The following is a 121,479-nucleotide window of genomic DNA, read 5'->3' on the forward strand; positions in this document are numbered from 1 at the left end:
CCCGCGCCCCGATGGTCGCCGCCGGCGACCACCGGCACGGCGGAGCAGCGGCCGAGAGAGGGGAGGGAAGGGGGAAAGGAGGCGGCGGTCCACGGCTCACCCCGGGTCGACGGCGACGACGGAAACGGCAACCGGAGCGGAGGAAGGCGGCGGCGCGGCTCGGGTGGACAGGGTCGACGGCGCTCCAGCGGTCGGCGAGCGAAACGGAGGGGTGGACGGGGTCAGCGAGGATGCGGCGAAGCCGAAGGAGGTGGCGCCGAGGTGGGAGGTGGTCCGGGGCGACGACGGCGGCGGACCGGAGCTCGGCGGCGACGGCGGAGAGAGAGGGCGACGGCGCGAGCTCGATTCCGGCGAGGAGAGAGGGCGGTGAGTGGCGGAAACGGTGGTGGGGAGCTCGGGGAGGGTTTATATAGGGTTGGGAGTGAGAGAGGGCGGCCGGATGGGAAGGAAACCGGCGCGGGAGGTCCGGCCGCCATCAATGGCGCCGGCGAGATTTGCGGGGGCAAATCCGCCCGTTTGAACGCGAGAGAGAGAGGGAAAAATGGGGGGAAAGGGAGAGGGGATCACGGGGAGTGATTCCCCCCACTTTATTGCTTGCGGGGACGGCGGGAGGCGGCGGGATTCGCGGCGGCGGCGGCGCTAGGGCGCGGGGAGGCGGCGGGAGCGGCGGGAGGAAGGGGATGACGGGTGGGCCCCACCCGTCAGCGAGGGTGGCGGGCGGGCCCGCCCGTCAGCGGCGCGCGCGCGGGGAGGCGGCGAGTGGGCCGCGGGGAGGAGGAGAGAGGGGGAGGGAGATGGGCCGAATTCGGCCCATTAGAGGGGAGAGGGTGATTTTTAGGGTTTTCTTTTCATAACACCTTTTTAACTTTGTTTATTTCTTAATAATTATTATTTGTGCTCTGAAAATTCCACTAAAATTTATTTACACATTTTAGGCTTTTAGGAAATATACAAAAATCCTCCAAGCCCTATTTGACTTTTAACTTTGCACATTTTAATTTTTGAAGGCTTTCACAAGCATTTTAATTATTCTAGGCATAATTTAGAGGATGTATTTTAGGGTCGATTTGGGACGCGACAACATAGGAGTGGGGTTTTGGTGAAGGATATACCATAGTCCAACAAGGTTTGTTTCATCCAAAGCAATTGGGCACAACAACTACCCACCAAAACATATTCCACCTCGGCGGTAGAGAGGGCTACGGAGTTTTGTTTCTTGGATGACCATGACACAAGGGATCTACCAAGCATTTGGCAACTACCGGATGTGCTCTTTCTATCCACTTTGCAACCGGCATAATCCGAATCGGAATAGCCAACAAGCTTAAATTTAGCACCTTTTGGGTACCACAAGCCAATAGTAGAGGAATGCTTTAAATATCTTAGAATCCTTTTCACGGCCACTAAGTGACACTCCTTAGGAGCGGCTTGAAACCGTGCACACATGCAAACACTAAACATGATATCCGGCCTAGATGCGGTAAGGTAAAGCAAGCTACCAATCATGGAACGATAAAGCTTTAAATCTACCAGTTTACCTCCCTCATCAAGGTCGAGATGCCCGTTGGTTGCCATAGGTGTCTTGATGGGCTTCGCATCCTCCAAGCCAAACCTCTTGAGTAGATCCTTAATGTACTTGGTTTGGCTCACGAACGTCCCATCCTTGAGTTGCTTGATTTGAAGTCCAAGGAAGAAGCTCAACTCTCCAATCATGGACATCTCAAATTCCCTAGACATCATATCACCAAATTCCTTGCAAAATACCTCATTAGTAGAACCGAATATGATGTCATCAACATAAATTTGACACACAAAGAAATCATCACCAATGATTTTTGTGAAAATGAGTGGTGTCAACTTTTCCAATTTTGAAATCCTTTGACAAAAGAAAATCTCTCAATCTTTCATACCAAGCCCTAGGAGCTTGTTTTAAACCATAAAGAGCTTTTGAGAGTTTGTAAACATGGTTAGGATTTTTAGGATCTTCAAAACCGAGAGGTTGTTCAACAAAGACAAGTTCGGCAATTTCACCATTTAGAAAAGCACTTTTCACATCCATTTGAAATAGTTTTATATCAAAGCATGATGCAAATGCAAGAACAATGCGAATAGCCTCAAGTCTTGCCACGGGGGCAAAAGTTTCACCAAAGTCCAAACCTTCAACTTGTGTGAAACCTTGCGCCACCAACCTTGCCTTGTTTCTCACCACCAATCCGTTCTCATCTTGTTTGTTCCTAAAGATCCACTTTGTCCCTATGACATTGTGGTCTCTAGGTCTTTCAACCAAAGTCCACACCTTGTTTCTTGCAAAGTTGTTGAGCTCTTCATGCATAGCATTCATCCAATCCGGATCACAAAGAGCTTCATCTACATGTTTTGGCTCAAGACAAGAAACAAACGAGTAATGTTCACAAATCGAAGCGACACAAGATCGAGTTTGAACACCCTTACTAATGTCACCCAACACTTGGTCGATTGGGTGATCCTTGGAAAGAGCGGTGTGTATTCTTGGAGGCATAGGTGGATCTTGTGCCTTCTCCTCCTCCACTTCAACTTGAGCTTGACTTGGCGAGGCGGAAGTAGATGGCTCATCTTGAGTGGAGGTGGATGGCTTGTCTTTCACTTCAATAGGCTTGACATCTTCAATAGACATGTTCTTCATAGCTCTCATCAAGCCTTCATCACCTACATCATCCAAATTCTCGTGTCCCTCTTGGGAGCCATTAGTCTCATCAAATTGAACATCGGCGGTTTCTTCCACAATACCTTTGTTCTTGTTGTAGACCCGGTATGCCTTGCTATTTGAGGCATAACCTAGAAAAAACCCTTCATCACACCGACTTTCAAATTTGGTTAGTCTAACACCCTTTCGGTAAATATAACACTTGCAACCAAAAACTCGAAAATAGGCGACATTTGGCTTCCTCCCAACAATTAGCTCATAGGAAGTCTTTTTCAAGAAACGATGCAAATAAAGCTTATTGGTTGCATGGCAAGCGGTGTTTATGGCTTCCGCCCAAAAGGAATCGGAAACACCATATTCATCTAGCATAGTCCTTGCCATCTCAATCAATGTACGATTTTTCCTTTCCACTACACCATTTTGTTGAGGTGAGTAGGTAGCGGAAAGTTCATGTTTGATACTAAGATCATCACAATAGTCCTCGATATTGGTATTCTTAAATTCGGAACCATTGTCACTTCTAATTTTCACAAGAGTGCAACTAAATTCATTTTGGGCCCTTTTTGTAAACTTTTTGAAAAGCTCGGCAACAATAGACTTATCATGCAAAAAGAACACCTAAGTATAGCGAGAATAATCATCAACAATCACAAGACAATGACTATTACCACCAATGCTCTTATAGGTTGTTGGGCCAAACAAATCCATATGCAAGAGCTCCAATGGTCTAGGTGTGGACATGATACTCTTAGTAGGATGAGAACATGCAACTTGCTTGCCGGCTTGACAAGCACTACAAAGCTTATCTTTCTCAAACTTCACATCTTTCAAGCCCACAACTAGATCACGTTTTGAAAGTTTGCTCAATTGATTCATGCCAACATGAGCTAGCCTCCTATGCCAAAGCCAACCCAATGAAGTTTTTGCAACTAAACAAGTTTTCAAATTTGCTTCACTAGAATTGAAATCAACCAAATAAAGATTTCCATATCTAAAACCTTTGAACACACAAGACTTGTCAAGAAGGCTAGAAACAATAACTTCTTGTGGGAAGAAGGCACATGACAAGCCAAGATCACAAATTTGAGCAACAGAAAGCAAATTGAAATTTAGAGATTTAACAAGAGAGACATTTTCAATTGACAAATCATTGGAGATAGCAATTTTACCTAACCCAATTACCTTTCCTTTGCTATTGTCTCCAAATGTCACTTTCTCTTGTTCATTCCCTCCTACTTCAAATGTGGTGAACATAGCCCTATCACCGGTCATGTGTTGAGTGCATCCACTATCAAGCACCAAATGGCTCCCACCGGTGCGGTAGTTCACCTTAGAGGAACCCTTTGCCATGAGACAAAGTGGAGCGAAGAGTGATGGAGCCTCCTTGATGGCAACAACGGCCATCTTCTTCTTCTTGGAGCTTGCATCATCACCACCTTCTTCCTCGGACCCGGATGAGGCGGAGCTCTCCTCATTTGAGTCCCATTCCCCGATGAAAGCCTCAATCTTCTTCCCTTCCTTCTTAAGCTTCTTCATGAGCTTGTAGCCTCCACTCTTCTTCTTGGATGACTTGTCTCCATCATCATCCTTGGAAGGGCACTTGGAAGCAAAGTATCCCTTCTCACCACACTCAAAACACCTCAAGTTGGAGAGAGTCTTATTGGGTCTTCTATTTCTTCTCCTATTGGAGTTGGAGCCCCTTCCTCTCTCCTTTCTCCTTCCCAAGAGATCATTGAACCTTCTAGCAAGAAGGACCATCTCTTCCTCCAAGTCCTCATTGACTTCATTCACCTTGCTCTTGCTCTTGTCTTCAACTTCGGCTTGGAGAGCAATGCACTTCTTGGAGGGTGAGGCTTCCTCCATCTCCTTCTTCTTTAACTTGTACATGTCATTGGTGTTGATCTTCCCCAAGAGGCTTGCGGGTGTCATTCTTGACATGTCAGAGTTGATGAGCATGGTAACAAGGGTCTCATACTTCTCCGGTAGGGCTCTAAGCATCTTTTGGGCAACCTCAAGGTCGGTGTAGTTTGCCCCAAGCCCCTTGAGATCATTCACAATGACATTGAGCCTCACATACATGTCATTCACACTCTCATGAGGCAACATGGAGAATGTCTCATATTGGATCTTGAGGAAATGAAGCTTGGCATCCTTGTACTCACTTGTACCCTCATGGATCTCCGCCAACTTGTTCCAAATCTCATATGCGGTCTCAAGGTTGCTCACTCTATCGAACTCCTCTTGGCTCAAAGAGTTGAACAAGGCATTCATGGCTTGGGCATTGAGTTTGAGGTTGCGGTGATCAATCTCCGTCAAGGGTGTGCCGGTGATGGCAAAGCCTACATCCACAATACTCCAAATATGGAAGCTCATAGCTTTGAGGTGAGTAGACATTTTATTTTTCCAAGTGGAGTAGTTTGTGCCATTAAACATGGGAGCCTTCCCTACATGGTTCACCTCGTTCGACATCTTCTCTCTAGGCGGTGAAGCCCAATCAAGAGAGACCAAGCTCTGATACCACTTGTAGGATCGAGATGTCGACTAGAGGGGGGTTGAATAGGCGATTTAAAACTAAATAACACCTAATCAAATCTAACCTAAGTTGCTAGGCTTGGTGAGGGTGAACTCTAACTAAGCAACTAAGTTATGTTTTGCAAACCTAGGGTGATAGTGGCTCAAATATATCTCTAGGAAAGTAAATCACGCTCCTATGTAGATGTTTTGCAATCCTAGGGTGATATGATCTCAAGTGTGTCTCTAGAAATATAAATTGCACAAATGTAAATGCGACAATCAAATGAGACAATGAGACAAGAGATTTTTCACCGAGGTTCGGAAACTCGCCGGTTTCCTACTCCCCGTTGAGGCGAGCCCAACTCCACCGCTCAACCACGAAGCCACCGCACGCCCCCTTCGTCAAGGGGTGGGCAAGGCGGGAGCCGGCCCACGGAAAGGACTACCCAAGCCTCGATCACTCGGGGTAGTTCTTCCTTCACTCCGAAGGTGGTGAACTCCAAACCACTCACAAACCGGCGCCGGGCCTCCTCCACAATCTTCTCGGAGAGGTCACCGGGCAACTCCTCCACAAGCCGTCTAGGAGGCGGCAACCTCCAAGAGTAACAAGCAATGACCCGGTGTGGAGATGATCAAGTGCCACACTAGCTCTACAATGGAAGCAAATGCACTTGACTCTTGGCTAAACAACCCTCTAACACACTAGATGAATGAACACAAAGCTTAAGTGAGTGTGAGAGAGGTGCAAGGAGTGTATGCAATTGAATTGGGTGCCAAGAGAGCCCCCTTGCTGCTGGTGGGGGAGTATTTATACTCCCGCCCACCAAAACTAGCCGTTGGGGGCGAAATCCCCCAACTCTGTGCTCTGCCGGTCTGACCGGAGGTATGCGGCCGGTCAGACCGTGCTACTCTGCAACGGCTAGAAAACTAGCCGTTGTAGCCCTGTTAGAGGGCCCCATCGGCCTGGCCGGTCAGACCGACATGGGGTGGCCGGTCAGACCGGCCTCGGCTCGGTCAGACCGCCATCGGCTCGGTCTGACCGACTACGGCTCCGTCGGCTCTGTATCGGCCATCCCGAGCAGCATCATCTCGGCCTCCAGGAGGCCGGTCTGACCGGGAAAGTGCCGCCGGTCAGACCGCCACTATGTAGCCGGTCTGGCCAGGGCACGCCGGTCAGACCGCCACTATGTGGCCGGTCTGACCGCCCCTGGTCAGGCCGAACCCAGTGAATTTGTGTAATGAAAAAGAGAGCACAAATGAAAATGCAATGACCTAATGTGGCAATTAAAATTATCTCTTTACTAGGTCATTACCCCTCTTAATAGTACGGCGAAACTAAAATTAAACTAGCAAATTTGATTGCCCTACACCTCGATCAATTCTAAATTAAAGCGCTAGTTTTACCGTCTTCTTTCCCTTTGCTTCGCGCCGTCAATTTTAATCCATCGATAATCATCCATGCGCGCATATGACGTGGACCTAACTTAAAATGTATAGCTCAAAGAGAACGGTTAGTCCACAATTAGTGCTTGTCATTAATTACCAAAATTAACACCGGGGGCCTAGATGCTTCAACCGCACCGCCCCTCTCGACCTATCGTGCCACCTCGCCTTAGGAAAACAACTCCTGCGCCTCTTCTCCACCCCCTTCTCACCGCGCCTCCACCGGATCCCGAATCCCTCTCCACTACGCCGCCGTCACATCGTCAATGATCCCTTCATTGCCGCACCACTAGATTGTCAGCGCCGCCGCCCCATCACTCTTTCCCCACTGTTCATCGGTGATGATCACACCTTCAGCGCAACTGGATCCCTCTCCACCGCGTGTCGATGGCTTTTTTCTTTTCTCCCTTTCTGCAAGGCGGAGAAGGTGAAAGGGTGCAACAGCTACAGTCTGTAGCTGCAAGAAATCCAAGCACCTCAAGCTGTAAGTTTCCAATTCACATTGTCTCTCTCATCAATGGTAAAATTCTCTCATAAGGGTTTCACCTTTATATATACTTCCTGTAAGCCGTACGTCACCTTTATATATACTTCCTGTAAGCCGTCGTTTGGCATTGTAACCTCACCCCGATATAGTAAAGATATTTGCTGGCTAGCACTCGTGGTTTTTTTCTCTCCTGCCTTACGACGGTTTTCCATGTTAAATCTCGTGTCTTCTGTGATTGATCTATTATTTTTTATCATTTATTTGCCAATCGTTTCCTAACATTATGGTGCAGGTATTTTCCTAACATTATGGTGCAGGTATTTTCGACTGGAAATGAAGCAGCTTTTATGTATAGGAATTGCTCCTTTTGCGCTGATAACTTTGTATCAAGCAACACCCAACAGGTTTACAGGTCGAGACTTTTGTGAACAAGATGACTAGTTAATTTTGTATCAAGCATCTAGGCCCCCGTTGTTAATTTTGGTAATTAATGACAAGCACTAATTGTGGACTAACCGTTGTCTTTGAGCTACATATTTTAAGTTAGGTCCACGTCATATGTGCGCATGGATGATTGTCGATGGATTAAAATTGACGGCGCACTGGTGGAGAAAGGGGCTTTACTCCTGGTTCGTAACCCCCCTGTAGTCCCGGCTTTCAAACCGGGACTACCAATCCGGGACTAAAGATCACTATCTTTAGTCCCTGGTGAAAAAACCGGGAGTAAAAATACATCTTTAGTCCCGGTTGGTAACACCAACCGGGACTAAAGATAGAGCCTTTTTAATACCGGTTGGTAATACCAACCGGGACTAAAGATAGTGATCTATTATTATTTTCTTTTCTTCATTGTGTTTTTAATATATTGGTTTTACTCTATCCCCATCCCAAAATCCCAAATAAATTATCCCCAATCCTCAAATCCCCAAATCGGCCATATTCAAATAGATCACAAAATCTTAAAACAAAATTACATCACAACTTCTACAAAATTCATCACAAATACATCACATATTCACGGACATCACACACAAATCAAATACACAGATCCGAATCACAAATTCTTAAAAAACAAAAGAAAAAAAACACAGGTTGTCGGCCGCTGCCGCGCCGGCCGCCGGCGCGCTGCCCGCCGCGAGGCCCCGCTGTCCGCCGCAGCGCCGCCCACCGCCGTGAGGCCGCCCGGGCCTCCGCCCGCCGCCGTGAGGCCGCGAGGCCGCCGCCTGGGCCTCCACCCGCCGGCGCGCCGCCGTGAGGCCGCCGGCCGCCGGCTGCCCGATTGGATGATGGGGAGGGAAGGAGAGGAGTTAGAGGAGAAGTTAGAGAGGAGGAAGAGGAAGGGATGATGGGGGAGGGAAGGAGAGGAGTTAGAGGAGAGGATGAGGAGGAAGAGGAAGAGATGGGATGAAGAGATAAGGTCAGTGGAGGAAGAGGTGAAGAGATAAGGCTACCCGTCTCCTCCTCCTCGATCTCGCAGATGGGAGATGCCTCGTACTCTCCGCTACGATCTTTTGTTCCGGTTGGCATTACCATCAGGACTAAAAATAGATCTTTAGTCCCGGTTGGTAACAACAACCGGAACTAAAGATTAAAAAGCAGCTCTAAACTTTTGAACGGGACTAAAGATAATCTTTAATCCCGGTTTCTATTGCAACCGGGACTATTGTGGATTTTGGCTAACCAAGCAAAGATGGTTTCTCCACCAGTGGCGCAAAGCAAAGGGAAAGAAGACGGTAAAACTAGTGCTTTAATTTTTGAATTGATCTAGGTGTAGGGCGATCAAATTTTCTAGTTTATTTTTAGTTTCACCGTACTATTAAGAGGGGTAATGACCTAGCAAAGAGATGATTTTAATTGCCACATTAGGTCATTATGCATTTAGACTTGTGCTCACTTTTCATCACACACACAATCACTTTGCCCTTTCACTAGGTTCGGCCTGACCAGGGGCGGTCAGACCGGCCACATAGTAGCGGTCTGACCGGCGTGCCCTGGCCGGTCAGACCGGCCCCAAGCGGGCGGTCTGACCAGAGCATAAGGTCGGTCTGACCGGCGGCACTTGCACGGTCAGACCGGCCCCCTGGAGGCCGGGATGGTGCTGCTCGGGGTGGCCGATACAGAGCCGACGGTGCCGTATTCGGTCAGACCAAGCTGATGGCGGTCTGACCGAGCCGAGGCCGGTCTGACCGGCCACTCAACGTCGGTCTGACCGGACAAGCCAATGGGGCCCTCTGAAAGGATTACAACGGCTAGTTTTCTAGCCGTTGCAGAGTAGCACGGTCTGACCGGCCACATACCTCCGGTTAGACCGGCAATACACAGAGTTGGGGGATTTCGCCCCCAACAGCTAGTTTTGGTTGGTGGGAGTATAAATAATCCCCCTCCAGCAACAAGGGGCCTCTCTTGGCACCCAATTCAATTGCATACACCCCTTGCACCTCTCTCACACCCACTTGAGCTTTGTGTTCATCTGTCTAGTGTGTTAGAGGGTTAATTAGCCAAGAGTCAAGTGCATTGCTTCCATTTGTAAAGCTAGTGTGGCACTTGATTGATCATCTCCATGCTAGGTCATTGCTTGTTACTCTTGGAGATTGCCGCCTCCTAGACGGCTTGTGGAGAAGTTGCCCGGTGACCTCTCTAAGAAGATTGTGGAGGAGGCCCGGCGCCGGTTGTGAGTGGTTTGGAGTTCACCACCTTCGGAGTGAAGGAAGAATTACCCTAGTGATCAAGGCTTTGGGTAGTCCTCTCCGTGAGCCGGCTCCCGCCTTGCCCACCCCTTGACGAAGGGGGCGTGCGGTGGCTTCGTAGTTGAGCGGTGGAGTTGGGCTCGTCTCAACGGGGAGTAGAAAACCGGTGAGTTTCCGAACCTCGGTGAAAAATCTCTTGTCTCCTTGTCTCATTTACTTGTTGCATTTACATTTGTGCAATTTACATTTCTAGAGACATACTAGAGATCATTTCACCCTATGATTGCTAAATTAGACTTAGGAAGTGTGATTTACTTTCCTAATGATATATTTGAGCCACTTTCACCCTAGGATTGCAAAACATAACTTAGTTGCTTAGTTAGTCTTGTCCCTCACCGAGCCTAGCAACCTAGGTTAGTTTTGATTAGGTGTCATTTAATTTTAAATCACCTATTCACCCCCCCCCCCCCTCTAGTCGACATCTCGATTCTACAGGGAGGCGGCACTGATTTGAAATCAAATGGGTGTCGGTTCCTTAGAACCGGCACCTTTTAGGTGCATCAAGCCGATGCATCGAACCGAGCAGTCCATCAACTACTCAACTCATCAAGAACAAGAATGAACAAGACATCACAGCAAGCACATCCGCATCACATTCATCAAGAACAAGAATGAACAAGACATCACAGCAAGCACATCCGCATCCACATCCAACATTCATCCACAACACAAAATTTGGATCAAATTTATGCAATAGAAAAGAGAAGGGATTCACACCTCTTCGAGCCGTCACGCCAGCTCCCGTCGGCGAGCCCACCGCCTCCCTCCGGCCAGCCCTCCGCGAGCTCGCCACCGACCGACGCCTCCCGGCGGCTAGCCCATCGCCGCCTCAGAGAGAGAGAGAAAGAGCGGTGGAGAGGAGAAGAGAGCAAGAGAGAAGGGAGGAGACGAGAGAGAGACATACGCGAGGCGAGAGCGAGACCTTATCTGCTCCTCGTGGTGGGGCCCGCCGTCTCGACTCCAGCTCAGCTCAATTTCGGCACCTATAATATGTTATAGGTGTCGGTTTTTAATTAACCGACACTTATAATTTGTTATAGGTGCCGTTTTTTAAAAAAAAGACACAAAATATTATAGGTGCCAATTTTTATTTAGAACCGACACCTATAAGTACTTAAAGGTGCCGGTTTTTTGCGATTTCAACCCGCAGAGGTGGGAAAAGGTCTATAGGTGCCAGTTTTAGCACAACCGGCACCTATAGTGGCGACACATATTTGATGTTTTGTAGTAGTGCATAAGTTTCTGTGTCCAATGTTTAACCGCTCGTCTTATTTGAAAAATTTATGAAAAAAATTTAAAAATTAAGTTGCGCATAAAGTACTATTCATGTTTTATCATCTAGGGCAACTCCAATGTATTTGGCTAACTAGTCCATAGATGTGGGACCCGCAGCTAGGAGTCCATAGTTATAGAAACTACCACAATGTGAGTAATTAAAGTGGGTCCCACTAAAGGTAAAAAAAATTCAGCCACCCCCTACAGCGTTACTACTCCCGTTGCCCCCCATACCTGTGTAACGGTTTGTTTAACATTTGTGAAAGTTCTACTGTTCAACTATGATATTTTATTATCTTATTGCCTACCTGTTGATGCGAAAAATTTCACCGTTAACACTACCCTTAGTGCTATGGACAATTTTTTGCTATATCCTTGCTATAGACTACTTGCACAATGTGGTTAGATAGCTGAAAAGAATATAATATTGTCTATAGACTACTTTTAGACAACATTGTAGATGCTTAACAATAAAAATACTCATCATAAATAAATTCAAATAAGACAGACGGTCAAACATTGGGCACTAAAACCCACGACTGCGTTTAATATGGGATAGAGGGAGTATTGTTTTTCAATTCAGTACGAGAAAGTTATAGCTTTTCTAATTTGAAAGTTACTTTCATTGATCTCCCCACCCTCTACTATCCCTACTTAGCTGAAAAAATAGCCGTATGTGTTTCTCTTTTTTTTTCGAGCCCAAAATTGCAAGGCACATCGATAGGTGTTGGGCCGCGATACTTGTTGGGGCGCGTCGCAAAAGGGAAACGAGAAGGGAATAAGTCCACTTTGACTCCCTTAAAGTGACCCGAACCTAATCCATGACATTGAACCGCAAAACCAGATATCTTTGACCCCTAAACTGTTAAAACCGGTGCAAATTGACTCTCTCGGCGGTTTTGCTGACGTGGCGTCTGTGACAGTGTTGACCTAGTCTGTTGTTGACATGGCACTTAGGTGGCATTAGAATTAAAAACATACGTGTGGGACCCATTTATCATTCACACAAAAGAAGAATTTGTGGTGCCCACATGTTCGTCTATCCCTTCCTGATCCTCCCCCTCTCTCCCTCCCCATTCGGCAAGCGGGGGCCGGCGGCAGCAGCGGGCAGGGGCCGGAGTGGTGGCAACGGGTGGGAGAGCGGCGGCTCTGACTCTGTATTCTCCGAGCTCAGCCAAGGGAATGGGCTCCATGCATGAGCGGAGGCACGAAGGAGGAGAAGGGCGGCGTGCTGGCGTGGTGCCACTGTGGTCGCCGGCCGTCGCTCAGATAAGAGTGTGCTCGACAAGGAGAGGAGCTCGAGAAGGAGGAGCAAGGCAGCCGGCCGTTGCTCGAGAAGGAGGTGATGTCGCCAAGCTTCACTCTCGAGCCTCAATCAAATCTAGATGGTAGCAGAGGAGCTCCATCTCTCCTAGGTGGTCGACGCTGCCCCGCGATTGCGGGAGCTCCATTTGGACGACGACAACGATGATTAGGGTAGGCGCCGCCACATGGACGACATCGAAATCAGCAGCCAATCGGTGGCCGCCGTCCCCAGAGCCGTGAGGTGGCCACCGCAGAGGTGGAGGCCGAAGACGCGATCCACCAACCGTTGTTCGCCAGCGAGGAAGGAGACAGCAATGCGCAACGGCTGACGGGAGAGCAAGCGGCGCACAGCAGTCGGGGATGGCCGGCTAGCCGACCGGCGGGAGAGAAGGTGAGGCAGCGGCGCGCGCCGGCCTGTGGGAGAGGAGAGAGCAGCCCGCGACAACCGGCGGGAGAGGAGGCGAGGCACGGCGCGCGCCGGCCGGTGCGAGAGGAGCGGCTCGCCAGCCTCTCCGCCTCCCCATCTCCTCCTTTTCTTCTTCACAGGGACAGCGAGGAAGCGCACGACGATGACCGGTGGTGGACGGTGATGGCAGCGGGATAGAGCTCGGCGAGGGAGCTCCAGTGGATGCCACTAGGGCAGCCACCGTCGGCGTCGATAGCCCCGCCACGTCGAGCTCTTCAGGGACGTCCAGTGGGAACAAAATGAGAGACACAGAGATGGGTGAAGGGATAAACTGACATGTGGACCCAACCTGTCAGTGGGTCCGACATTTTTTTTAATTCTAATGTCACGTAAGCGCCACGTCAACACCACGTAGGACCAAGACCAGATCAACATCTCCACATAATGTACCACGTCAGTGAAACCATTCTCCAAAACCATCGAGGTTGTTAAATTTGCACCGATTTTATTAGTTTAGGTGTCAGGTTTTGCGTTTTAGGGTATTAGGGTCACTTTTCAAAGTGGATTTATTCCAACGAGAAGCGTGCGGTTTTCTTTTTTTGTCGTTTTCTGGATGCGGAGAGGCCACCGGATAAAACGCGTTACGCTCAACGGCGCAAGTGGGTCTCTTCGACTCTTCCTGATCGCGCAATAGCCGGACCCTCGTTTCCGACTCGTCTTTGGAATATTACCAAGTTGCAAGGCGATCTGCGCCTTCAAATTGAAATGCAACGCGAGATTCTATCAGCTATGTACATTTGATAGTATGATGGATGTACGAGACCAACAAAAATTTTATGTACAATCCACTGTAAATTGCAAGCCATATGCATACAGTCACCAACCTTACTTTCCAACTACAATGTCCAAACGGCTACTTTATCCTGAACATGTTCCCTTCTGCCCTTGCATTGCTCAGCACCTTATTTTGACTGTAAAGTACCAGCTGGCATCCATCGTCGGCCACTGCTACTACACCTGATTTAGCATCAACAGCAACGCACGAGACTCGTCCACCTGAATTGCATAGATCGGAGAGGTTAGTGTAGTATATTTTCCACTTATAATCGGCTCGAAATATGAGCATATGCTATTTATGGAACAGATAAAATCGCTCCATTATGTAGCAAAAACAGGTAGTGATCAGAACAGTTCCTACTTAGCATCCTATTAAGTAGGGCCCAGAGAAATAACCATGAGTATTTAATACCTGACTATTTAGCAATACTATCGAAGTTTTTTCTTTAGATGATGTATTACAAGTTCTGTATGTATGTGAAACCCGAAAAGTTTAGAACTAGAATATGTACAGAGCCAAAAAAAAAAATGATAACTCGATAGAAAGATGCAAACAAACCGTCACTGTCTTCTTTGTTTATGCATACCAACTTGTTATTTGGTATGTGTTAGCTATTTTATTTAAGAAGGCGTGAACTCTTCATCACTTACTGTTAAAACATTGTGTACCAGCAAGTTTTCTCCCAGAAGACAATTCCCATGCGTACAAGAGACCTCCATGTGTTCCAGCGAATCCATGGTTACCACAAACATCTACTGCAGTAGCCCTGAGAAGAATGCAAATCGCTGAGGTTGAAGATAATTCATGTCATAGTACTACAAATATCTTCTCGAAGGAGAGTTGTAATGAAGTGAATCATCAGATCTAAGATTTAATACGGTAATGATTCAAAAGCATTTTGCATTCTTTACATGTCAATCCTTCACTTTCTGATGACCTTAAAGCAGGTAAACAAGCCAGCAATTTCTTCTCCCTCAGCATGGAACTTTATATTATGCATTTGGAAAAAAAAAAAAACTCTGCTGCCAATACTTTGACCGATAACAACAGATCCATGTTCAGCTCAACAGTGCAATGTAATGTATACTAACTACAGAGCAGCAAATAGTTGACCACATTGTTCACTCAGATGCAGTGAGATATATGCTTATCTTCACGGAAAACCAGCGTTATAACATAATTCCAATAGTACTTATCACAATACATCATTATGTGAACGCTACCCCTCAGATATCGATCTACGTGGAGATAGTTAGATATGGATCACAACACTTACTCTATGGTTTTTCCACTCTAAGAGTCTACACGTGGAGATTATTATCATTACATGCTGATGCATCTGGACAAGCAGAAATGACCTTCGTGTTCAACTAAATTTAGCCTTTCTTCTTGAATTGGAAAATTTAACCTTTCTTCTGGAAATGGAAAATGAAATTCAAACATGAATTTGCCATGGTTCTCCATAGGACAAAACCTACTTTGTACCTATAGGGCATAACCAAGTTTGTACCTTTTAAAATTTTGTATTTAAAATATAACCAGTCAGACCAACTTGGCACCACTGTTTCCATTTAGGCATTTACCTCTATAAAAGAACACTTGATCCTATCTGTAAGGTTGCAATCAGGTATCTTCACCAATTTCTTTAAGTGACCATGATATTAAGATAATCAGACTACTGATGTGATACTAACACTAAGTGGTAACCGAAATTAATAGTGCATAACAAGTGATAGTTTAAGAGTAACAAGTGATGGTTAGACGAAACAACTGAAACCAGATCTACAAGCAGCGTTTGGGAAGGGAGAACAGGGGCTAAAACAAAACCATGACAGAATTCGATCTTAGTACTAGGAACTATCCGAATTCAAAAATATGACTAGACTATAACAAGTAAAAAATACATAATTACACATGTTTGCAAAGGGGCGTCTGTAGTTTGGCAAGCAGTCCAGGTATCCAAAAAAACAGAACAAAGCAGATTACGGTTTACAGCTGAAAACAGGCTATATTGGATGAATTAGTCATTTCTCCCACCAGTGATAGCTAACATAACTTGTGGCAGCTCTCTAACCCTTGATCCCCCCAACACGTCCCCAGTTTCCATCCAAATGACTGACTTGTATAACACACATCATGTTATGGACATCAGTGTAAAGAGCACAAATGTAGTTTTCCTCTTCAAAAAGTTTTGGGGAAGCCACTTTTTAAAATACTAACATTTTTTATTCATAATCTAGCCACAGAATGTAAAATTTGTCCATGCAAGTGCATAACAAAAATAAATGGAGCATGCTATAACTGTACATGGAGAGCTGAAGGTACCTTGGATCCAAAATAGTTCCCATAATAACAGTCTTATTTGCCAGCAGAGCTAGCCTCCATCGTGCATTATGTTCCTTTGCTCGAAGATCACTTTGATACTCCGCTACTGAAGCAGACGAAATCAGAATCCAAATTGCTGTATCTTTTCCAGGTGACAAAATGGACTCCTTGTCAGCTTTTCTGGACACACCAGTAACTGTAATCTCTCTTAACCTTCTCTCTATGTCACTAACCGAAGCAAGAATGATATCCTCCTGCAAACTACACGATACTACTGGCTGAATCTGGAAAACAATGATTCCTGGAGCTGTAAAAGTTGCCAGAAGTGTTCGCTTGGAGATATCCCTAGAAAATTGTTTACATCAAATCAGAATGGACCAACAAAAATAGAATGGTTTAAATAAATTAAATTAAGAGAACATGCATTAATAGTAACTTGTTGTGCATACAGGGATTGCATTATCAATATTATAATGTAAAACAGGATCTTTACACCGTTTTTGTAAAGTTAAGCACATGTCTAAATGTTACAGAAGTCAACACAAAATAACAGACAACTGTTTGTTATATACTTCCTCCGTTTCACAATGTAAATCATTCTAGCATTTCGCACATTCATATTTATGTTAATGAATCTAGATAGATATATATGTCTAGATTCATTAACATCAATATGAATGTGGGAAATACTAGAATGACTTACATTGTGAAACGGAAGGAGTAATAAGCTTGATTTTTTTTTCGTGAGTTTTATCATATTAATTTTAGAATGGTCTTTTTAGAATATTAATTTCACTTAACTCATGCATTTGCAGTGAATATTTCAAACTGCAAAGCATATGTTGGTTTTGATTCACTTAGCAGGAAAAAGCATTTTATAAGTGTGACCTAGTCCGCCACGTTCTTCCTCTTTCCTGCTTGGAGTGTTGTCTTAATCTATTTGTGTAGTATCACTAGTTCCTACCATTCCTGAAGCACATATTTGTCGTTCACCGATACAACATCCATCTTTGGTATTTCAGAATCTGGAAGAGCATTACTGTCAAACACAGGATACCTTCTAATAAGATACTATGTATTTAGAACCATGCAAACCTTGAATTTGGAATTTGGATATTGACCTAGGACTTGTATCTTAGCTGACACTTCATGTAAAAGTATCAGGATAGTAGTATAGTAGTAAGATTAAGAATAAAGGCAGCATCCGTGTGACAATTAAGACAAATGTATCACCAATGGAGGACCCCGACTTACCACAAACAAAAGCTTCCTGTGCCATCATGACCAACGATGAGAGTGCTGCTTTTCGGCATTCTTCTGAGCTCTATTATTGAATTACCCACATTACCAGAACTAGGAATCACATACTCCTCAGATATTATTCTGTGACATGAAAAAATGAAAATAAATAGCATATCCAGTAAAAATTATATGGGGGTATCTATGAACCTATTACAAAACATTATATATAAAAAAAAATAACACTAGCATAAGATACAATTTGAGGGGGTATCATATTGTGTATCCCTAATATGGATGTCTAGCAAGATGGAATATGGTCACACAAGCTATTAGCCTATTAGTGCTGCCTATAAATATCCTTATGATCTCACTGTTCTATGAGCCACATACAAGAAAGGACCAGCAGATGAACCAAAGAAGATCAAGCCGAAAATATGCACAATGAAGGTAAGGTGAGCCAGAAAGAGAGCTTGGCTCCAGCTAGAAAACATGGAAATGAGTCAAAGAAGTTGCTATGGGCCAGAAACAACACCGGGTAATCTTCTGCTCTTATCTATTGACGTTGTATGAACCAATATGGAGTTACATTAAAGAAGTTCTTAAAAAGGAAAATTTGGGAAAGCAGATCTCATGACGCGGGCAGGTCGAAAAGTTCAGGTCCAATTTGTTCTCACTGCCATGCTTATTTATCTGGCAATGGCAGTTGATTTTCCTCTTTGGGCTATTAAAGCAGTGGACAAACTTCGGAGAAGTTTTCTTTGGAGGGGTCGCAGGGATGCGCTTGGGGGGCATTGCCTTGTGGCTTGGGGAAAGGTCACCCGCCCTCTTGAGCTAGGGGGACTTGGTATTTATGATCTCAAATATCTTGGCTGGGCTTTAAAGATGAGGTGGGCTTGGCTGAAAAAAACTGAAACTCATCGCCCTTGGGCAGCCCTTCCTATTCAGATCCCGGACCAAGTTAAGCCTTCTTCTCGGTGGCCTTTGTTTCGGAAGTAGGCAATGGGAAGCACACTCTATTCTGGACTGATCGTTGGATCTTTGGACAGCGGGTTGTTGATCTTGCACCATGTCTTTTTGAAGCCATTCCTATAAGAAGGGTGAAACAACGTACTGTCCATGAAGCTCTTACTGAACGCAGCTGGGTTTTTGATGTCAAGGGTGCCCTCACGGTTGGTGTTATTGTGGATTTTCTCCATCTCTGGGAAGTGTTGTACAATTTTGAGTTAGAGCCTGATGTCGAAGATGTCCACATTTGGCGTCTTTCAAATAGTGGGCAGTACTCCGCCAAGTCGACCTATGAAGGTTTCTTCCTGGGTTCTATGCTTTTCAGACCTTATGAGAGGATTTGGAAAACCTGGGCACCACCCAAATGCCGCTTCTTTCTCTGGTTGGTGGCCCATAATCGGTGCTGGACCACGGATCGCCTCGCGCGACGTGGGCTGCCCCACCCTGACCAATGCCCTCTCTGTGACCAGGAAGATGAGTCTATCAACCACCTTCTAGTTTCCTGTGTCTTTTCTAGGCATTTCTGGTACCTCCTTTTAAGGCAGGTCGGCCTCCATTCCTTATCTCCACAGCCTTCAGACATTTATTTTGACAGCTGGTGGGAAAAGGCTTCTAGTGCAACAAGTGGTTTAATTCTAAAAGGGCTCAATTCTCTCATCGTGCTTGGGGCATGGTCTATTTGGAACCATCGGAATCGCTGTGTTTTTTATGGAACTGCCCCCAGCCTTGGTGGTGCTCTTACCTTGCTGGAGAGGAGCGTCGGTTGTGGTGTCTAGCAGGAGCCAAGGGTCTGTCCTCTTTGACAGCCCCCCTCCTTGGTGGTTAGCTTAGTGGCAGTGGTCGCCCCTTTGGTGTTTAGCTCAGGCGCTTTTGTGTTTCCTTAGTTGAGAGTTGTGTGGAGTGGTGTGTGTTGTAGGGCTCTAGCCCCTTTTCTCTCTTCTTAATTTAATGAGGTGCAGTTCTCCTGCGTTTTTTCGAACAAAAAAAAGAAAAAAAAGGAAAAGTTGCAGATAAGAAAGGAAAGAGTAATCCACATCATTTCTGGATTACAAACCAGGAGTGGAAATTCACAGGAAGAAAGCTAGACAGAAACTGTAGGAATAAGTCTTGGCTGGTTGGTCTTGGTCTTGTGGTGCCTTTTTCCTGTTTTTTAGCTTTCTAGGACAGCATCTCTACTTTCAGTTTGGATGCTCTAGGACAGCAGTTAGGACAGCAGTTTGTTGAGATGCTCTAGGACAGTTTGTTGGGATGCTCTAGGACAGTCTGTTGGGATGCTCTAGGACAGCACCCTCTTAGACTAGCATGGCTGCTACAAGCAGCTATAAATATGTATCCAATCCTCTTTGGGAGGATATGGCTGGACATGGCTTTTTATGTTTTGTGAATGAAGAAAACCAGAAAATTGTCCCATCTCGAGTGCCATCCTCTTCTCAATGAGAGTAACCATTGAAATTCTAACAGAAACAACACAGGGAAGAAGGAAGCAGCATGGACGAAACAGGGCCATAGCTATTAAATGCCACATTGCAAAATCCTAATATTTTCATCAAATATATATCTTCATAAGATAAGCTGATAGATTGCCGATTAAACATTTAGAGCCCAGTTTGTGCTTTGTGATAGAATAAGGTAACCATAAAAGTGGTAGTGATTGGTGGTTGAAGTCCCAGATCCTTTGGCTTGGATGCAGGGCAAGAGAAAGTGCGTACTGTACTCTCAAGTATTCTTGATTAATTTCCTCAATTAAAGAAAATTCCCCCAAGGTATTTCAATTAAGAAGCACCCGAAACCGGGATCGACAAAGGCCGCCCCCTATGGCCCAGGCCTTCCATACAGAGGGCCCACCCTCCATTCTTAAACCATGTTTTTCGGGGAACCAGCGAGTGACCCTTTTTGGTGCCAGAGAAGGATTGGAACCCTGGTCAGTAGCTTCCACTGGAAGGCATTTACCACCATGCTACAAGCATGTTCGCACTGATTTTCTCAATAACGTAGCTGGCTTCTAACAGGGGCCCATATAGGGAGCAATCAGTTACCACATTTTGAAGCTAAGATAAATAACTTGCCAGTTACCACATCCTGTAAGATTTTTTTCCGTTTGGATTTGAAATGATGTCTACAGATAGTTGTTGGTTTGAAACCTAGAAAAAAAAGTGTTTTTGAAAATCTACTGCGATGCCGAAGGAGGCCTCATAACAACAATAAACCAATAAAGTAAAAAACGGGATGGACAGGAAGCATTAAACACCAGTAAGGTAGAAACAAGTACCTCCACCCAGCAGCCATCATCCAGATATGCAAGTTTCTTCCATCTTCAACGGTTACAATGTAATTTGGTTCACAGATTAAAATGCATGACAGTGACCCATAAGCCATCAGTTTGGTCAAGAGTGAAACATAACCCAAATCCACAGATACAATTTTCAAATAATTATCCTCACACTGATCCAACTTGCACAAGGAGCAAGAACAATCAATGATTTGCTTCCTGTTAATAAGTATATGTGGTTAGCACCAATATAATCAGAACATCCAACGCATTTCTTGGCTGGCTCTAAGGAATGAAATTACAACCTGCAATAAGGCATTCTGATACTGCCAAGGAGGACCAGAAATTGGCCATCAGGTGTGAACTGCAACCCAGACCTTTCAAATGGGAGCTGAAGAAAACAAAAGATATCAAAGTAGTGAGTACACTTTACATGTTGACCAAAAAAGAAAAATTGTAACCACAGTATGTTCTTACATTTCCTGTACATGACCGCTCCAAGGAGGACAATAGAAGAGGAGTGTAGCCAACAAAATAAGGTGCTGTCTCTTGCTGATCCTTAGGGACGATAGTATACACATAAAGGAATCTTTCACAGCTCTCTAGAAGGCCACAGAGTACATAGATCAGTAAGCTGCTGTTATTTTTGGTGTTTAGGACGATAGACAAGACAGGCATTGGATGCAGATAGCATCCCATAAGATCTAGATGAAGATTTGACACCCTTGACGATGTTTCTTTGTGTCTACATAATGGACCATTTAAATGGTTGACGTCAGGAGGAGCATGCTCATGGCAAGCATTGTCTTCATCCTTAGGAGGTACACGACCACAAACATAACTCCCACAACCGATGGAAACCATTGGGTTCTCATTGCCATTTCTGCATCCAGTTTGACATTCTTTTTGCTCCTCAAGAGGGTGATTTCTTTTACCTGTTTTTGTTCTAACATCAACAGGCCACACTGTAACAGTGTTTACTCTTTTCATCCCATATTTGTCAAAAGCAACAAATTTGTCAACAAACTCAGTATCATCAAATTTACCACCCATTTTCTCACTATTGTTATGTGCGTTAGAATGAACTGGACTCTGCAACAAATTTGTTAAAGACTCTCCATGCCTTGAATTTCCTGTCCAGCTCTTAGCAGAAGCTTGTGCATAACCATCAATTAATCCACTCCTCAAGTTGCTCTTATCTGACACGCCAACCGAAATTGATGAGTCGTCGTTAATCCCACTTCTAGGGTCCTCAAAGTGCTGCTCACCTTGTCTCCGCCCAACATCGATTTGATTGTAGTTTGCAGGGCAGGAATTATCCTTCTCACCGAATTCTTCCTCCAGACAGGCAAGGAGCGCTTCAGATAAAACATATTGACCTCTTTCATGATCATATACCACATCAGGTGTGTTTGTGCCATCATCTATCCCCATCTGACACTCAGAGTGGCCATCATGATCTTCCCTGTTACCATACGGCAAACTTTCCTTAGAGCACGCATCATCATCATGACAGCGAGCACCCATGGATTTAGATTTATTGTCACACCAACCCTGCTCATCATCCTCAAAACTATCTGCAACAACTTTCATGTCATCTGATTTAAGGCCTGGCTCATCAATCATGCCATCATCATCACCACAGCAGTCTTTAACCATTTCACAAAAAGATTGCCCATGGGAATATGTTTGAGAAGTTTTTATATTTATTCCTTCACAGGTACTTGTAGACACAGCTACACCTGCTTGATACAAGAAATCATGACCAAAAACTCTATTAAACACAATGTCATGGACCCCTTAAGTCCTAACTCTTGTCTGAGTAGGCTACTTGGGTAAAAGGTTTCCTTTTCTAAGAGAATGTGACAATATTTCTTACTTATAGTGACTCAAATTTTCAACAAAGATATGTTTTATACAAGTATGAAGCTTACATACCTCGGCAACCATCAGCAGATGGATTTTCAGCTAAAGCAGTTGTAGTTGAAATAGTTTCTTCTCTCTTTTTATGCTTAACCTTCTTCTTCTTTCTGTGAGTTTTGTTTAGAAAGGGAATAGCTTGGGGAAGCAAAATAGACATCATAGACTTAGCTACTTCTCTCTCAGCTGATTCTAGGTCAGACTTTTGAGAGCTTAAATAAGAACTAGAAGATAAAGCAACTTGTTCAGGTGAATCTGCAACAAATTCACTTAAATTGTCGTCAACCAAAGTATGTGTTGAGTTGCAAGGCATGTCTTCCAGCGAAGAAGACGTGCATCTTGAACCAGTGGCATCCTGCAACTTGAACAATGCACAACACTAATATCAGATACTGAGCTTTCAACTTATCAACTACTACAAGTAGTATGAACCTTGGTGCCTCAAAATATATATATATTAGCATGACAATTCACAGGTTGCTTAAAAAGCACAAGTAACAATCCCTTGGCCAGCAGCAAAAATATGACCATATTTTGTCAAATCTTAATTTTCACATGGATTAATGTGTAAAAACTAAAAAAACATGTAATAGTAAACAGAAATGTGTAAACAACTACAAGGCATATTTTCTCACTCAGGGGTATAGTATTACAATAAAAAGCATTCACGTATTCATTAGCGGAAGAAATATGAAAGCAATTCACTGGACAGAGCTCCGCAGCCCATTTGGAAACCAAGAAAAGTAACACTGGCAGAATTAGTGCCCAGCGAGAACCATATGGATCCCTAAAGCATAATCATGATCCCAGAAGGTACAGATAAGTAACATTTGAAAAAAAAAAGGGGGGGATACAAATAAGTATCAAAAGGTTGAATCGTAGTAATTATTCAGCACCGTGCTTGTGAAATAAGGCTTGTCACTTTACCGAATGTTTATAAAATTATATGGCATTTGCTTTCATGAATAGAGAAGGTAGTAAATATACACATCGGCTAGTGTTAATCTTACAAAACAACCACCAGTGCTTGAGCACAACAGAGAAATCACAACCAGAATATTATTGTATACCAAAATCTGGTGATGTTAGGCGACCAATCAATATCTTTACTGTAAAATAAAATGTACTTTCCATAATGCCATCCATATGAAGTTGTGACAAATTTTATTTCTATAGCTATACTGCCATAATATATGCAATACAGAAGTTATCAGACACCAAGTATGCTTCAGGGGCAAATACTACGAAAAAAAGAGCTCTTCTTACTTCGTTTGAACCTTCATCAGCAACTATATCCAACTCATTATGGCACTTATCAGTTGAAGTGGAAATATTCTGGTAGTGAACCCTTTTAGCAGTCCCTTCCTCCTGGCTTGGCCTCATACTTCGTTTAGCAGGTCCACCCGTCTTGTCCATGCAAACTTCATTTCCATCAGAAATTTCAGCTTCAACCTTACGGCTTAAAGGTGAATCAGCATCAGAAGTAACTGGATGAGGCAAGTTTAGCTGCACTGCTCCAGTCGAACGAACTATAAGTTCACGAAGCAGCCTCTGAACAGATGCATTTTTAAACCCGAAAAGCTGCATAAGACCATAGCAGAACTAAAGTTAAGTTGGAATCTGGCTAATCAATGTTGAAGGCACATACTTTATATCTACTGAAAAATCTTGCAAAGTAATGATTGAGCACTACTTCTACTTCTTGTTGGAATAGCTCATTCTATCTTTTCTTGTTGGAACAAGTATTTTGGTTCCAATCGAAAGACTGATGTATACATGCCAAGGTACTGGAGTTGTAACTCCATTTGCTAGCACCAAACTGCTTGTTCATGCATGTATGTCTCTCCCTCTCTTTTTTTCCTCTGGTAATTTATTGACCATAATGTAATTACTGTTCAATGACAAGGTTTCCAAACAGCACAATTTATTGCAGAATCGTATCTCCAACTCCAAGCCAGCAGTACGGTAAACCACTTTGGTACAAACCTAATAGAAATCAGTACATGTACAAAGATATAATAATAGATTAAAAGTGAAGTGAATGACAGCACTTGGATCATGTTTACGATTGTGGTGGTGTAAGGATAGACAGTTTACGATTATCCTTGGCAAGAAAGGAGTGTGGTACAGTGTATGTACAAAAAAAAGAAACACAGTTTAAAGATGATTAATTGATTTCGTGTGAGGTAAAAATAGGAAGAAGCACCATCCATGAAGATAATTAAGATATGATTGAGAATGAGATTATTTATATCCAAGGTAAATAAGGGGCATTTGCCTCAACGCCATCAATCTTCTGAGGGAAGCTCCTTTTCCTCTGCCAGTCTCTGACTTTAGGAGCGGTCTTTTTGTGGAAGTTCTTCCAGGCAATATCCGGGGTGGGCCCAGTGGATGAATCTCCTTGGGTGGATGTGACCTGCAGATTGAGAAAGTTGTTTTCATTTTCATGGACATGAAGGAAGATTTGACTCCGTAGGAAATAGGCATACTATACCTGGAAAAGAGGGCCTCTGGGTCCTTGGTGAATTTGCATGGTGTAGGATATCCCGGAGAAGTGGCGGACGGCGTGATAACCCACCGGGTAGGGGTACCGATCCTTGCCCTTGTACCGTAGCGAGTAAACAAATTAGACGCAGCGAGCAACGCAATCAACCAAAACCCTAGAGAAGAAAGGGGAGGAAGAGATGGGAGTGTACAAGTACCCTACCCTGGAGCAGCTCCAGTACTTGCGCTCCCATTCGCCGGAGAGGTACAGCGTCCCCGCCGACACCATCTCGATGAACCGGTCGCCGTCCTCCTCCGCCATCGCCATCGCCCTCGCCCGAGGAGGGAGCCACCCAAAATAAAAATGTTGGGGAATGGGGAATTTTTGTGCGCGCGAGGGCGGCGCGGGAAACGAAAAAGTAGAAAGAGAATATGGCATGGCATCCCATCCCGCCCCAAATTAAAAAAAAATTACTAAATCCGACTCCGCTGGGGATCGAACCCAGAATCTCTGGTTCCGTAGACCAGCGCCTTATCCATTGGGCCACGGAGTCATTCGTGCTACTGATTTATACTTATTTACATTTTACAGATAAATTTAGCTACATTTGTTTCATCGAATCTACCTTTTAATATATCTTGATTATTATGTTAAAAATGTTAATATATTTTTTTATATTTTTAAAATTAGTTTCATTAAAACTAAATTTTGATACATTTTGATTGTATGTTTATTTTGTGTTAAAAATATTACTATACTTTTTTTATAGTTTAGTCAAACTTAAAAAAGTTTAATGCGTGGTTAAAAATAGAGTAAATTTCACAAAAATTACCAAATTATCACAAAACTACATATTTAAAGTCATATATCACAAAACTACAGATTTAACAATAAATTTAACACAAAACTACATATTTAATAATAAAATTATCACAAAGCTACATATTTTGAGGTTTATATCCTTTGCACTAATGTTATATTTTTGAGTTGTAAATGTCCAAGTTTTATGATTAATTGAAATTAAACCTGTAGTTTTGATAACTTTGTTATTAAATCTATACTTTTTGCGATATTTTACCTTAAATCTATAATTCTGTGATAAAATTAGTGTTAAATATGTAGTTTTGTGATATATCATATTAAATCTGTAGTTTTCTGATAATTTAACCAAAGTACTTGTAGTTTTGTGAAATTTACTCTTAGTCCAAGCAAACTTCTAAGGAGTGAGTACTTCCCAACAATCATTCTGAAACAATCATAAATGAAGACTTTGAACGGAATCTCTAATAGCCTATGGAAATGGCGTGAGGTGAAGCCCTATGGTTGTTGCAAAAAAAAGTTAATTTTAAAATTTAATATTAAATTGATTTAGAATATTGTAGTTCTTTTACCATTTACCTTTCAAATTGCTATGGATACATATCTAATTTTTTTTTACTTATAAATTATTTTTTATGCTTGTAAGACATTTTGGCTTAAAATCAGCTCACGGCCAACTAATGGGCCCTGATCTATCTACCCTATAATTCACCAGCTCACGGCCAACTAATGGGCCCTGATCTATCTACCCTATAATTCACCAACTCACTCTTACACCTATATTACTCATTCATCAAATCCAATCTACTCTATAATTCACCAACTCACTCTTACGTTTCCCCAGCCTGCACGCACATCACCCAATCCAACACTATCTCGCAAAAATCACGCCGCTCACCGTTCTCTCACGTGCTCTCCTCCCCCTATCCTCACGTGCCGCCCATATCGATCCCCCTCCCCTCGCCACTGCCACCTCCTCCTCCATCCCGCCAAGCACCGCCCCACTCCCTGCCGCGGCACCTGTGACACTGCCTCGCCCCTCACTCCAATCGCCGAAGCCGAAGACTGTCGAGCCAGCGACGATCTTCTCCATGGCCGCCATCGACCAGCTCCGCCGCCCACGTCGCGCCTCTCTTCACAATGCCCTAATCCTCTCCTTCTCACGCGACGCCACCGGTGCCCCTCCCTGCCGACGCTCCTCTTCCCTCCCCTCTAAATCGACGTTGCTCCTCCTGTTAGAGTGTGCAGCCCGGCCCACCAACCGTGGGCCACCCAGGTCACATTGGGCCTACTCCACCACAGGCTCAACCGGAGCCACAGCTTTAGGTCCTAGGCTTACACAACCCAAAAGACTAGTCTAATGCGTGAGGATCACCCCCACCTTTTAAGTCGTGCTCCCCCACCATCAATTACCAATGTAGGACTAAACCCAACAATCTCCCCCGTGGCCTTCCCACCATGTGACCCATGGAAATTGTTCCGGGTTTCAAACCTTGGGCTCTGATACCACTTGTTAGAGTGCGTAGCCTAGCCCACCAACCATGGGCCACCCAGGTCAACATTGGGCTATTGGGTCTGCTCCACCACAGGCCCAACCGGAGCTACAACTTTAGGTCCTAGGCCTACACAACCCAAAAGACTAGTCTAATGGGTGAGGACCGCCCCTACCTTTTAAGTCGTGCTCCCCCACCATCAATTACTGATGTGGGACTAAACCCAACACCTCCCAGCCGACCGCGTCGCAAGACACCTCCGACGCCCCCCCTCAGATCGACATTGTCGGTGCGCCCTCGCGCCGACCGCGTTGCGTCGCCGTTGAATCCTGCCTCCAGATCGACGCCGCTGACACCCCTCACCCTGACCGCATCACGAGATGCCTCCGACGCCACCGGCAAAGGATCTTGCACCGCCACTGGGTCTCCTTCTGTACCGCGACGCCACCACCGACTCCCTCACACTGCCAAGAATCCCGCACCATCTGCTCCGCATTGTGCCACCACCAAAACCCTCTCCACCACCGCCATCTGCATGCACACTCTTCCAAGCCCAAGGCATAAGGTAATTTATATCCCAAGTCAAATATACTCCCTCCGTTTCAGGCTACAAAACGTTTTGATTTTGGTCGAAGTCAAACTGCTTTTAGTTTGATCAAGTTTGTAGAAAAAGGTAGTAACATTTTCAAATTAAGACAAATTTATTATGAAAATATATTCAATTATTGATTTGATGAAACTAATTTAGTATTATAAATATTACTATATTTGTCTATAAACTTAGTCAAACTTAAAACAATTTGACTTTGACCAAAGTCAAAACGTCTTATAACCTAAAACGGAGGGAGTAACTAATTATAAATTTCCCCATTTGCCATTTCAACTCATATTTTGAACTGTCCATGAAGCTATGTAGAGTTTATAGGTCTCATGCAATGCAAGAAAGGTATGTTTGTTGTTGCCTTGAGCATGTCAAGAAAGGTAAGGAATTTGGGGATTTTCTTGGCTTGCAGCTTTGGAGAAAGGATGAACTGGTTTGCGTTGTCTACTGAACTTTGAGTTTGCCGTCAGTTCGGGTCAGGACTTCAGGTTCAGTAATTAGCGTCTGGTCTTCTACTAATTTATCATATAATTTTCCATGAAAAGGGTACCAATATGCTTTCACAATAGTAACACATATACTATTGTACTTAGCGATTTAAAAAACAATGCTAAAATATAAATTACGATAAAAATTAAGATCAACAGTAAAACCTTTTTTAATTTTTGCTGTGGCTGATAAACCAAATGGGAAACGATGGTGGTGCGTGTTTGATTTGCCGTGAGAAGTTCAGTTGTGCTTCAGGCAGATGGTAGAAATGGAAGAGCAATGTTCAGCAGCAGACATTTTAACTGCATTATTATTCACTTCTCATCAATTGTACACAGTTGAACATCCAGATCGACGCCCCCACCGCGGCGGTGCCCCTCCCACCGAACGCGTCGCGAGACGCCTCCGACGCCACCACCAATGATCTTGCTGCCTTCTGTACCGCTGCGGACAAGGTAAGCATTGCTCGATCCCATTCCTTCAACCATTACAATGTTAGTGATATGCCCTAGAGGCAATCATAGAGATGATTGTATCACACGCTATGTTTACATATTTATCCGATTTTGTTCCTTGAAATAGATAAACTCATTATTGGTTAATGAATATGTGATTCTTTCATGAGACTCTTTATATTATGTGTTACTATTTCTAAAGGATCCCTGATCAAATATCATATGTGGAACAAATATGTTTAGATGATTAGCACATATATTAATTGATGATCATGTCTCGTGGATCATGGTATAGAGATACCAATTAATAATGTGGACACATGTTAGTGAACATGTTGTTGGATAGACCCAACATGAGACACTGCAATAGTCATATGTGTTGTGTCATCAGTGATCTTTTTTAGTGTTGGTGTTGAATCCTTAGACCTGAGATTATCATGGTTCCCAACATGTGTAGTAGCTTACTTAGGGACTGCTAAACGCTACTCCGTAATTAGATAGTTAGAAAAGTAGTTTTCGGGTATGCTATGAAACATGTAGTGGGATATGAATAATCAAGATGGGATTTGCCCCTCCTATGGAGAGGTATCTCTGGGCCCCTCGATGTTTTAGATTATGAAAGTGCATGGCCATGCCAAAGGTGATTGAGGAGTCAATCACAAGTTATATAATCTATCAACATGTTCGAGTGAATGATTGAGCTATTAGAGGATGGCACATATCTAGCCTTGAGCTTAATCGATATCGTGAGGCAAATGGGTTCATACAAGTATACACTAGAGGTTCAGCCGATATAATCTTTATGTATGCCTGGTGGGTCAATACGTTCTGCTAGGGGCCGCTGTTGACGTGTGGACCGAAAAGGAGTTTTCGGGTTACAGCCGAGTATATATGAACCTACAGGGTCGCACGCTTAATGGGCCGGAATAAGGGGATTGGATAGAGATCCAATATGAGCTTAATTCGGATAGGGATCCAAATAGGAGTCCTACAGGCCTTGGAGGCCCGAGTGATGGATCCTATATATTCGTGAGGGGTGTGACCGGCGGAGGGATTGCATCACGTGAGAAACCCTAGCCGTCACTTCCCTCCCCGAGCAAAACCCTAGCCACGCGCGGGTGCTAGCACATCTACGTGTGGCATTCCGTCCTGTACGTGTGGATACCGTAGAGGCACCGCTGGTTTGCGGTGCTAATCGGCGTGGGAGTACGGCGAGGAGAACGCACGAGGAGGAGAAGGTCGAGCCGGTGCGATCGACTACTTCCTCTACATCGACGCGTGCTACTTCGCGAGAGTTCGTTCGACTTCTCAGCGTCTTTTTCTGTTGCGCAGCGCGTCGAGTGGTAACGATCTATGATCTAATACTTGCATGGTTCCTGGTTTATGTGATAGAAAATTTTGATTTATACTATTGTAGCCTACGTGTATCCCAACATACAATTCAAACCAACTAAAGAAACTCCCCCAATGGCTTAGACTCCACCAATGTCAAAATAACCGATTTATTTTATTGCCCAAACAAAAGCAGCCGCAGCCGCAGTTGTTGCCCCGGGGAATTTCACCTAATTTGAGCCATCCTTTTACTTCTATGGCTGAGATCACACCAGTGGCATCTTATGTATGGTTTCAGATCGTGGGGATCGTTGGGTCTTATGGAATGCATGACAAAATGGATTCTGGTAGAAAAATGGCACAAAACATGCATTTTATTAACAAGATATTCAGGATCCTTGTTATGCAAGAGACTTGTACTTGTGCTTGCTGGTTCATCAAACAGCTCCATCGAAGCGGTAGTGCTTGGGAGAGGCCAAAGGTATGTTTTCTTTTTCAGCTTGCATTACATTTTTTCTACTATAATTTGTTGGTATGCGTTCAGCGGTTTAAAATTATCGCCTGACCGTGCCTTATTTACTGGAATTTGTTAGTATGCTTTTTGTTGGTATGCATTAACAGACAAGGACCTTGTTTGAGAGAAAAACTGAAAAATTACATAGAACAGTGCATCACTTGTCTGAAATTCTTACTTTATTCTTACTTTTGTTCTTCGCGGCTGTTTGTTCTAATCACTTATGTTTTTTGGGAACGGGGTAATAAATTGCAGCAGCTAGGCGATCCATCAATAGTAAAATGTAAACTGTGTATATCTGTCATCTTGTAGTATGAGAACTTGTGTGTCATGGCTCTGCATAACGACAGACTCTTGTTTACAGCATGAACCAACTCTGAACAATTGCAATCTTTACTTGTCGATGATCGTGGGTGAAGTTCACGTGTCTTTTCTCTAGGATTGGTCACTGATATGCCATTACAGTTACACTTGTGAGTTTATTTTTTTTATTCTGTGTATATCGCTTGCATTGCAGCTGATTTATTTCATAATGAACAACTTCTTTTCACAAGGTTATCAGTGATTAGATTCTTCAAGCTTAGGAATCTTTAATATTTGATTTTCTTTTTGGCATGTTTGGATGGGTATTTTGGTTTGATCCAAGATCATTTTACGTTCTCATTTTCAAGGGAATCACATAAAGAGAACACTGCTATCAGGGAAGGAGAAAAAAAAGAGAGGAAATGTTCAGAAAAGGAAGGGCATCTGACCACCCTTTTTATTTTTTAAAGCAATTTGCAGACAATTATGCAATTGATTCCCTCAGTAATTACTAATGGAAAAATTTTATTTTAGCAAGGGAAAATTGCTTACCCTTTTGCATAAGATTCAGTTCAGTCTAGATACTCATCCCAACCAGTCACCCACCCCACGCGCTCGCGTTCCCCGTTCCCATCCGACGTGCGCCGACCGCTCTCTGCCTCGCACGCTGCGCCGATCCTCCGCACCGGCATTCCGGCAACCACGCCTCCGCCTCTGGAACCTCCCTGCGCCGCCTCCGACGACCGCCGCCGCACCTCACCCACACCATGACCGCTCCCTGTGCCCCTTTCTGCGCCGCCAGATCGCACATCACCGCCTGAGCCGAGCGGTGGCTCCCCCGACGACCGCTCCCTGCGCCGCTCTCCCCCACGCCCTAAACCTCGCCCACACCTCTCTCTCCCCCACCCCCTATTCCCCTTTCCGCGCCGCCAGATTGCACATCATGAGCCCATTCCATCTCTCTCGCACGCCCTAATCCCTCCATTGCCCTCTCTTCATGTGAAGGTAATACCTGCTTCTCCTCTTCTCATTGTTTCTGTACAAATGTTGGAACAAATGTAGCCAAATCACTGATAACTGGTGTCTCTGATTTCCAATACTCGGACTTCAGATCATTGCTCAATTTCATTTCATTTGTCAAGGTTGGAATTGCTGTGGGATCAAGTGAAGCCTCGACACAACGTACCCTCGTCTCATTCCTCAGTTTACAGAGTCTAGTTCCAACAAGGTATAATATACCTCTCTTCCCCAAGCCCCCCAAGGAACTTTTACGGTATAATGTACTACCAGTATATACTGCTAGTATTTACAAGGATATGATAGAAATATGCTAAAAATTTGTAAGGGCAATTTAGAAATTCGTTCTTCAGATCAATTCCTATCTGTTGATGCCATCATGCGACTCAAGCTCGCGAGTGAGAGGTAGAGATGAGCCCTGCCGGCGGCGCAATTCGTCCTTGTCGGCGGTGGAATTCCTCGGTGTCCCGCTTCCCGCCAAAGTGAACAGTCACCATCTCCCCGTGGCGGCATGTCCACATGCAGTCCCGTATACTGGCGGCAAGCCGGCCGGCAATGCAGTGCCCTCTGCCGAGCCAGAGTTTGAATTAAACACCATGCACACCCTGATGTGTGCATGAAAATGCATACATGTACAGCCTACATATGTCTATTATTTAATCTTTACCCTCTTCGTTCATGCACTCCTGCAAGAAGGGTCATGTTCTTACAAATACTCTATACCATTTTAATCTGAAGATGGCCTTTGCCTGGGGTGAACGACGGGAATGGGGAATCAGAATCACTATTGGATCTAGTGGGGAAACACCCAGTAGGGTGCTTGTATGCTGGAATATATGGAATTACCCCTGCGCAATAAAATAGAAAGACAAATATGCCCTTTTTAATTTTATACTGTAAGTGGGTAGGTAAATCAATCTACACCGTTAGATCATTTATACCGGTAGTATATATTACTAATATATTGTACCGTAAAAGTTCTCTCTCTAATATGTTCACTCTGTCCATCAGTAGCCCGCCTGTTCTGAAGTTTTGTTTTTCATTTGATGACTAACCTGTTCTAAAGTGGTGTCTCTGATTTAATCACTGATTACTGGTGTAGCCAAATCACTGATTACTGATGTCTCTGATTTAATCTTTATGACATCATGAAATTTTAATAGCAGGAATCTTCTATATGAAGCGATCCTTAAAAGTTAAATCCTACTTAGAGATGAGATTTTAGGGGGTTTCGGTGAAGTGACTTGTAGTTCTCAGGGTTTGGGAAATCATTGGATTGTCGGTGAAGTCATGTTCATGATGACATAGAGCTCAGCTGCTAATTTTGGTAAAATAAACTGCATGGTGATGATATCTTTGAAGTTTAGGCTAATAAATTTCATGATGATATGCTCCATTTAAAAACAGTTTAATTTGGGTTGGAAAATTAGGACATTACAGCAATTTCTCCTATTACTTTTACTGGGCTGAATATATACGATGGAATTGCTTAGCGATTCATGGTATTATACCTATGGCCCTTCTCTCTCTTCCCCTATCTCTAATATGTTCTCTCTGTCCATCAGTAGCCTGCCTGTTCTGAAGTTTTGTTTTTCATTTGATGAATAACATGTTCTAAAGTTGCCTTCTAAGACATTTTAATCTGAACACACCCACATAATGAAAGAACAGGTCAATTCAGACATTTGTCTGAATTTATAAATTTGCTTTAACTTCCTTTTTCGTTCACAAATTTGTTGCTTTGCAATCAATATAATTTCAGACACATATTCAAGCTGTTAATATATCAATGACCACTACATATCCTATAGCAACTGATTAAAGCTTCTAATAATGGAAATATTTACTATAATAGTTTTCTTTCTCAGCATTGGAAAGTGTTCGGGCTGCCACACTGAGGTGCGGTGAGACTGAATCTTGGATATACATTACTGAAGATTCAGTCTCACCGCACCTCAGTGTGGCAGCCCGAACACTTTCCAATGCTGAGAAAGAAAACTATTATAGTAAATATTGCTTCATATTCAAGATTGTGAGTGCCTTTGTAGTAAATATTTCCATTATGGATCAACTCATATAAAGCAAATCTCAGCGGTGAGTGCCTTTGTACTTCCTATTCTTTTAACCCTGATGGATCAACTCATATAAAGCAAGTCTCTAAAAGTCATAAAAACTGCTCTTATTGCTTTCTTTTTTTAAAAAAAAAAAATCTCTGGTTTGCACTTTAGATTGCATCTCAGGCTAATTTTTTCCGCTGCTCTAAATAATTTGTTCTTATTGCTCGGTGGTCTATGTTTTGTAATCCTGTGAGATTTGTAAAGCATAGTCTGAAATGCAATGTCAAGTAAATGATGATGCTAGCCATTTTTACACAGTTTGGTTTTGGCTGCCTCAATAAATCTTCTACTTGTTACCAGCATCATTGGCAAATTGATGGATGATTACATTATAATATAGATTATTTACCATAGTGGATAGTCATCTCGTTGTTGCACCTACAGAATTTGTTTGATATAACGAAATGAACAAGGATGTGAACTACAGATGGTACACTGAATTGCTAAGAGAAATGCTTGTAACAACATGTATATTGCTGAACATATTTAGGATTCTCAGTAAATACCTGATCACAACCTGTACTGACTACAATTTTCAACCTGTACTGATCCACTATGTTATGCTAAGGTGCATCCGTACAATTCGATTATGTGTTCTCATCCCATTATTCTTTGACGCAAGATGATCAACCCTGATTTTTGTCTAAAAATATGCAAAGGTTGAGTGGCCGTGATTTTTGTATGATCAAACCATTATTCATTGCTCATCCCAGTTTTAGACTAGATTGATCAAGATTCATCACTGATCCAAATTTTGCCATGAATTGGACAAGGTTGATAAATAAAATTGTATGATTTCAGGCCCAATAAAATTGTATGCTTTACAATGGTCAATTAATTGCATGTTTCAGACCCAAGAAAATTGAAATTAAACTACACATCTTATCTTATGAAAATATTATTGAAATGAGCACACTGTACAGCTTATCACTTTTATTCATATGGTAAAAGGTAATTGGGATCTGCAGAAATAAATCATGGTGATGAAATAAGCAGTTTGGTATATTATTGGGTTGATCAGTAGCATCATGATTTGAATTAGAAATATGCATTGCTCATTTATATGATCTATTTGATATTTCTAGCATTTTTCTTTTTAAAGGAATAGAATAATTAACTACAGTCAACTGCTAGGAACCAGCACCACATGCATTTTCCCCAGGTGTAACTAGTAATATGCATGTGCTAAAAGCTACGGTGTAACTCTATTTGTCTTTAATAATTTTTAAAATTTTCATGTTAGCAAAAAAATATTATATTTTTTAAAAAATATTTTTAAAATATTACATTTGAGTTTTAATTCAATTTATGTCGTGCATCAAATATATTTAACATAAAGTATAATAATATGATATACCAATTCATGCAGATGTATAATGCATATATATGTGCCCCATGTCATAATGCATAATAATATGATATTAAAGATATATGATAATGTGTATATCTATGTCTTAAGTCATAATGCATAATAATATGATACATAATGCATATATCCGTGACACGCAAAATAATTCGCAATGGCGTTGATATCAATATTTATTCATCTCACAAGCGTCCTTTTTTTGTGTGGCATGCGTGTGTATATATCTGCGACATTATAATGCCTCGCAAGTGTGTGGTATTTTTTTTATATAACATAGTGCATTTTCATATTACAATTATTTTTCTATTACATACCCATGCTAATGATATGGGGATACATTTGATAACTCAAAATGAAAAGGATATAACATCATAGGGACTTTTTATATTTTAATGGCGTTACATTTCCGCTATAACGGATGCTATTAAGGCTGAAGCAAAAAAAACATAAATAGTTATGCCATTGACATTCACGCGGTACCATACATGTTTCTTCTGACGTGCTGTAGAAAAAGAAATGATAATTGTCAGCATGTTTCGAATTTTTAATTTATTTTTCTAAAACATGAATATAAGCCATGAATATTAAAATGATCTTTTACAACAAAACTTAAAAACATGTGTTATTACATGTCATTATTCACCAATCAAGAACGTCTTTATACACGATATTTCTTGTGCTCCTTCCTGTGGGGTCCACTTCTTTTTTAGGCTTGGCCAAAATCCTTGTCGTTTTCCTTGACACCCCTCTTGATAATGCAACATAAAGCTGCCCATGTGAGAATACAGGCTCTGGAAGATAGATACCGACATTTGGGATGGTTTGTCCCTGTGATTTATTAATTATCATTGCGAAACTTAGACGTATTGGAAATTGCTTTCTCTTAAACTTGAAAGGAAGGGAAATATCATCTGAAGGAGATAGAGGGATCCTTGGTATGAACACCCTTTTGCGTGCATGATGTCCACCAACGATTTCAGCATCAATTGCATTGTCTTGGAATGCCATAGTATTGTTCCATTGCATAGTCCATCATAACAGGGCAGTTGACCTTAACTTTCATCTCATGTGGAGGGAGGCCATTTGGAGTTATCGTGTTCAGAAAAGTCCAAAGGGTAATTATTTTGGGAATCATCATCGACAGAATCAAAGCTATCATAGATCTTTTCCTTGCCAGGAAATATGTCGATCATCTTCATGTTTAGCTTATCCACGAAATCATTTTTTGTTGAGAGAATGGCCCGTGTGCTCATATATTCCGCAGAGGTCGTATTTCTCTTACATTGAGCAAGGGGAACACATATTCAATCAGTGTGTTCACTGAATCTTCAATGTCTGCATAACCAATGACAGTTTTCATCAGGCAGATGGACGTAATCATCTCCAATCGTGTTTTCCGTCCTGTTTCCGATCCGAAGTAGATAATTCGAAAACCATGTGTCGGATTGAGCCCTCATGTTACGCGAAAGGCGTATCTTCCTTTTTTTTTCTCCATAAATAAGATCTCTGCAAGGTAGCATCAATTATCTGTGCCCTTGTCCCACGTGTCACCACGGGAAGAACTTGTTTGAAATCACCACCAAATACAATGACCTTTCCTCCAAATGGCAATGAACAACCCATAATGTCTTCTATCAAGAGTCTCAACCGCCTGACGCTTCGTCATTGCAGCTTCATCCCAAATAATTAAGGACGCCATACGAAGCAACTCCGCAGTGCCACTTTGCCTCGTGAAGTTGCACATGCTATTGTGAGCAATCTTAATAAGGATTTTGAATCTCGAGTGCGCAGTACGTCCTCCGAGCAAAATCGACGCTGCTATACCAGACATAGTAGTTGCAATGGCTATTAATCCCTCAGATCGCACTCTAGCAAGAAGCGCCTTGTACAGAAACGTTTTGCAAGTGCCACCTAGGTCGTCTATAAAAAATATCTGGCTCTTCTTATTAGTTACATGATCAATTTTTTTGCTAACATCAAATCCTCACACGTGGTTGAGAAGAACTCTCAAGTAGTATCTCTCCCCTTCAATATCATTGATCATGTAACTAATACCCTCTTTTTTTAGGCTTAGACTTATTGGTTTAGACTTTTAAGTCAGCTTATTGGCTTATATGATTTATAAGCCGGTAGATTTAATGTCCTAAGTTTAGTGTGGAGTCATACATCTACCTCACATAGGAAAAAAAAGGTTCTCCAACCTTAGCTTTTGGCTTAATAGTGTTAGAGTGACTTATAGCTTCAAAAAAGCCAAACGGAAAAACTGCTTGTTTGTTTAGACGTAGACTTTTCGGCTTATAAGCCTAAACAAAGAGGGCCTAATAAGAAGAGCCAGGTATTTTTTATAGATGGCCCAGGTGGTACTAGCAAAATGTTTCTGTACAAGGCGCTTCTTGCTAGAGTGCGATCTGAGGGATTAATAGCCATTGCAACTACTACGTCTGGTATAGCTGCGCCGATTTTGCCAGGAGGACGTACTGCGCACTCGAGATTCAAAATCCCTATTAAGATTGCTCACAACAGCATGTGCAACTTCACGAGGCAAAGTGGCACTGCGGAGTTGCTTCCTATGGCGTCCTTAATTATTTGGGATGAAGCCGCAATGACGAAGCGTCAGGCGGTTGAGACTCTTGATAGATCCCTTCAAGACATTATGGGTTGTTCATTGCCATTTGGAGAAAAGGTCATTGTATTTGGTGGTGATTTTAGACAAGTTCTTCATGTGGTGACACGTGGGACAAGGGCACACATAATTGATGCTACCTTGCAGAGATCCTATTTATGGAAAAAATATAAGGAAGATACGCCTTTCACGTAACATGAGGGCTCAATCTCACCTGTGGTTTTTGGATTATCTACTTCGGATTGAAACGAGACGGAAAACACGATCGGAGATGATTACGTCCATCTGCCTGATGAAAATTGTCATTGGTTATGCAGACATTGAAGATTCAGTGAACACACTGATTGAATATGTGTTCCTCTCGCTCAATGATGAGAGAAATACGACCTCCGCGGAATATATGAGCACACGGGCCATTCTCTTACCAAAAAATGATTTCGTGGATAAGCTGAACACGAAGATGATCGACAGGTTTCCTAGCAAGTAAAAGATCTATCATAGCTTTGATTCTGCCGATGATGATTCCCAAAATAATTACCCTTTGGACTTTCTGAACACGATTACTCCAAATGGTCTCTCTCCACATGAGATGAAAGTTAAGGTCAATTGCCCTGTTATTCTCATCCGCAACCTTTATCCTAACAATGGACTATGCAATGGAACAATACTAATGATCAGGGCATTCCAAGACAATGCAATTGATGCTGAAATCATTGGTGGACATCATGCATGCAAAAGGGTGTTCATACCAAGGATCCCTCTATCTCCTTCAGATGATATTTCCCTTCCTTTCAAGTTTAAGAGAAAGCAATTTCCAATACGTCTAAGTTACGCAATGACAATTAATAAATCATAGGGACAAACCATCCCAAATGTCGGTATCTATCTTCCAGAGCCTGTATTCTCGCATGGGCAGCTTTATGTTGCATTATCAAGAGGGGTGAGAAAAAAGGCTTTCATATGAGGGGTGAGAAAAAAGGCTTTCCATATGTCATGTTACGGATAAGGCATACCTCGTATCCTATGACTTATGGAATATACGAATATGCTATACCTTCATGTACACGGGTTGTTTCCGTATACGTTGTAGGAATCCGTTACAAATTATGGAAAATATCTCTACGAGTCAAGCGATTTCCAAAGTCCCACTTGGAGGGGATAGAGTTTCTATTATATCGTACGGGGTCCGATGTCTCCGAGTCTTACTTGGAGATCAAGATGATCCACGGTATAAAAGGGACCCTCGGGGAGGGGTGCAGATCATCAAATCTCGTCGCCAATACACCCATCATAGTTTACGAAGCCGGAGTACGTGGAGCCAAGTCGCCAAGAGATCTCGTCGAATACATCGACTACAATCTCGTCGTTATCATCGAATTCGTCTACTTCCATTGTATTATGTGGTTCCCCATCATCAATCCCATATAAAATGGACTTGAGCTATTACCTGATAAGGGGCCTGAACCAGTATAATCCTTGTCTTTTGTTTGCTTGATGTCATATTATGTAGATCCTCGTTCCAACGTACTCCAATACTCTAATCATCTAGTCTACGAGTATCACTCGTCGACACAATTGTTTATAAAAGAGCAAAAAAATGCACAAGAAAAAAATGTCAGAAAAAAGGATTCCGTGGTAATAAAGCAAAAGAAAAAGCGCGAGAGAAAAAAAGGTTTCCGTCGTCTGTAAAAACAAACCATAGGAAAAAAATGGTAAGTTATAAACACGCCATTTTAAAAAATAGTTTGAGAAAACCACACAAGAAAAAAAAACACCGTTTAAAAAAAAGTCGCTCTGAAAAACAGTTAGAAAAAAAACATTGTTTATAAAAAAACCGAAATGAAAAAAAAACAATTGGACTCAATGTGAAAAATATTGACGTTTCTAAAAAATGGTTCAAGAAAACCGTCCTACACAATGAGAGAAAAAACATTTATAAAAAAATATGGTTCGACACCGTGCAATGTGAAAAAATGTCCGATTTCAGAAGAAAAATATTTGATTCCATTCCGATGTCCGGATCTAAAGCAAGTCTTGCTTGGGCTTTTTTTTTCGAACGAGATAAAACTGATCGATGCTTGGGTAGGATAGGATCCATCGATTTTTTCCACGGCTTGGATTTTTTTTTTCAGAACGATATAAAATTGATGGACGCTCGAGACGCGGATAGGATCCATCGATTTTTTCCATCTCCTATAATGCTTTTGTTTCCTCATTTATTCTCATGTATTGGAGGTCCTGCATGTTTATATAGGCAATTATCAAATTATTTTTTGTTAAGTATAGCTACTATTTTTCATAATCATAGCATATTATATGGAAATAATATTAAAAAATAAACATGTTTTTAATTGTTATTTAGAGAAGAGTGCACGATGACTCTATTTTATGTATACTTGTCCATGCGAGACAGTGTAGGATTTGATTAATCATATTACTGGTTGCAAGAATGAGATTGAAAGAGTATTTTAGATTATATGCATGTTGCCACATGAATAATCCAATTATTTTGGGTAATGCGTGCATATGTAAGGTTGCCATCGTCAAGGTTGGGCCATTACATCGAAGATGTTTCAATTTTCCTTATGATTGTCTTAGCTACAATAATCCATACAAACATTATGATTGATATGGTTATATATGAAAAGCGTATATTGTTATTGCATTTTTTTCACCCGTTACAACGCATGGGTATTTTTGCTAGTTAACTTAACAACACCCCAGATTTCATATATCAAAGAAAAAACACATACAGAAGCAATAGTTGAACAACAATAGATGGGCTGTGGATAAGGAGGAGCAGTGCGCACAAGCAGTCTGTAGCCGAGTCGAGCAGGACGCCAGTCTCTGCTCCTCCTGCCATTCCTCACTCCCATCAGGCGAGCTCCGCAACGGGTGGTCGCAACCTCCCGCGCCTCCCACTGTGCGTAGGCGGCGGCAACCTCCGGCGCCCCACACGGTGAGCCCAACGCCTCCCTCCCCACCAGGCGGCCGCAACCTCCGAAGCCTCGCTTTGTGCCTAGCAACGACCTCCCGCACCCCACGTCGGGCGGCCCCGGGCTGGCGCCACCACAGACCCCCCCCCCCCCCCCGGTGTTGCCGCCGTCGCTCTCTCCCTCCGCGAGTTGGTGCTAGCGCGGATCCCCTCCCTTTGCGGCCCGCCACCGCCTCCACTCCCCTCCGTACGTCGCCGCGGCCACTAGCCGAGAGAGGATACAAGAGATGAATGGATAGGGTTGCTTCAAGGGTATTCTGGTCATTATGAAAAGTTATTATATTTCTTTTCTTTTTGAAAAGTAGGGTCAAATAAGCAAACTAAAAGGTAGGATCAGATTAGTAGTTAGGTTTTGAAACAGGGCCAAATAAGCATTTATCCCATATATATAAATATACTAGAAAATATGCCCATGAGTTTCAATGGTAGAGCCAATTTAATTTAATTGTACATATATTTCGGTGGATAAATAATCACATCTCATTGTTTCATTTATTCATGTGCTTATCTGAATCTCTTATTACCAAATAAAAGACTATTCGTGTGCAAATCTTTTATATATATGTTCTTAGTGACTCAGAAGCAAATGTTGTAAAATAAAGTATGATAAAAAAACAAAAAGTTGAATTCCAAATTAATTTCTAAAATTTAAAATTTGATTTATAGGAATAAGCGTAAGCCAAACAATGAGGCCTTCAAACACGAGCTCGATTTGTCGTCCAGCTTTATCTCAAGCCGGGTAGGAATTGATGAGAACGGAATTAGCAATTTCGATCATCCTTTATTTCAGTTGGCATGTTCTTTTTGAAAGTAAAACTGATTCTTATGGATTATTGTAATTGTATCCCTAGTAGTATGTACGAGCATGTGTGGAGACTATCTTGAAATCATGTTAACACGTTCAGGAATCATGTCGTGTAACACGAATAGAATCGGATGATCTGGACAACGACGTACGTGATATCCATACGGACTCTGCGAGTTTCATTCGCTTGGTATCCATATCACATGGACTCTCTTTCATAGTTCGCTCACAAGTCGTGACTCACAATGAATGTTACGCGTGACGGGAATCGGATACGGACGACACACCATAGTTTTGACAAAAACATCTTCAATTTTTAAATCGCGGGCGAGGACGACGTAGTCCCAATCGGGCATGCGGCAAGAGCAAATCGCGCGCGTGAGGGTGTCGCGGGTCCAACTGGGCACGCGGACAATCACGCGTGCAAGGGTGTTGCGGGCCTAATCACGGCGGTGTGCAAAGGCGTGTGTGAAAAACGGACTTAGGCGCGGGCCCGATCGCTGCGTGCGGCAAGGGGCGCGTGAAAAGGTGTGGGCCTAACTAATTCGTGAGCCTCTTGGATAGGAGAGACACTCCGAGGTAAGAAAAAAAAGGGAAAGGATTCAATAGAAACAAAAAATTAAAACTGATTACATACCAAAATTATAGGGAAACATCTTTAATTTTTATATATACTAGAAAAAATGCACGTGCATCGCAAGGGGTGAATGCTATTTTAATTTTATTATTGTTATATGTCACGCCCGGAAATTCATTAGTAATTTCCGAATTTATTTGTGCATAAAATCCTCGTCCAGAAATCAGCCGAGGTACACAAACTGACAATTTAATATACAAATCCATCATAATAATAACATTACATACTTACAAAAACATTACATACTTACAAAAGAAAAGAAAACAGCAGCGGAATAATGGTCTAGCGATGGTTTCAGCTCCACTCCCACAGGCAGCTCAACTGTGGTATAAGCCAAACGTCTTCTCCTTCTGGATCCTTTTTCTTCAACTGAGGTTTGATGATTATTGCAAGAATGAGCATATGACATACTCAACAAGTCACACAGCAAATATGCAAGTGCACAAGGATACCAAAGGATGGCATAATATAGGCTCATTTGCAAAAACAACATTTAGCAAAGATTTAAGAGAAGTAAAACAGTAGAGTAATTAATCAGAAATTTTAATCAACACTGAACAACACACCCATGCTGCACAGGCCCAACCATCCTGAACAACCATACCCGGCTGTACAGACCTAACTCCAAACCAGGAGCTACACAAATTATTACCAGTTATAGCATCAATAATTATTGTGAGAGGTGTGAGACTAATCACGAAAAACATTGCTCAACCCGCCCATAACCGCGGGCACGGCTATTCGAATAGTTTTACTCTGGCTAGAGGTGTACCACTGTACCCACAAGACACATCCTCAACATCATGTCTACCATGCGTCGCGATACTGGAAAGTACCCAAATAGAGGCTGTGACAGTACCCCCTGCACAACACAACTCACCACAGTGCACCATTACTGGATCGTAATCACCCCCTCTAGGCATGGACTCCCCAGCGACCCCCACGGACTTCTCGCCGCTTCTCAGTCTAGCACCCCGTAATGAATCATGCTATACAAAAGGTAAAGCCGTTGCCCACGCTGGCTTGTGGTTGGCATGGTTAATGTCTCACAATAGTAGCTCGCGAACCGGTCCTTAATTGCCATGAGCATGACCTTCAAAACCATGTGCTCACAACCCACCATTGACAAGTTTCAATTATCAATTAATTATCATAACACGATTAACCATCGTGAGCTACCATTAAATATAATCATAAATAATAATGTAGTATGATTCATCCCATTAATGAGCTATTGTTTCTAAGCATGGCTAAGCAACTATAAATAACATCTAGCTGAACCAATCCAATATATAAGGTCCATGCTAGTCAAATTATAACCCATAGGAAAATAAAGTCATCTTCGGCTAGAGTTAAATGGGAAAGGTTCACCACCCAATAACATTCTAAAATAATGCATAAGTTGGAATAAAACATTAGCTTTAAACGGGTTCAACATGCTCAAAGGGTTGTTTGGGATCTGTGTTGTGTGACTTGCTTTGAGCTTCTTCAAACGCTTCCGAACCTTTCTCAATGAAAACGCTCTCCTCCGGAACATCGGAAACTAAAGCAAATAAACAAAATCAACAAAACAGTACAAAAACAAGCATAAACAGTATATGTGGATATTTTTAACATGTAGATCTCGATTTTAGATGAATTTAGCAACTTGAACCACTCGAATCCGAGTTAAGATGATTTAGTTATGAATTTCCGAAGTTTAATCGATTTTCATCAAAAAAGAAAACCTAGAAAAAGGGAATATGACGTCATCAATGGTGGCTACGGCTCGGATGGCACGACCGCCGGCGCTAGGGACCTTGGGCGGGCGATTGGAGGGCACCTACGCGTAGAGGACGACGACGCGATCTCAACGATACTCACCAACGCGACGAACGACGACGGATGACGGCCGGCGGCGAGCTTGTGCGGCGGCGGCGGTTCGGTCGACGGCGGCGACGGGTCTCCGGTGACCGGCGACAGCGGGGAGAGGGCAGCCGAGGTTCCTCACCTCCGTGCGCACCTAACGGCGGCGAGGGAAGTAGCGGCGACGACGGAATCGACGGCGCGGCGCGGCTGGGCGTCGGTCGGCGACGACGGCGGCTTGCTCGGCATGGCGGCGGCGCTACGGAGAACGAGAGAACTCGGGAGATGGGGAAAACGAAAGAGGGCGACTAGGGGGTCCTTTTTATAGCCTTGGATTGGAGAGATCGGACTCCAAACGAGAGGATTTGAGCCGGAAAATCCGAGGGTTAGTTGGAGAGATAAACTCGAAAACGAATTCGATTCCGCGTTGATTTCTTCGGGATAAAGTCCGATTCTTGGGGGAAAGGATAGAGGAGGATAAAGGAAATATTTCCCCTCAACTAATTTTAGGAATACACAAGAGAAAAGGTCAGATTTGGAGGGGAAAACCGAGCCCACTCAGTCTCAGTTCGGCTGCTAGAGGTAGAAGATGAACAGTGTCGAGGGAGGCAAATTAGACTTTTTCAGTTGGCTGAGAACAGAACAGAGCAACTTGACTTGGGCCGGCTGCGCGAGGGAGAGAGATGAAATCAGCCCAGCGCCTTAGGAGAAGATTTAAAAACTTTTTCCAATTAAAATAACCACTGAAATGATCTTTGAATTGTTAAACATACTTCCAATGCTCAAATAATTTCTAGGAAAATCCTGAAAATACTTGGACACTCAAAGTACTTAAAAAAAATATAATCAGACCATTTAATGATTAATTTAATATGCGGATAATTACTGAAATGTTCTTTGTATGATTAAAATTAGGAATTGAGCTCCGAAAAAAACCGAGAAAATTCCAGAGAGTATAATTAACCATGGAGAATTTAATAAAAATTAAATCCATCCATGCTTTATATTTAGGAAATTTTATTTCCCACATTTAACTTCACTTGTAAATTAATGAACATTTAATATAAATTCTAATAATAATTTATTAAATAATTTATAAATCCTAAAACGAAAATCAGGATGTGACATTATACAGTTTAGTTAAGGTGAAAGTGAAATTCACTGCGAGAATTCGCTTGGATATATATTTTTTCTAGAAAATCATAATTTACAATTAGGAGTCCAATTATCTCAAGTTAACATGCAAGTTTTTATAATCGGATTTGTTATACGACTGCTCTTGTATTTCCAGACGCAAACAAACTTAAAACCCAACTCAAATACAGATCTGTATTTCCAAAAGCGAATAAACTTAAAAATCGACTTATACGCGGATGACGTACCAAAATACCAGCAAAAACATCTTCAGTTTTTACAATAGTTTCATTGTGAGAATTCACTTGGATATATATTTTTCTAGAAAATCATGAGCTGCAATTAGAAGTCTGATCATCTCAAGTTAGCATACAAGTTTTTAAAGAGATTTCTTATATGACTCCTCCCGCGTTTCCAAAAGCAAATGAACTTAAAACCCGACTCAAATACATATCTGTATATCTAAAAACGAATGAACTTGAAAACTGACTCATACACGGATGACGTACCAAAATATCGGCAAAAACATCTTAAATTTTTATAATAGTAGAGAAATACGGCCCTATTTAGATCCCACCCCAAAATTTTATATCCTGTCACATCGATCGTTTGAACACCCGCATGAATATTATAGAGTAAAGTCCATCACCGGTCCCTAAACTTGTACTGTTGTGTCATCCCGGTCCCTAAACTCGCAAATCGACCGTTTAAGTCCTCAAACTTGTTCGACTGTGTCATCCCGGTCCCTAAACTTGCAGGTCACTCGTTTAGGTCCTCCAACTTGTTCAGTTATGTCACCCCAGTCCCTAAACATGGATTTGAATATCATCTGGGTCAAATAGGACGGTCTAAAGACTTTATATTTAAAAATAATTCATAACTTTTTCATGTGAATTCTAATGAAGACAAACTTTATATCAAACTTGTAGCCCTCGACGCGATCTACAACTTTGTAGTTGATTTTTTTTATTTCAAGTCATTTTTTGTCCCAAAATGTAATTTTAAAATTAAAATTTCAAAATCTATAAACATGCAACAATATTTTGGGACCCTAAACAGTTTTAATTCAAAAACTTTTCAACTACAAAGTTGTAGGTCACGTCCAGAGCTACAATTTTTTTTATTTTAAGTCATTTTTTGTCCCAAAATGTAATTTTAAAATTAAAATTTCAAAATCTATAAACATGCAATAATATTTTGGGACCCTAAACAGTTTTAATTCAAAAACTTTTCAACTACAAAGTTGTAGGTCGCGTCCAGAGTTACAATTTTAATATAAAGTTTGTCTTCATTACTCTAATTACATAAAATTTTTAAATAAGACGAATGGTCAAACATGTGAGAAAAAGTCAACGGCGTCATCTATTAAAAAACAGAGTCGTCTATTAAAAAAAACGGAGGTAGTATATCTTTCCATAACAACTCAAAACAAAAATTTTCAGATCATGTTTGAATTACTCTAGTGTGCCACCAACTCTACTGTACTGAGCAGGGTAGAGCTGCAGAGCACGGTAAAAGAATTCACAAGTACTGATTGTACTGTGCCAACCACTCCACTGTCCACTCGCTTTTTCTTCACCCAGGAGACGAAATTTCCCCAAGAGCCAAGAAGCGGAGAAGCTGAGGCCGGCGATGAGCTCATGGTGGTCGTGGCGGAGCCTCTTCTCCTCCTTGGCCAACGCCAACGGAGGGGGCAGCAATGCCGATGCTTCCTCCGGATCCGGCACCTCCTCCCCTCTCGTCCGTGAAGCTCAACAAGCAGCAGCTCGCCGGCGAAGCACTCGCACCAAGAAGCCTCCCGAGGAAGAAGCAGCAGGATCGCAGCCGCAGCCCAAGACTCGTCCTTCACCGGCGTCCAAGGCGTCCAAGGCGTCCAAGGCGAAGGCGCTGCTGCAGCTCGGCGACGGCGAGCCCAAGAAGAAGCCAGCCCCGACCCCGACCCCGACTCAGAAGCGCAGCAACAAGAGAAAGCGGGTGGCGCCGGCGTTCGAGCGGTCGTGGTCCAGGGCCGACGAGCTCACGATTCTGGAGGCCATGGTCAACCACGCCAACACCCATGGCGGCGCTCTGCCGGACACCTCCGATCTCTTTGCCGCCCTTGCCAGCAGCAGCCTCGACAGAAGAGACGCCGACCTGCCCAAGCTCGCCGACAAGGTCCACAAGCTCAAGAGATGGTATGACAATGCACGCCTGCCGCAGCGCTGCCCGACTGACGATGACGACGATACGCGTCGATTGTTCCAGCTATGTGGGAAGGTTTGGGGTCCCCCTTCAACTGTGCTGCGCACGAGCCCACGCCAACGCCACAAGGTAGTAGGAGTACTTGTCCAAGGAAATGGTGCCAATCCCCAGCAGGCAGCAGCACCCAAGGTCAAGGAGAAGAGAGTCAGGAGGGAGTTATCTGAGCTTTATGTCCTGTATCCTAGTCTCGCCCAGGAGGTCAAGGCGCATGCTAACGAATACGGCGAGCTCATCGGAACAGCCTTTCAGTTCATCGGCGATGACGAAGCTCGATGTTACGATGACAGGTACAGGAAGATGTTGGTGGACAAGCTTAACATGAAGAAGGAACATGCCGACCTAACAAGGTCCCTGCTGTGCACTCTTGCAGGCTACATAAATTAGTTGATACATGGGGCATTCTGCGGTATGGTTAACCTGCTATGCTAGGCACCTTTTGTCTTAATGTGATTGGTAGACATTAGACCTGTGGTTTGTTTGGTACCAAGAGGCCCTCTTTTGTGGAATGGTCTAATGCTCCTACCTGCTAGTTAGTCCGTGACTTTAGTCTGAATGTCTGGCTCTCTGTAGACATATGTCTCTATGTATATATGGAACTAATGTTATGCCACATGTTTATGAAGTAGTAGCAAGTTAACTTCTAGTATTATCTGTCCAGTGGTGCATCTGATGCCAAGTTCATGCATGGAAAAAAAAATCGGGAAAGAAACGTTCCTTAGCTATTTTTGAAACTTAGTGCCAAATGATGCTAATTCTTTGGACTAAGATATTGTGTATATGTTCAAACCGATATTTTAGGAAAAGCTGAAGCTGCTACTCCTCATATTGTCATACAGGTCTTCTGAAGCAGAGCAGAGTCTACATATCATGTTTTGCCTGTAATATACCCCAGTAGAAACAATCTGCAAATCTGAACAATGTTACTCCTGCTACTAAAAAATCGATATCTGAGCAAATATGTTAGTTCAGAGCTGTACATCAGCATAGAAGCAGAATTATGCAGCTTGCATTGGCATTCTTGGGAAAGCTTGACCATGTTCCAGAGCATTCATTCAAAGATTTCTTTGCCCTCTTTTTTTTTTAAAAAAAAAAAAAGAGTTCTTTGCATGTTGTACATAGGGAGGCTTCACTAATTGTTTTCTCCTTATATGTTGGTTTTTATTATTCAGTCTTTATGATGTTGCCTAATTGTTTGCTCTCATCGAAAGAATATTGTAATAAATGGTTGTAGCTTCTTTGAAGTAAAGGCCGGGATTTATTCCATTATCTAAAAAAAAAAGGGCGGAAACAAGGTATGCAACATCTTAATTCTATATTCTGTTGTGCTAGCTAGAAAATACCTGGAACAATGAGTTTTCTGTTCCTATGACGCCAGGAAACATGGATCAGTCAGTGGTATACTGGTATAATGAAGGGCTTTAACTAATTATCATTCTTTTACTATTCAGATGTAAGAAAAAAAACAATATGACTACCTGCCCCTTTTCTCTTCTTTGTATGAAGGACCTGCAGTACGACTACATCTTCTTGAATAATAGTAGAAGAAAACATCAGAATTATAAAATTCTAGGAAAACCCCCACAGATTGAAATTTGTTAAGAGATTGCCTTCTGGATTGAGAAACCTCCTGTCCATTGCAGGTCTGGTGATTTGTAAATGAATATTGAGCTTGAAATGTACATTGTGTAGGATGAAAGAAAATATTTACCGCTCATGTCCCATGTTCAACTGAAACATGTGTGCATGGGACACTTCAGTCTTTTGGTTGCTGATGAGATCGTTCTTGCATGTAAATGCAGTAAAAAGTATTTTCTGGACTGCATGGGTTCCTTTGAACTGAAGTCGGCAGTAATATGAGATGTGAATGCTCCTTCTATCCGCAGTAATTTGGGATGTGAATGCTCCTTTTCTGAACTACAATGAATTTGTAACAATTCTACCTTCATGTTCAATTGTTCATTCGCTAAACCTTTCTGGTCGCTGTTTTATTCACCATATATCATAGTGAAAAAAAAAATCTTGGTGTCATCGAGGGGCACAATATCTGTGGATTGGGCACGATATATGTGGAAGGGGGATTCTTCAGAAGATCATGAACTTTGATATTATCCATCTCAATTCCCATTCTGGTAGTTGTTCAAGCTGACTCGATTGAATGAAAGTATTAGCGTTGCAGCAAAGTGATATTGGCTTGCAGTCCTCGATCAGGATCACATTAGCTAGAGTTGCAGCCTGGACAGGTTCGGACAGAACAATTGAGGGTGTTGATGTTGCCCTTGATGTTAAGTGGTAGGTTATAATGCATCTTTTAATTCTACCAAATTTCACTGCAAAATACAACTTATATATAGAGATTATAAATAAAGAGATACCAAATTTCAGTAAAAAAATATAACTTATATACAGAGAAGAAAAAGAAGGAAATAATGTTAAGAGATAAGATGAATAACTTTTAAGTTCGGGTTGTTTTTTTTTTTGCGGGGTTTTAAGTTCGGGTTGTTAAATAAACCAAAGATTTGTTCAATGGTAGTTTGAGAGAGTAAAGTATACTTTTTTAATGTTTCGAATTGCAATTGAGTTGTGAGTTTACCAGCAACATTTTTGCTGAAAATATCCAAATAGACTTATTCCGTGAAGTTGTTGACACCCGTTAACAAATTTCTGAAACACTGGTTGACATTGTTTGTAAGTATTCTAATTTTTTTGTCGTCTTATGATTTTCAAGATGTTATGTGATGTTGATGGCTAAAACTAGCCGATCATTAAATTAAATTGTCAAAATTAAATTGTCAAAAGATGTAGAGGTACGGTGAGTATATTTGAACTTTGGAGTAGTGGGTTATTTATTTATTAGCCTAATTGTCTACACAATTTGCTGGACAAAATCCATCAAATTTCCAAAAGAAAAAGAAAAAAATCGTCCCCAAAAAAAGAAAATAGAGAAGCGCGGCGCCCATCTCCTCTCCTGGGGAGTCGGCGTAGATTCTCTAACGTGCCAGAGAAAAGTCAGAGGCTGACTTACCCCTCTGCGATGCCATCCGTGCTCCATCCAAGGGTGTGCCCAGGTTCAGCTATCAGAGCAAGTCTATTCACATTGGCTTGTTGGCCCAACGCCCAAATAAAACCCAATTAGACTCCTCTGCTGCCATTAGAGGCCATTTTGGCGCCGGAACAGAGCGCGCGGAATATTTTTGGCGGGGAACGCGTGTGTAGCGAGGCTTGGCGACGAGGAAAGGGCAAAGTTACTTTTGGGGCTGCTCTTCTGTTTGATGAAACATGTGCCTCTTTCACATGGCTTTTTAATTCTTTTCTAGCTGCACACAATGGAAATCGACCTAGAACTATATTTACTGATCAGGACACAGCAATGGAAAATGCTATTCAGGAGCATGGCATGGATTATGCACCCATCATATAATGCAAGATGCTGTCAAACACTTACGGAATAAGAAAAAAGAAACGGATCCGAAAAATAAGAAAAAGGAAGAAAATGAAGAACCTCATATTCTCTCAGATTTTAGTGTTTGCATGTATAACATTGAGGACAAGGAAGCCTTCGAAGAAGCATTTAACAACACGAGGAATAAGGTGGAGAAGAAAAAGACATCATGGCTAGATAGTATCTACAAATTCAAGGAAAAATGGGTTGAATGTTACATGAGGGATATTTTCACATTGCGAATGAGAAGCACACAATTAAGTGAGAGTTTCAATAGTGACATAAAGAACCATTTGAAATCAGATTTTGACATCATTCGGTTCTTAAAGCATTTTGAAAGGGCGGTACAAGGAAAAAGAAGCATGGAACTAGATCAAGAATTTGAAGCTAGTGTTAGAGTTTATGTCGAATATGTGTAAGTAGTCGGTTACAGTTTAGGACTTAGAGTTGTAATAGGTATTAGGACTAGAGTATGAGTCGGACTCTATCCTAGGATCTCTCATAAATAGAGGGGCGTGCCTGTTGTAACCGCATAACGACTTAGCATAGCGAGAGGGAGCGGCTGCCAGCCGTGAGTCGTTGTAACTCTGATACGCTATATATGCTGGATTGGGGAGGAGCGCCCGTAATCAGTGCTCCGGAGATATAGGCCTCGGCTGAACTATGTTACCAAATATCGTGCCTCGGTGTCGTCATCGTGTTTAGATCTTCTATGGTGTTTCTTCCGCTTTTAGCTACCGATGTTAATTTCGGGGCTGGTTTTATAACAAGTGGTATCAGAGCCTGTGGGAGATCCATGGTAGAGGTACGAGGGAGGTGCTCACGCTGCGACGACTACACAGGGTGTCCAGGGACGGACATGGACGCAAGGTGGAGCATGGTGGCGATCAATGGAATTTGATCGGTGGAATCGGACACTTTAGGCGGCGGTCTGAACTGTTCGATGGCTGCAATCAACAGGGAGATGACCATATGTGGTGCTCGGGTTGATGGCGGCGGAAGTGATTGGCGATCCAATCGGTGGGTCGGACACTTCGGACGGGTGGCCCGGACTTTCCGGTGAGCTATTCTCAACAGGGAGACGTGCGGCCGCATGCTCGGGTTGATTAAAGCTGGAGGCGATCGGTGTTCTCGATCGGTGGAATCGAACACTTTGGACGGGGTGGCCCGGGCTTTTCGATGAGCTGCGTTCGATAGGGAGATGGCTAGACGTAGCACTCGGGTCGTTTGGCGGCTGGGAAGACGGTATGTGATTTGTCGGCTACGGCTCACAACTAGATTGATGGGTGATCAATCGGAAGTTGGGGCGGGTTGCAGGCTCGAGGTGGAGCAGCAACAGTGGTGATGAACTCCGGGCGGCAAGAACACGGCTTGGTGTGGTCATCGTGTAGATACCGACGGAATTCGACGTGGGTCATCTCTGGTGAGCGAAGATGGCGGCGTCCGTGGGGAGCAGCAGGGTCGGCCTGTAGAGGCCACGGCGGAGCGAGCTCCGATGCGGAGGCAGTGTCACTCACGGCACGCACGGGAAGGCACACGGTACAGACGAGGCAAAAGAATCTGTTTGGGACTCATGCAGGCAGTCACGTACAGGAGGTCAATAGCAAGTCAAAAGTTCATGGAATTAGTTAATTGCATGTAAATGCAAGGTATTAGCTGATTGGATACATGAGTTTTGTCGGCTTGTGGAATCTCATGGTGGTTTTGGTAGCTTGCATCGAGACATACAGAAGGTGGCAAGGTGCAGTGGCTCGGATGTGGGTGTGCGAAAACAAGTGCGTGAAAAAAAGAAAAGAAATCCCAGGCAAGAGCGGGTGAAAATCGTTGAGGGTGTCAACGGGCTGTCTAGCAGTATAGGATATATCCAGAATCTACGGGGTTTGCATGATGGGGATATATGAAATCTGCGTCACTGAAGAGGAAGAGCGATCGCTATGATGGTAATTTCTTCGGGTGATTCAAGGCAATAGTGAATTTTCTCAAATTATTAGATATTCAGTCTATGGATGCGGAAAGCGTGGATGATTGATTTATTAGCTCGGTTCATAAGACGATAAGGAAGAGAAGGTTCAGTTCTTCAAGTCTGGTGAGTTTGATTTATTTATTTGGTGATGACATGGGTTACCTGGTCATGGATTAGATAAGTCAAACTTAAGACGGTAGATGAAGGTGAACATGGTCTTCGAGAAGTCTATGACGTGACAGTTAGGAAGGATTCAATTTCGCTTGGCAAAACGACTGTGGTGATATGAGAGAAGATGAAGCACTGTTGCAGGTGGAGTCAGGAGAAAGAAATTACAGGGATAGCGGAGTCTTGTTACAGCGAGCCTGGTGGAGGCTTGTCGGGGCAGCTTGGCGTGAGCGGCGAAAGAAAAATAAACCAACTCAAGTCCTGGTGCACGGAGGTTCGAGCAAGTAACAGATTCAGGTTGGCGTGGTATATTCGCCAAGGTGGAGTTTGTTAGAGTTTGTGTCGAATATGTGTATATAGTCGGTTACAGTTTAGGACTTGGAGTTGTAATATGTATTAGTACTAAAGTATGGGTGGGACTCTATTCTAGGATCTCTCATAAATAGAGGGGCGTGCTTGTTGTAACCGCATGACGACTTAGCATAGCGAGAGAGAGCGGCTGCCGGCGGTGACCGGCCGTGAGTCGTTTTAACTCTGATACGCTGTATATGCTGGATCGGGGAGGAGCGCCCATAATCAGTGCTTCGGAGATGTAGGCCTCGGCTGAACTCCGTTACCAAATATCGTGCCTCGGTGTCGTCATCGTGTTTGGATTTTCTATGGCGTTTTCTTTCGCGTTTAGCTACCAATGTCGATTTCGGGGCTGGTTTTATAACAGCTAGGAAAAAGGAACCTAGGATAAGAATGAAAACACCTATGCTACTGCAAGCAGGAAAACTTTACACAACCCCCATATTTGAAGCATTTCAAGCCAAATATGAAAGATCCATGGCTGCATGTGTCAGAGAATTGGATGGAAATAACATATATGCTGTTGCAATTGTGAGATCTGATGGTGATTTCAGTTCTGAAAAAGAGCGCATAGTTGTTGGTGATCCTTCGGAGAAAACAGCTTTATGTAGTTGTGAGCAGTTTAAAAGGACAGGGGTGCTGTGTGCCCATGTTTTGAAAGTTCTTGACAAGATGAATATCAAGCTATTGCCGAATCATTATATTCTGAAGCGTTGGACAAGGGAGGCAATGTTTGCTACTGTACAAGACAACAAAGGGAGGAGCATTATCGAAAATCCGAAGTTAGATGCTATGCTCCGCTATAAGTCTCTGTCTCACAAGTTTCTGAATTTGGCATATCAAGCTGCAAGCTTTCTAGAGTGTTGCCTTTTGGTGGATGATGTACTTGATAGCCTTGGTAAAAACAACTACATGAAAAAATGTCTATCAGTGCATCTACAAGTATTTTGTGTGACTCATATACTGAGGATGGACAAGATGAAGATTCGCATAGTGCTGCACGCCTAAAGAAAAAAGAGGTTGAAAAGAAAAAAATCGAAGGGACATAGAGATTGGCTCGATAAGATGCAAAAGTACACAACGAAAGGGCCAAATAATTCAAACGTATGTTGCTGAAAACCCTTTGAAGATAATACAGTTCTATACGTTACTACTTGCTAATTAAAAAAGGTTTGGATGTTTTTATACAGCAAGAAGAGGATGGTGCTGGTGTAGAAACTCAAGTACCTACACAGGTTCATAAGTACTCCAATGTTCATATTGCTCTACTGTAACTTCTCTAAACACTTTCAGTATTGCCTTATTTTAACTTTTTTTGTTTTGTCTTTGTAGGGTGCCAGTGAAATTGATGATATGTCTGTCCAAGATCTTCTTTAGATCTCTGATTTAGTTTCTGCTCCATGAGGGAGGCTCTTTTGTTCTTTTGGCATGAATGTGTTTAGCAATTATCGAAAATTCAGTGCTTTTGATGGAGATCCAGTGACCATGAAAACTTTAGGGTAATATGTACAAATTCATTTTGGCCATTGGTGGATATTATTTTGGTTATTTGGGACATGAACATGTACCAAGTTCTAAACTGAAATGATTGCTTAATTCTTTCAGTACCAAGTGCTGCATATTTCTGAACACTCTACTGGGCCCTTATTTGGGCTAAAACAATGCCTGAGCTAACTGATGCACACTGTAAAAGTTGAGGGGCTCGGTAGCCACAGGATAGAGCACGGATGGCATCGGAGAGGGGTAAGTCAGCCTCTGACTTTGCTCTGGGCTCTGGCACGTTAGAGAATCCACGCCGCTCGGGAGCGGGGAGGAGAGAAGAGAAGCAAGCAACACCACCGCCAAAGCGCGGCGGGCGGCGGCGATGGCGGGCCACGCCCCCGGAGGAGCGCTCCCCCTGATCCTCCTCGTCGTCTCTTGCTGCGGTCGCGTCGTCTCCGGAGCCTCCCCAGCCGCCGCCGCCCTCCGCCGCGTCGGCTCCTGCTCCGGCGGCCTCTGCGACCAGCTGCTCCTGCCACTCGGCTACCCCTGCACCGAGCACACCGTACGTTCCTCCTTTCCAGTCTCATCACGTTTGCCTTGTGTTCCTCCTTGTCCATGGGGATAGGGGAAGGGAATAACTAAATTGCTTGTTGAATTAATTAGCTACTACCAAGAGTACTACTTTTGGTTTGATAAGCTCTTTTTGTGCGGATAGAAATTGAGGTCGAACCGTGATTACCAACCAGTATCGGCTGCGGATCTATGCATGCATTCCTCCTAGGTTTTGCTTGCTTGCAGAGTTGCAGTTGCATGATACTATTTTCTCTATTTTCATTAGCCCTGAACATTGATATTTTCATTAGCGCTGAGCATTGAGCTCAAGCGAGGAGAAACAGTGTTGACAATGCATAAACAATGTACGAGTGTGTCTCAAGTCAAAGGGAGCAACACCTACTTGTCGACTCGTGGATGTTCGTTACTCTCAGGCAAAGCAAACTCCCATCCTTTATCTCAACTCCAAGTAAATGATATACTTGCCTTCTGGTTGGCTCTTCCGTTTGAAGCATAGTTTCAGGAATTCAGGCCCACTAGTCTTTGCAAAATACCACTCGACATCTGTCTGTACATGTGCATGATTATGCAACATGAACTCAGTGCTTCACGGCTTCTACTCCTATTTCTTGATGATGTGCACTCTGCTGAATTCTTGGTTACTTTGCACACCATTTATATGGTTCTAGTATTGGTTCAACTCTATACTGCTACCATATTCCTGTATTTCACAGCAAAAGGATTAGCTCTGTTGAACAAAGCTTGTGTCAGAGTTGACCATTGTCCATGGTTTGTCAGTCAGTTTGGATGAAACAATGTAGGACTGCGCTGGACTATTTCCTCAAGTATTCTTCTTGGTCTGATGTCTGCATGAATGAACTTTTATCACTTATCAAGTTGACTTGCTTGTGTGAAATGCGTCTTAGTATTTTTTTTTTTCCGGCACTCAAATGGGACCTATCTGTCCGTGGTTAATCCTAAACGCTGTTCTTGCCATCAACTTCTAGTATGGCCAAATTTTAAACTTATTAGGAATATAAGGTCAGAATATATGTTGCTAGTGTCCCATGGCAGAGCTCCGGTGATATCCTGCAGGGTTCCTCAGAGAGAAGCCCTTCCAATAGCTCCCATCCAGCAAATATGCGGGCTTCTGGTGGAACAGATTGGCTAGGAGAATCGTGCCACGTGACTTGATAATTATCTCACTAGAAATCCACTATGAGTCTGGCAAAGTCCCACAGAATAGGCCCCAAAGTACAGAGACACTGGACGCTCAAAACCACACCTAAGCCATCAAGGGGGATGACATAGCAATCCACCAGGAACACATATCTAATCTGCAGGTGTATGTTGCGGAAAATACCAGATCCGGTCACTTGATCGCCATCGGCCATCATAACTTACATCCCCAGGCAGAAAGTTGGAACCATACCAACACACTGAACTGCACTAGCAGCCACAAATGTGTGAATACTGAATAGAACCTGGATCAACAAGGCTAGCCAATTTCTCGCCTCCAATGATTACATCAAGACACATGGTTTTGCTTGTACAGATGCCAGTAATCGCATGGTGGGAATCGCCACAATGTCGCACTCAGTGTCCAAGCCTTCATCATCTTCCAACTCCAGGAGATAAATGCCCTTTATGGATCATTGCCATGCAAGAGGTGTTGCACGAAAATTTCTCTGGGTGATTGAAGGCTTGAAGCACAATCCCACCATCTCCTGTTGTGGGAGACGGTGAAAAAATTGATTGGGCTTCTGTGGTTGTCTAGTAGTTGCAGCTCCCCCGGCTGCAGCAGGAAGGCCAACCGATGTGACACCACCAGCACCAGGCAGAAAGTGCACCGCTCTGGAGCTGCCTGTGTGGGCAGTGACCTGGAAGGAGGCATGGCCCTAGGTGTCTTGTCCTTCTCGGCAGAGGCTCTGCTGGGCTTTTTAGGCTTCCTTTATATATAGGCGCCTGCTAAATAGGAACCAGAGATATAATAGAAGGCGCACACCGAACTAACTATTACTCTCTCTGTCCACAAATATAAGCATTTTTAGAACAGTGCCAAGTCATTTTATTTACTTTGACTGTTAATAGCAAAAAAGGAAAAAAGAAAGAAGATTGACAACGTGAGAATGCCGTTACTAGATTTATCGTGAAACAAACTATTATAATACACGACTCTTTCTATTTAAATTAATTTATCTTTATAAATATTATTGGTCAAAGTAGTATATTGGAGACTGTCTTGATGTCCTAAAGTGCTTATATTTGTGGACGGAGGAAGTAATAAATAAGCTTATCCCTGGCCAGTTGTAGATGACTTATTGTGCCTTTGATAAACTTGACCGTAGCATCGGTCCACGGGACCTGTAACAGTCCCATGGGGTTTTTATAATTTCCTGCATTGCGGTTTTTTTAATTACATTTGAATCTTGTATCACATGTAAATTTGTCTCTGACCAGAGATAACACATCGTTGTGTTGATTTATATTAATTTATCTTGATGGAAAACCACTATTAAAGTTAATCAAGTATACCAGTAACTATGAACTTATTGTATTGTAATAGTAAACTCTTGTATTACTAATCTTATCAAGTATAGGTGCTGTGGTAAATATAAGGATTTTTTTCTCTCTTTTGCAGGTTGAAACAAAAGATGGATTCCTTTTATCTCTTCAGCACATCCCACATGGCAAAAATAAAGCAGCAGATAGTACTGGCCCTCCAGTTTTTCTTCAACATGGTCTTTTTCAGGTTCTTTTCTCATTAGAACTTGCACTTTTCCAGTTCAAAAAGGAGGGCATTCTGAAATTGCGAATGCATTTTTAGCTTCAGATCTTATCTGTGAACATTGTGGTTTTTTCCATATGTTTGGATGCTTCTTTGGGCAATAGACTCCTTGCTTCAGTCTTTGTTTCCAATTGTTGTGACTTATCCAAACCTTGGGCAGGGAGGAGACACATGGTTCATAAACTCTGCTGAGCAATCACTTGGGTATATCCTTGCTGATAACGGTTTTGATGTTTGGATTGGGAATGTCCGTGGAACGCGTTGGAGTAAAGGTCATTCAACCTTTTCTGTTCATGATAAGGTGAACACTCTTCACTGTAAGTTACATCATAGAACTCTCTTCAATACATTAGAAATATGCAATAGGCTCTCCTGGCTATTCTTCCAATTGTACAGTTGAAAAATAGTGTGGACCGAACCTGCATTGTTATAAGGCAAAATTTGCTACAGGACAAAAGTTGGGGAACACCACAAGAATGTGTATCTCCTATAGGGCACCGCAAAAAACTGGTAATTAGCTGCTGGACACTCATGGGATTATTTTATGATATCCGGAGGAATTGGAGAGAGAAACAACTGTGAAAGTACGGTTTTACCCTTTGAACCTAATCGAGCCACCTATCAGGGATTATTCCTTTTTTTTTCCTTTTCTTTTTCTCCCTCCTCTACTCCTTCCTCTGTTCTTCTCTTCCTGTGTTCTTCTTCTTCTTCTTCCAAGGGAACGAGTGGAGGGCACTAGGGCTCCGACGGTCGGGGGATGGTGACATCGACAGTGGCAAGTGTTCAATTTTGCTTCGCATCCGAGGAAAGTGGTGGCAAGCACAGGGAGTGAGGCAGGAGGCCGGAGCGGTGAAAGGAAAACCTCACCTCTGTCCAGCAAGGAAGGTGACGGTGGTAGCTTGATAGGGTGGCTAAAGGAAAGGGGAAACTAGGGGAATGGAGTCACCTCGATGAGGCAAAGCTGGCGGCGTGAGGGTTTTGCCGGTAAGGCTTCGGTGAGGGAGATCGACCGGCAGCCAGCATGGTGGAGAGAGAAAAGAAGATGGCTCGGAGAGCTTGGTTGTGGGTAAAAATGAAGACCTCACCGTCTGCGTGCCGCTGACCACGGTGACCTTGGCAACTGTGCCACCTGCTCCCTTCGCCGGCTCCGGCGAGCCGCTGCTCTGTCGCCCCATCTGGAAAGAAAGAGAGAGAGGCTTACATGTGGGGCCCATGCTAGAGTCATTTGACTTCTAATTAGTTTTTCAATAATTGGACACTAAAATAACCACATTTAGAATGTGCTTTACTTTTATTTGTACTATTTTCTTCCATTTCATTTTAGCGATTTATTATCAGTTGAGCCAAGGGTAAACTTGTCTTTAATGGCTGTTTCTCTCTCCTATTCCTCCAAAAATAATAAAATAATACCGCGAGTGTCCAGCAGCTAAATACCAATTTTTTGTGGTGCCCTATAGCATATGCGCGTTCTTGTGGTGTCCCCCAGCTAATTACACGTTTTTTTGGATGTTCTGTAGCAAATTTTACCGCAAGTGGTGATGAAATTGTAGGGTCCTTTGGTGATGTAAATCACAACTGCAGAGCATCAGTGCTTTCTAACAAATCCCTATTGCTTAGTTTTTTTTCACTATATGCCTACTGAATTCTGTGAAAATTTCGCAGCTTTTCTGGGATTGGAGCTGGCAAGAGTTAGCTGAATATGACCTTTTAGCAATGCTAGGCTATGTGTATACAGTCACACAGTCCAAAATTCTATATGTGGGGCATTCACAGGTACACTTGGTTTTGTGTTCAAATGAGTTTTATGTATAACAATTGCGTTAACAATAACACTTTTAACTAATATCTGTTTTTAGGGAACTATAATGGGTTTGGCGGCTTTGACGATGCCCGAAATAGTAAAAATGATTAGCTCGGCAGCACTTCTTTGTCCTATTTCTTATCTTGATCATGTTAGTGCTAGTTTTGTTGTCAGAGCAGTCGCCATGCATCTTGATCAGGTGATATACTATGTTTGGAAGAAATCTCTAAATATATCATATATGGCAGTAACTTCTCAACTGACTTATGGTGCTCTTTGCCATAGATGCTTGTTACTATGGGAATTCACCAGCTGAACTTCCGTAGGTATGCAATTCTTTTCCTGACTTCTCCATTTTTCCTTTGGGTGTGATTTTATTGTGTTTAACAAACTCTTTGAACAGCGACATGGGGGTTCAAATAGTAGATTCTTTGTGCGATGGTGAACACGTGGATTGCAACAATTTGCTATCTGCGATTACAGGTGATGGTTGCAAAAATAAATTACTTGGTTGCTTTTTTCCTGTATTGGTCCTAAAGAAAGGTATTGTTGTTCTGCATAGTTCACATTTGGGTGTGAAACATTATATGCATCTTTCATTGATTGAGGTGTACAGACCAAACATGCACTAGTATTACTGACTTATGAAAATTGAAACAGAATCTTTTATAAAGTAAGGCAAACAGAACTGAAATATGCTTAACAAGGACATCATCAGGCCAATTTTAGCTGCAATTTTAACCTAAAGTACCAAAGTTTTTTTGTCCATGGCACTGAAATATTAATGGATATATTTTGCAATCCATTTGGTTACCGCAAGGTAATGGCTCATGTCACACACTTCTACCCATTATGTGCCATATCTTCATGCGCGCGCGTGTTTTTTTATTTGGGGGTTGTATGTGTGTGTGTTGGGGGGGGGGGGGGGGGGGGGTTAACCAAATAAAACCCATCAAGTAGGATAGCAGAGCAGCTGATCACACCCAAACAGCGGTGCAGCTACCCCAAGACAAGCCAGGTAGCAAATTACTTCAGGCCTCTTTCAGAAGTCTTCTTCGATTTGTTGCGTCTTCGATGAATGCTCACACCTTGGTGATCTGGTATTGTCTTGAAACCTATCTATTAGGATCTTTGCAGCAGTATTTTCGTTTACGGTGGGTATGCAACATACTGTGTGTGGATTAGGAATGCCAAATATGCTCAAAGTATGTCTTCAACAATGTGTTCTATTGTCTTGAACCTACCTATTAGGATCTTTGCAGCAGTATTTTCGTTTACGGTGGGTATGCAACATACTGTGTGTGGATTAGGAATGCCAAATATGCTCAAAGTAGCTAGTAACTTTGGGAGGAAATATTCAAATTGATAGAAAGGCCAAAAATATTGAGTGATAAATATTTTCATAGCTCAGAAGCACCCTAGATTTCGGGTGAGAACATTTTAATGGGTTTACTCCAAGGATAAATAAATTTTAATTGTGGCTTTTTATGTGATGTAGCTTGTTTGGAAGGTTCTTTGGATTGAATTTACATATTTCTTTCAGGGGAAAACTGTTGCTTCAATACATCAAGGATTGATTATTATTTGGAGTATGAACCTCATCCATCATCGACAAAAAATCTGCACCATCTTTTTCAGAGTATGTTTTTATACTTATCCAATTCATGAATTTTTTAGGCAGTATAACTCGAAAGTTGAAACATTATTCTATAAACTGCGAGTGATGGTTGCAATAAACAATATCAAATTCTTCATTTTTCCTTTTCTTTTCTGGAAAAAGTACATATATCATCCCTCAACTTTTGGCTTGGTGTAAGTTTTGCCCTCCAACTCTAAAACTGAGTAGACTTTGCCAGTTTGCCCCTAAACTCTTGAAGCAGAGTATAATCAGTCTCTCTATCTATTTGACTGTTCTTTTGACCTGGTTTGGGGAGTTGAGGGGGTGATAAACAGTATTTTTCTCCTTTTCTTAGTGTAAGATGCATACTTGTAAGGACTATTGATCTTTCTGAAGGTATACCTTCAAATTCAATTCTTCCCCATACTCTTAAAGTTGTAGCATGGAAAGCATATCAGTGCCAGCCTAGAGTGCTTCAGAGCTGTAGGAGCTAGGAAGAGAATGGTTTGTAAAGCTGTCATATGTACAAAAATCCCCTCCATGGGTTGCCACCGTCCTACCAAGTATCAGTAACTCAGAGGTTGTGATGGAAACACCAGGGCCATCATCCTATCTATCAGCCTGTAGATGCAATGGAGAGTGCTCACCTTCCAAGGCTCCGATACCACCAGAGCGAGTGGAATTACAGGATCACTGACACCAAAGTTATATAGCTTGTGAGCTTTCAACATAGAGAAATATATTAAGTTTGGTGCAGATTTGAGGACTGAAGTTAGCGTTTATACGAGAGTATTCACTTATAAATAGGATGATTCCTGCATACAAATCACTCAGGACTTGCTTTTTATTCAGTCCGTGATAAGACAAATGTATGATGATTTATCTGACAGTAAAATAGTAAATAACTCAACTGCAAGAGTTCCTGTTGCTAGAAACTACATTATCAAATAGTTGACTTTAATTCGAACACCACCTTTGACAGCCACCATGTGGCGCTGGGGTCAAAGAACTGACACCTATAATAGCATATAGGTGCTGGTTAGTTAAGAACTGGCACCTATATGCTTTATAGGTGCCGCCTGAGGGGTGTCGGCTGGGAAATCCAGCACCTAAGGGTTTCCCAACCGGCACCAATCCGTGTTTCTGTAGTAGTGATTTACTCGGTATTTGGACCAGCATCTTAATATCGAAAAGTGTGAATTAACCTAGGAAACAGGTAACTGTACAGAGTATCACTTGTTTGCTTTGCTTCTAAAATTAAGATGAGTTTGTGCAATATGATAAATATGAAGTTTTCCAAATTCAGTGCAAGGTAGTCATTCCCCCGCCGGTCGAATTTTTTTTAAAAAAAAATTCAGTGCAAGGAACAAAATTTGGTGGCTACTGGCAACTACTAATAGTTTGTGAACTTTCTCCCTCAAGTTACGAAAATCTATTGTTTGGACATTCTCTTTAAAATGCAAAACCTGATAAATTATAAAATATTATGAAACAGATTTTTGAGAAAAATCTGGCTGTGACGCTGTGGGGTATTCACTTTTGGGAAGAATTGTCAGTAGTTATTACTTTCAGCAATCTTCTTAGTTATTGAAAAACAAGGATTTATTTTGCTCCCTCATGCAGTGATCAGGAAAGGCACTTTCGCAAAGTATGACTATGGGTTATTGGGAAACCTAAGGCGCTACGGTCATTTGCGTCCTCCCGCATTTGACCTAAGCAGCATACCAGAATCACTGCCCATATGGATGGGATATGGAGGTCTTGATGCATTGGCTGATGTAACCGATGTTCAGCGTACTATCAGAGAGCTGGGATCTACACCAGAACTTCTGTACATTGGTGACTATGGCCATATTGATTTTGTTATGAGCGTGAAGGCGAAAGATGATGTTTATGTGGACCTAATAAGATTTCTTAGGGAAAATGGATGGCATAATAGCTATTAGGATGTCTTCATGTGTATAATAAAAACATCTGTACAGTATTGGTCCTCTCCCGATGTGAGTATGTATATATTGCATATGAGCTTGTTGGATCTATGGTGCATGCTCTCAAGTCTAAAACGCTGTCAGCAGCAATTGTATCATTGTATCCAACTTATCGCTCCACTACTGTATATCCATTATAGAAAACCCTCTTCATTTCCTCTTCATTTTAGCCGTCTCAGCCAAAATATGAATTTTGGAACTTTAATTTTAGAGTTGATTTTAAGTTTTTTTTTTATCTTTGGTTTATTTTCTAGTATTGGGTTTTACATAGCTAAGAACACATATATTAAAATTTTACTTACACGTTATATTTTGGACAATAATAAGTGTAACAACTTATAATCAGTTGTGGGCCAAATACTGATTCGGCAAAATGACAGGGGGCGTGTTCTTATTGTGCATCCATCATTAACCAACTAACATTAGGGTAGTCCCAACCCATGGTGTCCATAAGTAGTATCTATGGTGTCATGTCAATAAGATATCACAATAGAAACTACACTTTACAACTCATGGTTTTTTAAAGTGAGCCATTAATAAATATTCCATCTCTCTTCTCTACCAATAATATTTATTCTTCATCTATTATGAAGATACTATTCTCTTCCAATGCAAAACTTGGTAGTGTCTAGTGCATAGGTTCTCGTGTTGAAGCTGTGTCTTGCATGAGACCCAGTTTCTTCCTCTCTTTATTCTCTCTCTCTTAATTAATATAGTGCCACATAAGCTAAAAGTCCTACATGGCAATGTAGTTAATGCCATAGACACCATCTTAAGTGGAGGGTTGGGACTGCCCTTAGTCCTCCAAAGCGCTATCAATCACCCCAATATAAAAAGTTTCAGTATTTCTTTAAGGTTTATTAGATCCATACCATTACAAATATGTCATATTAGAAAAATTGTTATTACTATTCACAATATTGATTGGATGTCATTGGAATTTTATAAAATTAGAAGCACTAGCCGCAGCAAGGAGGCAAGGCATCGCCACAACTATCCCGATCCCTCTGCGCCTCCCACATCCTCCCACATCTGTCGCTGCCACAGCAAGGAGGCTCACTACGAAATCAGCGACGACACCCGAATTAAGTCACATCTACTCTTCTGATGAATTACCTTGGGTTTTCTTTGATTTTCATAAAACATAACTTTTACTATAAATTGATTCTCTTGAATCACTCAAAGTGTTTTATTCCTCACCAAGGTATTGATGTTGCCTTTTTCTTATCCCACCTTTCTAGTAAGGCTTAAGTGGAGCTCAGGGTAGGGAATAAGAAGATATATTGTAAAGTCAAATAGAGGATCCAAGAAGATAACTAATCATGTAACCATGATCAAGCTTGTGCACATAAACATAGGTGGAAATGAAAAAGGTGGAGAATATAAAGATTGGGATGGTCTCTCTGTCTCTCTTTTTTATGATACTCCTTGCACTTTTATTTTAGAGAAGCAGGGGGCTAAACCTTTTTTAAATCATGCTCGAGAACATTTTGCATCATTCTCTTTTGACCAGAGTTTTTTTAGCTCATGTCTCATTTGACATGGATCATTGGAGGAGAGACCACAATTTTTTTTTGGAGTCTTTATTTGGTGGATGCTTGACTCCCGGTGTAGAAGCTTAGCATGTGGAAATGGATGGAATTGCTAGTCCTCTGGTGTAGAGAGAGCAATATTTTTTTGGCTAAGTACACAAGACTTTGGTCATGAAAATATGAAAATGTGAAAGAATCTGACAAGGGACAACTATTTGGCAAAACTCAAAACGATAGCAAGCAACATATGTATAAGGTTTCATCATTAAGATCGACATATGGCTTTGGTAGGAAGGGAATATCAATGATGAGTATATAAAGTTATTTTATTTTCCTTTTATAAAATTTTCAAAGGTTCAACATCAAGAGCAAGGTTCTTATCATCAGGCCATCTCTCATTAATCAATAACTTAGATAATATGTGGTTCTATGAATATGATTCACAGATATGTGCAGGGAATAGAAGGTATGCGAGTCATTTTACAGGCAAGTCAAAAACTCTAGTTGATCATGTCAATACTCATTTTAATTTTTGAGTTAATTTCATATATGGTAAAAATTAATCCAACTCAAGAAAATAAATAAGGAGATGAGAGATAAACGTGGAAATCGATGCTCCTAGCTGGGTGTGAAGACGTGCAACCGTGTGTGCAATGGTTGCTTCGTCTCATCACATGAATGTGTAAACGCCGCGGTGAGCACGGACATGGGTGATTTGTATGTGAATGCATCGTGTGAGCACAAGATCACCCCCATACTTATCTTTGTACCTGGGGGTGCTTCAAAGACAAGACAAAAAGGAAAGTGAAAGCAAAAGACTCACCCTGGTGAAGCCCATGAGTCAAATATTTTGATCATACTTTATTGATAGACGCAATTATATGATGAAAGAAAGAAATAAAAGAAATAAAAAAAGAAATTAAACCAACCCGCCTATCTCTAGCATTTTAAAAGAAGTAAAAAAATAATAACATTTTAAACATCAAATTAGTTTCATTAAATCAAGATTGAATATATTTTGATAATATGTTTGTTTTGTCTAAAAAATACAACTATATTTTTATCTAAACTTAGTCAAACGTAAAGAAGTTTGACTCTTCTTTACTATGAGAAATGTCAAAAACGACTTATAATATAAAACGGAGAGAGTAGCACTGCAATCTACATCAAGCAAGGTAGGATCCTTTCGAGCATTCGAGTAATGCTACCTAGTCAAATTAATCGATCAGAAGCGATCGCTAAATCAAGCTAAGAAATAACCACAGAGTTAACCGATGAATCGAATCATCCGTTCATCAAGCTAGCCAGCAAGCCAAGAACCAATCCAAAAGAATGAAATCAGTTTAGAACCCCAATGAATCATAGGCTCAACCTACTCCTGCTGCAACACTAATGTGAAGCTCCCATGGATGACTCAGCAGACAGCAGGTTGAACCAAGTCAAAGCACCACATCAGCGAAACTGCTTTCCAAGACTGCTGAGAGAGTTAAATTGCACTGGTTTTAATAGCTGGGATCGAGATATCCTGTATGAATCAGATTGGAACTATAGTTGAGAGGGAGTCAAAGTGGACTTATTTGGCCTAATCCCAGCGCCGTCGTCCTCCCTCTTCTATGGCTGGCCCATTTGGTAGTCTAGGCCCAACTTCTCCGACGCTCCGAAACAGCCGAACAGAGTGGGAACTGGGAAGCGGCAACACAAACCAAACCCTAGCGTGGGAAGCGGCGGCGACCGGGCGACGGCAAGCGGCGGCGACGTGAGCAGGGTTGGCCACCAACGGCGGAGCGACGCGCGAGTGCTGCGGGCTGCGGCGAGCGGAAGGCGGCGCACCACGCGCGGGCTGCGGCGGCAGGCCGGCGAGTGTGACTGGGATTGGGCTGTTGGGCGAGCTCGGCTGACGTAAGTGAATTGTTCATTTGTTCTAGTATTATTGAGTTATCCAAATTTCACACTGAGGATTTCATTTTGGTAAGTATAACTTGTACTTGTGCAATGGCTTAGTGTATATATACCAGGATTTAGCGAACTTGTGCAATGGCTTTGATGCCCATTTTTTTGGTATTTAAGCACGTGCAAACTTCTAATTACGAATGTGAGCACATAATTTTTGGATTTTTGTTTCTAAGCAATATGCCTACGTGACCATGTTGATCCGGTTGACCTGATGTTGATCAAAACAAATGGGTTGTTTGTTTAACTAAATGTCCAAGAGATTAATGTGATTTTCGCTGCTTTGTTACTAGCAGTAACGTGCAGGAATCATCAGCCTTGATAACTCTCTTCATTGCCAGCCAATAGCAATAGTGCAGCTGCCTTACTATATTTAGATTACACTGAAAAATGTATATGCTACAATGGTTTGTAAAAGCTGATCGATATGCAACACTGATATGCAAAACAAATGAAGATTACTAATTAGCACAAATTATGATTTTGATGATCCTTGCGGATGAATTAGATTTGAATTGTAGAAAAAATGTTGCACCTACTATGTTGTTCTGATTTCTAAAACAAAAGCCAACGGGCCAATTGGAGGTAGGCTGTTGGTATATACGTATACGTATGTACTCATCAATTCAGCACCCAATTAGTTTGTTCACATCAGTTCAATAGAATCAGCACTCAAAGAGCATCCTGCCTACAAATTTAAATGTGTGTTTGTACTGTTTGGCGTGCTTGTATTTGGACACACCGGTGTTGCATGTGCTTAGATGAAAAAAGTTTGGGCTTTGATGCAATGACTTAATTTATGAGAATATAAGTACAGTCGGCTATTAAATTAGGCTCAATTTTGTGTTATATATGCTATATATCATACAACCATTAGTGCTTAATGTTATACCAGCCAATTATAGTTTCTTTTGGGTGTAAAAAAAATATTTTTTACCCTTCACATTTCGAATACCCAACCTCTAAATCCTGGGTCAACCCCTGCACAATGCGCCCGTGCTGCCTTCCCTTGCTCTTTGCCCGTCAACCCCCCATTCGCGCCTTTTCTAGCAGGTACCTTCATTCCTCTAGCTCATAGTTTCATTGTTAACAGCTCTCATTGTATTTGAACCATAAACTATGAAACATTTGTCATTACCAATTCTTAAATTACTGAATTTGTGATTGCTGATTAGTGAATGTGCCATTGTAGTTGATGAAGCTCCCCTAATTGAAGAACCACCAACAGTTGCCATAGTCGATGTGTAAGACCTGTTCTACTTGAACTATCTATATTATAACATTTGCACATTTTGAACCTAGCTTGTTAAGTTAGTCGATTATTATAAGATATTATTGCTATATTTGTCGCCTTTTTTAACTAAATTTGTACTTCCATATGGGATTTACGATGTTCGGAACTTTGTTATGTGATGTGAACTTTGTTTTGAAATTTGATTTGAAAGTTAAAAAGTATACTCAAATTTACCAACAATGGTAGACATGTATGCTATATGCACGCATGCATGCAGTTCAGCAAATTGCAAATTAGCAACTACTCCTAATTAACTACTTTGCTCAACAGCATTTATGTAGGCTGGTTTCTCTTTTCTAATAATTTGCCATTTTATCTTTTGTACTTTACTGTTGCTTTTACAGATTCTGAGACTGATTTCTCTTTCAAGGATGCCAACAAACTGTGCTCTCTTATTCGGAAGCAGCAAGCCCTTGCCAAAAAGAAAAGGAAGTATGTATATTTCTCTTCTATTACTATCTAAGATAACCCTGTTCTTTTGTTTTTATCATTCTTGATCCAGATTCAGTATTCTTGTGCTAATACCTTTTTTTGGCAGATGGCTGCGGTCTCTGATTCCAAGGGAAGACGGTCTCATCAAACCTATCAAACGACCCAAGTTTCTAAAAGATGTGTAAGTGCACCATTTGCACCATTCTTGGGGTTTCAAATTGTACTGAATGGAAGCTTGCTATCTACTAACATGATCATGTCTTGTAAACAAATGGTCTATTTGTTGCTCATTTCAAAATATTGAATTGTTTTGTAATTTCACACCATGGGTACTTTTATGCTTTATGAACATAAATGGATGATCAGGTGGCATTTCGAGATATGTCTTTATGTATTCATCTTTGTCATTTGATGGCTTGCAAATCACTTCATGTGCAGAAAATGATGCTAACTTATAGGTCACACCAGTTTGAAGGCAGCTAACTTCTTTACATTGTCTTTTAATGCTATTAAGTTTCTATTATTAGTTTGTCGTAACAAAACAAAAATCTTATTATTAGATTTCTCTGCTTTGCAGGTACTTGGCTGAATCATATGTAAGGAGTGATGAGGTAAGTCATCACATTGTTCTTATCCAGTGATTACATCCAGCACATTGTCTTACTTGAATCTCTCTAGGTTTCTTGTGAGAAAGTCATAGCCAATGTTGAAAAATGTTATGGTTTCCAAAGCGATGGCTACAGCCACCACATTGTTCAGGATGGCCTCCAGCTTTTTAAGTTGCAAAAAGGCAAGGATGGCTCACTCAGTCCACAAGGTCTTGCAGACATGCAACTCATAATAAATAAGTTAAGCAATGAAGCACTTCATTCAGTGGCTAACATCGCCACCCACAATAGGGTTAGTTTTGAGAAGACCAGGCCAGCGATGAAAAAGATCATAGAAGACCACCTACCACAATACTTGGCAAACTTGCATGATGAAAATGACATGTCTCAGCTGTCGCACATTTTAACAAATCCAGTCAGTTACCGATCTAATTCCTTAAACATTACAACACCTATTTCACCGAAAATGCTATCATCCATCGACCAGGCATTAAATGTACTCAGTACACTGACTATACAAGCTCTTGTTGCAATGAAAAGGAAGCTTGATGAAGTATCTTTCACCCCAAAATTTAGTTTTGTACCTCGTATAAGCAGAAAGGCGCATATGGTTACTGTGATTAGGAAAGAGTGCAATAAGATGATTTCAAGGGTTGGGGAAAGTGGTGACCTGCCAAAGAATTTGGCAAAAGCACTGTCAGTGGTGAATCTGTATAGGAAGCAAGAGTTGAAATGCATGGACATCTCACAGGCAGAGTTCTTTCCATTCTCAAAAAAAGCAATTTTCTTGCAAAATGATGTCCTGAATGCTATTTGGTCAATTCAAAAGTTGAAGAAAGGGGATCTTAAATTGCTGCGTGCCATACTATGTCAAGGTTCAAACGATGAGATGCTGCTAAAGACTACTGTGAGAAGGTATTTGATAGATTGTTTGTTTGAATGTGATGAGGGTGATTTACCAGATGAGGCACTGAGAGCCATTGCTTTGTGCAATCAGATGCCTCTGCGTCAAAAAATTGATTTCACAGAACAAAGGAAGGGTGCAGAGTTAGAAGCTGTACTGAATGTAAGCAGTAGTCTTAGAGCTCTAGTATATCATTGTACAGGAGGCCAAACTGATGATCAGTTAATGAACTGTGAGAGTGAATGCCACAGCGATGAACAAGTGATGAGCTTAGGTTGTGATGACTACAGTTGTGATAATGATTTCGTGCTCACAGAGGGTTACAAAAATTTTGGTCATCAGCAGCATAAAATAGATGAAGCTTGTTCGAGTAGCATGGTCAACCCTGTCAGTGTGAGTGGACATTTCTCGAGTGGAGCTGGTAGTAATATGAAGAAACCTACTTTGCATGAGGTTGTTGGTGCCAATGAAGTGGAAATAAGAAGAAGCTCCATGGGCCTTTCCGAGATTTGTGATGATGCTGCAATTTTGGCCCACAAGCTTCTAGGGAAAATTCTGGACAACACGTTGCTTGCAGAAAACAAGGTCAATGGACTTGCCGGATACTCTCTTGATGGTTCTACTTCGCATGGTCCTCAAGGTACATTTTGGACCACCATTGAACCTTCATTGTTTTTGTTTTGGTCTTGTTTTGTTTTAGTTTGCAATGCCCTTCAAGGTTCATATGATATATTTGCCATAGATCCTGCAGAAAAGAAGAACCAAAAAGCTGACATTGTGATTAAAGCTATTGAGAATGTCTTACCGAATCTGCCAAAAAGGTCCTTTTTTCCCCTCCACCCCTTCATTGCATATAAACACACTAATACTTTATGTTTGTGCAGCTGCATGGACAAAGTGAGGAGGATGTTGCATGATGATAAGCAATGAGTATGGTCTGCAAAAATAATGTATGGGCTATATTTCTTAAGTTCCATATTATAGTTATTGACTCTGTATTGCCTAATTTCCGCATTCCATTTGCAAATTCTTTTTAGGTCCTTGACCTATTGTGTTTGTTGTTGCCTGCCTTTTGACATTCTGCACAGGCTTGTTTGGTGCCAATCAGTTCACTCAAATGAGACTCAATGGTGTTGCCTTTTGAAGAGCAGATGGTAGTCTGATTGAAATGGAACTGCTTGTTCATATATATGTCACCATTTTCTTTTGGTTGAACCTGTTAATGTTACACTTATGATACATATACTACTATCCAACATCATTATAACCTCGCATATGAATGTGTGGCTCCTACTAGTTGCCTTCGTGGATACCAGTTTAGTTCAATTATGAATGCTTCTTTTATACTTATATGCACGAATTCAATATATAGTTTCAGAAACCATGGTATATCAGTAGGAGGATTTGATTTTTCTTCTGCTGTTTTGACGTGAAGCTGCTATACGTCAATTTGCTTTTCTTCATGGCTCCGTTGCTACTTCAATTTGCTTTTCTTCATGGCTCCGTTGCTACTTCAATTTTATGCGATGCTACATCCTGATCCCGTGCTTTACTACTCCAGTATACTACATACTCCTATGTGTCTGATTTGATCTGGCACGTCGCTTTGGCGCTATAAAAAAAAAGTGGTACTTTTTGTTGGTTTTTCTGTTGGTTTCGTGTACTCTTTCTTCTCTGATGTGACGTGCGAGTCTGTACTCTCCTTTTGTCTTGTTCCAGTATTCTTGTTTGCACCACAGGCTCTTTGGTTTGAAAATTTTCCTTTTAGGCCTTTTCGTTTAATCCGCAGGAGAGGGGGAATGCAGGGGATTGAGGGGAAATAATTCTACACCACAATAGGTGCAGAATAAATCCCTTTTAAATCCCTCCTAATCCCCTTGTGGGAGGGATTAACCGAACAAGGCCTTAGGGATTTGATCCGTCTCTCATACATGGGTTAATTATTACTGGAGTTGTGATTTCTGGTTGATTTTTCAGATGCACAAGTGTTTGGAGTGAAGGGTGTTCAGTCCGGTGCCCAGTAGCCTTGCCATTTTGGACACGTCTTTGCTCTCTCTCTCCCTTTTACATATAATTCTTATTCTCTCTTTTTTCTCTTTAAATTCTTCTTGTCAGCCCTGCTTCACCTAAGTGATATAATTGCGTGCAATCAAATTTGAGCATCGTGTTAGATTGTCTATCCTAGTAAAAAGCTGGTACTCTTTTTTAGCGTATAGTTTAATGTCTTGTGCAAGAATTAATATCCTGTGTCTGTGCAGTATCCCAGCTAAAGTTTATGTGCATTCCTCGTCATGTCTCCCTCCAGTCTCTGCTATTTTTACCTTCCCTTCTTCACTAAAGTTTAGGTGTTCTGGTGATCAAGCAAACTCTAAGCAGATATAACTTGGTCTTTCATAAAAGCCTATAAAATCTGTGCTTGCGTGGTTATCTTGTGTAAAAGTTTCAAGTTTTCCGCCTATAAATTTCACACTCCAAGCACTTGACAATGTTTTGATTCAAGGGATAGAAGAAATCAACTTATTTTGGGCTTCTCAATTCCCGTTTCTGAATTTAATTGTGGATCTTTGAATGGCCTGCTCGATTTTGACGCATCTCTGTGTAGCTAGGTGACAATGCCGCTGCGTTATTTCTTTCTGAATTTTATTTCAGCCAATTTGGGTCCGTTCCTTTGTGTCACTTTTCAGGGCATTTTATTTGGGAAGTGCTTCTATGCTTCTTAAAAAAAACTGCACGAAAGTTAAAGCACGTCAATGGTGAGGATTAAAAGTTGATTAACCGAGCAATCACCATTAGCAAGGGGCAATTTCGTCCAGAAGTAAAAGCCCATATCCGTATCCACATCCCTTCTCATGGATTGATTCGCGGCCAGCGGCAGTTCTCACGACGCATTCCGGTGAACAGCGCCGCACGCCCGCACCCTTTCCTTCGCCGAGAAGCGTCCTCTACCCCCTGTAAGAGTGTTTTCCCCTTCCGCTACTAACCACGCCGTCGCTGCTTCCTCCGCCCCCACCCCTTCCTTCACCGGCGAGCTCTCTCCTTCGAGGAGCTGCGTGTTTTGCAGGTGGTGCTCGTCGTCGTGCTTTCAGGTTCGTCAATAGTCTCGTGGTTCAGGAAACATGGCTGGTTGGCTGGTTCATTGAGCACAACACCCTCATTCACCGTTATCAACACCTTATTCTGCTTCTTCGTGATTCTCGGCAGAGATTGCCAAAGCTTCCATGTCCATTTTATTCCTCAGTATATGGTGATACCTGATATGCATTCAGAATTGAACAAAACTTAACACAAGGCTGACCACAATCTTTTGAATTTACATAGAACTAGCTGGGTGGATGATGTTCGGCATTCATCCATCCCGCCGGCAAGCGTGCCGGTGTCGGGCAAGATGGGTTCGTTCGACCCGGCGGGATGGCGGTGCCGGCGGCGGCGGCGAAGATGGCGCCTCCGTCAAAGGTGCAGGTCAAGGAGGAACCAGTCGATTCTGATATGCGGACAGGGTGGGCTAGATATGGTCAGCTTTTTCTTAGGACAAAATTACAATGGGGATTACTCTGTTAAACAACTTTTAATCCTCACCGTTGATGTGCTTTAATTTTCGTGCAGGTTTTTTTTTAAAGAAGCACCCCCTTTTATTTTCACTACCACCAGATCGATCATCTGCAAACTCAACTCCCATATATGTTAATAATAAAGCTCATCAAATTAATGTTCCAACCAACATGGTGGATCGATCACATGAAGCCCTGCTCAGCTCAGTTATCCTAAATTACTACGTCCTCCCTTTTATATCTGAAGGAAGTATTTGAGGCTCTAGCCTGATCGCCTGATTACAACATCATGGCTGGCTCACATGAAAAATAAAAATCTCAAGATAAGATTTGTTTGAGAATAGTGCATCGGACTTGTCAGAGAATAAAACATGATAATGTTAGCGCACAGCTTGTATTACTGTGGAATTAGGGCATAGGTATGAATTCCATTTAAATATGGGGGGAGGAACTATTCTTATGTGCAAACTAATATAATTATTCTTAATGAAAATCGTAGAATCCAAACTTCATGAAAATCATAGAATCCAAACCTCCCTACGATCTTCTATTCACCTTGTGTTCCGTCGAAGTCGCACAATACCATCATTCATACCAAAACCAGAATAACAGCGTGCTTCTGAATGAAGCTTAACTGAAGTTTACCATGATTAATAACTGTTGTGCAGGTAGTTCAGTGGAATATAAGCTAGTACTATCTAAATATGGGGTAGAGTAGCTAGTCTTGGTGGTCCCAAATCACCAGAGTATTTACATCAGTAGATTAAACATGTCCATCTTGGACCAAAATGAGACGATACCAACGAGGTTGATATGAGCCAGAATCAAAAGCAAAATGACCAGGTGCATTAGCATACTGTACCCCAGTCCAGTCAGCCCCCACTTCCTTGAAGTTTTCTCCATGTCTGCAAAAATGAAAAAAGAAATCGTAAATCAAGTTACATAATTGCTTGGCTAGATTAGTCATCAGAAACACAACTGCACATAGCCCAAGATCATAGAAGACCAAACCAGTGTTTGCAAAAATAGACTCAATTTACACTGATAGTCTGATAGGCCATTGAAACCTTTTAAACAAATAAGCACCCACTGATGTTGATGTCAAATAACTCCTTTACATACACAAGAAGGGCATCAAAACGTTGAAAGCACAATCAGTAGTTTTAATTGCCTAGAAAGTTTGCAATTGTTTATACTACAGAATCTAGTTTCTGGGGACATTCTTATATATCAATCAGTAACTATTCGCAACTATATTTCCAAAAGAATCTTGCATTTCCATCATTTCAGCAGCTTGCAAACGAAAATAATTTAACAAGGATAAGAAAAGAGTGGCATGGCTTCACGTGTAAAGAGAGGAATCTAAAATTAAATGAGCAGGCAGACAATTCATATCATGGTGTTACAAAGAAAGCAATAAAATGCATCACAGTTTGGAAACACATAAGAATAATGAAATGAATAAACTTAAAACAGAACAAAACAAATACTAGCTAGCACCAGGCAAACTGACGTTATGCAATTCACTTTACAAAATGCAACATTATAACCTTGAAACTTCGAAAACAATAATGCACTTTAAATCAGTTGGCACATCATTTGGGCTGTTTACCTATACAACAAACCAAAAGTTCACTAATTCATCATAAACGTATACTCTAATAGAAGCATCATTCATCACAAACCATTAAAGTACAAACTTGGCCTTTTGAGTGTATTCTATATCCTCTTGGCAGCAAATGGACGCAGCTGCTCTTAAGCAATGTGAAACTTACCAGCAAGCTCTTCCTAAAAGGGTATCAGTATATCACAACTAAACTACCGCCTCCACAAGATTAGAACCTCAAGTCAGCGTCGCGATGGAATATGTAGATAACAGTGATGGCAATCTTGTATGGTAAAGACAGATCAACAAGTAAAAGATGGCAATGTAAATTAGAGGTGAGAAAGGTCAGTCAATCAACCTATAATGATCACTTGAGGAAGCCCGACAGCAACTTGATCAGTTCCTTCTCCAGGTCACGCCCCTTCAAAGACACCCTAACCTGAGCCAAAGTTAGCTGCTTGATCTTAGCATCCAGGGCACTGGCCTTGCTGTCAGCAAGCTTCAAGAAAGCTTCCTTAAACAAGTCGGGGTGCTCTTCATCCAGAACTGAGACCACCTTCCCAAGGAAAATGTAGGACGCAATCTTCTCCTTGAATTGCTTGTCAATGTCTGTGTTTCCTTGGGCTGGTGCCTCCATCTTCTTCTTCTTGGGCTGCTGAAGAGACTGACCGACCTCTTGCGGCGGCACCTTCCTCTTCCCATTGAAGGCAAGCACATTCTTGTTCGCCTGAAGCGCGGGGTCCAGCAGCACATCGTCGTCACCGGAATCGGACTCTTGGTCGTCATCCTCATCATCATCGGACGGAGACGCATTCTTGTTGGCCTGAAGCGCTGGCAGCGTCTCGTCGTCACTGGAATCGGACTCTTGGTCGTCATCGCCGGACGAGGACACAATCTTGTTCGCCTTCAGCGCTGACTCTTGGTCGTCATCAGAATCAGAATCAGACTCAGACTCCTGGTTGTTCGGCGGGGCGAGGACGATTGCATTGTTGGTGGGCAGCGGTGGCTCGTCGTCATCAGAATCGGACTCAGAATCTTGGTCTTGGTGATTCTTGTTCGCCTGCAGCGGTGGTGGTAGCGGGGAGAGGACGATGGCACTATTGGTGGGCAGCGATGGCGAATCGGAGACCTCCTTCCCATTCTGCTGGGGCGGCGGCGGCGGCGGCGGGGCGACGAAGGGGGCTTTCTTGGTGGGCGCCCCATGCGAATCAAGTTCCTCGGAGGACTCGAGCTCCAAGTCCTCGCCGTCAGAGCTTTCTTGCGGCGGCTCAGGAGGAGGGTGGTGAGCGTGGGAGTCGGAATCGGAGTGGGAGTCGGATTTGGAGGGGCGTACGATGGGGGCCATGGTTTGGTTTCCTCTGCTCCGGTGGTGGAAGAAGAAGAAGAAGCAAGAGAAGAGGAAGCGGCGGCGGCGGTAGGGTTTCTTGTGCTCACCTGGGGTTTTACCAACTCCTGCGATGGCGTTGGGTTTTGTTTGCCACCCCTCTGCCTCTTGGGCTTCTCTAAAACCTTTGGGCTTCTCTAGGAGACCTTTCAGCTACCGTTTTTTTTTTTTTAAAAAAAAGGACCTTTCAGCTACCACAGAGGCATTTTTTTCCTGTAAATTTATTACTTGTATTTCCTGATTTCTTTTCCCTGGTTCGAATTAGTGTATTCCGAGCAAGCACTTTAGTTTAATTTAGGCAAATGTTGCAATATAATATCCAATTTTTGTGTAATTTGTTAGTAGAAATAAAAAAAACTGTGCCAAATGTGTCACCACGGGAGAATGTCTTAAACAATTGGTAGTTTGGTAGAGGATATTTCTGATCCAATTGGAATAAGAAAATTTCCAAATAGATGGGAATGTACCTATTAACCTATGGCCACAAGTTTCTAGCATGACGTTCAAGTGAAAATTTTAACTCTAAATCCGATATCACCTCAAGTATATTGTTGTCATAGTATAATTTTCTTCACTCCATCGTTAAGTTAGAAACTTTTGTCCTTAGGAAATTCTTGTATTTTGAAGAATTTCTCTTTCTAGTTCGGCTGAAAATATCCTCCAACAAATTACCTTTTTTTAAGTATCTTTCAACTGAAAAGTATCCTTTAATTATAGCAAATTTGTTACTCTAAGCTTATACTTCGATGCCTACCATTAAATTACACAAACTTGAAAGTAACAAAATTTTCCTTTAATTTAAGAGGTGGAGTGGTGTCACGCCCTGAAGTTTCCCTCCCTTTTTCTAGCTTTAAAAATATTCATAATAAATCGTCCGAAGAAATGGTTTATATTAACCTTGAGCTAATTCCTTAATTAATCAATGCATTCAATAATTGGAATTGGCATTGTGAGATTTTTCTTGGGTTCCACATGTCGCAATATATTAACAGGATTTTTAGTGGAAATTTCAGAGCTCTATAAGTAATTTTAACCAACTAAAATTCATTAATCGCAATATTTAATCCTAGAAAATCTTTTCCCTTTTTCTTCTTTTTCTTTTCCTTTCTTTTTCCTTCTTGGGCGCCGTCGGCCCAGTCCTCCCTCCTCCCGCACTCAGCCTCCCCCTTGTTGGGCCGACCCGTTTCCCCTCCCTCATCCCCTCCGGGTCACCGACAGGTGGGGCCCACCTATCGGTCTTCCCCAACCTCCAGCCGCCCGCGCCTAGGCCGGCAACTGCCGCCGCCTACCCCAACCACCCACGCCGCCCGCTTCCTCCGCCTTTCCCGCGCTCGCGCCCACGTTGTCGCCCACCTCCTCCACCTCTCCCGCTCCCGCATGCGCCCACAAGGGATGGATTCAATTTTGAATTCCCCTCTCTCTCTCTCTCTTCCTCCCCACCTTCCCATGTCGCCGGCCACATCGGGTAGGCTCCCGGCCACGTTCTCCCCTCCCTCGCCCATAAAAACCCTCCCCCGAGTCCCCTCTCCCTTTTTCAACGCTCGCCGCCCTCTCTCGTGGCTCCTACCGCCGCCGCGCCATGCTCGCCAAGCTCTGCCGCCGCCACCGCTCTCCGGCCACACATCGCCGCTGCTCCAACCGCCGCCGCGCCGCGCCATCGCCGCCGCTAGCTTCGCCGCCGCGAGAGCTACCTCGGCGGCCGCTCGCTCCCCACGCACCGTCGCCGTACCTCTCTCCCCACGCACCACCGCCTCCATCCGCCGCTAGCTGCCGCTAGTCCCACCGCCACGCTACTCCCGCGCACCCCGCCATCCGCCGTCGTCTTCCCCCACGCCGGCCAACCTGCGGTGAGAACCCCCTCCCCCTCCTTTCTTCTCCCATGTACGCCGCTACCTTGGCCGCGCCGCTGCTTAGGCCGTGCGCCGCCGCCTTCGCGTCGGCCGCCGCCGTCTTCTGCGCCACCGGTTGCCGCCGTCGGTGGCCGTGCGCGCTGCCGCCGTGTTGCCATAGCTGGCCACGCCGTCCGATCGGCCTCCCGACCGATCTTGTGGACCGACGGTGGACCACCCGCGTGGTCCCGGTCCACGGTAGACCGGCCTCTTGAGCCGTTGACCAGTGGAGCCCACTTGCTCGAGCCCCCTCTCCCTCCCCTTGTGCCGCTGACAACCGGGCACGCCTGTCGGCGCCGCCCCCGGATGACGTTAGCCCTGGTTATATTGCACAATAATTAATTAAGGCATTTTCTTTATTAATAAAAACACAGATTATCTTCTAAGATTCATAAGTAATTCATCCGAGCTCCGTTTAAGTCTATTCAAGTCTCAGTAAATTCATAAAAATCCCTAGAATCCATTAAAAATGGTTCTGTTTCCTATTTCAGTAGTCTTATAGTATGTTTTGCTTGTGTGCTTTGTTTGTCGCGTAGATTTCGGCCGTTTTGTCGATCTACGGTTTCTCGAAGACGTTGTTGTGGTCTCATTAGTGCGAGAGCAAGGTAAGTCATGCATTACAATTGATCATATTGTACCCAATTTACAAATATCACGCATTTCTATTAAATGTTGCATTTTTTTACAATGTCATGTGGGATGGGTCTTACTACTTAACCATATATATTGTTTACCTTATGCCATTGATAACTTGGGTATCAAAATGATTAGATGTTGGTTTAGGAAATGCTTAGCCATGTTTAGTTTAACTAGTACACAAATGGGGATCACATTATTACATAGACTTTGACTATTAGCATAGCTTTGGATTGGTGCCACTGCAATGGTGTTAGTTAATTAAAATACACTGAATGGTGGGCTATGGGTGCATGGTTTTGCTGGTCGCACCCATGGCAGTTAAGGACCGGTTCACAGGAAATCCTGGGAGACTTACCGTGCTTACCACAAGCGGGAGTGGGTAACTGCTTGATCTGAAGTATAGCTCGACCCTTTCCTAGGCACCGGTGGTGAGGGTGGGCATGATGGAGTTGGGTCAGCCGGGGTGTCCGGTTGTCTAGCTGCCGGATTCACCGCGATGCACGAGGGGATGCCCACCTTCGGTATAGGGGTGGGGGTGAAACCTTAGCGTGGTGTGGATGGTTAGGGGAGGGTTATGCGAAGGGTCTTGTAACGATTTCCCCCTTTGCAGTGCCATGGTGGTACTTCGGAGCATGGCGACATGTGTGGAATCGTGTCTTGTGGGTACAGTTGTATACCTCTAGCCAGAGTAAAACTATTCGAATAGCCGTGCCTGTGGTTATGAGCGATCAACCAGATTCACCGTGATTAGTCTCACCCCTAGTTTAGCTTAATGAACTGGTGTAGTTCAGGTGGTTGGTTGGGCCTGTTGCAACGTGGTGTAGCGTTGGACAGTGATTAGTTAATATTGATTAAATTACTGCAACTATTTTACTGCTTTCAACTAATGTTTTTAAATGCCTGCTTTATTGCAAATGAGCCCTTAGCCTCCTTTGCATATATCCTGCATCATACCTCCTCGTCCGGTATGACTTGCTGAGTACAGTGGGTAATACTCAGTCTTGCTCTCTCTTCCCCACACCAGAGATGAAGTGTTGCGCCGTTGGAGGTCGATCTAAGGAGTTGGTTTCGTCGCTGCCGTCAAGGGATGCCTGTGGAGTGAAGTCGCCCCGCTGCAAAGTCAAGCTTCCAAGTTTAGCTCGCTTTTACCTTTTCCGCTACATTTGTAATCTTTTCTATTTTTGTAAGACGTGGATCTGTATGTCAACAATTATCGTCTGTGTACCCTGGCTGGTCCTGGATAGGGGTTTAATGCATATTCAGCTTAGAAATTCTGGTTCGTGAATTTCTGGGCGTGACAAGTGGGCAGGTCTAAGTTTCGCTGGATTATTGGCATTATATGCTAAATTGAAATTTTTTCCCCATTGTAAATCAACATTTTTTGATATGGCTATAATATTAAGTTTACAATCTACAATGTTGTGCATGCCTATTTCTTTTGAAATACCAGCTTCCATCCTCTATCTTTGTAAACAAGAAATAGTTGAAAAACAATGTGGACCATGAGCTCTGGTATCAAATTGAGTTCTTGGGACTGTGGGTAGTCATTATGCATTATTGGGACTCCTAGTAGCATACATCTCTTCAATTTTTTTAAAAAAGAATGTTCTGTATTCACCTTGCAAGAACTAGCCAAAACCCATAAGAGTTCAGAACAGAGAAGAAAATTGCAGCGGTGGTTGCCTTTTCACCACCGTAGGTTTATTCATCAGGCTCTTGCATCAAGTCCACTACAGATGACATGTGCGCAGGCGCATTGATTAGAGCTACATCCATCCGATGAGAGGTTGCGGCAGTGAGGAGAGATGGAAGCAACACGGTCACGGAGGGAGAGGGAGAGAGGGCTAGAGTGGGGAGTAGTAGGAGAAAGGGGTGGGGAGGGGAAGGGCGGCGGGCGCCGACGTGCCGTAGCTCGCACTGCCTCCACAGCCCCCATCGTGCACCACATTTGCTGCTCCTACGCGCCGCAGCCCCCTCCATGCCCTCTGCTCCGCTAGCCGCCCGCCTCGCTCCGCTCCATCGGCTTGCTCCGCCTGTCGTCTGCCCCGTTTCGCCCCCCCGTCGCCCCCACCCCCGATAGTGAGGTTGACATGTTGGGCCACATGGGTCTTACCATTTTTTCATTAATTTGTGTGTGTAATTGGCATGTGGTTCCCATGGGTTTTATTATTTTTCTAGATCGAATTGCCATGTAAGCGCTATGTCAATAACACGTACGACAAAGGTTAGTCAAAGGATCCAAGTAGACGCCATATCAGCCAAAACCAATGACAATACTATCGAGGGACCTCGTTTGTATGATTTTGTAATTTGAAGGATGCGCTGTATCCGGTTTTTGGGACTAAGGATAAAAATTAGATCGGGCAACAAATGGAGGGACCTAGAGTGAACTTATTTCCTAATAATGGGGCTTGTGAATTCTTTCCGATCCAACAAACGGCTAAGACGGACTTTTGCTTCGATGGCGGCGCTCCTCTATCTCCGGAGGCGGGCCGCGGCGGCGGCGCTCGCCGGCGTAGCGCCAAGGCCCCAATGGCTGGCCACGGCAGCGAGGCGCGGTGCTCTAGGTAGCGGAGACGACGGTGGAGAGACAGGCGAGAGGGGCAAGAGCCCGTGGTTGCAGCTCCCGCCCTTCGCGCCGCTCGACGCCGCCGCCGCTGCGAGAGCCATCTCTCGAGGAGGTGGCGAAGGAGGAGATGGAGAACAGGGAGCTACCGCGATCAAGTGGGTCCGCCGGTGCTGCCCCGACCTGCCGACCTCGCTGGTGCAGAAGCTGTTCCGTCTCCGCAAAGTGCGCACCACTCGTTCGAACAAATGCCCCGCTACCTTTCTCTGTCTGTGTTTTTTTACCATATGTTGTTTGCTATTCTCTTGATTTCTAACAAGTTTCAACATCTTTCTAAGAGCAAAGATGAAACTAATCGATGCTGTGCCTCAACCGTGGCAGGTTAAGAAGAACGTTGTTACTGCTGAGATCTCATCGGCTGATGCTAGTGCTGAGCAACATCGGTTGAGAAGGGTAATGAAATAATGAACATGATAAGTGAATGTGAAGTGCCTCACAGACTGAATCCTTATCCTTTAGATGCTGGCTTGTTAAGTGAGAGAACAGGTTCTAAGCTTGTCTGCGACATGACCAGATAATAAGTTAATGAAATCAATCGGTGATATTGGCTAGATGTTTTCTCTGTAAAAGCTGAGTTTATTTCACCTTCTGTTTTTTTTTCTTGTACTTCTGCCATTATCATGACCACATACTAACTAAATCCTCTTTGCTATATGGTTTGGTTGGTCTCGTAAGTTTAGGCAAGTTCACAAAACTTCACTTTTTCTCTTTCTTACCTCATCATTCCTGGTTTCCTACAATGTGGTATCTTCAGTATATCTTCATGAAGCGATATCACATTGTCAGATGCCACAAGGCCCACATCGTTCTGAACATAACCATCCTGGACAAAACAAAAACATTGTAACACCAAAACTAGTTGCTTGAGAACAATGACGGATCCAGGAATTTCTTTGAGCCTGGGCAAACCTAATAAGAGATAAAGACTATATACACAAAACCGTATAACTGATAACTTCATAGATCATTTATCAAAGACATAAGTGAAGTTGGGTGTCACCGAGTTATCGTTTATCAGTGAGATGATGGTTGTTTATTGTCAATGAGTTAGACTATGAAGCAAGTATTACTTGAGAAAAGAAAGATAGACATGCTTAGAGTTGTGTTGCTTTGGCTTTATGGTTACAGACATGATGGCTTGGCCCTTTCTTTGCTTGTATGTTGGCTGATCATCTAATTAACCTCCATTTGAACCAACGAAGCATGGTAATTAGGTAAACAATTAACGAGTAATATGCTGCTTATGCAATGGAGCAATGTGTTGCTGTGTGCATAGAGCCCGGGCACCTGCCCATGCTGGCCGGACCCTGGCCCCGCTACTGCTTGAGAATATATAGAGCTTGATTTTCTTGTTGACATTATAGAGCATGGCATTTTTTACAGTTCTGTGTTTTTCTCTTGCAGTATGTGACTTATTTTTGTTTTAAGGTTTCAGCAAAAGATCAATTAATGCCTGGTGATATCCTCTTTCTGCCTGTTAATCTCAAAGAATCTTCGGTTGCTGAGAAGACTAAGAAATTTGATAACAGGAATGAGATTAATTTTCTGCGTGGCCTTGAGATTTACAAGGTGTTAGTTTATTAGACTTTTCAAAAGTACTTTAATTGTTTTGGATGGTAAATGATCCCCTTTGGTGTTTTAAAACTTTCAGGATGAAGCCATCATCGTGGTCAACAAACCCCCTGGAATGCCGGTTCAGGTAGGTATCTTTGTATACGTGTATTCCACTAAATTTTTCAGTGCCTAGTTTTGAACTTTTTTCCTCTCTGTTCTGAAGGGCGGTGTTGGCATTAAAAACAGTATAGATGTATTGGCCTCCATGTTTGAAGAAAATTCTTCTGAAGCACCTCGTTTGGTGAGTTCACTACTTTCTGTTTGTGAGACACATGGTTCCTAGAACTCAGTATATGCGTGTTTGTTTTGTGTACTCGGGGTTCTACCCCTTCTTTCTTCTTCTTAATATAATGATACGTGGATCTCCTGCGTATTCAAGGAAAAAAAAAAGAACTTAGTCACTTGTAGTGCACATTTTAAACATGGAAATTGTCGTGCAGACCTCCTATACCACATTCATTTGAAAAAGAGTAATTTCATAAAACTGCAAGTATTTTGGCAAAACTTTCAAGTTGCTGCACCTTTTACAAGGCAAGTACACTTTTCTCCAACGATAGCTTCTGATTTTATCATGTAAACTAAGATTACATGTGGTCTTGACTCTTCAGAAGTAGCATAGTCTCCTAATTATTCAAGCACTCATTTTACTCTTGGTGCCTCAGCAACAGCAAGTTAGTGCTGTATTGGCTGAATTATAAGATTGTTTGTGCTGATGTGCTTCACCAGGTTCATAGGCTTGATAGAGATTGTAGCGGCGTCCTTGTTCTGGGTAGAAATCAACTTAGCACTTCAATGTTGCATGCAATATTTCGTGAGAAAACTGCTGATGCTTTAGCTGATGTAAGTTCAATTTACAGTCTGTTTATAATAATTATGTTCAATATTTGCACATTTTTATGACCTGATACCCTACAAGGCTATTATCTACATACTTATACCGTAATCATGTGTTTTATGTCAAGGGTACTCAACATGTACTGCAAAGAAAATATGTTGCTCTTGTAATTGGAACACCTAGACATCCCAAGGGTTTATTGTCAGCTCCACTTGCAAAGGTTTGTTAGAATATGCATTATAGTTCACTTCCGTTCTATTTATCACCAGTCTTTATAGTTAAGAAAGGTACACACTTCAGGTGCAAGAGATGCACAAAAAAATCTCTTGAGATACAATGCCATAAAGTAGTTTATACTATCTGGAACTTAATGAGGCAAATGTGTTTAGCTGGACCAGCATTTTTTTATAAGCAATAAACTAATTGATACCACCAGCAACCGGCCAAGCTACTGAACTCTTTTAAGTGATGGCTTGACAAAATCGCATGCCTGTCTAATGGATATTGAGAAAGTTTGGTGATCACATATTGTGATTACATACATTTCATGGAGATTTGAATTTCAAAGGTATGAAAATCATCAAAACCTTGGGCAACCCTTGTTGAAGCTGGCAATTTCCACCTTGTTACAAGCAAAGTTTCTATGGAATTTGACTAATAGAGCATTAATAACACAAATTTTCATGCAGACTTGTTCTGTTTTAGACTGGCTAATAGCCGCTGCAGAATCACTTACTGATAGTCTTGGATTCCCAACGAACAATGATACTTAGCCAAACTACAATATGATGATGACTGTATGAGTATCTGTATCATATGCATATCATATATATATGACGATACTCTGATCTCAGATCCCATGATCACTCATTTAGATATCTAGTAAAAGCTCAAACAAAAAGAGATCAACCCACCACTTATACTCCTACCAATGTCTTATATTTACTACCATGACATTTTATGTAATCTTATTATCTAATTCTGTCGTAATATCTCTCCACATCTTTCTTACTGCGAAATACATATATATACTCAGTGAATCTGTTATCTCCACATATTGGTGCAACATAGCCAGTGAAAAATGATCACATATGATTTTGTTCTATTTTTATGAGAACGCGCTGTTATTTTCATTCCAATGTAGTCTCTTCATCTACTATGTCTTTCCAGCTCAGCACAGTTAATCTCATTTTCAGATATAGTTTCTCCATTCATACTTCATTGGGATGTTCTTCTTTTTTGTAGATTCTATTACAAGATGGTAAGTCTGAGCGTCTGACTGTTAGGGCCAGTTCAAATGCTGCTTCTGTTCAGGATGCTTTGACAGAGTACAGAGTGATTGAATCTTGCCCCCAAGGTAAGCAAGAAATAATGTTCTGTTAAATGCTAATAGTTTTTCCCTTAGCAAAATCGATAACTCATTTGCTTTTTAGTTCAAGATCAGCAGTGCATCTGAATAGATAATATACTGTCATTAGCACAAATTCAAACCAGTAATATTGGGTGACCAAGTCTGTCTTGTTAAAATATGGGAGGAATAGATAACACTACTCCCTTGCAAAAAAAAAGAGGAAGAATGAAAAGATGACACTATCCAGATATTAATGTTCATGATACCTTTGGATGTGGTGAAAAAACTAGACTTGGGAGTTAGGATGGCATACATAGCCTATATTTTGTGCTCCCTCTGTCTCACTGAACAAGGCGCTGTCAAACTTGGCATGGTCTCCAAAACTATTTTTTGACTTGAAATTTCTCATATACTACATATTGGTAGCAACAAAATCATAATCATAAGAAAGCAAATTCAAATACCAATCCAATGATATTATTTTCATCAAATAAAATTTAATTTATAATGAAATAATTATTGGTCAAATATTTAAACAGTTGAATCTTAAATACGTGCGCGCCTTATTCAGTGGAACGGAGGGAGTAGTATCTTTTGTGCTAGTGTTGAAAGAAAAAAGGACAGTAGAAGTTTCTGCAAGTAAAGGTATCAGCAATTGGCAAATGGTAATAATATGATATGCAGAAAAGGAATTTGTGTAGAGAACCAGAGAATAGACATGAAGGTGCAATGCAATGTACTACATCAGTTTGTACAATTAATTTAGTTTTTTAAAATATCTTTTCTGACATTACTGAACGGGTATTCATTGTTAGGTTAAGTTTAGCAACCGAATGGATCTGCAGATAGTACTGGATGAATTTATTATTTTTGTTATCTGTTCTTATGTATTTGGTAAATAAATTATCAATGTACACCAATCTAAATGGCACGGTAAGACTATACGAGTGCTTCTACTAAAAGTAGTTCATGCTAATATGATGCGGATATCTTATAGTTTCACTTTCACACCGCTAGGATATTTTTAAGGCAGTTGTGTTTCAATATGTTGTTGAAAGTCGCTAATGATTGTAGGGTACACTTGGCTAGAACTATTTCCTCGTACTGGAAGAAAGCATCAGGTAATTGTTTTATCTCTGAACAACATGGCTTTTGTTTGACTGCTTGCATGATATCATAATCACATTAACCACTAGAAATCTTGATCCCCTTTCTACTTGAACTCACGCAGCTCCGAGTTCACTGTGCAGAGGTTCTTGGAACCCCAATTGTTGGGGATTACAAGTATGGACGGCAAGCGCATCAGAAGTGGATGCCTCTTCCCCTGCCACGGACAATTGATGAGGAACTGCTCAGGAAAAGGAAGCTTCCCTTTGGGCTTGTTGTGGGTGGCGGAAGCATCGCTGAGGAGCAACCTCAGCTTCATCTACACTGCAAGCAAATGGTTCTTCCTGATGTCTCAGTGGCTCTTCATAGGCTGCAGTCTCCAGACGTTAATCCTGATTTCTCAGATCTTGAGAAGCTCAACTTTGTTGCTCCACTGCCGTTGCATATGCGGTTGAGTTGGGAGATTTTGAAGTCTGTGAAGATTTAAGAATTTTTTTAAAAAAAATTCTTGTCTCTCTCTCTCTGTATGTTCTGCATATTTACCACAATGTCTGCCGCTTCTTTTCAAGGTGGCTTTTTCTTTGTGGTAGCTACTAATACCATTCTCCTAGGAAAGATTGAAAGCGAGGTCCTGCTTTACTACTCATGTTTTTTTTTTTAGCGTAATCAATGAACAATTCACACCGCAGCCGTGATTTTGAACACCAAGGTTGAGATTTAGTTTCGTTGAGTTTGGAAAACCCAGGTAAAATACCCATGGTACTATAACCTATCCATTTATTGTTAAGCATACATGGAATTCTCTTCTTTTTGGTGTAGTCTCTATGTAAGTTAGATATAAAGTTGCATATATTATTGTAGTACTTATATACAAGTTATATTATAGTTATAATATAGTTATACCGGAATTATATTACAATTATGCTATAGTTAGATTTGAAAGTTTTTTTTCCCAAAAAATTGTCGACAGTTTTTTAGAGAGTCCCTTTAAAGAAAATCAAACTTGGTAACTTTTTGTTAATGATTATACTAACAATATCCATGCTAAATATCCATGCTAAGTATTATGCATGTTATATCATTAGATTCGTACTTTAAAATACTTTTACATGATGTCAATTTTGCCGCAACGTTGTGATGCTGTGGCACTGAAACATATTTTTGTCGATCAGTAGAGTATGAAATAAATTAGTGATTAAGGTATATCATTCAAGACCATGTAAAAAAAGTTATTGATATAATTTGGGACAGAGGGAGTAATTGTTGGTCCAAATCTTGTCCTAATAAAATAAAACACGCCTTATATTTTTTTTAACAGAAAAAAACTCTGTTTTTCTTCACACCTTTAGAACAAAATCTGTACGCACTTTGTCCAACCATCGTATTACAAGATGGCATCCCTGAGAATCTGGCTGTTACTGGTTTTTATTTCAAGATCTAGTACGGACAACATACATTTTAGTTTGTGGTATCTTGTGTTCTAATGCTGCAAAAAATAGCAACAGTGGCAGCCGGCATGCAACTCCAAACATAATAATCAAATGGTGCAGAAAAAGGATTTATGTATAGCACCATAGCTTATGCATCGGAAAGTAAAATGTAAAGTTAACACACATTTATTTTCTACTACTATTATTGTGGTATATTTTAGTTTTCTAATATTATTCAAGATATGCCGGGTTAGTCTTCCAGAGATGCTTCTAGGGGTAGGGTTGTGCATTTAGGGTGAGAGTGCGCGTGCTGTGAGCACCAACGTTTGTATTGTGTTTCTAAAAAACAAAATGAGTGTAGCTCAACTAGTTAGTTTCCTTGTAGTGGAACCAACCCACCTGGTTTCAAGTCCTACACTTGGCACGGGTGCTCGTATTTACGGCTAATTTCTTTCAGTTATAGGCGATATACCCGTCGACAGTGAAACGTCTATGGTAACTTCGTCAATCTTGTCAATCTCAAGGCGTTTGTACTATATTTCTAAAAAAAAAAAGACTAAAGTGAAGCCGTAGAAGTATGCAGGCTAATTTTTATTATCTTTTTATAAGGTAAAAGAATTATATAGGCTCAATTTTATTGTTTTTATTATCGTTTTTAAAGTAAATGAATTTTCAGTGCCATTGAGAGACTGGAAATGCTTCAACTAAAAGAATTCCATGCTAATATGGCGTAAATTTTACTTGTTTTTTCACTTAAACTAATCACTGTTAATGTCTCCTTTGAAAGATTCGTAATATTAAGATGTGTCACATATGGTACTGATTGATTTTTTATGTGAAAGAGGGAGTAGGTGCGATATGTTTTTCAGTTCTTTTAGGTGGAGAACGCGGGATTTCAAAATTACAGCAAAATCATTAGAAGCCAAATCTTTGTGCTGAAGGAGAAACCTGATGGCAATAGTTGTTACGTAATGCTACGAAGGAGCGTAATGGGAAATATCGGAACCTGCATTTATTAAAGCCGTCACCACTCGAAGGTATAATCAAATCAAGCATAGAGCATCGCTAAGAACATGACTTGCGCTCCAAAAAAAAATGTGGGGAGATGCAGATACATACCGTTACAGCGAAGTAATAATATGGAAACAGGTAATTACACCTACGCTGTACTCTTTGACAGGCGGTACTGCTTAAGTCGTCAGAAAAATCATGGTTTCAAGCTAAAGCTAAAGGCGCTCAAACATCAGGTGCATTACATCAAGGTTACTACTTCAGTGGTTTCAACCCTAGAGAGGCTCGGAGCTTGTTCATTTCTATAATCTCTGGGTCATTTGGATCTGGTGCATTTCCTTCACCCTTCTTCTCTTTCTTTTCCTTTCTCTTCTTCGGCTCATCTCTTGAGCCACCATCCTCCGCATGACCTCGAGGACTGGCACTACCCCGATCACGCCTCCTACGGTACTCTCCATCTTCTCGGTCTCTTTCTCGTCGATCCCTGCTCCTGCTCCTTGAACGGCTCCTGCGCCTCCCACGGTCTCTGTCCCGGCGTTCTCTTTCCCTGCCATCCCTATCTCTTGCTCGGTCCCTATCTCGACTGTAGTCCTCATCTCGTATGCGATGACGGTCTCGATCCCGATCCCGATCCCGATCTCTATCCCTGTCTCTATCTCTTTCACGGTCTCTATCTCGGTCTCTTTCCCGTCCCCTACCATAATCCCGATCTCTGTCGTAATCTCGGTCCCTGGAATACACATAAAAAACGGAAGCATTTCAAAATGCGGTCAAATCAACAGATATCAATAGCTATTGCAAGTATTACAAATAGAACAGCAGGTCCCAATTTATGATAAACAAATGAAGGTATTCCGCAATATATTTAGCATCAAAACAAGTGGTGCCATATTAAGATGGCACCAAACTTTAGTATGCACATAGAAATGTTCTTACAGCATATGTTGAGCTGTACTTGCTCAAGAATCCAACATTAAAAAATTTCGAGGTTGTTCACATTCTATTCTCCCTAACAATATAATTCGCACAGTTCATGCTGTCAAAAGCTGAAAGTACAGCCAAAGCAGCAGGAACCTGATACAAACTGAAACATGAACTAAAACAAAACAGCTACAAAAAGGCAAAACGTTTAGATTTGAAACATTTTATACTTTATAATTTTTAAGCTGTCCAACCCACCTTATAGTTTATAAGTTGTTAATCTGTCCAACCCATCATACTTCTCACTGCACACTGTCAGTGCAGAGAAACCTGGCAGGGTCATGATCACATTCACTCTAGGAAGCGGCTGACCTACCAATGGCTCTTGACAATAACATGCCATGGCAGTAATTAGTCCATGCAACAGTGTAATGTCACAGGAACAGCTTCCAGTATGCAATTAAGAAAACCAAATGCAGCTCAGGTAGACACCGCTTCAATCAGCAATAGCTAGACTACACTACTACAGGGAATCTCTTTTCAAATTATGCCCACGAAAACTTTTCCACTGCTCTTTTTTCCTATATTATTGAATCAGAATTATAAAAACAAGCTTCTTTACTGAACAAATGAAGGGTAATGTACATTCAACACAGGTTAAAATATGGAGCAGCCAGTCGATTCATTTGGAACCGATGAACTTGATTTTAAAATTTAACAATATGCAACTTACATTAGTAGTTGAAACGGAATGCCTTTATTTAGTTGAACTTTCGAAAAAAATATTCATTCAAGCATGAACCAAGTTTCCATTTCGACAAAGCTAAACGAGCTAAGGATTTTCTCTTTTTTCCATTCATTATTATTCTATTTATTTTGACCTCCATGCTTCGGTCAAGATATTGGACATTAAAAAAAAGAAAGAATTAATCAGACGTGACACGAAAAAAACAAATCTTTTGTAGCTCATCATTTATTGGCAAAAATAGAAAGAAACAATAGTAACGTGACCATATTTAGCAAAAAGAGACCATATACAGTTTTTAGTAAGCTTTGGAATATCATGGCATCACTCACATCTTCAAAACTAGTCTTCTTCATCAGCCGTAAAGACAGAAGGTAAATGAATTTTACTACTATGTGTTTGAAAAGCAATAACAAATGCCTGAGCTCACCAGAAATATTTTGCGTCAATAAATCAAGAAACATCAGTAAAACTGTCATGGGCATGAGCCTCCCATGACCAGGGCAATCATCTAGCCAAAGGGAGGCAATCTCAACCTCAGTGCACGTGAGGAGCATGAGGCACGTGATTACGGTGCATTGGAGGAGGTTTCCTTAGATAGGGATTTGATTAGATTAGTAGGTTATCAATGCCACCTGTGTAATGGCTATTGAGCTAGTCCTTTGGAATGAAGCAAGGAGGAATATTTAATCTAATCACTCTCCAGTACTCTTCATCCCAGTCCTCCCTTCATCCCCTAGCAGCCAACACTGCACAGCTACCTCCCAGTGGTTTTTACATCACAAACCTTAGCACATGATAAAAATAAAAAAGATTTCTGCAGAAATTGACCCAGAGCTTTTTATTAAAAGTTGAAGCTGATTTTAAATTTTAGAATTTGATTTTAGGACCAATCATAGCCTCAGGGAACTTATTCCCCACTTCCATGGCCCAACTCTTTTTTCATGATTGCTAAGACAAGAAAAAATCTACCTAAAACTATTCTTAAAAGATCAAACTTCACAATAGTTTCAGCTTTTTAAGAGCTGTACCACGCCTTCATCTATTGTAATGAGTAACAACAACGGAAGGTGGATTCCTATTCTCTGGTTACCAAAACAAAGATAGAGAAATGACTGTGCCTTAAAGTTTCACTTGATATTGCCCAAGCTAATATGACTTGTGCACGGAAGCAGGAGCATAATCAACATCAGTAAAACAAGGTGGACTGTTCGATCCTCAACCAGTTGAAAGGTATTTAAAACACTCTTGGTTTGAACGTTAAGAAGCACTCAGATAGTCAGATGATCAATAGAATGGTTTCTGGCAAGTATTAACAGCTTGCTATCAAATGAACATGTCCCAGTTAGCTCTCACCTCCTGATTCTCATTTCCATAAAAGGAAATATCTATGCTACACAGATCAAGAACTTCAAGAAAAACTAATGATAACTCAGTAACTACCACGCCTATAGGCAATTCACATAAATTAGCATACCTGTGGTGTCTTTCATGTTTCCTCTCCCTGTCTCGATCTCTAGTAGGGCTCCTTCCACGATAATGATCATGCTAAAGATAGTAAAAGAGAAGTCAACACATATGGTCAATAAAGTATGTGGTTTCAATGTATATTTGTTTAACATATGTTTACCTTTTCACGACCATTTGGCTCATCTATATCCATAGGTTGTTCATCCTCCTTGTCTTCCTCCTCTTCCTCAAAATCATCTTCAAGTGCACTTCTTCTTGGTTCTAGAGTTCCAGAAGTTTCAAGAACCCATCTATACAAAGGATTCATGAAAATGATTTTTTTTTTAGTTTATGGAATTCACGAACCATCACTGCTGACACATCAAAGCAAAGATATTTTCTAATCAAACCAGATTATTCAAAAACAGATAAACACATCATGACCTAATCATTTAATTAAGAATATGGTGATTAGGCTACTGTTGCCATCTCAAAATTAATAAACACCTTGTGAACTACAGCCCGTCAACAAGTGTGATCCACGTAAAATAAATATGATCTCTCCAAGTGAAACCTAATCTCACATGTATGGAGAAAGAAACAGAACATTAGTTAACAAGTCGCACATGCAAATTCTGGAAAACAAGACAAGTTCAGAATACACAATGTAGTTACTAATATACTCTCAAATAGATGACGTCTTAGAATGCTCGTGGTCAAACCTCAAAATCTTACAACTCACTAGCATATGAAAAAATAATAAGACCTGATGTAAAAATGACAAATCAGATCTTTAATGAAAGATACTTTCGTCAATCATAGTGCTTTTAATGTTTTTAATTTTTTTTGAACATGTGATTAGAAAAGGTAATGATCAATCGTAGTGCATTACCATGTCAATGTCCTAAACGAGATGTTAAAGGGAACGACGGGAGTATAGAATATCTTGTGTTCGTTTAAATTGGATTTCAAGACTAAAAAAACAATTGATAAAATAACATGTTCTTTCTATACAAAGTTCTGAAACACGAAATATTATTGTGACTAAAATGAATGCTCAAATTGGTCAAAATTATTGCCTTTTTCTTCTGTTATTTAATTTGGCACCTGATTTGCTGCCGCAACTGTATGAGAGGCCAGTATTTCAGTCTTATTCATAGTGTAATATCCCATTTAGTGGGGAGAGGGATTGCAGTGTTATAATATGATGGTGATGGCATTTTCGATGTTGTGGGAATTGTTATAGAAAATGATAGAAAAAAAACTTATCCTCTGCTAAGGGTGTAAGTGGCTAACCTGCGAACCCACTTATAGGTCAAATAAGCGGCTAAACCACTTATTTTGACTTATAAGTGGGTTCGCTGGTTAGCCAGTCTGCCTTTCCAAAAGATTATCAGACCTATAAGTGACCGTTTGGATCCCATTGATTAGAGATTAGTTTTTTTTTTAACAAAATAGGTTTTATTCAAAACATTTGGGAAAACTAGTCTTTAGTAATTATTCTGTTAGGGTGATTTTATAGAATTTGTGTTTGGATTGTACAAGCAAAAACTGAGTTTTTACTAGCATGCTATTTGGTTTATACAGATAACCGTGCAGCATTCCGCTCGCCACTGGATCATGAACTACGCCTTAGTTATGACCCATCCATAATTATTGCAATGCGTGATTAAGTCAGCAATCAAGAAGGATGATGTTAAATGTTTGATCAAGGAAATGCGCACATAATGGATGGTTGGTGCTTGGTCTGCAAATGAAACAAATGCCAGGCCAGCTATCTATGGCACCTCACCATTGGATTGGTTTCTTTTCTCGTTGATACTTTATCGGTTGCAACTGAAAATGTTTCCTTTGCATACCACAAATTTTCCACTTGCATTCAAGACTCCTGAAACAGGGTACTTTCTTTGCTAAAAAACAACTGAGACCTGTATTGGTTCAGAATCAGAATTTTGAGTTTCTGGATAATTAGTGTTGGCTAAACTTGAGTAAACCATGAAAAAGTGGGTATGATGAAATCTAGTTTTGTCAATATGTGAGATCCAAAAAACATTGAGACTCCCAAATTTGGCAACATAGAATGGAAGTTCAGGTTGTTTTCTGTTCATTTTTCAACGCAAATGGAGATGAGCAGAATACAAACTACAAATTTCTGTGAAGATAACTAGATCAATTGTCTGCGGTAACACTTGTTCCCCAGATCATATAACACTGTTTTAGTAAGGGGATCTCTGTGGTAGAAGATACAAATGTTGGGGATGCAAAAGATTTACAAATTTTCTGGGGTAACACTCCTCTACAATTGTAACAAATGTAACTGTACAATGCTCATGTTCAACTAACACTTCTTTCAAAGCTCTGCATCTCTTTTCCCTCTTATGTTCATAGGTTATGTTAATATATGCCTTCAAAGATCAAATATTTCTTTTGTTAACGATGTGAAACAGTAAAAATAGCCTACTAATTCTTTTTTTTAAAAAAAAAAGATAGCTCACTGACTAGTTCACATGGCTCAAGAAGTGCTTTTGTCCAAAAAAAGATATATATGTAGCCCGCCAAAAAGAGTTTGTATGGCTCCACAAGTGCTTTTGTTCTTCGTGTTAACATGTTCCATGTGTGGCTGTCTCGCATTCTATGGATTTGAATGTAATATCATAGCAAATGATGTATGTGAAATCACCTATGTGAAGGTTGGTTCCATAAATTACCAGAGTGTTATTGCAGGATGTGCTGGCTGATACTGTGATCCAGCATGTTTAGAAAATGAACTAGGTAGTATTATGTGACCCAACATGACTCCAAAATAAAAACATTGCGTTAAGTGGTCGACCATTTTCTGATTTCATTTCAATAAATGTAAATAGGGATTTCTTTTAGGTAAGTGGTCGATCATTTTCTGATTTCATTTCAATAAATGTAAATAGGGATTTCTTTTAACTGTAAAAGAATAGAAGAGTGAGTGAGGGGAGTAAGGAAAAAAGAGACCTTTTCTGGATGCGGGGGAGGGCCGTATCGCAGGAGTAGTCCTTGGTGAGGAGGTCGTCAATGAACTCGTCGACGTGGATCAGGGTAAACTCTGAAAGGAGAACATGTATCTAATTAGCAGGAAAATAAATAATAAGCAGAAATGAAAAGAAAAGAATTGGCGGTGCATACTTCCATCACTGAGCTTGTGCCTGATCTTGCGGTAGTCGTTGTAGAGCGGCTCGAGGTATTGGTAGACGTCGGCGACGGTGGCAGTGAGGCGAAGGTAGAAGGCACCAAGAACACGGACATACCTGCAGATTCATTCATTAGGAAGAGAGTAGTAGGAAGGCAAAGAACAAAAAAAGAAGAAGAAGAGAGAAGAGTAGGGTAGTGACTTGTAATCCTCGTTCTTGATGAACTCGACGACGATGTCCTTGTCGGGCTGGATCTGGAGCATCTTGAGGGCGAGGCAGAGGAAGGGGGTGGGCTTGCGGTTGCCGCCGTAGGTGCCGCCGGTGTGGTCGAGCTCCATGGCCTTGTCGACGAGGGTCTCGGCGGTGAGGCCGAAGCACTGCTCCTTCCAGTAGGTGCTCTGGTAGATCTTGGACCGGACGATCTTCTCCACCAGGTTCTGAGGGTTCGTCCCGTGGATGCTCTTCGCCAGGGGGTCCGTGCGGTTCGCCATGCCGCCGCCGCTGCCCTCGCCGCCGGCCGCCGCTACTGGATGAGAGAAGGAGCAAAACCCTAGATTACATTACAAGACTCAAGAGGCCTGGGCCTGGACCTGGACCTGGACTGGATTTTCTCTTCTTCTGCTTATGAGGATGAGACAGGCCCACCTTCTGTCGGTTCGCCTAATTGCCTCCGTTTCGGTTCAGCCCGCCTGCAGATGCATGAATAATTATACATTCGTTTTTAAATATTTCATCCGTTTCACAACTAAGTTATTCTAGTATTTCCTATATTCATATTAATGTTAATAAATCTAAATAGATATATATATGTCTAGATTCATAAATATCAATATAAATATGGGAAATGTTAGAATGATTTACATTATGAAACGGAGAGAGTATATAATATTATTAACTTATAGAACATGATGCTTGACCGATAATTTTATTAAAAAGCTGTGTATATTTGTGACATGTTTCATTACTATTAAAGGTACTTCAAGCGCAGCCTATATTTTCCATGAAAAGTATTACATTTCAAGATTTGGGAGGATTTCCTTGGTACTAAATAGCAAAAAAAAGGTAATTAGCTACGCTATGTTATGTTATTCAAACATATAAAAGTGAAAGTATATGATTATTTAAATGTGTGTCCTAGCTTTTGATTATATACTACTGTGAATTTGATTTTCGAAAGAATGTAATTTTAATATAGGTCACGATGTGTATTACACGTGCACAATTTTAAAAAAAGATTGCCTTAAAAAGTCATTATTGTTCTATCTTTGTATATACATTGCCAAAACGTGCCTTGCACGTGCACTATTACTAGTTGTATTTTAGGCCTGTTTAGTTCCTAACTTTTTCTTCAAACTTTCAACTTTTCCATCACATCAAAACTTTCCTACACACATAAACTTCCAACTTTTCCATCACATCGTTCCAATTTCAATCAAACTTTCAATTTTGGCGTGAACTAAACACGCCCTTAAAGGCAAATTTTTCTACAGAACATCGTGACTTCATGGTTTTAGCTGTGGGACACCGTAAGTAACTTTTGGGGAAGACACTCTGTAATGTTGGTTATTTGGCAGTGGACACCGCGCCCATTTATTTAGTATTTCAGTGCTGACTTGGCTAGAATGGACCCACTTTTTGACGTATCGTGATCAAATTGCCCCTTCCCATCTCTTAGCCGGCTCCTTCCTCCCCTCACCCACAGCTCAGTGCCGCTCCCCTCCCCCTACCACCGGCCAGCGCTGCTCTCCCTCCCTCCCCCAATCACCGATGACGTTCTCTCCTTCCACCTTCTCCGCTCAAGGCGACAGCTCTTGAAGATGTAGCAGATGAGTAAGAGGACAGCTCCACGTGCAACCGCTCCATCGTCGGAGTCTCTTCTGTTGAGGACACCACTATGAGCACATTCACCACCAAGGCCGCCGGATCGAAAGAGGCAGCGAGGAGGAGAACAGTAGTGGAGCCGCTAGATCCGAGCAGCGGAGGAGGCCTCCTTGACTGCCGTGAAAGAGCTCGACGGTAGCTACAGCCCCTGCTCCGCGCTGCCGCTGGGTAGGTCATTGATCCGTCGACCCAATTTGCGTCGCCAAGTTCCATCTTTGTCCTCACTGCCCCCCGCCTGGCTAAATCCTATGGCTACCACTGGCCTCGTGGTCATGGGAGGGGAGAAGGAGATGATATTGTCGCCGTCGTCGCTCAACGTTGCCCCAACCAGCCGCTGCTCCGCTCGGTGCTTGCCGGAGACAAGCTCGATGACTCCATGTCGGGGCCGTTCCACCCAGCGCGGACCTCATCGCTCATGGCCGTGGGAAGGGAGAGGTGAGAGAACGTCGTTGCTAGAGAGCGGGGCGGCGCCGCTGCCTGCATGCGCTGAGGGGAACTGGGGCACGCCCCCGTGATGGAGGCAAAGGAGACAAGGAGGGAGAGCCGCGATGGTCATCAGCGGCAAGCAGAGGTTGCGTTATGGCCGGAGTGTGAGAGGGAGTTAGTTGTAGGGGAAGAATATGATAAGTGGGCTCAGTGGCATTTTTGACCTTTTACACTGTTTCTCTCTTCTATTGAACCAGAAATTAATATTTTAATGTTTGCAGTGTCCATTAGTATATAACCAAATTTTAAGTGTGTCTTCCACCAAAAGTGACTTCGTGTAGTGTCTCATAGCTAAACCACGAAATCACGATGTTTTGTAGCAAAATTTGCCTATTTTAAATTTCATAAATCTATTTCTGCTATACCTGCGTGTTGCTGCGGGACATCTAAAATACGCGGTTGCAGAATTACAGTATATGAATCAAAACCATATCAATGGATAATGACTAATCCAACATTAATTAAGGGGAACAATATGTAGGTCGTGAGTGTTAACAGATGACGTGGTCTGGTCTTATAGATTTTCAGTTTTATAGCCATAGATGATTTTTAATGGGTAATACTTAAATAGGAAAGGATAAGAAACGATAAATGGATGAAAATATTTTTTCAACCAAATTACTATTGGGGTAACCTTCTCCGTTAGAAAAACATATGCATTTCTTATTCAAACTTGTACTAATACAAGCATTTCTAAACACCGATTCTAACAGACTATTATAAACTTGAAAATATATTTATTTGATTTTTCTTAAAGAAACTTCTATACATAAAACTTTTACACGAAACACACGTTTAGCAGTTTTGAAAACATATGCCCACGGAAAATAAGAAAGCGTCCATTTCCAATTGTTGTTTTTAGAAACATGCTCACATAGGACGAGGAAGCATGCATTTTTTTAATCCACCTTTAGTGTTGGATGTACTTCCTCCATCTCAAAATATAAGAACTTAGGACCGAATGTGATGTCTCCTAGTGCAACATATCTGGACAGATTCCTCGTTTAGATATATTGTACTAGAAAACATCCCATTTGATTCCATATTCTTATATTTTGGAATAGAGGTAGTATGCACCAAAACCACATCAATATTGTAAGATGCACAAGTATAAATAAAAGGAAAAAGTCCATATACCCTTAAACTTTGGAAAGAAGTTTGTCTAGCACCTTAAGTTAAAAAACTGGATATCCAACCCCGTAAACTTTGTAATGCTTGTTATATTACACCATAAGTTAATTTTGAATAGTGTTTTTTTGTGTGTTTGCTAGCTTAAATGAACGATTTTGAATATTATAGCATGTTTACGTATTGTCAATCATCTATTACCAATTTATACAGTGATATCATACTACATTCCTATGTGAATGCGAGAAAAAAAATAATGGTAGAATGAAAGACTTAGGTGGAGATTTTAACATATATATCCAATGCATATGTCACATAGTTAAACTCTTCCAATGTATATGTAAATTAGAAGAAAATCATTTTACAAAAACATATTAAGTTTTAATATGAAATGGTGTTGTATAATTTGCAAGTTGAATATATGATTTTAAAGTTTAGGGTGCTAGATAAACCTTGAATCAAACTTTGAAGGGTTATTTATATAAAAAAATATGGTAGTATTTTTAACCCAAAACAAACATATTATCAAAATATATTCAATGTTACATTCTAATATTTTCGATGTTGCTGAATTTTTCTAAAAAGGCTAAACTTAACAGAATTTGACTAGAAAAAAAATCAAACGACTTATAATAGCGAAGTGAGTAATATTTTTTTTCATATGGTACAACGAAGTTAATATATTTTTTCTAACAAAAAATAGTACATAACAACTATTCTAATGAAATAGTTGACGTTAGCATGATACCTAGGTACAGGGTATGATGTCTGGTACCCTAACACTAAATCTGATACATACGATACCATAGGTATGTCAACATGATATATATGTACTTTAGGTACTAAAGAGTATCATATCTCATACCATAGTACCAGATCCATGAACTATATGGTACCACACGTATCAAATCTAGTACCACCTACAATACCGTGCTAACGTTAGCACATAATTACTCTGTTCTATAATGTACTCGCTCCGGTTCTATAATAATTGACGTTTTGGACAAGGTTGAGGTCAAACTTTTATAACTTTGACCATTAATAACTTCAAAAGTATTTAGTTTTAAAAAACTAGAACAAATGAATCTTTGTGGAAGAAGAAGAGGTTCGCCAGCCGCTATATTTAGGGAAACATATATAGATTTGTCTTTCAAAACACTATAATAAAAGTTAACATGCATTTATTTATTGTGTATATTATAATAGAAAAATAAGGTCAAAGGTATATTTTGTAGACCGTGTCATTGTTCAAAACGTCAATTAAAATGAAACTGGAGGGAGTAAGTATTTTTAGTTGTGTAGAAATATTAAGAAAGTAGATAAAAATGATTAGAGAATGTTTGTGATTGGCGGAGAAGAAAAAATAGATAAAGAAATTGGTTTTGATTGTTTGAGAGAAGTGGGTAGATGAAGAATAAAACTTAATTTTGGAACAAGCTAGCTAGTACATTGTAAAACAGAGGTAGTTCAAACTATTCCGTTGGAATGGCGTAACAACAATTAACCCAATTTTCCTAGTAGTAATAAATATAAATATAAAACCAATTCAGAGAAATTCAGGGAAGAAAACGCGTCGGCTCTCGAGCCTTCTTGCATTGTGTCGTCGAAGGCGGTTGGACCATTCGGCGGCCGCACCCCCGATCCAAAATCCCCAATTCGCCTTCCACGAAACCCTAACCCTAGTTCTCCGTCTCCGGCGGGCTCTACCGGCGGCGAGGCAAGATGCCGGCGACAGCGGGGCGCGTGCGCATGCCCGCCAACAACCGCGTCCACAGCAGCGCGGCGTTGCAGACCCACGGCATCTGGCAGAGCGCCATCGGCTACGACCCCTACGCCCCGGAGAACAACAAGCACCAGCCTCCCTCCTCCTCCGTCTCCGCCAACGCCGCCGCCGCCAACGCCGCCGCCGCATCCGCCCCATCCGCCTCCGCTCCTTCCTCCTCCTCCGCCGCCGCCTCCTCCGACAACGCCTATACCAGCTTCCAGGGCCTCCTCGCGCTCGCCCGCATCACCGGCTCCAACTCCGACGAGACCCGCGGCGCCTGCAGGAAGTGCGGCCGCGTCGGCCACCTCACCTTCCAGTGCCGCAACTTCCTCTCCGTCAAGGAGGACCTCGACATGGAGGACGATATTGATGCCGGGATTCGGGCCGCCTCGCAGGCCAACGCCCAGGCCAAGTTGGACGAGTTCAGGAAGAAGACCTCCGGAGGCAAGGACGCCGAGGGCTCCGATGACGAGGATGAGGACGACGAGGAAGACAGCGATGATTCCTCTGATTCGGACATCGATCCTGAGCTGGAGAGGATAATCGCTGAGCGTGAGCGTGCCAAGAGTGGCAGGAAGCATTCAAGGGATGAAGAGAAGAAGACAAGCCGCCATAGGAGCAGCAGCAGGGGAAGGTCCAAGCACAGGAGGAGCACCAAGAGGAGTGATACCGAGGACGACTTAGAGGAAGAGAGGAGCAAGGACAAGAAGAAGAAGAGTAGGCGCAAGAGGCATGAAAGATCAGATGAGGACAGCGAGAGTGATTCTGACAAGAAGAGGCATAGGAAGAGCAGGAAGGACAGGAAGAGGCGTAGGAGCCATCGCAGGAGTGATGACACATCGGATGAGGATGAGTCTGGAGGTGAAGACAGGAGGCGTCGTCGCCATCGCAAGCGCCAGCACCACCACAGGAAGGGTGCATCCGACGGTGATTCTGGAAGTGGTGCCAGTGACTCTGCAGATGATAGGAAGCGATCTAGCAGGCGGAGGAGGCACCGTAAGTCAGAAAGTAGTGGATCAGATGGTGATGAACGACATGGTCAGGGGGCAAAGCGGAGCAAGGAAAAGAGGGGCAAAGAAGAGTGCTGAAGTGGTAATTTGCTCTCAAGTGATATTATTTACACCCTCTATTTTACCGACAATGCTTATCTTTGTCCTCTGTCCTGGTGTATGTTGTTATTTCAAGCATCATGATTGATATGTATAAGTGTAGTACTTTGTTCCAGTGAGTGAACTTCAAACTTAATATGCATAGAACGTTTTACCTTGAACTTGATAGTTTGTCTGTATTTTAATGAATTGGCTTTGTTTCTTGATGAAACTGCAAAATTGGATTTGCATGGCACCAACTGTAATAATGTAGTAATGGAGCCCTTAAAGCGGCCATGATACCGAATGAACCTTGTTAAAACTTAGAACCTCTTTCACAATTGCTGATATTCTGAGGATATAGCTTTTTTTTTTGTGTGATCTTATTTATATTTTAGAAAAAAACAGCTAAGGCCATCTCACTTGTTTATTTCTTGATTTTGCATGTTGGATGTTGCTTTATGCAAATCAACATGTGTGGTAAAAAAATGTCAAGCTAACGAAAATAGTGATGTTGCTCTAACATGCTTTTGCAACATTTCTAAGCTATTTACTCGCAGTTAATTTATCCTGGGTTTGGACGTTGTTCGAATTGATTTTGAGGGGACTGGGGACAGTGCACTTTTTACCTTGGGGCTGTCATTCCATATATTTTACCAAGTTTCTTTTTGTTTGTTATGTGCTAATATTATTGATAGTTTGTTTTGTACTAATATTATTTATAGTTTGTTCTGTACTAATGTTATTGATAAATCCAAATATCAGTATTCAGTCTGAATTATTGAAACAATCTAGTATGGGGTTGAAACCCTAAATTTCTGTCTTGTATGACCTTGTACATACACTAAGATTGAGTTGAGAACCTCTTGAAGACACTAGTAGGAACTGGTTTGGATTTTCCAAAGTGGTGTGATGAATGCTTCTGGTATTACTAAGTTCATCATTCACAGGGAGGATTGTTATTTTGTTGAACTGCTTACTGAAGTTGTGTTCCTTGTTGACCAGAAATTCAACTTGCACCATGTTAGGATACTCTGTAGGTTCTTTTGACAAGCCACATTCTTCTTTCTTTGGTATGATTCATTTTTCTTTCTTTGATATATTATTTTCTATTGCTCAATGATACAAATGATCCTTTTGATGGGGTGTTTGCACTTTCGCTATGCATGAGTAATTGCTTATCTATGCAATTTACATGAAGAAATATTTCTATGAGAAGAAATGATACTATATGCGTATTGTCAATGATTTTAATTATAAGCGTTTTTGACAGCTTTTGGTTGGTTTGGTTTTGGTTTGTACAGAGAATGGATTAATTTTGTTTGGTGTTTTTCAATAATTTTGGGTTGGAATGGGTTCAATCCATGGTTACGAGGTGGTGTGTTGCCACCGACTCCCCTGATTGTCAGTCCGCAATCTCCACCAGACCACCATATTGTCATTCTCAACTTCCCTGAAGTTCGATGCTCCCCACTTGATGCCCCTGGATCTGTATCACCGGTGTTCCCTCCTCATCGCCCCTCCCTTCCTCACCAACAAGATCATTACTGCTCTCTCACCCTCTCTCCTATATGTCCTCCTTGGCCATGAAGTATTGGTTTCTTGTGTGAAAGATCATTGTTTGCATGTGTAGAATTTTATCTTTATCTTGAATTGCATGATCTCTCAAGATTAGTAAATTCGTAATATTTCACTTGGGAGGCAAATTGCTTTGAATACTTAGGATATGGGATGTGTCAACTGCAATTATTATGTCCACATCAGTGTTTTGTTTCTGCTAACAGTTTAGCACGGCAGGGTAATTTGTGTGTTGTCATTTCAATGATGCTTTGATTCTTTCTTTGGCTATTAATTGCTTTAGAGACTGCTTTTTCATTAAGTAATCTACCTATGATCTGTAGTATAATATTCTTTGCTGTTTTGATTTTTTTGGTTGTTTACCCTGTTCATTTATTATGGTTTCTCACACCGTGGTTTGCCACTGGATGTAACTACTGGTAGCTCATGGTGCAGATAATTTGAACTTGTCACTCTGGATGTTGAGATGCTATTTTTTTTTATCCTCTAGCAGAGGAAATCTAAATTTTCTGATCCGAAGGAGAGAAATGTATTTACTGTACTTGTCTTTATGTGGCTGTTGGCTGTGGTCATGTCATGTGCTTATGCATCCTTGTATTTCCCCCTTGCCAATTTTCTTGAGCACGAGAAATACTGATATCGCGTTGTACTAGTACCAAAGGGGAAAAAAACTTATACATGTTTTCCTTCTACAAGGACATAGCATCATTTTCGTACACATGTTTTATCTGAAGCAAATCTCTTTGTTTAATATTTCACTTGACCGTACAACAGCCCTTGATTCTGTTAACTTTGCTATATGTTATTTGGAAAGAAAATTTTGACTAATGCTTGTTGAGGAGGTTGTACGGAAAATGACTTTCAGAAATTACATATCAAACAGAAAACAATGAACTTGATAGTTACTTGTAAAAACTCTTGTTTACATATGCGCAGATACTTGATACTCAGTGAGAATAAAAAAAAACAATCTTGTTCTTGTTTCTTGGTTATGATTAGGAGTGGATATTAAACTACAAATGTCAAAAAAAAAAAAAACAATCTTGTTCTTGTTTCTTGGTTATGATTAGGAGTGGATATTAAACTACAAATGTCAAAGTACAAATGTCGTGTCACGTCACGTGTGGGTAAAAGAGCAAGCGAGGTTCACATGGGAGCGAGTAATACTGCAGACAACCTGTGTGTCCATGAAAAAGGTAGGCAATGAGGTCCTGTTTAGTTTCAAAGTTTTTTTTCAAACTTCTAACTTTTCATCACATCAAACCTTTCATACACACATAACTTTTCAGTCACATCGTTTCAATTAAACTTCAGTGTGAACTAAACACAACCTGAGTTGAAGGGTGAAGAATTTTTTTACTTTTAATTTATTTTCTTTTCGAAAACTTATTTTCAAAATTGAATCTTTTGACCATGCTCCTTTCTTGGCATGGAAGGATAATACTGTTACACCATGAGCACAGAGGGTGTGCCAATGATATCCTAGTATAGCAAACCTTACCACATTAGTCTGGCGTACAATGTTACTACGTAACTTACAGTTATAACCCATAATCATGTATTAGCGTGGCGAAAGGGTTGATATTCGAAACAAGGTGGTTTTAGGAAATAAAGTCTTGGGCACTCACTTTTAGAAAATAATAAAAAAAAAGGTTCAATTGTTTTTTTTAAAATCCATGCCACATCTACTTCTCCCATTACCAAGTGAAGAATGGGGAGCCAAAATGAGACATGGATTTCTCGTCAGAGATTTGTTAGGGTGAGGAGAGGAACGGCTCGCACTGCGTGTTGGAGAGGCGTAGCCCCGTGCGAACCGGCGACGATGAGCTAATTCGAGGTGTCGACGGTCATCCCGAGTTGCTCCACGCATGGTCGCCGCTGGCAAGGCCACTACCCGGAGCTGCTTGGTTGCCTCCAAAGTGGTGGCGCAAGCCAGATCCGGTGAACGCTGCCGCTGAAGAGAAAAGAGCATCGACGGAGAGGAGAGAGGCCACCAATGGTGAGAGAGGAGCGGCGCCGCCCTGGGGCTCGTCACCCCCTGGCTCCACAGGTCGCTGGATCCATGCCAAATCCGTTCGTCCTCGACGCCTTCGATGGCTGCGTTCCTCGTCCTCGCTCGATCCACCACCACCACCGAAGATAGGAGAGCAGCGCCGGAGAGGGGATAGGGAGGGGAGGGAGGGGAGGGGAGAGGCCGCCTGCAGGGAGAGGAGAGAGAGGAGCGGCACCGCCCGCCTGATGGTGAGACGGCAGCAGTGCTAGCAGCATGGCAGAGAGCCAGAGAGTAGGGATGGCAATCTCCCCATTGGGATCGGTGTAAGTTAAGTGCCTTAATTTGGTTTTGGTGATTAATGACAAATCTAATTATATGAGACTAATGTTTTTATGAGCTTTTCTTTGACTAGTCTCATTTGGATATGAAAGTAAAAAAGATGAGATGTATGTATTAAACTTCATATATTCTAACTTGCTCTCTCTTGTGGATCCAAAATATAGTGTGAGCTTCGTCATTGATCTTGATTGATTATGTGCATATGTGTTCCTTCACATCTTGATGGGGAGCTTATTTTATATTTTGTTTATTATAAGATCTCTACCTTGATTTGAAATTATCTTTTATCTCATCTCTCTATATTGTTATATCGAGTTATTATCCATCACCAAAGAGAGAAAAGATTAAAAGATCTTGGATTAAACAATTTGTGTAATTGTTACGTTGGTGATAGATGATAAACCGTTGTTTATGGGATCAACTAGGTTAATTCCCGATAATGAGATGCGGTAGATATGCATTCTTAGGTGATGGACCTTAATCATGACAAGGATGAAATTCATGGAGATAAAGCAATATGTACCACTTCTTATCTCATACTTTTTGATAGTCTCTTTTACATTGGACATCATGAAGGTATGCGTTTTTGTTTATCTTTATCATTTCTATATGCCTTCTCCATGTGTATAGAATAAACCCCACTGGTTCTTCTTTATTTATGCATACACTTGTCTCTCTTGTATATTTATTTGTATGCATATATTTAGGGGGAGCAAATCCTATAAATTTATTGTGCATGTTTTAGATCCATGTTGTTCACCTATTATTTATATCGTATCTTTGCACTTGAGCTTGCATACGAGTATATGAAACTTATGATGTTAATGAATACTCAACAAACATATCCATATCTTTCATATGCAACCGGTTAGTCACCAAGTGGAGGATGACAACCGATTTGTTTGGACTAATGTTTGCCTTTGAGCTGTGTAAAGGAATAGGTCTAGTTGTGATGAGGCTAATGGATAACACCATGGGTTGATGATCGCCAAGCCAAGGATATCGTCATGTTGACAAGGATGAAGTCAAGCTTGTGATGAAAATAAAGTCTTGACAAATGATGATAAAGACCTCGGCATAAACATGGTTCAACCGAATGGTCACAAGTGTTGATGTTGGCTCAAGCATTGACCCCAAGTTGGATGGTGCAAGGCAAATGTATAATCAAGCTAAGAATGTTTTCTTAGTCTTGTCCTGGTCTCGGTGTTTGGTGTAGAACGGATTTGCTAGATAGGCGTCGTACTATCAAGAGGGGTCTACGAAGCGAGCATGTGGATGATCTTGTGCCATATTAGTTCATATGCATGTGGGTGCATTTGGTGGGCTTGTCTAGCCAAGTGTGATGAGTTTCCTCAAGTCCCAAACAAAGAGAGAAATGGGCATGTCCAATAGGAGTGACATTTTGTACGTATGTCCGGTGGATGTCTTTTGGAGTGTGAGCCCTTTATCCTTGACAAAATTTGTGTTTCTTGGATGTATTATTCATGTTTTGGATAGCCCTATGAATAAGCTTTCCATAGAGTCCAAGAACATCAAATTCCGAGACCCGAGTTAAGAGATATCGTCATTTTACTAACGATCGGTAGAGCTGAAAAGTGACATGCGGTCTGACTGCAGCCCTTATGGTGGTCTGACCGCAGCTCCCATGACGGTTTGACCGCTGCCCTGAATTTGAAGAGAGGTCTCGTCTTGGTGATCTAGAGCCGCTCGAGCCGAGGCCGGTCTAACCGAGCTGATGGCAGTCTGACTGAACCGTGGCCGATCTGACCGGCCGCTCTATGGCGGTCCGACCGGCCCCCGTGTGTCAGTGCATTTAATGCACTGCAACATCTAGTTTTCTAGCCATTGCAATGTAGTCCGGTCTGACCAGCCACCCCATGGCGATCTGACTAGTAGGGCACAGAAGTTGGGGATTTCGATTCCAACGACTAGTTTTGGTGGTTGGGGGTACATATACCTACTCTCCAGCAGCAAGAGTAAGGTTATGTCACTCCATTGCATTATGTTGAACACTTGCAAGAGCTCTCACACTCTTGTGCACTTAGTTTATCTAGTGAGGTATTGGAGAGTGAGTTAAGCCAATTCAAATGCATTTGCTTCTTTGTTAGAGTTAGTATGGCACTTGATCATCCTCGACAAGTGTCCTAGACTTGTTACTCTTGAAGGTTGCCACCTCCTAGACGGTTTGGAGGAGTTTCCCGGTGACCTCTCCGAGAAGGTTGTGGAGCTGGCCTGGTGTTGATTGTGAGTGGCTCGGTGTACGCCATCTCTGGAGTGGAGGAAGAACAACCATAGTGATAGAGGCTTGGGAGACCACTTTGTGGGCCGGCTCCCACCTTGCTCACCCCTTGACGAAGGGGGCTTGCGGTGGCTTCGTGGTTTGAGCGGTGAAGTTGGACTCGCCTCAACAGTGACGTAGGAAGTTGGCAAGCTTCCAAACATCGGGTGGAAAAATCCTTCACTTGTCTCCTTTATCTGTGAAAATTTACTTTGAGAAAGTTTACATACTGGAGTTTATTTGTGCTATTATCACCCTAGGCTTGCAAACTTTAATATAGGCCAGCTTCTTTGTGCATTTAGTTGAGACTAGTTGATTTAGGTTTTGAATTGTGTAAAACTGTTTTGGTTTATGCTTCCACATACAAAACTCGGTTTTAGCCAAATGTTTTAAAACCGCCTATTCACCCCCCTCTAGTTGGCCTCCTAGATCCTACAACCGGGGATCCACCCCTATAGGGCCGGGGGTGGGGGAGAATTGTCACCAGTGGGTGAGCGGGGGAGTGAGATTGCTGAGGGGCGATCGATCGCCCCTAGCGATTAGGCGGACCGCCTCCCCTCCCTCCACGTGGTTTCTTTTTTTTGGCACCACATTACTTTCCAATTTTAGTAAATTTATACACCTAAAGTTTGTACACCTTAAGTTTACACATCTAAAGTTTAGAGATCCAAAGTTTATATATCCGATTCAAATTTGAGTTTGAATTCAAATATTTTTTATACATAGTATTTTTATACATCTAAAGTTTATACACCTAAAGTTTATAAGTCAAAAGTTTACGTACCCGTTTCAAATTTGAATTTGAATTCAAATATTAGTTTACAGAGCCAAAGTTTATAAGTCAAAAGTTTACATACCCGTTTCAAATTTGAATTTAAATTCAAATATTAGTTTATAGAGCCAAAGTTTATAAGTCAAAAGTTTACATACCCGTTCAAATTTGAATTTGAATTCAAATATTAGTTTATAGAGCCAAAGTTTATAAGTCAAAAGTTTACATACCTGTTTCAAATTTGAATTTGAATTCAAATATTAGTTTATAGACCCAAAGTTTATAAGTCAAAAGTTTACATACCCGTTCAAATTTGAATTTGAATTCAAATAGGTTCATAGACCCAAAGTTTATAAGTCAAAAGTTTACATACCCGTTTCAAATATGAATTTGAATTCAAATATTTTTTATATACATAAATTTTTCCAACTTTGTTTTTTATTTTTTGAAAAATTATGGTGTTATGTAGTAGGAAGAGAAGGAGAGGAGGAAGGGGGAGAGAGCCTATAGGGGGGAGGGGCGGACGGGTGATCGCTTAGGGCCTGTTTAGTTCGCGAAATGAAAATTTTTGGGTGTCACATTGGATGTTTGACTGGATGTCGGAATGAGTTTTCGGATACGAATTAAAAAACTAATTTCATAACTTGCCTGGAAACCATGAGATGAATCTTTTGAGCCTAATTAATCCGTCATTAGCACATGTTGGTTACTGTAGCACTTATGGCTAATCATAGACTAATTAGGCTCAAAAGATTCGAATCTTTCGACATATGCATGGAGCATTAAATATAGATTAAAAGAAAAAACTAATTACACAATTAATAGTTTTTGTTTGATGTTTTTAAGAAAAACTTTTTGGGAACTAAACGGGGCCTTAGCCACACCCACCTGCCTCGTTGCTGCCCATACCGGAGAGCGAGCAGAAAAAGGACAGGGCTGGAGTGACTTCATATTTGTTTATGATTTTTTGGGTGCTCAGTGTAAATTTGTAGGGTGCTCAGTGCAAAATATTATATTACCCTGTAAATTGGAAAATTGTGAGGACTGAGGTGAAAAATTTTAGGGGCTCACATAAAAAATTAAATCCACTTGTAGAGCCACTTGCATTATGTGATGGATAGATTAAAGACATGTTAACTCATCATACGTTGTATCCTGAGGCTCCTCATATGTGAGGCTTTGCACTGTGAGTGCCCTTGTAGTACTTGATCCAAGTACTAGTAGTATAAGGCTGTGTTTGCCCAAACAGTTTGCTCACGTCGTGCCGCTGCTCCTCCCACTCCCCGCGCGCATCGTGCCGCCGCCGACACCACCGCTGCTGCGCAGAAAGATTTTTGAAGTGCTACCGCTGCTGCTCCTCCAGCGTCAGGATGACGGCGTGAGGGAGGACGACGGAAACTGTGACGGGAGTGGTATGGTTCTAATTTAAAAAATTTTCAGTGACATTTAACCAATAACATGAATTGTAATGGTATTTTACTAATATGCCATATTTGTAATGTCATTGAACAATTAACTCATAAAATAAAGCTATTTCTGGTCTAAAACAAAATTATTATTTACCTATCGTTTCTCTCAACCACACACAACTGTTTTACATTTAAACTTTCTATCTAACTGGTTCTTCTCATTATTTCTATCAGCTTTTTTAATACCCATGTATAGTTAAAAATAATTACAGTATGGAGTATCTTACTACTAGGACGGAGGTATACTATCTAGTCCAAAAGAATTAAAATCCTCGGGGGTGTTTAGTTCACACACAAAAATTTTACCCCTGTCACATCGAACGTTTGAATACCTAAATAAAGTATTAAATGTAGGCTAAAAAATAACTAATTGCACATATTACGACTAATTTACCAGATGAATCTTTTGAGCCTAATTGCTCCTTGATTTAACATGTTGTGCTATAGTAAACATTTGCTAATGGCGGATTAATTAGACTTAATAAATTCGTCTCACAGTTTACAGGCGGATTCTGTAATTTGTTTGGTTATTAGACTACGTTTAATATTTTAAATGGGTATCCATATATCCGATGTGACACGGCAGAAAATTTCACCGCTGAATTTAAACACAGCCCTAATACTCTTAGGTAGTGTTCTTTTCTCCTGGATATGAAGATGAAGATTAAGTTTTTTACGTAAAACGAGATGATATTAACGTATGATTGATTAAGTCTTAATTATTAGAAACTTAAAAAATATATTAATATGATATTTTAGAACAACTTTCATATAGAAAGTTTTCACACAAAACGTACCGTTTATATGTTCATTCAACTCTTGTCGGTGAAGAGAATAGTACCTAAACTATGATTTAATTATTTTTTTTATCGAAGGGAGCAGTACTTGCCGGTGTGTAGACCTTGCTCCCTTGCACTTTGGTGTGAAGACCCAGAAACCTAACTGACCATTATTACTAGCTCTGCAACAGCCTGCACTCGCACGTCCCGTCTTGCCTTGTCTCCGGGTGGTGGAGCGCCTCTTCCCCTTCTCTCTTTGTTTTGTCGATGGAGGTGGAGTACTAGTAGGTCCATTTCCATTTCATCCCCCCTGAAGCAGCCAGGCATTTCCCCTGAAGCAGCCATGGCGACCTTCTGGGGTAAAAACCCTCCTCTTTTTTCGCTTTGCTTTTAGTATTTATTTTCTCCATCACCATTCTTTACACATCACTCACTAGCTACTATGGTTTCTTTCATTATCTACTATATGTATGGCGGTGGGCAGGATTGGAGTTGAAGCCCGGTGAGGCCTACACCCATCACTCCGCGCCCGCCCGCCTCCGGATTACCCAGGTACCAAAATCACCTTACTTCTTAATCTCTAAAGAAAAGCTGAAATCGAATATGAACTGTGTCTTGTGATTGTATTCAATGGACGCACTTCGGCGCTTTGCTACTACTTCCTTCCTAATTTTAATGCATCCAACACCATCTTCAGCTGGCTCTCGACAATAAAATAAATACAGATTTGTGTAACATATCAGGATGTTTTCTTACAGCTTTTTCTGACACATATTCTTATGCATCTGCTTCATTAAAATTTAATGCCTATATTTTTCATGGTCTACAAGTGTTGTCTACAGGTGAAAAAACCAATAAAAAGAGAGAAAACGACTACATCTTTCTCGAAAACGTTACTAGTATTTTAAGATAACAGCGTATACATTTTTGTGAATATTACAATGAGTTTTAAGGGCACCTCAACTCTGTAGAACCCTCTAAAAGTATACTTCTTTTGATGCCATTACCTCTATAGGTACTTAAGGAGTAACGTGACCCTCAAATTGGTCCCATAAACTCTATGTTTTATTCCTTAGAACAAACTCTAAAATTGGAGCCATTTCCATTTTCTCCCCCTAACACCCACTTTCCCAATTGTTCTAAATCAGCTTCAAAATCCCCCCTTTCTCTCTCGCCTTATGACACACTTTGGAACAACATTGGAGTTGCTTGAGCAAAGTGGAACACACTACAAGATCGCTAGTGTTCCTTCGAAAAATTTACAAAAACTATTTTGTAATTATGTTTCCCCATTGATTGACACAAGCCTGATCATGCATTGCATTGTAGAGGTTCCTCCCTTTCTGTTTTATGGATATATAATAGTGGTATTCTGTTTCTATTTGAATTTTGAACACTAGTAAAATCCCAACAAAACAACTATTCACAATTATCTTACGATATGATTTCGATATTTCATATTTTACAGGCTGTGCTGGGCAGTTGTGATCAAGGTTGGACTACACTACAATGTGATACCAATGACAGGGAGACTGTGCGCCTCTGTGTTTTAAATCCTGGGCTTGCTGTGGCATGTCACCTAGAGCTGGAATTACAGAAGGATGAGAATGTTCTCTTATCAGTTGACGGACAGAACTCGATACACCTGTCCGGATACTACACCTGTTCCCATAGTGGCAATCATGGGCGCAATAGTCAGAAGCCCACTAGTAAAGCTGTAGGAAGTACTGGCTTCAATAAAAAGCATCAAGATATTTCTGACAAGTATGTATATCTTTAATTCTATCCTTCAGTTTCTTTTTTGTTTCATTCAAAGTAGCATTCGCTTCTTTCTTGAAATCCAATAGCTCCTTTGCTTTGTAAACATTCTAACGCCTAGTGGTGGGAAATGCAGGGCACCAGTGATAGAGGAGATACTAGATGACCAGACAGTGCAGCAGCAACAGCAGCAAGGTGTTAACATCAGCTCGAAGGATGTAGAACCTTCTCATAAAAATGGTCATGGACAAAATAGTGAATGGTAACTTTCTTGGATGATGCAATTTTCCATTTTTCTTCAATGCAGCATCATGTGTTTTTCCCTTCTATTTAATGTGTCTACAGGGCCACTTGTGGTAATGGTACTGATGATGACAATGATAATAATGGTGCTATGTTTTATCCTTCATCTCGCAACAAAATGGAAGGTACATATTTCACCTATGTAACCATGTAATCTAAGTTATTTCTTTTATCGTTTTCTTTTCATGGCTTTAAAGCCATGATCACCTGAGAATTCTTCCTTCCGTAGCTTTTCTGATTTTTACTTGTATGCTAAGTTGATGCTACAGGGTGTCATTTACCATTGGTCATTGCGCTGATTTTTGCTATAACTAACAAAACTTTCGCATGTATCGTGTTTAATGATTATTCCTTAATATTACTGTTTTGGATGTTGATTCATGGATAGATTAAGGGGCTGACATTGGGTTAAAGGCGAAATTTTTTTCATTGGCGCCATCATGTCCTGATCGCTAGCAGACTCTGATCAAGTTGACTTTATGTTTCTTTATTGCTTCATGTAATGGGGCTACGTCTACGTGTATCCCTTTTGTAGAGAGGGTTCCCCTACTATCCACATGAATAGTAATCGTAAAAAGTAACTTGCCCCTTCAGATTGTAATCTAGTTTCTAAAAAATCTATGTCTCTATCTAACTTATTTAACTACTAATAACTTTTTGGACTAATATGTAGGATATTCAATTAACAAATCCCTTTCCCTAGGAAAATAATTAATCATTTGGGAAATAGGGGTACTGTCAATGCACAGTACTTCTACCATAAGCATTAGTATAATTATGTTCTCATGATGTATCCTATGCATGATATATTGTCATTGAGTGTTGGATTATCAATGACTCACATACCAAACATAATAAAGAATTGAGCTGTCAACAAAAATATAATAAAGAGGTGATATTTGATTGCTTTGTCTTGACTTGTGTCTAATTCATGCAAGTCTTGAGAAAAACTGACAGCAAAGCATGATTGATTGTTGATGCTATTTTCCATTTTTTTTCTTCTTGCTGGTGATGCCAATGTATATTGCCCACATAAATGCTCATCAATTGGGAATTTATATTCTTTATGCAGTAGACGAGCCCACAGGAAGTAAAGACAATGATTATGATTATTGGCTTCCTTTCCTTGATGCTACTGTAAAGAGAAAGGCTTCTGAAATTGATGGAGAAAATGTGTACACAGAGAAGTATGCACCTTTTGAATTAAATCCTTCAATTCTGTTGTTGTTTCATAGAACATGAAGCAACATTTGCTTCATTGGAATTTAGTTTATCTCCTTTGGATGTATTGAGGTATTGTCATTATGTAATAGGGGGGAGTTGAAGACGCCAAAGATAGAGAATGTGCTAAGTGATCAAAGTGTGGATATGGATCAAGTTAATGAACAAACGTGCTCAAAAAATGTGTAAGTATATATTATAAAAATCTTGAATATTCGAATGATTTGCATAGTGCTCAATTATTTCCCAAATACAGTGTTTTTTTTTTTATAATGCAGTGCATATTTTTCTTGTTCAATAGGGAACCTAATGCAATTGATGATGTAAAGCCAACTCGAGGTCACAAGAATACCATGGAAGGTGATGTTCTTGACAGTACTACTGCTACCATAACATTAGTATTATATTATGCATACATGATGCATCCTGTGCATGTTACAATGTCATGGGTGCTGATTTATATTCTCTGTTGATGGAACTTCCAGGAGATGGAATTAAGCCTATGAATAAACCACATACCAAATATAATAAGGATTAGTGATTTTGTTTGGAGGGTTTCCATTTAAGAGTACAAGGTCCACTTATAGAAGTAATATAATGAAACCTGGACTAAAACTTGTTTGCCCAAACTGGAATTAAACTGAAACTCTAATTGACTATAAGAGGTAACCTCAGAGGAACAATGGTTATATTGGTTAAGTGGGGGAGACAAACTTGAAGCTTGACTTTACTAGCTCAGTCCTTACTTATGTCTAATTCATGGTCGTTTCACCCCCCCCCCCCACCCCCCACAAAAAAAAAAAATCTGCCAGCAATTACTGATTGTCGATGCTATTTTTCATTATCTATTCTTCTCTGGTTCCATCTCTCTCCAATGAATTTATAGGTGATGTCAATGCATAACACCCATATAAATGCTCATCAGTTGGGAATTTTTATTCTTTGTGCAGTAGTACTTCCTCTCCTTGATTCTTCTGTAAAGAGAAAGGCTGCTGAGATTGATGGAGAAAAGGTGCAAATAGAGAAGTATGTACCTTTTGATAAGTCTTGTATTTCTCTTCTTGTTTCATAGAATCATAGATATGAAGCGACATTTGTTGCTGGAAATTAAGTATCTCCTTTGCTATGTTTAAGTCTTGTCTTTGTCTCATAGGGCCAAATTGAAGATGCCAAAGACAGAGGATGTACCAAGTGATCAAAATAATGCTAATCAAGTGAATGAACAAATATGCTTTAAAACTGTGTAAGTGTACATTCTAGAATCCTGAAAATTCGAATGACTTGTGTTTATACTTTGTTGGTAATCCTCTTTAGTGGAACACGTGCTTATTTCTTAAATACAATTGGTACTTTGGATGTATAATGCCGTGTATATTTTTCTTGTTCAATAGGGGGTCCAATGCAATTGATGACGCAAAGTTAAGTCTAGGTCACCAGAATACCCTGGAAGATCTTGACAAGAGTCAGGAGCTAAATGTTTCACAAACAAAAGGGCAGAATGATGTTGCAGATCAAATTACAAATCAAGACACGCCTACAATCACGTAATGAATGAAGCTATATATCACTTCATTTACCAAAATTTCTGTGCTTCTTAATTTTATGTAAGGTAGAGGACTTTTCTATATTTTGCAGGAGCTCTGATGAACGCTACATTTTTACTGGTGCTCTTGAAACTGATATTGAACAAAAAAATCGAGGGGCTGAAAATGAACAAGTTGAGGTCCATCGTTGCCCCTTTGAGGTGCTTGATAATGGTATCAAAGTGGAGCATCTGGTTGAGGGGAATGCTAAAGCCAAAGTTGCATCTAAGGGCAAACAGGTCAGCTTGAACATTCTTACTTATATTATTCAACCTTTGTTTTATTGTAAGTCTATTTTGTCTACAAATACATCACTTATGCACATGTTCAACTTGTCCTTAGTAGGGTGGTACCACCTTATTAAGGTCATAAGCATCCTTTTTTCTCCTTATTGTTGCCTTCTCTTCAATCTTAGGCAACACCTAGGCTTGCCCCATAATTTTCATATGCCAGATCCACTGCCCAAGTTAAAAGAACAAACAATCTAAGTATCTAAGATTGCTTATGCAGGTTTGTGTGAGGTATTGTGGTCGGTTGATCAATGGTGAAGTTATCGACCCTACTAACCTTGACGACGACACCCATACATTCAGGCTTGGTAAAAGGATTGACAAATCTCTCTCTCTTTTTCCATCCTTTGATTCTTTGGACACTGTACATTTTCTTTTGGTTGGCTGCAGGTGCGGGTGAAGTCATTCCTGGATGGGATATTGGCATTCTTGGTTGTTGTCTTTACTCACGATTGCCACTTTAATCCTATTGTAATACTTTGCTGTTGAAATCAAGTACTTATTCTATTACTCTTAACACAAGTTTTATCATGTTTTCTCTATAGGCATGCGTGTTGGTGGCAAAAGGAGACTCACAATCCCTCCTGCTCAAGGGTAAGTGTTTGGTTCCCTTCGAATCCCTCAATATTGTATTTCTCTACGTGTTTGTTGCAGGACATGAAAGGCAATACCTGATTTTCTTGGTTGCATTTGCTTTTCAGCTATGGTGATGTTGCGACACCAAAGATACCAGCAAACTCTTGGCTCGTGTATGAAGTCGAGTTGCTGGAAGTGAAGCGAGCCAAAAGGGCACGTTGACTGGCCTTCTACATGTTACCTAGATGAATGTTTTGGATGCCATCTTCTATTTTACCCTAGTGCCAATGCCTCGTGATTCAGTTTGCGTCTTTTGCTGTCCCATATATGCGCATACTTGTGCTTGCTTGACACTACTACAGCTTTTGGGGATCTTTAGAAGTGAAGTAGTTGTGGATGTGTTGTGAACTTGTTGAACAACTTGGAAGTTTCTCGGCATCTAGTCTAATTAGCAAGCATGCTGCTGCTGTATATATGACTATAATGGGGAGCATTGCAATATATATATGGGACTATATATATATCCTCCGATGCAGCAAGTTCATTTAATTAGTGCGTTTTGGATTGTAAAAAAAAAAAAAGACCTGCCATATATAATTGGTGGCTTGCCTGCCTTGTTTTGATTACTTGGAAGTGATAGAAGATAGATGAATAAATTTGTTTGCTGGACTGATGTAGCAGCACTGATTAGCCTCTGATTACTTGTTAGATGCTCTATTGTTGTCTTATGATTCGTGTTTGATGCCTGCTAGTTGCCCTTATAAGCCCTTTACAATTTTTTTTGGTATCTGCCTTAGAAACTGTAAATTAAACCCTGTAAATTTTGGTACTTGATTTGAAACTATAAAGTTGTACAAAACTAAGTTGCATATGCTTTGTATCCACTACACACGCATATCACCTAATAAGGGTGGTGAAAGATTTTCAGATTTCAGTTTGTATATATACAGAACGAAGTCAAGTAGTATAGAACCTGAAACCATAGTACAAAAAACCGGACCGGACCGGCGGTTGAACCGGAAAAAACCGGAACCAGCACTCTCACCGGCTCGGTTTGCTCTAAAGACCGTCCATGCAATTGAACCGGTATAAACCCGGTGAACCGGACGGTTTTTGCTTAAAACCGGCGACCGGGCTATACTAAACCGGCAGGTCAGCTAGTAGATGGGCCGGCCTTCTAAGGCCCACTTCACTTCCGGCGGCCCATGTTCGTTTTATTGCCTAAAAATGAGAAAAAGTGCTGCTTTGGGGGTTTGAACTCTAGCTGGCAAGGAGCTAGAATGTGATCCTCACCACTAGGCTAACATAAGCTCCCTGTTTGAAGGTAGTTATGTATAATATATGATGGTTCCGGTTCAGCATTAGACCGGTTGACCCAGCGGTCCAACCGGTGAACCGATGAACCAAGGGTCCAAGCGGTTCGATGACCGGTCCGGGTTTTTCTACTATGCCTGAAACTATGTCTTAGTTAAACTAGTTTTAGTTTCCGTGAAATAGTGGCCTAAAACTAAATCATTTGTTCAAAATTTAGTTGGCATTGAACCTCGTGTAGCAGAAACAGTACCTTGTCCTACTATGTCTTGCACACGTTTATTAACATAATGGATAATTTCTTGCACATGTGTATATTGAGGATGAAATACATAGTTGGTCCCCAAACTCGAAGTGGTGTGACTTAGGTCTGTGAACTTAAAAAATTACGGTGTTTAAATCCAGGGGTGTAAAGTTTTGGCGTGTCATATCGGGTGTTATATAGAGTGTCGCATGGGATGTTCGGACACTAATCAAAAAACTAATTACAGAATCCGCCAGTAAACCGTGAGACGAATCTATTAAGCCTAACTAACCCATCATTAGCAAATGTTTATTGTAGCACCATATTATCAAATCATGGAACAATTAGGTTTAAAAGATCCGTCTCCCAAATTAGTCGTAATCTGTGTAATTAGTTATTTTTTACCCTATATTTAATATTTTATGCAGATGCTTAAATGCTCGATGTGACATGGTGTAAAATTTTAGGGTGAGATCTAAACAGGGTCTTAGATCCATAAAGAGCCTCACTCCACTGTTATCTACTTGTAGTATAAAAAAATCTAAACCATTGATCATTTTTTAATCTAAAGGACAAGATCAATTTATACTACCACCTTTATTAACAGTAGTAGAAACGGGGAGGATATAATGGTCAACAAAAAATATATACGCTGATAGGTAAAATGGCAATTTGCATATCAGTTGAAAACCCTTGGATCGTTGGACCGTGCGAACGGCGTGACGGCGCAATTGCAGAAGTAGCGGGGGGCAGCTAGCGCGGTCACCATCACCGGCGGCTGATCTGAGACTGAGAGCGTCGACCTGCCTCGCGCCTCGTCCGTGGATCAGGAGGGGTGCGGGTTAGGGTCGTCTTGCACGGTGGATCATGCTATCTGCCGTCTCATAGTCGGGGAGGCTGATCGTGCAGCGTCGCCCTCATTTTGATTGATTGTTCATCCCATCTCTTCAGGTGCTATTGGTTCAAGAGCAGGTAACGCCATGTCCCATTTTCTCCCATCACTTCCTGATAAATGATAATGTTGTAGGATCACTATTTTTTTTTAACGATCAACACTAGACAACGCGATGATTCATGAAATAGAGTAGGAAAAAAAAATACCTGGAAGATAATAGCTAGGAAAGAAAAAAAATCCACCATCACCACCGTGCACCGACAAAGCTTACACAAAGCCGAGGAGAAGGTTAGCACCGGACCGGGTGCCGCTAGACCAACAAGGAAGTTACAGCCGAGACCACCCAAACACAAGCCCTAATAGTCGGCTACCAACTCATCTATCCACGATTTTGGGATTGAGGGGGAGGGTGAGAGAGAAGATGGAGCCACCCATCTACCCCGTGGTGCACCAGCCTACGTGCCGCCGCGTGCGCCTCCACTCACCCCGTCGGCCTCCGACGCGGAATCTGGCCAAGGGGGCCAGATCTGGCGACGGCTGTCCCGGCCGCCCTGCCGCCACCTGCTTCCTTCTTTTTCTTCATCATGTCACAATCCTCGTCTGAATCCATCCCCATCCCCGATCAATTCGTCTCTTGGGTGAAGTCGACGGTTTCTGACAAGGAGCTCTCCGAGGAGGTGGCGGAAGGAGTCCTACCTCCATGCGAGCTCATCGATTGGCAGGCCGCTGCCAGTGAAGAGTTCCCTACTCCAAACACCTGTGATCTCGTTGTTTTCTTGCCTTTCTTTTATTTCGGGTTGGGATTACCGACTAGCGAATTCTTCTAAGGACTCCTCCACTTCTATGGCATCAACATCCACCACCTTAATCTCAACTCCATCCTTCAAATCATCATCTCCGTTCATCTTTGCAAGGTGTATTGTGGGATCATACCCCACTTCGCCTTGTTCCTCTATCTGTATCAGTTGAAGGCCCAGCCCGGGAAGAAGAACCCCACTGTGAACGGGGTAGTGGGATCCAGATCTGGCCGGATAGGAAAAAGGAATTTTTCGAGCTCCCCCTGCGGACTACCAACAAGGGATGGCGATCCAAATGGTTCCACTGCTCCAATCTGATCCCTAGCTTGCCTCCCTTCACCGGCCAGTCCCCCGTGGTGAAAGATTGTTGGTTCTCCTTGTCAAACCGCGATGAGATGGATCAGGTGAGTGATTCCGGGTTGACCGGGGTTGCCGTCTCATGCAATTTCGTAATGAGGAAACTGCAACCTCTCAAAAGCCGAAGTCACCTGCCCTGGAAATACTAGGGAGTGAACGACCCTACCCGAGAGACCCCTAGGCCATTTAATAAGGACATGGCCACTCGGAGGTTGTCCAACTTCTTGAGTCCGGGATGGCAATCACCACCGAGAATTGCCCCAAGCCGCTAAGCATCAAGTCTGCTCGTCGTGAGGTATCATCTTGAATTCGTCCTGAGCTGATTTGGGTCTTGGCCTTGTAATTGTGTCCTGGGCTAAGCCCAAAGAATGAACCTAATCATATTTATTCAGTAGTTGTTATTATTTAGTGTCGGGTTTTGCTTAGATTAATTTTGCCATTACAATTTCGCCATTTATTGGTTTTTGGAACCCCAACTTCGAGTTCTCGATTAATCATTCTGTAGTTGAGTTGTTGTCTTTCTTGTTCTTATTTTTATTTTTCGATTCACATGTATGGATTAGTCTTCTTAGCAAGGTCAATTGAGTTTCAGCACGAATGATAACCAGAGGAGATGTGATGTTGTGATTGCAGATTTAGATTGTGTTGATTGAAGTATCAAGTTTTCGCCAA

The 121,479-nt window shown here is 41.7% G+C and overlaps 9 protein-coding genes, 1 long non-coding RNA gene and 1 other non-coding gene across 20 annotated transcripts; 7 read left to right on the forward strand and 4 right to left on the reverse strand.

Annotated features, from left to right (window-relative positions):
• Positions 1 to 13,501: 13,501 nt before the first annotated feature.
• LOC127785159 (uncharacterized) lies at positions 13,502 to 25,388 on the reverse strand. 2 transcript variants are annotated; one of them, XM_052312580.1, is made up of 12 exons: positions 25,167 to 25,388; positions 24,954 to 25,061; positions 24,738 to 24,875; positions 23,726 to 24,040; positions 22,478 to 22,820; positions 21,017 to 22,281; positions 20,845 to 20,930; positions 20,540 to 20,758; positions 17,278 to 17,406; positions 16,024 to 16,368; positions 14,349 to 14,464; positions 13,502 to 13,916 (listed from the first exon to the last, which is right to left on the reverse strand). In XM_052312580.1, the coding sequence occupies exons 1-12, from the start codon at positions 25,380 to 25,382 to the stop codon at positions 13,774 to 13,776; spliced, it is 3,423 nt and encodes a 1,140-aa protein (XP_052168540.1). In that variant the 5' UTR covers positions 25,383 to 25,388; the 3' UTR covers positions 13,502 to 13,773. The 2 variants fall into 2 exon arrangements, with proteins under 2 accessions (XP_052168540.1, XP_052168541.1); XM_052312581.1 differs by having other exon boundaries at positions 13,503 to 13,916; positions 22,478 to 22,814; positions 25,167 to 25,364.
• Positions 25,389 to 25,424: 36 nt separating this feature from the next.
• Positions 25,425 to 25,497, reverse strand: TRNAR-ACG (transfer RNA arginine (anticodon ACG)). The gene has a single exon. It is a non-coding gene; the product is annotated as a tRNA-Arg (tRNA).
• A 6,059-nt stretch (positions 25,498 to 31,556) lies between these two features.
• Positions 31,557 to 48,373, forward strand: LOC127784793 (transcription factor STKL1-like). 3 transcript variants are annotated; one of them, XR_008019599.1, is made up of 3 exons: positions 31,557 to 31,955; positions 32,062 to 32,178; positions 32,321 to 33,785. XR_008019599.1 is itself a non-coding variant. In XM_052312169.1 (3 exons), the coding sequence occupies exon 3, from the start codon at positions 47,122 to 47,124 to the stop codon at positions 48,112 to 48,114; it is 993 nt and encodes a 330-aa protein (XP_052168129.1). In that variant the 5' UTR covers positions 31,557 to 31,955; positions 32,062 to 32,178; positions 47,073 to 47,121; the 3' UTR covers positions 48,115 to 48,373. The 3 variants fall into 3 exon arrangements, 2 of the variants coding, with proteins under 2 accessions (XP_052168129.1, XP_052168130.1); XM_052312169.1 differs by lacking the exon at positions 32,321 to 33,785 and adding an exon at positions 47,073 to 48,373; XM_052312170.1 differs by lacking the exon at positions 32,321 to 33,785 and adding an exon at positions 47,073 to 48,373 and having other exon boundaries at positions 32,093 to 32,178.
• A 7,045-nt stretch (positions 48,374 to 55,418) lies between these two features.
• On the forward strand, positions 55,419 to 63,978 carry LOC127783499 (triacylglycerol lipase 1). Its single transcript, XM_052310686.1, has 9 exons — positions 55,419 to 55,695; positions 58,327 to 58,437; positions 58,634 to 58,774; positions 60,136 to 60,246; positions 60,330 to 60,473; positions 60,560 to 60,600; positions 60,678 to 60,757; positions 61,818 to 61,913; positions 63,516 to 63,978. Exons 1-9 carry the CDS (start codon positions 55,516 to 55,518, stop codon positions 63,836 to 63,838), a joined length of 1,227 nt encoding a protein of 408 aa, XP_052166646.1. The 5' UTR covers positions 55,419 to 55,515; the 3' UTR covers positions 63,839 to 63,978.
• A 3,125-nt stretch (positions 63,979 to 67,103) lies between these two features.
• Positions 67,104 to 71,896, forward strand: LOC127785176 (uncharacterized). Of its 4 annotated transcripts, none has more exons than XM_052312600.1 (9): positions 67,104 to 67,311; positions 68,555 to 68,606; positions 69,001 to 69,088; positions 69,195 to 69,269; positions 69,666 to 69,699; positions 69,767 to 71,240; positions 71,343 to 71,421; positions 71,485 to 71,550; positions 71,638 to 71,896. In XM_052312600.1, the coding sequence occupies exons 2-8, from the start codon at positions 68,603 to 68,605 to the stop codon at positions 71,528 to 71,530; spliced, it is 1,800 nt and encodes a 599-aa protein (XP_052168560.1). In that variant the 5' UTR covers positions 67,104 to 67,311; positions 68,555 to 68,602; the 3' UTR covers positions 71,531 to 71,550; positions 71,638 to 71,896. The 4 variants fall into 4 exon arrangements, with proteins under 4 accessions (XP_052168560.1, XP_052168558.1, XP_052168561.1 ...); XM_052312598.1 differs by having other exon boundaries at positions 71,689 to 71,896; XM_052312601.1 differs by having other exon boundaries at positions 71,352 to 71,421; positions 71,689 to 71,896.
• Positions 71,897 to 73,448: 1,552 nt separating this feature from the next.
• On the forward strand, positions 73,449 to 74,756 carry LOC127783621 (uncharacterized). Its single transcript, XR_008019363.1, has 3 exons — positions 73,449 to 73,686; positions 73,919 to 74,111; positions 74,204 to 74,756. It is a non-coding gene; the product is annotated as an uncharacterized LOC127783621 (long non-coding RNA).
• Positions 74,757 to 74,772: 16 nt separating this feature from the next.
• On the reverse strand, positions 74,773 to 77,214 carry LOC127783620 (uncharacterized). The gene is made up of 2 exons (XM_052310811.1): positions 76,113 to 77,214; positions 74,773 to 75,053 (listed from the first exon to the last, which is right to left on the reverse strand). The coding sequence occupies exon 1, from the start codon at positions 77,097 to 77,099 to the stop codon at positions 76,122 to 76,124; it is 978 nt and encodes a 325-aa protein (XP_052166771.1). The 5' UTR covers positions 77,100 to 77,214; the 3' UTR covers positions 74,773 to 75,053; positions 76,113 to 76,121.
• A 4,887-nt stretch (positions 77,215 to 82,101) lies between these two features.
• LOC127785487 (RNA pseudouridine synthase 4, mitochondrial) lies at positions 82,102 to 88,225 on the forward strand. 4 transcript variants are annotated; one of them, XM_052312948.1, is made up of 10 exons: positions 82,102 to 82,457; positions 82,614 to 82,685; positions 83,721 to 83,861; positions 83,944 to 83,991; positions 84,070 to 84,147; positions 84,633 to 84,746; positions 84,869 to 84,961; positions 85,987 to 86,098; positions 87,167 to 87,213; positions 87,343 to 88,224. In XM_052312948.1, exons 1-10 carry the CDS (start codon positions 82,128 to 82,130, stop codon positions 87,652 to 87,654), a joined length of 1,347 nt encoding a protein of 448 aa, XP_052168908.1. In that variant the 5' UTR covers positions 82,102 to 82,127; the 3' UTR covers positions 87,655 to 88,224. The 4 variants fall into 4 exon arrangements, with proteins under 4 accessions (XP_052168908.1, XP_052168907.1, XP_052168909.1 ...); XM_052312947.1 differs by having other exon boundaries at positions 87,324 to 88,221; XM_052312950.1 differs by having other exon boundaries at positions 82,226 to 82,500; positions 87,324 to 88,222.
• Positions 88,226 to 89,626: 1,401 nt separating this feature from the next.
• On the reverse strand, positions 89,627 to 96,513 carry LOC127784926 (pre-mRNA-splicing factor 38). The gene is made up of 6 exons (XM_052312349.1): positions 96,118 to 96,513; positions 95,912 to 96,033; positions 95,741 to 95,831; positions 92,937 to 93,066; positions 92,784 to 92,854; positions 89,627 to 90,370 (listed from the first exon to the last, which is right to left on the reverse strand). Exons 1-6 carry the CDS (start codon positions 96,405 to 96,407, stop codon positions 89,896 to 89,898), a joined length of 1,179 nt encoding a protein of 392 aa, XP_052168309.1. The 5' UTR covers positions 96,408 to 96,513; the 3' UTR covers positions 89,627 to 89,895.
• A 4,474-nt stretch (positions 96,514 to 100,987) lies between these two features.
• LOC127785295 (CAX-interacting protein 4-like) lies at positions 100,988 to 102,496 on the forward strand. Its single transcript, XM_052312731.1, has one exon. The coding sequence runs from the start codon at positions 101,134 to 101,136 to the stop codon at positions 102,262 to 102,264; it is 1,131 nt and encodes a 376-aa protein (XP_052168691.1). The 5' UTR covers positions 100,988 to 101,133; the 3' UTR covers positions 102,265 to 102,496.
• A 9,165-nt stretch (positions 102,497 to 111,661) lies between these two features.
• Positions 111,662 to 118,082, forward strand: LOC127783629 (peptidyl-prolyl cis-trans isomerase FKBP53-like). The gene is made up of 16 exons (XM_052310817.1): positions 111,662 to 111,831; positions 111,957 to 112,024; positions 112,941 to 113,236; positions 113,367 to 113,492; positions 113,576 to 113,658; positions 114,606 to 114,720; positions 114,847 to 114,939; positions 115,056 to 115,114; positions 115,705 to 115,780; positions 115,908 to 115,997; positions 116,146 to 116,298; positions 116,390 to 116,576; positions 116,848 to 116,935; positions 117,018 to 117,059; positions 117,173 to 117,221; positions 117,329 to 118,082. The coding sequence occupies exons 1-16, from the start codon at positions 111,816 to 111,818 to the stop codon at positions 117,423 to 117,425; spliced, it is 1,638 nt and encodes a 545-aa protein (XP_052166777.1). The 5' UTR covers positions 111,662 to 111,815; the 3' UTR covers positions 117,426 to 118,082.
• Positions 118,083 to 121,479: the final 3,397 nt, after the last annotated feature.

This window comes from Oryza glaberrima, chromosome 9 (genome assembly GCF_000147395.1).
Source record: "Oryza glaberrima chromosome 9, OglaRS2, whole genome shotgun sequence".
In the NCBI taxonomy this organism is placed as follows: Eukaryota; Viridiplantae; Streptophyta; class Magnoliopsida; order Poales; family Poaceae; genus Oryza; species Oryza glaberrima.

Coding starts and splice junctions, on each gene's coding strand:
- LOC127785159 (XM_052312580.1), bottom strand. CDS start 25,382: ATGCCATATTCTCTTTCTACTTTTTCGTTTCCCGCGCCGCCCTCGCGC. Junction 25,062..25,166: donor AGTACTGGAGCTGCTCCAGG/GTAGGGTACTTG, acceptor CTACGGTACAAG/GGCAAGGATCGGTACCCCTA. Junction 24,041..24,737: donor AGAAGATTGATGGCGTTGAG/GCAAATGCCCCT, acceptor GGTCTTATGCAG/CTTTTCGGGTTTAAAAATGC.
- LOC127784793 (XM_052312169.1), top strand. CDS start 47,122: ATGAGCTCATGGTGGTCGTGGCGGAGCCTCTTCTCCTCCTTGGCCAAC.
- LOC127783499 (XM_052310686.1), top strand. CDS start 55,516: ATGGCGGGCCACGCCCCCGGAGGAGCGCTCCCCCTGATCCTCCTCGTC. Junction 60,474..60,559: donor TCGCCATGCATCTTGATCAG/GTGATATACTAT, acceptor TCTTTGCCATAG/ATGCTTGTTACTATGGGAAT. Junction 61,914..63,515: donor TCTGCACCATCTTTTTCAGA/GTATGTTTTTAT, acceptor TCCCTCATGCAG/TGATCAGGAAAGGCACTTTC.
- LOC127785176 (XM_052312600.1), top strand. Junction 69,089..69,194: donor CTTGCCAAAAAGAAAAGGAA/GTATGTATATTT, acceptor TTTTTTTGGCAG/ATGGCTGCGGTCTCTGATTC. Junction 69,700..69,766: donor CATATGTAAGGAGTGATGAG/GTAAGTCATCAC, acceptor GAATCTCTCTAG/GTTTCTTGTGAGAAAGTCAT.
- LOC127783620 (XM_052310811.1), bottom strand. CDS start 77,099: ATGGCCCCCATCGTACGCCCCTCCAAATCCGACTCCCACTCCGATTCC.
- LOC127785487 (XM_052312947.1), top strand. CDS start 82,128: ATGGCGGCGCTCCTCTATCTCCGGAGGCGGGCCGCGGCGGCGGCGCTC. Junction 83,992..84,069: donor CCCCTGGAATGCCGGTTCAG/GTAGGTATCTTT, acceptor TCTGTTCTGAAG/GGCGGTGTTGGCATTAAAAA. Junction 87,214..87,323: donor GTACTGGAAGAAAGCATCAG/GTAATTGTTTTA, acceptor GAACTCACGCAG/CTCCGAGTTCACTGTGCAGA.
- LOC127784926 (XM_052312349.1), bottom strand. CDS start 96,407: ATGGCGAACCGCACGGACCCCCTGGCGAAGAGCATCCACGGGACGAAC. Junction 93,067..95,740: donor CTCCCCCGCATCCAGAAAAG/GTCTCTTTTTTC, acceptor TCCTTTGTATAG/ATGGGTTCTTGAAACTTCTG. Junction 90,371..92,783: donor AAACATGAAAGACACCACAG/GTATGCTAATTT, acceptor TGTGTATTCCAG/GGACCGAGATTACGACAGAG.
- LOC127785295 (XM_052312731.1), top strand. CDS start 101,134: ATGCCGGCGACAGCGGGGCGCGTGCGCATGCCCGCCAACAACCGCGTC.
- LOC127783629 (XM_052310817.1), top strand. Junction 113,493..113,575: donor CATGGACAAAATAGTGAATG/GTAACTTTCTTG, acceptor ATGTGTCTACAG/GGCCACTTGTGGTAATGGTA. Junction 115,998..116,145: donor CAAATATGCTTTAAAACTGT/GTAAGTGTACAT, acceptor CTTGTTCAATAG/GGGGTCCAATGCAATTGATG.